The following is a 116,400-nucleotide window of genomic DNA, read 5'->3' on the forward strand; positions in this document are numbered from 1 at the left end:
CTCTGATTACCTTGGCCAGTCCCCAAGGACTGTAAGTTCTTACAGGGTCAGGTGGTGGAATTCACTGGACCACGGAGAATAACTTCAGTGATATCCAGCATTGATCTTCCCCAGCACTGAGCTCAGGGTCAAGAAGAGTACTACAGGAAGGCTTCAAATACGAGAACATTTATTGGGCCAGCAGAAAATGAGGACAAGGATTTCAGGAATTCACAGGTGACCATGGAGAGGGTGGGGAGGGAACCGTTAAGCTGAGTGGATGAGATTGCAGGTCTCCTCTCAGAATGGCCTGGAGACTGGGTCCCAGAGAAGGTGCCTCTGAGCTCAGTTGTGTCCTACTTTTTGTAACCCCTGGACTGTAACCCGCCAGGCTCCTCTAACCACAGGATTTCCTAGGCAAGAGTACTGGAGTGGGTTGCCATTTCCTTCCTGAGGGAATCTTCTCGACCCAGGCATCGAACCCACGTCTCCTGCATCCCCTGCATTGGCAGGCAGGTTCTTTATTGCTGAGCCACCTGGGAAGCCCCATAAGGGATTTGCAGACATGCTAAGTCCCTTTCCCTTTATTGCATTAATTTTATGTGAAATATCTCTCTCAGCTAGTCAACAAATGATGCTTCAAGAAAGAGATTGCTGTTACAGGAGACAAAGAGAAAGTAGGAGTTATCATTCAACTCTAGTCTGCCAAAATAGGATTTGGGGATCTAAGAGAAGAAAACATATAACTTAGAAAGATTTGGATTTTCTAAACTTCACATTGTCCCTCTTTGCATATTGAGAGTCTGGTTTCATAGGATTCAGAACACCCTTGTATTATAAGCCATGACTGAAGAAGATGTAAAATATAATTTAAAGCAACTGCCCCCAGATAGAAGGATAAATAGAAAGTATTCTGCTGCACAGTGGCTGCAGGCAAGGGGCAAAGAAGAGGCGAGTGAAGCAGAAAACAGAAGAGGGTTCATTCATTCTAGTCTAAGAGGAAAGGTGGCAGCAAGAATGGAAGCCCAGGTGGTTGAGGGCACAGAGCCAAGCAGAAGGGGCTGATGTCCAGTGTGGCCACCGCTGCCTTGTTCTGTTTCCGCTGATCAGAGAAGCTCCCAGATGCTCTCCAGATAGTAGCCCAGGGATGAGTATAGAGCCTGAGTAGGGCCATAAGTGATGCAAGACAGAGCTCCCCCATCAAAATTCAAGGTCACTAGCATACTGCCCTCATTCCTCATAATCCCTCAGGCTCAAGATGCCCCTCTGTGGTCCACACAAACCCACCCTGAGGCCCCTTCACCCTGACTCTCATCATTTCAGCACAAATGTGGGGAGGACCCACCTGTGACACACATGCCCCAGAGTCCCTACCAGAGCTCAGAGATGGCTTCAGATCCTTCCCTGCCCACAGCTGAAGGTCCCAGTGAGGCCAACACTGAGGGCAGCTGCAGACCAGTCCACAGCCCTGTCACATCCCCACCGGAGGAACACCTCATCCTGGTCAGCAGACATAGCTTGTCTGTCCTTGAGACTCAGGTAAATAAAAAGGGAGAAAAGTCAACTGAACATATGCTCTTCTCCCTCTAAATATGCTAATATTAACCCATTATTTTGCAACTGTCACTTATTTGCCCTGTGTTCCTCTGACTTCCAAGCCTCCATCTGTACATGAACCCCATCTCCTCTGGATGCTTAAAACAGTAGTGATGATAACTGATTATAAATATCAAAACCAGAATATAAACTCAGGGACTGGAGTAGGAACAGGACCTGCTCAGTCACTAGAGTCGATGCTGTACTCCCCGTGGGTCCCAGAGTCATCATTTCTTACCCAGTTACGGACTCTGCAGCATCACCAGAAACCACCAGACAAACACCTAGAACATGGGACGTGCTTCCTGGAGTCCAGTCATTCCTCCCACAGGATGACACAGGGATGTGTTTAGTGAACCAGGTACACATGGTCTCACCTCGGGATTGAGATCTCACAAGTGAAATACTGTTATGGACTTCATACCCTGTTATAAGGATGGAGTGGACTGGAAGGAGAGGTTAACCCAGGGCTGGCAGGCTGTGCCCAGGCAGCACCCTCTACCCCAGAGCTGGGGATGCAGGGTCAGCATGGACCAACTCGCCCTCTGATGAAGGTTCGTCTTCTCTGACACATAAGAAAATCTCAGTGTCTAACCTCATCCAAGATTTGAAGGAGGAAAGTTTTAGGGAGGACACTAATCCAGCTGCGTCTATGTGAACTTCAGGGGTCAGGAGAACAGGCTCAGGAACCAGTCTGCCCCGGCCTGACTCAGAGCTCAGCCACATACCATGTGTGTGACCTTGAACAGGGTCCTTACACTCTCTGTATAGTGGCTTTGTCTGTAAAAGAAGAGTTATACTTGTGTATAGATGACAGAGTTTTGGTTAGAATTAAATAAGTTGGCATTAGTAAGAGATATAACCACCAGTCAACAGTAGTACCTCATCTTGGCAGAGAAGCAATATTAGGGCCCCTCTCTCCATCCCATCCCAGGAATCCCAGAACTCTAGAACAGGAATTCAATTCTGTTACCTGGAGCCTTGACTGGAGCTGTCAGAACTCTCCCAGGAACCACACGCTGTGACGGTGACTGGGGCCAGAGTTGTGAGTCTTCCACACATCTCCCCTTTTCTCTGTGCCCCAGAGAGAGGTTCTACTGCTCATGAACCTCGACCTTACCAAATGTGAGCCTCATGAATTAAGTTGTTTACTTGCTAAGTTTACTTTATAAATGAACTTGGTAAAGGTTCTGTGTCTAATTCACCTCCTTATCTCCAATGCCTGCTAATTAAAAATCCTAAATGATGTCTATTGTATACCTGAATGAATGAATGTCAGCCAGGTATTTTACACAGATCATTTCAAATAAAAGAAATCTTTTGAGATATAATCTAACTTGGTGTGAGGACTTAACAGCACAATGCAAGTTGTGTCACTTGTTGTAATGCTATTTCAATATGACTAAATGGCATAAGCTGGGTATGGTTCACTTCTACACTTTTCTGCAATGAATGCAGTCAATTGCAATACCAGAAACAAGGCTAGCCCCATTCCAAGAGCAGTGCTGAGAGAGCCAGTTTTAAATACGTATAAACACTGCATCTTTGAATATCTGAAGATAAAGAAGACAAACCTCAGCACACTGACAGGTGAACACCATGAAGCCTCCTTTTCTAGTCTTAATCAGATAGGGCCATGTGGTCTGGATGTTTATATATGTATCATTTGGCATATTTTCAGTTCAAACCACACATAACTGTAACAGGAAGAAATTTTGTTATAAAAAATTTTAGTGTAACAAGTTCTGTATTGAATTAGAAGTGCAGAAGTAAAAAGCAGGAAGAATCCTGTTCTTTAACTTAGACTAACTGTTTATTCAGTCTTATGGATTGTAAAGCAATACAATATGTAGCATTATTATTCCCAAATCACCATGAAAATATGGAGATTTCAGAGGTTCAGTAATCTCTTTGCTAGGAAAGTTAATAATTAAATATCCTTGGTAGAGGGACATTTTCAGGACCAATCAGAGTGACTAATATACAAAATATTTTTTAATTAAAAAAGAACTATATGACTTCAAAGGGAAACAATTAATTGAGTTGTTACACCAAAGTACTGGAGACCCACCTCACCATCTGTGTTCCTTGCATGGCTGGGACCAAGATTTGTAAAGGCTTCTTTACTAAAGACCACTTCATCACAAGTTCATGGAATGAGCTTGGTCATGAGCCGGTCATGAGTTGACTGAGGTCCAACCCATCATCTCTCTTCAACCCTTTACAGTATATTACTGGCAACATCGAACAAAGAGTGTGGCACTGAATTGGCCTCCTTCACTCTTCCATAGTGCAACATCAGATACCCAAAGACCAGAGCAGATCAATGCTACTAAATCAAAGACAAGCAGATTCTAAGTGGAGAGCGAGCAGACAAAGGGCCTTTCCTTGCTGCTGTTGGAAAGGAAGAAGCCCCCTCATCCCAGACACCATCTGTGGGAGGGGAGACAAGAAGATGCCTCCTGAAATAGAGGAAAACCAGTCTCAGCAGGGAGCTTGAACTGGAGTTGACAAGATAATTGTTAACATAAATCCGAGCTAACTTGGACAAATTTTAAATGGGAGAGTCTGTGTTAACTTCATGGAAATTTCAGTCCATGTAAACACCCCTTGCTACTGCACAAGATGAAATCAGTTATAAAAATAGAGAATATCACATTTATGTATATTTGAATCTAGAGGACACATTTTCAAGCCCACTACAGAAAGAAAATATGTATAACCTCCTTTGTTTTTAAATGCACAGAGTTGTCATCTCTGTGAACGCTTTCTAATTCTTCCAGTTCAGAATTACTGCTGTGTCTATTTAATCTGTAAAAACTTTCTTTTTGTCTCTAAAGTGGTGTGTGTTTTGAGAGCAAGTGTTATGTCTTGTTCTTCAATGCCTCCATAAGGTCAAGTAAAGACACATAGAAAGAGCTTAACAAACACCAGATAAGCAATGAACGCATGAACAAATGCTGACCCTGGCCCTGCAGTGAGTGACACTGAGTGGGGAAGGGAGGCGGGAGCCGGGGAGACACAAATCTGATTCATCCCACTCGAACAAGCTGAAGTGGAGGAGGGAGTCAGAGACACACCAGACCAAGGAGCCAGATACAGAATGCCTTCAAATCCCACTCCGGAGGGTCAGAGCACGTTCAATCTCTGCACAAAGCGGTACCTAAGAAGCTTCTCCAAGGTGAGAAAAAGCTGACAGCACTGCTCTCAGGAGCTCTACTGAAGGACGTGATAGACAGTGATGCTCGTCAAACAGCTGCATTTCCACCCCCGGTGGCCAGGGAAGCATGGGCGGTGTCGCCTGTGGCACCTCTGAGTGGAGGCCGGAAACGCCCAAGTGTGACTCTCTAGTCTCTCTCTTTCTCCTGCCCCAGAGGCTGCATGTTCCAGATGGTGCATGTGCAAGAGCCTCCCAGACCACAGATGTCCGTAGGTTGTGATGAGTGTGTGTGTATGTGTGTGTCTGTATATGAGTATGTAAGTGCGTGTTCATTTGTGTATGTGTGTGTATATGTATGTGTATGTATGTGTGTGTTGCCACTGAGATTTGCAGGTCACTTTTTCCAGCAGCAGAGCAGAGTCTTTTTTGATGGATACAAAGGAGAAAGAAAACTTGAAGACAGAATCTGTCAGGTGAAGCAGGTCCTTTCTGGGATCTCCTCTTCCTTCTGTGTCTTCATCCCAAGCTGCTCCCTCTGATCCCACCTTGCTTCCTCTGTTGGGCTTGGTTGTTTCTCAGTCACCATTTCTGATTGACCAACAACTAGGTCTAAGTCCTGTTTAAGAGCACCCGCCCCTGGTGCATCTCCTGTTCCCTTTACATCACTCTGTGCTGACAGTCAGGCTGTTTCCCAAATTTCTCTCTTAGCATCTTGACATGCATCCTTAAACAGCTCTTCTTTCCTCTGAGTTAGCCAATCCATCATCTTTGATCCTGTTTTTACCTTCCACCAATCCTGTACTAATAGAAAGGCAGCATGTATTTCTAAGCCCCCTAAGTTTTTTCTTGATTTCCTGAACAAATCTGATTCCTGGATTTAGTGCTCCAGGCAGATAATTAACTACTTCACCTTTGGTTAAGAAATAATTTTGCGGAATTTTTTCCCCTCAACTCAAGAAAATGCCACATTCAAACCTATATTCTTATGAGCACAGTCCTAGGGCTCCCCTCCTAGGACTTAGAAGGTGAAGGTGAAGCTTTGCTAGCTTCACGATTAATCCACCTCTGTTCAGAGTTGATGTAATTGCCAACTCCAGAGCTATTGAGTTCTTGTGGGCGGTCATTCTTAAGCCACTTAAACCCAAGATTAGTGCCACTGGAGTGGCACTCAGAGTTCAAAGGCTGAGTGGTTGGTCAGACTTGAACTCTGTGACCTGATGCTCTACTGCACATGGAGCTTTGGTGCAGCTGAGTCCAGTCTGAGGACCAGCGTAGCAACACTGGAAATACAGCAAAATGTGTTCCTCCTTTAACATCTGAAAGTCTGTGAACAGATTCTCTCTTCCTTATCATCGAATCCCTCCCCATCTGGGCATGCTATCCGAGGCTCCTACAGGCTACAGGCATCTGCTGAGGCCCTGCCAGGGCCCAGGATTGGAGTGAGGTCTGTACCTGAGTATAAGCTCTGTATTTCTACTCTCTATAAGTTAATAGATGCTCATCTAAGGTTTATTGAATGACTGAATGGTACTATGCTAGATATTCAAGAGAAATTATATTCAAGAGAAATTATCTTAACTATGAAGAACTATTTTTGAGGACATCATTTAGCTAATTGACCTTTTTGGTTTAAAGGTAAGTGTTTTCAGCAATTGACAGGCCAAAATTTGATTTTCAAGCAGAAGGTGCATATCACCACCAGATACATCACAACAAACACTGCAAATCTCTATCTCTAAGGATACACAAGACAAACCACAACACACTCATATGTGGCTTCTTATTAAGTCTTAATCAGACCCAACAGAGGAGACAGGGTATTTGGATGGTTTATCACTTGGCAGTTTTTCAATTAAAACCACACAGGAACATCACAAGAAGAAAATTTGCAATTAAAAAAGTACAGCCACACCATCTATGTGACATATGGAAGGAGATGAGGTGCAGAAAGAGTTCTTTGGCTTAAAATAACAAACAGACTAATTAGTCTTTCACTTTGTGAAGGGAGGGTCCTCTGGGGCTGATACTGAAGGATGCTGTAGAGACCGGGATAACTCGACTTCCGTACAACAGTTAGAACTGTGAATTGATCGTTGTGGATAATAATGTGCTTTGATTTTTCTCTCTCTACTTTTTGTGAATCTACTGTAGGTTTTTACATTTTTGTTACCATGTGGCTCGCATAAAACATCTTAAAGACACAACAGTCTACATTACACTGATAACAAATTAATTTCAATCACATACAAAAGCTCTACCTTTTGATCCTCTCCTGTACTTCCGCCTTTTGATGTCAGAATTTATCTCTCTTTATATTGCAATCACTAACAAAATATTTTTCTCCATGGTTATTTTAATGCTCACCTTAAACTAGAGCTAACTGGTTAGCACACTACCATATTCAGTGCTGGAATATTCGGAATTGCATTACATATTTAAGCTTGCAAGTCTGTTGTACAGTTTCACTTCTTTAATATAATAATTAGTATCCTTCATTTGGGCTTCCCTGGTGGCTCGGAGGTTAAAGCATCTGCCTGCAATGCGGGAGACCTCAGAACTCCCCTCAGCAATCTTGTAAGACAAAACTCTGTTGGTGAACTCCCTAAACTGTTGTTTTTTGGGGAAAGTTTTTCACTCATCTTCATTTCTGAAAGACAACCATCCTGAGAAAAGTATTCTTGGTTTGCAGGTTTTTTTCTTTCATCAGTTTGAATATATCATCCCTTTCTCTCTTGGCTTGTCAGCTTTCTTGTGAGAAGTCTTCTGATATTCTTAAGGTTCTTCAGAGAATTTCTTTTTTGTGAGCATTTGCTTTTATCTTGATGCTTCTAAAATTCTCTCTTTGTGTTGATTACAAACAATGTGTCTTGGAGACAATCATATTGAATGAACTCTGAGGAGTGACCTATTAGCTACATGAACTTGAATGTCTAAATCTTATCAGATGTGGAACTTATCTGGTATTATTTCTTTAAGTACAATCTCTGTCCCTTTCTCCCTCTCTTTTCCTTCTGGGACACCAATAATGTGCAAGTTGTTACTGTGAATGTTCTCCCATAGTTCACACAGGTTCTTTCACACTTTTTTCGTTCTTTTTTCTTCTTTGTGCTCTGGCTGGGTAATTTCAATTATCTTGTCTTCTGCCTCAAAGATTCTTCTGCTATTGCTGATGCTTTCTGTAGCATTTTTCCATTTTGTTGCATTTCATTCATTGTAATCTTAAAATAATTTCTGTTTGATTCCTTCTCTTTTTCTGCCTTATTGCACAGCTTCAGGGATCTCAGTTCTCTGACCAGGATTGAATCCAGGCACAGCAATGAAAGCATCGAATCCTAACCACTAAATCAACAGCAAACTCCCTGTTTGCTTCTTTTTTTTTTTTAATGATTTCAGTCTCTTTAAAAAAAAAAAAAAAAAACTGAATTTATTCTGTGGAGTGACTCAGAGCCCGTGCACAACAAATGCTGAGCCTGTGCTCTAGGACCCGCAAGCCACAAATAGGAACCTGCATTCTGCAACTACTGAAGCCTGAGCTCCTAGAGGCTGTGCTCCAAACAAGAGAAGCCCCGGCATAGAGAAGCCTGCTGTCCACAAAGAGAAGTAGTGAGAGGGTAACAGGCAGGAAGGCCAGGGGTCTCCAAACAGAGGAAATAGCCTGCAAGTGTCAGAGATTTTTATCTCCCTTAAGCAGCAGGAGGAAACAAACTGGCGATATTTTTTCCTTATCTATACAAATTTAAAAGGAAGTTTCTCTTAAAATTCTGTGTTGCCATAGTGACACCTGGTTTCCTCTGAAGTTAACCAATGCCTTTTTCTTATGGAAATGTTTATCTTAAGCTATGCTAATATACTATGCATTTACCCCAAACTCTGTCTTCAAGTCGGTTCCGCCTTTTGGCTCAGGACCTACTTGATAAACCGGTATGTTATACTCAAATATTGTTCCTCTAATCTATGTAATGGAGAAGGCAATGGCACCCCATTCCAGTCCTCTTGCCTGGAAAATCCCATGGACAGGGAAGCCTGGTAGGCTGCAGAACATGGGATTCGCGAACAGTCGGACACGACTCAGCGACTTCACTTTCACTTTTCACTTTCCTGCATTGGAGAAGGAAATGGCAACCCACTCCAGTGTTCTTGCCAGGAGAATCCCCAGGACGGCGGAGCCTGGTGGGCTGCCGTCTATGGGGTCACACAGAGTCGGACACGACTGAAGTGACTTACCAGCAATCTATGTAAATGAAACTATTTGTATGGTGATCTGCCCTTCTTCAAGATTCAAGTTAATCCTTTTATGGCCCAAGATGAACCATTTGGTGCCAAGATTATCCCAAAATACATCTTATGGGTGAGGGGCCTGGTGCCATTCTGAGTTTTGAGACATTCTTTCTTTCATTAAGAGGCTGCTTGTGACTATATAACATCCAGCTGAAGACTAGCAGGAGGGTACTCTTTTCTGACGAAAATGGTGTTTGAGGACCAATCGTTTAAAAGCATTTGACATGGAACTTGGTAATTATTAACAAAGCAAAAGTTACTTTAATCAGAATATTTCATTTTGAGCAATTTCCATATAACACCATCACAGGTCAGCCTCTATTGAAATACAGGCAATTAGAATATATGAAGCATCATCTTGTATTTAATACAACATCACAGGAAAGTCACTGTGGATGTTCCAGGGACACTGAGTTCAACATCATCATACCCAGGGTCCCCTTTCTCCCCCTGGAGTAGGCAGGGGCTCTCTTCTCCTTCCCCAGGATCAGCTTCCTCTCTAGAGATGTTTAGAGAAGAGCCTGAAAAGGCAAAGAGAAGCATAATTAGAACTGAGACAAAGGAACTGGACGGGGTGTTGGAAGCGTGTTAAACAAGTGATGATGACAAAGCATCCCTGGGAGCCAGGTGTGGGCAGGAGGCTCAGACTGTTTCACACCAGTTACAGGAGGATGGATCCAGGCTGTCCTCTCAGGTCAGGTCCATGTGGTCCCTGGGGCCTCAGTTCATATGGAAATTCTGCATCACAGGAGACCTGTGCTCATACAGGAGCTCTGGGAAGATCTGCTTCCAGGCTACAAAATAGCAAGGAGATGCCCAGGAACAGTAAGAGTATAACAACAATTTAAATATTCTCCTCTCACAGCTGAGAGATGTGAAATCACAATGAGAGGCAGAGTGGACACAGGGAAAATCTGAGTTCCTCACTCATAAACCAACTCTACTCTTAGTTATTTTGATACATGTTCCCAAATGTCCACAAAGAGTATCACGGGTGCATCCACAGATGGCCCCTCCCAGGGACCACACAGGCCCTCAGATGGATAAATACTCTCTTCCAGAGAAAGAGTGTTTTCTCTTGACAACTGAAATATCTGGAGGAAATTAGACCTTAGCTGACCATAAGCTCTGAGTCAATGACCCACCAACATGGCTTAATGTTAAGGCCACCACATACCACAGACTTTGTACATGTCATTGCAACCTTAAACACACAGAGCTCATCTTAAATTATCAGATGACTCACAAATTTCAATACTGCAATACATTTTTTAAATCTCTGTCTTTCACATGCAGGGCAGCACAGAGATGTTATCAAAACACTTGTCTACTTTTGGATTTGGTAAATATGCTCAGTTAATCTATAAGCCATCTATTTCTTTTGACTACTATACAATGCTTGTGGGATCTTAGTTCCTTGACCAGGGATTGAATCCAGAGGCCCTAGCAGTGAAAATGCAGAGTCCTTACCATTGGATTACCAGAAAAGTCCCTAATCTATAAACTTTAATGCAAGCATATTACAAATAAAATGAAAATTTATGTTGCATTATGGGGACATAAATGCCAAAAGTAGAGTGATTCCTCACCCCCCAAGGAGTCTGACAGCATTAAAGATGGCAAATGGTTGAGAAGGGAAGTGTTAGTCACTCAGTTGTGTCTGTCTGCAACGCTATGAGCTGTAGCCCACCAGGCTCCTCTGTCCATTGGATTCTCCAGGCAAGAATACCAGAGTGGGCAGACATTCCCTTCTTCAGGGGCTCTTCCTGATCCAGTGATCAAATCCAGGTCTCCTGCATTGCAGTTGGATTCTTTACCTTCTGAGCCACTAGGGTGGCCCACCCAATGCATGAGATTACCCATATTTTGAAACTGCAGGGAGGCTGGGCATTGAAGAGCTCAAATTCACCTTTTCCAGGACAAAGACCAAAGATTACAGGGGATCAGCTAACCCCACTCACCTGTCTGAGACCTCATCCCAACTTCCTTCTCTGGGAGCACTTCCTCCTTGCTCCCCTGAGAGTCATGGAGAGCCCCAGGCACTGGTACCTCTTCACCATCATCATAATCCTCACCAGGGGCATCAGTCCTCTGATCTGGGGCTTCTGAGGGCAGAACAGGGGTCAGATGAAACCACAGTAAGGGGGTTGGTCTGGGAAATACCCAAGATCCTTCTGACCCAGAGTTTCTGAGCTGCTAAATAGAGGCACCAGTCACTCCTTGTTTCAGAAGATTTTTTTCTCAAAGACCATGTTTCATTTTGATGTGTCCATAAACCAAAACATGATTTTACATATCTTAATATTTCCTGTTTGAAAATATATATCCCAAAGTAACTCTCCTACCACTGAGCATGACTAAAGTATTTTGACATATTGTGCTTTACAGAAATTATTTTTAAAACCAGTGTGTGCCTGTTGTGATTCTGGACACAGAGAGCCCGGCTCCAATGTGAGACATCACAGAACAGTCAGAGAAAGGGAAGGACAGACCCCATCTGGACACAAGGGATCCTTCTGGTCCATCAAAGGAAGACTGTCCCCTTTGCATCTTGTCTCTATGAGGGAAACTCTCCTCCCCAGAGCCCAGCTGAGGCGGGTCCACCTCTATTACCTGGAGCGGATCTGGAGTCATGGAGCCCTCCCCATCTGACAGGAAGCCTAAGTGGAGAAAAACATCACACGACACACGGAATGCCCCTCCCACACCCATGGGACCTGCGTTAAGGCTGGGAAGGGACAGGCCTGGCTCCTGCAGTGTAGATGGGGGCTGGGGGCTCACGGGGCTCTGAGAGGCCATCCTGCCACTTTGGAGAGCTGCCTGTGTAAGCCTGGGCACACGTGGGGTCTGTGGACACTGAGAAGATGTTCATAGCCAATGGGAGGTGACAACCAGAGGTCCCAGGAGGGCAGGCAGAGACACCCACCTGGGCTGCCCAGAAGACCCTCCTTCTGAGTCACAAGGTAATCGAGCTCCTCATACACGGCTTCAGCAAGAGCATCTTCATAGCAGGATGAGGCTGAGAGATCCCCCAGCAGATCAGAGATGCCGCCCGAGACACCCCGATCCAGCAGGCCCACCTTCGTCTCCCCCATGCTCACACAGAGGCTGCCTGGGCCTCAGCAGCATCTCTTACCCTGTGCACCATGTCGGCACCTTCTCCCCTCGCCTGACCTGAATTCACAGCTCAGCCCTGACTCTTTCTGGTCTCACAGAAGAGGCCATGACTTATGAGAGTTCACACCCTAGTCCTAAGAACCTCTGTCTGTTCAGCCCTTAGAGCTCAGCATGGAGCATATGGAGCTCTACAGACTCAGAACAGAGACCTGGCCCAGGTTCCCCTCCTCACACCTGCCCCATCTCCTGCCTCCACACACTCTCCCTGGTCCCCAGTTCTCCCTGCAGCCCACCTCTGTGCTCTGCTCTCCATCTGAGCAGCTGAGTCACCAGGATGACGAGGACCAGGAAGAGAAGGGCTCCCAGGATGAGGCAGAGGACCCCAGGCAGGGAGAAGATGCCAAGGAGAGGATTTGAGGCTGGTCTGGTCCCTAAGGAGAGCAAGGCAACAGGGTGTAGAGAAGGTCCTGGGCAGAGAGAAACCCCCTGTGCCAGCATTTCCGGGGGCTCTGGATGATGGTATCCTAGCTTCAGACACAAATATACTAATAGTGACTGGGCTCCTCCAGGTCTCATCCTGAGACGAGTCAACTCCAATCTGGCCAGTGGGGCCCTGAGGCAGAGCCGGGGATTGTCAGGGAGCTGCCCTGCTGAGACAGCCTCTGAGGACCTGGCTCATCCCTTCTTCTTGGGCATCAAACAGCCCTGAGACCCACACCTCACCGATGAGGAGCAACACTCAAGGGCAGGTGGGAGAACCTTAGAATCTGCACCACTGGAACCAGACTCTCTTGGATCCTGGGCCTGAGAAACATGTGGCCCCAGGAACCAAGGCAGGGGCTTTCCCCAACAATGCCCTGGCTCCTTCCCAACAGCCAGGACTCCTCAGGCTCTTTCCTCTCCTGAGATGTCAGAGAGCTCATAGAACAGGTTATCAGAATCTGAGTATTCTCCCCTGACTGTGGATGGATCACAGCACCTGCTGTAGTCGGGGGCAATGTTGTCTTGCACCTAAAGAGAAAAACAGGAGATTAGGTAAAGGGAATTGGCCAGATCACAGGGTAACCTGTTTTTCCTTTCTGAGCCCTAAAATCACCCCCTCAGTCTCCATGACACCAGTGTCCAGCCCTCCCAGCTTCACTGTGCTAGATCAGAGTCCCAGACACTCTCTGAACACAAACTCCACAACATGCCCGGCCCAGCCCACTGCCCCCACGCTGCCCCAGCTCACCCAGGGTGGAGCCCGAGCCCCTCACTCACCAGAGCACCTCACACCAGCGTCCTCCTCGTGCTTGCAGTCGCTCTGCCCCCAGGGCTCCGCAGCACAGTCCCACAGGGAGGACTCCCGGCCCCCGCACCGCACCTCGTCCAGCCAGATGCTCCCATTTCCAGGGCCGAATGTCGCAGCCTGCACGGCTTCCAGGGCCTGGCCACAGCCCAGCTGCTGACACACCACCTCGGCCTCTGCCAGGCTCCAGGAGTCATCGCACACGGTGCCCCAGGAGCCGCTGTGCCAGACCTCCACCCGCCCTGAGCACTCGTTGTCTCCTCCCCTGAGCCGGAGCTTCTCTCTGTCTGAAAAGGCAGCAGCCCCTCCTGTGACTGCCCTGGTGGGAGGAAGGAGCCCCTGGGACCCATGGGGAGGGGGCGGGGCTGACATACCTGTGCAGGGGGCAGCAGCTGGACAGCTCTTGGGTCTTCGTCCTGCACACAACAGGGAAACAGTGGATCAGGAACAGCTGAGAGTGTTCCTGTCCCCACAGAAGATTATCTAAGGTCTGACTCAGTGCAAATGACATGTGAAAACACAGGCGCATTATCTCCTGCTCTGAGACGTTCAGTGCATGTGATCATCAGCTGAAATAACTGTAGCTGTTCATCATTTATTGGTCTCCACGCCCCACAACAAATACAGACACACACAGACACAGGCACATAGACAGTTTGTAGACTCAACTTAAAATCATCACTTAGATTGGAAAGCATAAAATCACTCTAGCAACATCCTTCGGGGTTGAGACAGACATAGAAACAGACAGTAAGTCACCTGCACACGAGATATAGGCTTCCTCCTTTGGAGAGCAGGAACTGTATTTCCAAGGGTCAGAAGGACACTGCCAGAGAGAGGTGTCAGTTTTCCAACACTGGATTCCATCTACCTACCGGGGTCTAGAACCTTCTCTAAGAGCATCAAAAGTGTCAAGGGTTCCATTGTCCCCACAGCCAAGCTGTCTGCAGATCACGGACACGGTGATGTCATCTATGGGGTTACGGCAGACACCGCCCTAGGTCCCGTTGTAGAAAACTTCCAGCCACCCTGCACACTGCTGGTCCTCGCTCACCATTCTGAGGGCCAGGAACTCTAAGGCTGAAAGAGAGGAGACAGGACACAGTGAGCACTCTGCTCAGTGCTCTGGGTCTTCCTCTCTCCCAGAAACTGTGACCATACATCTCTGAGCCAACTGCAGAGATACCCACTAGTTGACAAGACTATCATTGCCTCACTTTTCCCTGACTTTGTCCGTTTGTGTCTTTCTATTATCCACGATGATGTAGTGGATACAAACTGAAAGAAAGACCAACTGGGGCACCTGCAGGATGGAGAACTGACTCCTGCTTCCTGAAAAAAACTCTAAAACGGTTTGTGGATGGAATGTGATGTGGGTATTTGGGGAGGGAAGCAAAATAACGGAGCCACAACTGTCCACATACCAATCCTTAGTACCTGTGAATATGTTACCTGACCTGGCAAAAGGGGCTTTACAGATATAACTAACTTAAGGACCTTGGGATGAGGCTGGGAAAGGGGGCCTCCAGGAAGAACGCAGCCTTGTGGACACTGGGATGTTGGCCCGCGGAGACCCTCAGCAGGCTCCTAGCATACAGAACTGAGCAGAGTAAATCTGTGCTTTCCTTACATCATCCACAGGATCTCCAGACTGTACTACCACAGGGAACTGGGGAGAGAGCCCTGCTTTCACGTGGAAACCGTCAGAAACGGCTCTGCCAGGAAACACTATTGAGAAAAAAGGACCAGAATTTCAGCTGCTGCAGGAGGAAGTGAAAGTACCTCCTCTTCACATATGCTGAAAAGACAGGCTCCATGCGAGGAAGCGCCCTTCTCTAGTCCTTTCTGCCTCTCTCCTTCAGGGATCAGACCCCAGTCCTCCAGAGCCCCACCCCTCCCCCAGCCTGTGGACAGTGTGCAGCGCTGACCTGAGCAGATGACCCCCGCGTCCTGCTTGTGTCTGCAGTCGTGCCGCCCCCAGCCCCGGGAAGGGCACCTCCACACGTGGGACTCCTTTCCTGTGCAGTTCAGGTCGTCCAGCCAGATGGGCCCTGATCCCGCCCCAAAGTGAGCAGACCCCGTGGCATTGAGGGCTTCTCCACAGCCCAGCTGCCTGCACACCACGCAGGCATCATCCAGGTCCCAGCCGTCATCACAGATGGTGCCCCAGGAGCCCTGGTCAAGGATCTCCACTCTCCCGGTGCAGGGACCACCCCCGTCCACCAGGCGGAGCTGTCTGTTGTCTGAGGAGACAGAAATGGGGCGGTGACGGTGGTAAGGGGGGCGAGGGGGCAGGGGGTAAGAAGGTCTTCTGTCCTGTGGGACCCTCACCTGAGCAGTAGGGGGCGCTCTCCTCTGAGGCCTCAGAGCCTGCTGGTTGGGACACAGAGTCATTGCACTGGGGCAGCACCTGGGTCTGGTTTCCTGCAGAAACACCAATGATCAGAGGGCTGGGAGGGTTGAAGTACTGAAAACTAAATTAAGGTTAAAACATGACCTAGCAGTGGAGCCTGAAATGAAAGCTGTGACATATCAGTAAAGTTATCATAACTTTAGGGTCCGCTTTCTCTATGGAGACTGCTTCTGACAGTGCCATAATTTTGGTTTAAGCCAAGTGTTGCACTGAGCTCAATAAGGTGTGTTACTCCTAAATCTATCCCTAAGTAGAAGCAAAACAAAATCCTTTCTGAAGAATTTCTACAATTTTTCATCTTCAATGTCTATCATTTAAACAAATAATTATGCAAAAGAGATTTCATGGAAGCTCAAGAGGCAAAAGGAAACATTGGAAAGAATATCCCAGGGTATCCAGCTATTAGAGTTACCAGATGGAGAATTTGTTTTATTTTGCTATTATTTTTATTACTGTAAGATAATTGCTTTACAATGTTGTGTTAGTTTCTGCTGTACAACAACATAAATCAGCCATTAGTATACATATATACCCTCCCTCTCCAGCCTCCCTCCCGCCCCATCCCCCATCCCACCCTTTCCGTCATCACAGAGCATCTAGCTGAGCTCCCTGTGCTACACAGCCGCTTCCTGCTACCATCCGGTTCCCACGCGACAGTGTATATCAGTCAGCGCTACTCTCTCAATTCATCCTGCCCTCTCCTAACCACCGCGGTGTGTTCCCATCTGTCCTCTAGGTCTTCATCTCTGTTTCTGCCCTGAAAATAGGTTCACCTGTACCCTTTTTCTAGATTCCATTGACAGAGAATTTAAACAGCCATGATTAAAATGCTCATCAGATTCACAAGATATGCATCTTGGCAAGGAATTGATTACAAAAACAAATAAAAATTCTAGATCTAAAAAACTTAATAGCTGGAATTAAGAACTAGAGAATGAGTGTATCTCAGTGTTAGATCAGCATAAGGTAGAAAGAGTTCAATGGAAGATCAGAGGACAAATATTCCTCTATTTAGAAATGTTGGTCACATGGTAAGTGTCCTAGTTATAGTGCTGCAAAACAAATTCCCCCCAAAACTTAGCAACTAAAGCAAAACATATATACTTCAGTTTGCTCATGATTTCCTGGGTGTAATCTGAGAAAGACTCCACTTGGCAGTCCTGTCTTGGGGTTTTTCATGTGGTTGCACTTAGATGTCATCTGGGGCTGAAGTTTGCTGAGACTTGACTGAACTGTGGTTAATAACTGTGGAAATTCCCTGAAGTATTTTAGGGATAAATGGACATCATGTCTGCAACCTAATTCAGAAAGAGTTTACATATTTAGGGACAAATGGAACAGGAGGGGGACAGACAGAAAAAGAGGGGAGACAAACAGAGAGATAAAGATTAAAGCAAAACAGGACTTCCAATTCAAGATGGCAGAGTAGAAAGAATGAATATGAAATAGAAAAAGTGAAACATACTGGATAAAAGTAAAAGATCATGTTTCACTTTTTCTATTATCTCTTCTTTTATTTTTTTTATGTTCTTACTCAAGTCTTTATCAAGTGTAGTAGAAAAGCTTTTTTACACATATATAATTATGTATAATATATATATTTTAGAAAACATAAATTTTTGCCTAACTAAAAAGTTTATGACATTTTGATTCCACTTGTTTGACTTAGTATGAATAGAATCCTAGATTTCTAATTTAAAAATAGATATGCAACAAGTAACAGTGGTTTACTGTATAGTATAGGGAACTATAGTCAATATCTTGTAATAACCTATGATGGAAAATAATTTCAAAAATAATAATGTGTATTTGTATAACTGAATCACTTTGCTGTGCACCTGAAACATTGTAAGTCAACTACACTTCAATAAATAAATATATATATATATATATATATTTAAAATATATGTATTTTTTAAAAAAGATTAAAGCAAAATACTAACATTGGGAAATCCAGGTAAAGGTCATCTGGGAATTTTTATATTATTCTTACAACTTTTCTGCAAGTCTCAAAAAATATTAAAGGGTGAAACAAGTCCAAAAGAATCATTCTTAGGACACTTTTACACACAAAAAAATACGAATAGCATCAAAAAACAAATGCCTAAGAGAAAACCTAGTAGAAGATGGGCAAAACCTCTGAGAGAAATTCAAGACCTAATTGAATGGAGGGATATACGATGTCAGTGAATTGGGAGACTCAAAATTGTTAATCATCCTCAAATTTATACATGGATTCAATCTAGTCACAATCAAAATACATTTAGGCTTTTTTTTTTTTTTCGGGGCGGAGGGGATGGGGTGGGGGTGGTGAAAAGTGACAAGCTGATTCTAAAACTTATACAAAATCCAAAAGGCCTAGAAAGACCAACACAGTTGGAAAGAAAAGAAACAGTGTTAGAGGAGTTAATAAAAAGTAACTCTCATAAATTGAAATCATCCAGACAATATAAAGATACAATAATTAAGACATACAGTATTGGAGCCAGGATAGACAAATAGTACAATAAACAGAGTAGACTGTCGTAAAGGACAGACAGACACATATGCCCTTCTGCTGATGACAAAGGTAACAGCAGTGGGGAGAGAGCCTGTTCATTAAAAGACTCTGAGTCAGCTGGATGTCCACATGAAACCTGACCCTTATCTTACACAGATATCAATCCCAGAAGGAATGTACAGTTATATGCAAGAGAAAATAATTAAATTGCTGTAATACTTCACCATGAAATGTCTACCTTTTGAGACACAGATGCAAGAACAGACATTTGGACTCACTGGCAGGAGTTGCTGTTGTTCAGTCGCTCAGTCGTGTCTGACTCTTTGCAACACCATGGACTGCAGCACACCAGGCTTCCCTGTGCTTCACATCTCCCAGAGCTTGCTCAAACTCATGTCCACTGAGTCAGGGATGCTATCCAACCATCTCAACCTCTGTCATCCCCTTCTCCTCCTGCTTTCAATCTTTCCCAGCATAAAGGTCTTTTCTAATGATCCAGCTCTTCGAATCAGGTGGCCAGAGTATTGGAGCTCTAGCTTTAGCATCTGTCCTTCTAACGAATAATCAGGAGTGATTTCCTTTAGGATTGATGGGTTTGATCTCCTTGCAGTCAAAGGGACTCTCAAGAGATTTCTCCAACACCAGAGCTCAAAAGCATCAATTCTTCAGCATTCAGCCTTGCTTATGGTCCAACTCTCACATTCATACATGACTACTGGAAAAACCATGGCTTTGACTATATGGACCTTCATTGACAAAGTAATGTCTCTGCTTTTTAATATGCTGTCTAGGTTGGTCATAGCTTTTCTTGCAAGGAGCAAGTGTCTTTTAATTTCGTGGCTACAGTCATCATCTGCAGTAATTTTGGAGCCCAAGAAAATAAAGTCTACTGCTGGTTCCATTGTTTTTCCCATCTATTTGCCATAAAGTGATGGGACCAAATGTTGATGTATGGCAAAACCATAATATTCATTTTTTTAAATGTTGAGTTTTAAGCCAGCTTTTTCACTCTCCTCTGTCACCTTCATCAAGAGGCTCTTTAGTTCCTCTTCACATACTACTATAAATGTGGTATCATCTGCACATCTGAGGTTTTTGATATTTCTCCTGGAAATCTTGATTCCAGCTTGTGCTTCACCCAGCCTGTCATTTCTCATGATGTACTCTGCATATAAGTTAAATAAGCAGGGTGACAATATATGGCCTTGGTGCACTCCTTTCCCAGTTTGGAACCAGTCCATTGTTCCATATCCTGTGGTCACTGCTGAGTTTTCCATATTTGCTGGCATATTGAGTGCAGCATTTTCACAGCATCATGTTTTAGGATTTGAAATAGCTCAGCTAGAATACCATCTAGCTTTGTTGGTAGTGATGCTTCCTAAAGCCCATTTGACTTTGTACTCCAAGATGTCTGGCTCAAGGTGAGTGATTATCTGAGTTATTAAGATTATCTGGATCATTAAGATTTTTTGTGTAGTTCTTCTGTGTATTCTTGCCACCTCTTCTTAATATCTTCTTCCCTGTTAGGTCCATACTGTTTCTGTCCTATATTGTGCCCATCTTTGCAGGAAATGTTCCCTTGGTAGCTCTAATTTTCTTGAAAAGATCTCTAGTCTTTCCCATTCCATTGTTTTCCTCTATTTCTTTGCATTCTTCACTTAGCATGGCTTTCTTATCTCTCCTTGATATACCTTGGACCTCTGCATTCAGATGGGTATACCTTTCCTTTTCTCCTTTGCTTTTCACTTCTATTCTTTTCTCAGCTATTTGTAAGGCCTCCTCAGACAGTCATTTTGCCTTTTTGCATTTCTTTTACTTGGGGATGGTTTTGGTCACCACCTCCTGTACAACGTCAGGCACTCTATCAGATCTAATCTCTTGAATCTTTTTGTCGACAGGGGGATGATTTGAGAGAATACCATTGAAACATATACATTACCTTATGCAAAACAGATAGAAATTGAGAGTTTGGTGTATAAGGCAGGGCTCCCAAAGCTGGTGATCTGTGACAATCTGGAGGGATGGGGTGGGGAGGAAGGTGGGAGGAGGGTACAGGATGGAGGGGACAAATGGATGCCTATGGCTGACCCATACTGATGTATGGCAAAAACCGTCACAATACTATAAAGTAATTATCCTCCAATTATAATAAATAAATTTTAAAAAGAGAAATTACACTTTAAAGCCAGTTTTCCCTCGACCTCTGCTCTTGGGGACGTTTCACTCCAGGAGCATCCTAAATACCAGTAGCCCTTCCTTCTCTTACCTGAGCAGATCACAGAGGCCGTGTTGCCATGGGAACAGTCAGAACCACCCAGAGCAGTCACAGGGCAACTCCAAAGGAAGGACTCAGCCCCTGAGCAGTGAAATCGGGCCGTTGAGATCTGATCACCTCCTTCCACCAAGTGTGGTCCTCCGGGGGTGGAAATGGCGACTTCACAGCCAAGCTGACGACAGACAACATTGGCATTGGCCAGACTCCAGTGGGAGGCACAGAGTGCTCTCCATTGTCCAGAAAAGTTCACCTCCACCTGCCCCTCACACTGAGAGGAGCCATTTGTCATGAGCCGGACTTCTGAATATGCTGGATATGAGATAACAGAATTTCAGAAACATCTCATGATTTCTCACCTGAACGGAGTATGCAGGGAGGTTAGTCCTGACCTACATCTCACCTGAACAGACGAGCTGAACAACTCCACTGTGGTGACAAGATCCCCCTGGACAGGGCACTCTGGGACAGGACCAGAGCTTAGGCTCCTCTCCCTCACACCTGAACTCTTCAGCCCAGACCCGGCCATCAGACTCTCTGAAGGGCACGTGTCCCAGGACAGACACAGCTTTGCCGCACCCCAGCTCTGCACAGATGACTTGGGCAGTGGGGAGTGTGAAGTTCCCATCAGACACTGGGATCCAGGCTTCTCCAGAATACACTTTTACTCGCCCTGAGCAGGGTCCATCCTTTCCAACCAGATGCACAAATCCTGAGAGAAACAAATAAATAAACCCACTGCATGTTCATGATCCTGGCTTGGCAACTGGAAACATGTCACAGGCAATGGTGTGAAAGCTTTTATTTTCCAGGACTGAGGCATGGAGAGACAATTTGACAATGTCAGAATTGCATTTTCATGAGCGAGTTTCGGAAGAGAAATCCAGAAGGATTTGCAGAGTCAGTTTGGAATGGCTGAATTCCAAAAACTTATATTTTGATGTTGGTTAGGATGTGAATTCCTCATTTAAGGGCCTGGAAACTATAGGGCCCAAGGAAACTGCACTGCAATGGGCGTCAGACTTGGGTGCAGAACTGAACTAACCCAGAGAAATAGGTCCTTGGGATTCAAGAGGTTAGAGAACCAAGATCCAGACAAGGTTAGAAGGCATCCTGAAATTTCTGGGGCTAGAAGTCCAGCCAGATTTTTCTCAGAAGTCAATATTCAAGTCACTGATACAAGGGAAATCAATTGAGAGATCTGAGTGCAGGTCAGTCTATAAACAGACTTATGGCTCATGGAAGGAAAGCTAGATATTATAACAAGACTACATTTTATGATTCCCATATATTTCTCATAATCTCTGATGTTGAAAAATTCCAAGAATTTCTTAGCCAACTTGAATTGTGAAAAGAAATTGTCCACAGATGAGTTTGAATATGAAGAAAGGTCAGAGTCATAGGAGAAAGGGTTGGTCCTAGCCATCTTTCAAGAAAGCCTAGGGTTTACCAATGAACCTGGGAGAGAATGAGTTCTCAGTGGGACTATACAAGATGACTAATTGTGTTGATTACTTCATATTACTGGTTTTCTTCCAACACATGAGAATCTTAGCAGATGGTATGGAGTGAAGGCAATTTAATGTTTTTAAATTCTATCTGTATGCTAAATGGAGCTTCCCAGGTGGCACTAGTGGTAAAGAACCGGCCTGCCAATGCACAAGTTCAATCGCTGGGAGGAGGGCATAGCAACCCACTCCAGTATTCTGTCCTGGAGAATCCCACGGATGAGGGAGCCTGATGGGCTACAATTCACAGAGTCGCAAAGAGTCAGACATGACTGAAGAGACCTAGCATGCACTCATATGCTAACTGCAAACTACTTCCTATTTCTTGAGTAATAGTTATCATGCTGTTTAAAAAAAGAGAGAGAGGAGGAGAAGAAGAGAAGACAGAGCAAACAGTCATATATAATTTACAGATTTCTACCTTACAAAAGCCTCAATATGGATGAAAGAAAGATTTGGGCAAAATATCTGTCCAGCAAGTTTTTAACACATTTTACCCCTGTGCTCCTTCCATCTGCGACCTAACCCTGTTTCCCTTTCCCATTTCTCCCATTGCAGACAAGAGAAAACAATCCTAAGAGCTACAAACAGATGGAAAAGAGACTCTGAAAGGGAAGAGCTTCTGTAGGAGTGGAGTGTGGCTGGGATGAGGGGTAGGTTAACCTGGGAGTGGATGGGGTCTGAAACTGAAAGAGGGAGACTAAGGAGAGACTCACAACATGATTTGACCTTCAGGGACCATATTTTGGATAGAGGAAAGGAACCTAATGAAAAAAATAAAACCTCATCATAAAGAACTATTTTTAAATACATTTGCCTGATTTCTGACTGTGCTTATAATTATTTATGTACACGGTGGAATTCTTTCTGGTAAAGGAGTCTGATTTCATAAGTATGAGAACATTGAAGGTTCAGAAAGAATATTTCAAAAGAATAAAAATCTGCTGTAGAGAACAGGAGAGAACAGAAAATACACTATAGAAATTAATGAATCGAAGGACCAGCTTGACCACTTATCCAAGAGGGAATGGTGAGAGCCAGGATGATCTGTGAGCCTTTTGTTACCTACCCACTTTCAACTCCCCAGTCCAGGTTAGGACATCTGGTGTGGTCTGGCTGGGAGTTTGGTCATAGGATACACATTCTAATTAAAACATTTTTACTTAACAGGTTGTAAGTTTCTATATCAATCCCATGAGGTTACAAATTTAAAAAGAACAAGAAAGAAATATTTCTTGTACGCTGTTTCATATACCAAGATACATGCTAAACACTCAAATATATGCTGAATAATCAATAAAGTCTTATACACATCAGGATAGATACTTCTGAGACATATTATTATTTCTTTTTTATTTTCTACTTGATTTTAAATTTTATATGAAAGGATATGTGTGTGAAAATTGTAAGAAAATTTGTGCAATAGGAGGCTGGTGTGAGTGGATAAAGGTATTAAATATAATAAAAGAGACATCTTTGTCTGATCTCTTGCTGTGCAGACCTCCTGTATCCTTGGACACACGTAGCATCCTCCACACCACACCTGGACCCGCAGTGATGCTCAGAGAACCCCATAAGGCCTTTGACATCTCCCATTGCCCTTCTTTTTCCTCTTAGCTACTATAAGTCTCCTCCTCCTTCTTCAAAAATTACAGGTGCCCTCTTACTCCTATTCCTATCAAACAAGCCCCCAAACACAATTCTCTTATATCACTGAAGACATCAGGTATAAAATATAATTTCTTACCATAAAACATAGAAATTCATATTTTATTGCCTATATCTTTGACTTGTCAGTGTGTGGCTAAGTGTTCCTCCAAAATTTTGGTTTATACAGAGGTTTTAAAGGAAAAAAAAGAACAGACAATCCTTTCTAGTAACAATGAAAGGAGAACCCAGACTCAGAACATTTCATCAACAACTCTATTGTCCTACCAGTCAAAGAGCTATGAATGTAAAGCTAAATTTTCAAAGGGGACTTGCAATTTGGCACAAATCCATAAGTTCCTCTCTGATTTGTTTGATGATGTCTCCTGTGCCTCCACTCCTACTAACCTAGCACAAAAAAGTGTCTCACACCATATATTCAGAAAGGACTCCGTCCTGGAAGGTACATCCTCATTCCAGCCCTTTCCTCCCATGGGCTCACTGTGCAAAGCAGGTGCGCGTGGTGATTTGCAAATGTTTCACTCTTCCAAAAGTAAATTATATAAAAAATGAGTATCAATTTTTATTGGCATATAGATTAAGCTATATCAGGCAAGATCACTGGAGAAGAAATAGCAGAGACTTGTAAGAGGAAAGTAGCAATAAATGAAGCCCATCAGGAAATCAGTCCTGAATATTCATTGGAAGGACTGATGCTGAAGCTGAAACTCCAATACTTTGGCCACCTGCTGTGAAGAACTGGCTCCTTTGAAAATACCCTGATTTTAGGAAAGATTAAATGCAGGAGAAGAAGGGGAAGACAGAGGATGAGATGGTTGGATGGCATCACTGACTCAGTAGATCTGACTTTGAGTAAGCTTCGGCAGTTGGTGATGGAGGGGGAAGCCTGGCATGCTGTGGTCCATGGGGTAGCAAAGAGTCGGACACCACTGAGCGACTGAACTGAACTGATCACTCAGAGATACTTCATGCATTCAAGGAGAATATCTCAGACATCTCTAGCTTACACATCTATTGCTCTGGTGATCAGACACCAGCTTCCTTGGAGCTTTCTGTCCTTTCAGTCCGTGGGCAATTCACTGATCATACCTGAGCAGATAACTCCTGCATCCTCGTCATGACTGCAGTTGTGTCGCCCCCAGCCCCGGGAAGGGCACTGCCACACGTGGGACTCCATTCTTCCACAATACACGTGGTCCAGCCAGATGGGTCCTGATCCTGCCCCAAAGGGAGCAGACTCCACGGCACTGAGGGCTTCTCCACAGCCCAGCTGCCTGCACACCACGCGGGCATCGTCCAGGTCCCAGCCATCATCACAGATGGTGCCCCAGGAACCCTGGTGAAGGATCTCCGCTCTCCCGGCGCAGGGCCTAGCCCCGTCCATCAGGCGGAGCTGTCTGCCATCTGAGGAGAGAGAAATGGGACAATGGGGTGCTGACCAGCAGATGAGAAAGATCTTCTGTTCTGTGGAACCCTCACCCGAGCAGTTGAGGGCGTTCTCCTCAGAAGCTGATGCTGCAGAGTCATTGCCCTGTGGAACATTTGGATCTGGTTTCTTATAGAAGTGATAAGAGCATAACAAGGATGAAAATGGACAAAAACAGGAAATATTACTTTACTAAGTAGTCTGAGACAGATGGTGTTACAAGGTCCTATCAGAGTTAACATTCTGATTTGTAGAGCTCTGCACAGAATCTGAGAAAGATTTACAGGAAATGTTGGTCTCTCTACCCTGAGCGGTTAAATGAGTTCAGAGTCTCAGGATTAGGCTGGTAGCTGGATGTATTCTTTATAAGCTACACAGTCTTGGTCATTGACTTTAGAGTCAGGCAGTGGCCTCATCAGAAGCCTCGGGGAGCAGCCATGAATCTTCTATCATTAAAATCGTTCTCCTTGGTATAGTCATGAGAACTGAAAAACAAATGGTCTGTGAGACACCATGGTTTACCCCAGAATAGTCCACTTATGATTCTAAGCTTCAAACTCCAGATCTGGATACTTAGTTTCAAAAAATATAATCTCTTTGAGTAGATTAAACAACCCTGCCTGAGAGATGATGTCAGAAGACATTGAATGACATTGGCCAGACTCTACTGGGAATCACAGAATGTAGCTTCTTCTCCCAAATGAACATAATCTCTCCTTGGACTTTGTGTCAGAAATTGCTATTATCTAAAATTTGGAGTTGTTTGTTCTCTAGGGGAAAATATGTGTTTCTAACTCACAGAGGAAAAATTGTTATATTCCTGCTTTGAAAGCCTTTGAACAAACAATATTGACAGACACATTGCATTATTCTCTCCTTTGATACATAACCAGTCATGGAAAGAAAGGTTAAATGATGTCTATCACTGTTGTAGTTTAAGTAAGTGATAAAGTAGAGAATAAAATCTCAAATTCTGTACTTCCATGAAGAATGGAAGAGAAAGCAGGCCAATGGTGTTGTTAGACACAACTTCAAATGCCGGAAATTTTCTTTAAGTAAAGGTATCATTGGAAAAGACTCTGATGCTGGGAGGGATTGGGGGCAGGAGGAGAAGCGGACGAGAGAGGATGAGATGTCTGGATGGCATCACCGACTTGATGGATGTGAGTTTGAGTGAACTCTGGAAGTTGGTGATGGACAGGGAGGCCTGGCATGCTGCAATTTATGGGGTCACAAAGAGTCGGATACGACTGAGCGACTGAACTGAACTGAAGGGTATCAGACATTTGTGGACACAACATGAACTAAATAGGCTAAAATTCTAAAGAGTGGAGATCATGTAGTATGTTTCAATGTTAGCCAAGGATCTACAGCTTCTTTTTCTCTGGAGGAATTTCCCAATTTGGTGCCCGGGTTAATGGCTCAGAATCCGGGCTCAGAGCAACAGAGGACTTCTATTTGGACAGAGAAGCCAGCATAATTTGGGGTTACCTGGTGGTGAGACAGATCTGGAGACCTGAAAGCCTCTCTCACACAGCAGACTCTTCCCTCGAATGTGTGCTCATTACACAGCCATGAAGCTGGCAGGGAGCCAGAGATCCATGCCAACAGTCTGGGAGAGCAGAGCGGCGACTCCTGCCCTCTCTTGGGTGCTGAGCTACCAGAGTATCCCGGTTCTCAACCGAAATCTCTGAAGGCCCAACATGGACAGAGAGGTAAGAGGAGGATTGAGTGCTACCAAAATCTCGACCTAGACTTGTTACAGCTCAGTTCTCAGTTTATTTATATATTTGAGTGATCTTCGACCCTTCTACTTGCTTAACAAAACAGAATATGAATCCTCTCAAGGGTTATAAAATGTATCTGGAGGATCATCTTTTCAATGCCGAAGGCATGGGATGACATGACATATTAACAAAGTGGAAAAAAGAAAATAAGAGAAGGCAGAGACTCACGTGATAGAGGTGCTGGAGTTAGCAGATACAGATTTTAACCATGATCAATATATTGAGGAAAAAAAGAGGAAATGAGAGAATAAATGGGTGAAAAGATGAAAAACATTAGCAACTAATTATAACTATAAAAAGTCAAGGAACGGTTACCAACCGAAAATAAAGTGTCTAGAGAGTTGAATTAATAAGTTCAGAAGAATTTTAGAGAGAACTCTGCACAGAATTACCGACTTAGAGGAGTCCTAGAGATGAGAGATGAGAAGAAGGAGGAGTTACAGGAGGAGAAGAGAAGCTCAGACAGAGAGACAGAGCAGCAGAAGTAACACTTGAAGATACAATAACTGAGAATTTTTTAAAAATGGATGGATGGGCATGAAAACTCTCACACCTAGTAAAGCTGCTGAAAATCAAAGGAAAAAGGAAAATTTGGAATAATAACAGATCTGTTTAATACAAAAGAAGGGGGAGAAAGAGAGGAAAAAAGAACATAAAGCACATGGGTCAATTAAAAGGAAATGATAGATATGAGCCCCAAAATACCAGTAATTGCAGTTACAGTAAATTGATTAGATACTTCAAATTAAAGCCCATCTTGATGAAACCACAAAATCCATGTAAATGCCACCATGAAGATATTCAGCTTATATATGAGGGTAAAGAAAGGTTGAAAGTAAAATGATGAAAAAAATGTACATACTTTGTGAATCCTAATTGTAAGAAAACTGGAATAGCTATATAAATGTCACAGAAAGTAGACTTCAAAGCAAGATGTGCTAATTGAGTTAAAGAGGGTATTTTCATGATTATAACAGGATACACCCTTAATGAAAATATTATAGATATTAAAATCCAAGAAAATGTCAAAACATTGCTTTGAAATATAGAATAATACTTGACAGAACAAAGAACAGAAGTAGACAAAATCGTAATCAAAATGGGGGGACTTTAACATCCATTTTTCAATAGCATGCAGACCAAGTATGCAAAAAAGAATGAAGAATATAGCAGATGTAAACAACACAGTTAGCCAAATAACATATATAGAGCAATACGCCAACAATGAAAGAATTTGTTATTTACATTATTGTTAATTCGCTGGAAACTTCCATTTTTAAATGATCATCAGTTCGGCTCAGTTCCGTCGCTCAGTCGTGTCTGACTCTACAGCTCCATGGACTGCGGCATGCCAGGCCTCCCTGTCCACCACCAACTCCCAGAATTTACTCAAACTCATGTCCATCGAGTCAGTGATGCCATCCAACCATTTCATCCTCTGTTGTTCCCTTCTCCTCCCAAATTCAACCTTTCCCAGCATCAGAGTCTTTTCAAATGAGTTAGTTCTTCACATCAGGTGGCCAAAGTATTGGAATTTCAGCTTCAGCATCAGTCCTTCCAATGAATATTCAGGACTGATTTCCTTTAGAATGGACTGGTTGGATCTCCTTGCTGTCCAAGGGACTCTCAAGAGTCTTCTCCAACACCACAGTTCAAAAGCATCAATTCTTTGGTGCTCAGCTTTCTTTATAATCCAACTCACATCCATACATAACTACTGGAAAAACCATAACCTTGACTAGATGGACCTTTGTAGGCAAAGTAATGTCTCTGCTTTTTAATATGCTGTCTAGGTTGTTCATAGCTTTTCTTCCAAGGAGTAAGCATCTTTTAATTTCATGGCTACAGTCACTATCTGCAGTGATTTTGGAGCCCCCCAAACTAAAGTCTGTCACTGTTTCCACTGTTTCCCCATCTATTTGCCATGAAGTGATGGGACCGGATGTCATGATCTTAGTTTTCTGAATGTTGGGCTTTTTCACTCTCCTCCTTCACTTTCATCAAGAGGCTCTTTAGTTCTTCACTTTCTGCCATAAGGGTAGTGTCATCTGCATATCTGAGGTTATTGATATTTCTCCCAGCAATCTTGATTCCAGCTTGTGCTTCATTCAACCCAGAATTTCTCATGATGTACTCTGCATATAAGTTAAATAAGCAGGGTGACAATATACAGCCTTGACATACTCCTTTCCCTATTTGGAACCAGTCTGTTGTTTCATGTCAGTTCTAACTACTGTTTCCTGACCTGCATACAGATTTCTCAAGAGGTAGGTCAGGTGGTCTGGTGTTCCCATCTCTTGAAGAATTTTCCACAGTTTGTTGTAATCCACATAGTCAAAGGTTTGGCATAGTCAATAAAGCAGAAGTAGATGTTTTGATGATCCCATGATAGAACAAAAACCTTCAGAGAATTGAATTTATACAGAGTATTTACTTTGACCAGAGTGAAATTAAGTTAAGTATTAATAAGAAAATATACTTAGCCATCCCTACTGAGAAAATTAAGAAATATTCTTCCAAAGAATTCCTGGGTCTGGAAATAACTTTCAAACTTGAAAATATTGTGAAATAATGGTAACAAAGGTATTCTGTAACTAAATTCTTCCAATGCAACTAAAGTAGTGTCTAAGGGAAATTTATACCCTAGATTTAGAAAAGAGGAAAGACGGAAAATGAAAAAATGTAAGCTTTCATTTAAGAAGCTAGGAGAAGTAAAGCCTAAAGGATGTACAAGATTGGAGTTAATAAAGAAAAAATAAAATTATTCTAATAAAGAAAGTAAGCATAAGACAAAGATAATAGAGGAAAGCTGTTCAAACATGGCTCACTGAAAATTGATCAGCACCGAGCAATACTAATCAAGAGCAGAGAGAAAAACTCAACAACACCAAAATGAAAAGGCAAATCACTGTAAATTATACAGATATTTTGGTCATAGTTTTGAGATGCAATATACACATTTAATGTGGATAAATATCCAGAAGAGTTCCAGTTTCTCCACAACCTTGCCAACACTTGTCTTTTTTAAAATTATAGCCATTTTGACAGGTGTCAGATGACATCTCATTGCGGTTTTCATTTACATTTCTCTGATGATTAGAGATGTCAGTACATTTTCATATACCTCTTAGCTATCCATATGTCTTCTTTGGAGAAATGGCTAGTCCCTGACCAATTTTTTAAGTCAGTTTATTAGAGCTTTTGTTGCTGTTGCTTTTGTTTTCCTCTTGAGCTGTAGGATTCTTGTTTATTTTGGAAATTAATCCCTTATATGACTTGCTGTAAGGTGCCTTTTCACTCTACTGTTGTTTCTTTTACTGTCATGCTGGTGTTCGGTCATTCAGTTGTGTCTAACTCACTGTGACCTCATGGAGTATAGCCTGCCAGGCTCCTCTGTCCATGACATTTCCCAGGCAAGAATACTGGAGTGAGTTGCCATTTCCTTCTCCAGGGGATCTTCCTGACCCAGGGGTTGAATCTATGTCTTCTGTGTCTCCTCCACTGCCAGGTGAACTCTTTACAACTGAGCCATCTGGGATATTCTCACTTTTCTATTTTTATCTATTTTTTTGGTGTCATATCCATGAGATCATGAAATAATATATTTTTATTTGAAATTATAAGTAAAAATACCACATATCTAAAATGTAATTCCTAACTGATGACAATATTACACCATCAGACACAGTAAAATAAATTTATATGCAGTAAGGTTTTAAATATTATTTAGTGGAATTATAAAATCATTTGTAGAAAATAAACTTGATTAAAAGTTAGTTTGAGATGAAGAATGGCATTTGAACATTGCATTAAAGGCATAGTCAAAAAACTAAGACGCTATAAATTTCATCACATAGCCTCCCATACACATATACAAACCTACATACACAAAATCATACACAAGAGATGGGGAAATATTTCCAAATAATGTAAGAAAAGGGGCAAATGATGTTAGTTTATAGAGTTCCTAAAAATAAATAAGAAAAGTTGTAAAATATTCTAGAGAAAAAATTAAAGATAGAGAAAGATATCTGAAACACCTATAAATATTTACTTATCAATCACTCTGCACATTCAATAACGAATACAAACACAGCTGTCTATAAGGGTACACACACACACTAACGCACCCCTGAATGAAGGAAAGACCTTGCATACTTTTATTACCCTGTGTTTCTTCTATCAGGACAGTGCTTGCACATTGTATGCACTCATTCAACAAGTATGGATGGAGAACATTTTCTAAATACCGTGATAAGAGCTTGTTAAATATTTATTAAATAAATGAGCAGATGAATACAGTGCAGTGAAATATATTTTCTTTAAATCAATGCTAATCAACAAAATAGTGAAGCAAAATTAAATTAATGATAATTGTTTATGAAAATAAGGTATATTAAAGAAAAACAGTCCATAAACACAGAATAAATTTATATTTACAATTTCACTTGCATAATTTTTAATATAAATTTATTTATTTTAATTGGAGGCTAATTACTTTACAATATTGTATTGGTTTTGCCATACATCAACATGGGTTTTAATGGAAAATTGTTAAATAGACTCTAAACTACTCTCATCTATTATTCAATATAACATATGCACAAGAGAATCTTTCTGTGGTAAGAAGAAACTCTTTAAGGGAATATACAGATTTACCAAGTAGACTTCAGAAAAAGACAAATAGCTACTGAGCAAAGCAAAACCCTCCTTGCTATTCTTTGGAACTCTGAATTCAAATGGGTATACCTTTCCTTTTCTCGTTTGCTTTTCGCTTCTCTTCTTTTCACAACTATTTGTAAGGTCTCCTCAACAGCCTTTTGCTTTTTTGCTTTTGTTTTTCTTGGGGATGGTCTTGCTCCCTGTCTCCTGTACAATGTCATGAACCTCCGTCCATAGTTCATCAGGGACTCTGTCTATCAGATCTAGTCCCTTAAATCTATTTGTCACTTCCACTGTATAATTGTAAGGAATTTGATTTAGGTCATACCTGAATGGTCTAGTGGTTTTCCCTACTTTCTTCAATTTAAGTCTGAATTTGGCAATAAGTTCATAATCTGAGCCACAGTCAGCTCCTGGTCTTGTTTTTGCTGACCGTATAGAGCTCCTCCATCTTTGGCTGCAAATAATATATAATCAATCTGATTTCGGTGTTGACCATCTGGTGATGTCCATGTGTAGAGTCCTCTCTTTGCTGGAAGAGGGTGTTTGGTATGACCAGTGCATTCTCTTGGCAAAATTCTGTTAGCCTTTGCCCTGCCTTCATTTCTTACTCCAAGGCCAAATTTGCCCGTTACTCCAGGTGTTTCTTGACTTCCTACTTTTGCACTCCAGTCCCCTATAATGAAAGGGACATCTGGGGGTGTTAGTTCTAGAAGGTCTTGTACATCTTCATAGAAGCTTTCATAGAAGCTTCATAGCTTCAACTTCAGCTTCTTCAGCATTACTGGGCATGCTGCTACTTCTGTTAAGTTGCTTCAGTCATGTCCGACTCTGTGTGAAGCCATAGACGGCAGCCCACCAGGCTCCCCTGTCCCTGGGATTCTCCAGGCAAGAATACTGGAGTGGGTTGCCATTTCCTCCTCCAATGCATGAAAGTGAAAAGTGAAAGTGAAGTCGCTCAGTCGTCTCCAACTCCCAGCTACCCCATGGACTGCAGCCTACCAGGCTCCTCCATCCATGGGATTTTCCAGACAAGAGCACTGGAGTGGGTTGTCATTGCATAGACTTGGAATACTGTGATATTGAATGGTTTGCCTTGGAAATGAACAGAGATCATTCTGTGATTTTTGAGATTGCATCCAAGTACTGCATTTGGGACTCTTTTGTTTGCTATGATGGCTACTTCATTTCTTCTAAGGGATTCTTGCCCACAGTAGTAGATATAATGGTCATTTGAGTTAAATTCATCCATTCCTGTCCATTTTAGTTCGCTGATTCCTAAAATGTCTACGTTCACTTTTGTCATCTCCTGTTTGACCACTTGCAATTTGCTTTGATTTATGGACCTAACATTCCAGGTTCCTACGCAATATTGCTCTTTACAGCATTGGTCTTTGCTTCTATCCCCAGTCACATCCACAGCTGAGTGTTGTCTTTGCTTTGACTCCATCTCTTCATTCTTTCTGGAGTTATTGCTCCACTGATCTCCAGTAGCAATTTGGGCACCTACCAAATTGGGGAGTTCATCTTTCAGTGTCCGATCTTTTTGCCTTTTCATACTGTTCATGGGGTTCTCAAGGCAGGAATACTGAAGTGGTTTACCATTCCCTTCTCCAGTGAACCCCATTTTGTCAGGATTCTCCGCCATGACCTGTCCATCTTGGGTGGCCATATTGGCATGGCTCATAGTTTCACTGAGTTAGGCAAGGCGTGGTCCACAGGATCAGATTGGTCAGTTTTCTATATTTGTGGTTTTCAGTTTGTCTGCCCTGTGATGGAGGAGGAAAAGAGCCTTATGGAAGCTCCCTGAAGGGAGAGAATAGCAAGGAAAGATAAGAAAGCCTTCCTCAGTGATCAGTGCAAAAAAAAATAGAGAAAACCAATAGAATGGAAAAGACTAGAGATCTCTTCAAGAAAATTAGAGATAAAGGGAATATTTCATGCAAAGATGGGCTCAGTAAAGGACAGAAATGGTATGGACCTAACAGAAGTAGAAGGTATTAAGAAGAGATGGCAAGAATACACAGAAGAACTTTACAAAAAAGATCTTCATGACCCAGATAATCACGATGGTATGATCACTCACCTAGAGTCAGACATCCTGGAATGCGAAGTCAAGTGGGCCTTAGAAAGCATACTACGAACAAAGCTAGAGGAAGTGATGGAATTTCAGTTGAGCTATTTCAAATCCTAAAAGATAATACTGTGAAAGTGCTACACTCAATATGCCAGCAAATTTGGAAAACTCAGCAGTGGTGACAGGACTGGAAAGAGTCAGTTTTCATTCCAATCCCAAAGAAAGGCAATGTCTAAAAATGTTTAAACTACCACACAGTTGCACTCATCTCACACACTAGCAAAGTAATGCTGAAAGTTCTCCAAGCTAAGCTTCGACAATGAACATGAACTTCAACATGAACTGTGAACTTCCAGATGTTCAAGCTGGTTTTAGAAAAGGCAGAGGAACCAGAGATCAAATTGCCAACATCTGCTGGATCATTGAAAAAGCAAGAGACTTCCAGAAACACATCTGTTTCTGTTTTATTGACTATACCAAAGCCTTTGACTGTGTGGATCACAATAAACTGTGGAAAATTCTTCAAGAGATCGGAATACCAGACCACCTGACCTGCCTCTTGAGAAACCTATATGCAGGTCAGGAAGCCACAGTTAGAACTGGACATGGAACAACAGACTAGTTCCTAATAGGGAAAGAAATACATCAAGGCTTTATATTGTCACCCTGATTATTTCACTTATCTGCAGAGTACATCATGAGAAATGCTGGGCTGGATGAAGCACAAGCTGGTACCAAGATTGCCAGGAGAAACAGCAATAACCTCAGATATGCAGATGACCCCACACTTATGGCAGAAAGTGAAGAAGAACAAAAGAGCCTCTTGATGAAAGTGAAAGAGGCGAGTGAAAAAGTTGGCTTAAAGCTCAACATTCAGAAAACGAAGATCATGGCATCTGGTCCCATCACTTTATGGCAAATAAATGGGGAAACAATGGAAACAGTGACAGACTTTATTTTTTTGGGCTCCAAAATCACTGCAGATGGTGACTGCAGCCGTGAAATTAAAAGATGCTTACTCCTTGGAAGGAAAGTTATGACCAACCTAGATAGCATATTAAAAAGCAGAGACATTACTTTGCCGACTCAGGTCCATCTAGTCAAGGCTATGGTTTTTCCAGTAGTCATGTATGGATGTGAGAGTTGGACTATAAAGATACCTGAGCACCAAAGAATTGATGCTTTTGAACTATAGTGTTGGAGAAGGTTCTTGAGAGTCCCTTGGACTGCAAGCAGTTCAAACCAGTTCATCCTAAAGGAAATCAGTCCTGAATATTCATTGGAAGGACTGATGCTGAAGCTAAAACTCCAATACTTTGGTCACCTGATGTGAAGAACTGACTCATTGGTAAAGACCCTGATGTTGGGAAAGATTGAAAGGGGGAGGATAAGGGGACGACAGAGGATGAGCTGACTGAATGGCATCACTGACTCAATGGACATGAGTTTGAGCAAACCCTGGGAGCTGGTGATGGACAGGGAGGCCTGGTGTGCTGCAGTCCATGGGGTCACAAGGAGTCAGACACGACTGAGCGACTAAACTGAACTGAGAGTAAAACTGCAATAGACTCAAATAGATATACTGAGAAGGCGAAGTAATCAGAGGAAACAGAAATTACAAACAAAACACCAAGAAAAAGGCATAAAAGCCTGAAAGAAATATACATAAGTGTAAAATGTACCTGTTAAAAAATATCAGAATTAATGTATTCTTTCCACATCATCCTATCAAACCTCCTACCCAATCTATACAGAGATCCTCTGAGAAAGTGATGGCCAGATCTCTGTGAGGTGCTTACTCACTTTCAGGGTCAGAGACTTAACCACCTCCCACTTCCTGGTGCTTTACTGTAAAAAAACTATCATCAATAAAAGATTTAATAGTTTAATGATTCTTTAGCCTTCAAGTGGAAAAGACAAAGAGATGAGGCAAGAGAGGCAAAGAGTGGTGAAAATGTTTTTGAAATATCTGTCACCACATTCTCTCTGCCATGTGAAATATCTATCACCACGTTCTCTCAGGCAACACCCAGCATATCATTCACGATGTATCTGAATGGGGTGTGTGTGTTTGTGTATGTAGGACAGAGAGAGAGAGAGAGATGTTGCAGGGAATAAGCACTTTGGTTTGAACATCTGTCACCCCCCAACATTTATTTACTGCATTCAGCACTTGCTGTCGAAATCCCAGCTCCCAGTGCAATGGTATTAAGTGGTGGAACCTTCTCGGCCTCTTCCAAAAGCAGAAGAAAGGAACACTGCCAGACTCATTTTATGAGGCCAACATTGTTCTGATATCAAAACCAGACAGGAAATATCTCTGATAAACAGAGGGACAAAAATCCTCAACAAAATATTAAAAAACATAATTCAATAATGCATCCAAAGGATCATGCATGATGATCAAGTGAGATTTGTTCCAAAGGATGCAAGGATGGTTCAATATTCACAGATTAATCAATGTGATACACCAAGTAAACAAAATCAAAATAAAAAAAAAAAACATTTGAAAACATTAACATCCATTTCTGATTAAAAACCTCTATAAAGTAGATAGAGGGATTATACCTCAGCATAGTAAAGACCATACGACAAACTCACAGCTAGCCTCATACTCAGCAGTAAAAAGCTGAATATTTTTTTCTCTGAGATCAGATGCAAGACAAAGATGATTAATCACCACTTTTATTCAACATAGTTTTGGTATTCCTAGCCAAAACAATCAGGCAAGAAAAAAAAAAATAAGGACACACAAATCTGAAAGGAAAAGACAAAACTGATGCTATTTGGAGATTTCATAATATTATATATAGAAAACCCTAAAGCCCCCACCAAAATCTGTTAGAACTAATACCCTCAGTGAAGTTGCAAGATACAAACTTCATATACAAAAATCAGTTGCATTTCTATACACTAATAACAAATTGCCATAAGGAAAAATTAAGAAAACAATTCTATTTACAGTTGAACAAAGAAATGATGAATTATTAGGAACAAATTTAACCAAAGAGGTGATAGTCCTGTACCCTGAAACTCTAAGACACTGATGAAAGATAGTGGATTTTGTTATCAAAATTCCAAAGGAAATTTTCACAGACATGGAACAAATAATCCTAAAATTTGTATGGAACCACAAAGGACCTTGAATAGCCAAAGCAATATTGAGAAAGAAAAACAATATTGGAGGTGCCATGTTTCCTGATTTAAAACTATATTTCAAAGCTCTATTAAGCAAAACAGTATAGTGTTGGCATAAAAATGTGTGCAGAGATCAACAGAATAGAATAGAGAGCCCAGAAATAAACCCAAATACCTACAGTTAATTCATTTTTGACAGCGGAACTAGGAACATGCAATGCGGAAAGGACAGTCTCCTCAATAAATGGTGCTGGGAAAAGTGGACAGCTACATGCAAAACATAAAACTGGACCACTCTCTTATACCATTCACAGAAATTAATTCAAAATGGATCAAAGACTTAACCATAAGTCCTGCAGCCATATAAATCCTGGAAGAAAAAGTCATAGACAGCAGTTTTGGTGGGGGCTTTTTGGATTTGACGCCAAAAGCAAAGGCAACAAGAGCAAAACTAACTGAATGGGACTACATAAAACTAAAAAACTTCTGTGCAACAAAGGACACCATCAGCAAAATGAAGAACTTACGGGGCAGTCCAGGGGTCGGGACTCAGTGCTTTCACTGCCGTGGCCAGATTAAATCTGTTTGAGGAACTAAGATCCAGTAGGGCATGCAGGTTGGTAAATATATAAATAAAGGGCAAAGATATTGTGGTGGAAAAATTTTTTTAATGGAAAGACAATCTATAGTAGAGAAAATATTTGTTAAATATATTTCTGATATGGGTTAATATGTGGAATACATAAAGGACTCATACACCTCAATAGCAAAAGAATACAGTCTCATTTAAAAATGGGCAGAGGACCAGAATAGACATTTTTTCAAAGAAACCATACAGTTTTTCATTAAAAAGTACATGAAAAGATATGCAATCATCAGGAAAATACAAATCAAAACCACAATGAGATATCACCTCATAGATTTGTTTTTATCAAAAAGACAAGAAATAATGAGAATTTTTGAGAATGTGGTGAGAAGAGAAAGCTTGTGCACAGTTGGGGGAAAGATAAGTTGGTGCAGCCACCATGGAAAACAGTATTAAGGTTCCTCAATAGAAACTCAAACCTAAAAATAAAACTGCCATGTGAGTTAGTAATTTCACTTTGGGGTATTTATCTGATGAAAATAAAAACACTAACTTAAAAAGATATGTGCAACCCGATGTTCATTGCAGAATTATTTAAAGTAGCCAAACATTGTTAAGCCTTTTTTGATGGATGAATGGATAAACAAAATTTGCTATGTACATATATCCAGCCATAAAAAAGAAGAAAATCTTGCCATTTGCAACATGGATGGAACTTGAGGGCATTATGCTAAATGAACTAAATCAAATGGAGAAAGAAAAATACCATTTAATCTTATTTACATGTGGATTATTTAAAAAAAAAATAACTCCAAAACAGAAGAATGAGTTCAGGAATGCAAAGAGCAGTTTGGTGGTTTCCAGAGGGTCAATGTGGTCAAAATGGGATGGGTGAAGGTAGCCAAAAGATACAAACTTCCAAGTCTAAAATTACTGTCATGAGAATGTAATGTACAGCGTGGTGACTACAGTTAACCCTGTATTTTATACTTGAGAGTAGGCAGGAAAATACATCTTAAAGGTTTCATCATAAGAAAAAAAATTGTAACGACATGTTGTGATGGATATTACCATACCTGTGGTGATTATTTACCAGTATGTACAAATACATAAATACTATGTTTTACACTTAGGACTAGTACAATGTTACAAGAATTGCATCTCAAAAATTTTAACAATCAAGGTTAGAATACATGAATTAAATTAGTTCCATCCTTACCTCATTTAGGTTTCTCTGGTGGCTCAAATGGTAAAGAATCTGACTGCAATGTGGAAGACTGATTTTGATACCTGGGGTCAGGATGATCCCTTGGAGAAGGGAATGGCAACCCATTCCAGTATTCTTGCCTGGAGAATTCCATGGACAGAGGAACTTGGCAGGCTATACAGTCCACGGAGCTGCAAATGGTCAGACACGACTGAGTGACTAACATTTTTACTTAATGTCATTTTTGTGGACCCAAATTAAACTTAGATTACTAAAATATCACTTAGATTTTAAAATACCAAATCTCACTGCATCCTGCAGGGTTGGGACAGACACACAGAAACAGACAGTAAGTCACCTGCACACGAGATATAGGCTTCCTCCTTGGGAGAGCATGAAGTGTAATTCCAAGGGTCAGAAGGACACTGCCAGAGAGAGGTGTCAGTTTTCTGACAGCGGATTTCATCCACCCACCAAGGTCTAGAACCTTCCCTGAGGCCAACAGAAGGGTTGAGGGTTCCACTGTCCCCACAGCCAAGCTGTCTGCAGATCACGGACACAGTGATGTCTTCCATGGGGCTGCGGCAGACACTGCCCCAAGTCCCGTTGTAGAAAACTTCCAGCCACCCAGCACACTGCTGGTCCTCGCTCACCATCCTGAGGGCCAGGAACTCTAAGGTTGAAAGGGGAGGAGACAGGACACAGTAAAAACTTTGCTGGATATTCTAGGTTTTCCTTTCTTCTAGAAATGGTGAACAGTCATCTCTGAATGTTCAAGAGATACCCACTAGATGACAAGACTGACATCGCCTCCCTTTTAACTGACTTTGTCCATTTGTGTCTGTCTTTCTATTTCTACCACGATGGTGTAGTGGATATGAACTGAGAGGAAGACCAAACTCCGTGGGTGCTAGTGAGGGAGGGAAGCTGAATCCTGCTTCCTGACAAAATCTTCAAAGAGTATGTCAAAGGGATGTGATGTGGATACTGGGGAGACAGGCAGAATAATTAACCCCAGAATGTCCACATCCCAATCTCTGCAACCTGTGAATCTGTTAGCATATCTGACAAGAGGGATTTGCAAATGTGACTAAGGTAAGGACCGTGGGACGGTGAGTTTAAGCTAGAATACTGTATTAACAATGTGAGCCTCATCCTTAGACCCACTGTCTTTACAAGTAGAATACTTTTCTTAGCTCTGGTTAGAGAGAGAGATGTGACTCTGGATAATGGTTGAAGACAGGCAGCATTGCTGATCTGAAAATGGATGAAGGGGGCTATGAACCAAAAAATGTAGGCAGTTTCTAGAAGCTTGAAAAGACAAGAAACAGATTCGCCCCTAAAGCCGCAAAAGTGATGCAGCACTGCTAAAGCTGTGACCCCAGCCCAGTGAGATCCGTGCTGCACATCTAAGCTACAGAAGTAAGGCAGTAAACACACATTGTTTTAAACCACTAGTCGGTATGTTGTTACCTAAGCAAATGGAAACTAGTACTGTGGGTTTAAATTTTTTGTATGTAGCTGGAGAGAGAGCCCTGCTTTCAAGAAAACCTGTGAGAAAAGGCTCTGCCAGGAAACACTGCTGAAAAGAAAGGACCAGAACCTCAGCTGCTGCAGGAGGAAGTGAAAGCACCTCGTCTTCACGTCTGCTGGAAAGACAGGCTCCATGGGAGGAAGCCTCCTTCTCTGGTCCTTTCAGCATCTCTGTGAATGTGTGAGTTGGCCTGGATCTTGATCTCCTTGAACTCCCCTCCTGCTACCCTTGTATTTTCATCCCCTCACCATTTTGCACTTCAGTACTGTAGTCCCTGGTGGTTAGGACAATAATCAAGACTCTGTCTGCAATGTATGAGTCCCAGGTTTGACCCTTGGGTGAGGAAGATCCCTGCAGAAAGAAATGGCAACCCAGTATTCTTGGCTGGAAAATTCAATGGACAGAGGACCCTGCTGGGTTACAGTCGATGGGGCTGCAAAAAGTAGGACAGGACTGAAGCAACTCAGCACACTTGCACCACAGTCCTTCTCAATTTGTATAGCCCCTCATTGAAATCTCCTCCTTATTTCAAACAAGCTTCTCTACATTCTTCTTGGGTCATTGGGTTTCTACTCTAGATTTCTCCTAAACATGGTACCTCACTTCCAACAATCCACTACTGAGGCTGAAATTTCTCTTCCATACCTGACTCCTAAGTGTTCAATTTTGATCAAGATAATGAAAAGACATGCTATTCTAATATTATCTTGCTACATCACCACCACTTTGACTTATCTTCGCATCATTAAAACATGTCAGAAAAGACAGAACAGAGGGAGGAAACTAGTGACAGAAAGAGAAATAGAAGGAACATGGAACCATTCATAAAAATGTGAGAGCCTAAGTTAGAGCAATGGTAGTCAGGGATACAAACCACAATCAGTGTTTAAATATCAGAGCACTCTCCAATTCTCTACTGTTAAGTGTATCTTAACTGGAATTAATATCAAGACATCAGTATTCTTAGGATGGTAACATTGGGAGTTCTAATTTCACACGAAGTTACAACATCACACACTCCATTTTAATTCAGATGCTGATTTATCAAAATAAGGTAGAGACACCTGTAGTGTTTCCACAAATTTATCTGCAGTTGGAACCATGATTAGGACATTTTGACAATTGGGAAGTTTACTTGAGATGCCAGAAAACAGGTTTGTTTAAAACAAAAGCTTCTAACTAAAATTCAAATCCACCTTGAAAATAATTATTTTTAATGAGAATGATAAAGAGAATGGAAGGAAACATTTTGAAGAGATGAATAGATTTATGACATAAGTGCTGTAACAGTTTTACAAATGCATACTTATCAAGCAGTCTTGTATGTCAGTCATACCTCAATAAAGTACTTTTTTAAAAGGAAAAGAATTGTTTCCTTAAGGGCATCAACTAGAATCATCAAATATGCTGAAGGTGAGATTAGAAAAGATCACTTTTCCAAAGATCTTCCTGGACATAACACCCAATAGCTGATTGGCTGTGGTGTTAATGGCCTAAAGCAGATGACCTCAGGGCTCCACTGTCCCACCATCTCTTCAGATGGGATGATACTCGCCTAAGCCCAGCCTCTTACCTTAGGGAATTCAGTGTGATAACTGACAATATCTTCCTCCAGCCCAGCTGCTCTGATGGGATTAATATCCTGGATATCCAATCTGCAATTGTGATAACAACTAGAAGCCCCTGACAAATACTGTGATTACCCACTCACACCACTTCACTGCTGTCTTTACTGCATCCACCTTGGCACTGGTGGTTAAACGCACTTCAGTTCTGTTCAATCTCTCTGTCATGTCTGACTCTTTGCGAGCCCATGAATCGCAGCACGCCAGCCCTCCCTGTCCATCACCAACTCCCAGAGTTCACTCAAACTCACGTCCATCGAGTCAGTAATGCCATCTAGCCATCTCATCCTCTGTCGTCCCCTTCTCCTCCTGCCCCCAATCCCTCCCAGCATCAGAGTCTTTTCCAATGAGTCAACTCCTCGCATCAAGGGGCCAAAATACTGGAGTTTCAGCTTTAGCATCATCCCTTCCAAAGAAATCCCAGGGCTGATCTCCTTTAGAATGGACTGGTTGGATCTCCTTGCAGTCCGAGGGACTCTCAAGAGTCTTCTCCAACACCACAGTTCAAAAGCATCAATTCTTCAGCGCTCAGCTTTCTTCACAGTCCAACTCTCACATCCATACATGACTACTGGGAAAAACGTAGACTTGACTAGACGGACCTTTGTTGGCAAAGTAATGTCTCTGCTTTTGAATCTGCTGTCTAGTTTGGTCCTAACTTTCCTTCCAAGGAGTAAGCGTCTTTTAATTTCATGGCTGCAATCACCATCTGCAGTGATTTTGGAGCCCAAAAAAATAAAGTCTGACACTGTTTCCACTGTTTCCCCATCTATTTCCCATGAAGTGATGGGACCGGATGCCATGATCTTCGTTTTCTGAATGTTGAGCTTAAAGCCAACTTTTTCACTCTCCTCTTTCACTTTCATCAAGAGGCTTTTTAGTTCCTCTTCACTTTCTGCCATAAGGGTGGTGTCATCTGCATATCTGAGGTTATTGATATTTCTACCAGCAATCTTGATTCCAGCTTGTGCTTCTTTCAGCCCAGTGTTTCTCATGATGTACTCTGCATAGAAGTTAAATAAGCTCGGTGACAATACACAGCCTTGACGTACTCCTTTTCCTATTTGGAACCAGTCTGTTGTTCCATGTCCAGTTCTAACTGTTTCTTCCTGATCTGCATACAAGTTTCTCGAGAGGCAGGTCAGGTGGTCTGGTATTCCCATCTCTTGCAAAATTTTCCACAGTTTATTGTGATCCACACAGTCAAAGGCTTTGGCATAGTCAATAAAGCAGAAATAGATGTTTTTCTGGAACTCTCTTGCTTTTTCGATGATCCAGTGGGTGCTGGCAATTTGATCTCTGGTTCCTCTGCCTTTTGTAAAACCAGCTTGAACATCTGGAAGTTCACGGTTCACGTATTGCTGAAGCCTGGCTTGGAGAATTTTGAGCATTACTTTACTAGCATGTGAGATGAGTGCAATTGTGCGGTAGTTTGAGCATTCCTTGGCATTGCCTTTCTTTGAGATTGGAATGAAAACTGACCTTTTCCAGTCCTGTGGCCACTGCTGAGTTTTCCAAATTTGCTGGCATATTGAGTGCAGCACTTTCACAGCATTATCTTTCAGGATTTGAATTGGAATCCCATCACCTCCACTAGCTTTGTTTGTAGTGATGTTTTCTAAGGCCAACTTCACTTCACATTCCAGAATGTGTGGCTCTAGGTTAGTGATCACACCATCATGATTATCTTGGTCATGAAGATCTTTTTTGTATAGTTCTTCTGTGTATTCTTGCCACCTCTTCTTAATATCTTCTGCTTCTGTTAGGTCCATATCATTTCTGTCCTTTATCGAGCCCATCTTTGCATGAAATGTTCCCTTGGTATCTCTAATTTTTTTGAAGAGATCTCTAGTCTTTCCCATTCTGTTGCTTTCCTCTTTTTCTTTGCATTGATCCCTGAGGAAGGCTTTCTTATCTCTCCCTGCTATTCTTTGGAATTGTGATTCAGATGCTTATATCTTTCTTTTTCTCCTTTGCTTTTCGCTTCTCTTCTTTTCACAGCCATTTTAAGGCCTCCCCAGACAGACATTTTGCATTTTTTTTCCATGGGGATGGTCTTGATCCCTGTCTCCTATACAATGTCAGAAACCTCCATCCATAGTTCATCAGGCACTCTATCTATCAGATCTAGACCCTTAAATCTATTTCTCACTTCCACTGTATAACCATAAGGGATTTGATTTAGGGCATACCTGACACACTTAGACAGCACTGGGCACGTCTTAGGAGTCACTTCAGGTCCTCTTAGTCTCACTACCTCATATGCGTGTTGTGTTTCAGCTGCTGTGTTGTAAACTTCAAGACTGCATTTTCTGCTCCCTCAACATCCCTGCAAATGTGATGTGAGCTCCCCACTCTCCTGATCAGGTGCACCAGTGTGATGAGACTGTTCCCTGCCATGAGTCCCACTTCTGGCTTCCTCTGACTGTGACGTAGAGACATTTAAATGCACCAGTGAAATCCCTTCACACCTTTTCCTTGTGTAACTGCATCCTGACCCCCGGTATGGTCACTTGTCCATGGGTCTTCACATGCCATTTGGGGTCACCATTGCCTGGCTGAGCCTGTTCTATTGGCACATCCTCCACATACCAACATGATGGAGTGTGTGACTCTGACTTTTAGACCCTATGAGTATGATAAATCTTGTTGCCCACAACTCTTCTATGACCCCTGCCCCCACCGTATAGCCACACCCTAGTGACAATTACATCAAAGAAAACAGAACAATTACCATGATGAGACTACGTCACAGAGGTCGAACCCAGAAGCTGAATCTGTATGAAACTTTTGACCTCACCTCTGCCTCCTGTGACACATCACAAAGACCCTTCACCCAAGCATGTTCTAAAGGCTGTATCCGTAATCTCGAGTCATTCTGGTGATAAGACAGAGGCTTTTCCTGCTAGAGAGCCCCACACAGACCAGACAGGACTTACCTGAGCAGACTACTCCAGCATCCCAATCATGGGTATAGCTATCATTACGATGGTCTTTAATATTAGAATGCCTACAGTCACTGACAGTTGACTCCACCCCTTTACATGAAGTATACAAAAGCCAAAATTAAGCCCCTCCAGGAAAACCAATGGCAGCTCCACACCCCAGCTGTCTGCACACTACAGATGCATCCTCCAAGCTCCAGTTGTGATCATCCTCTGAGCCCCATTCTCCTTGGTGCTTCACCTCCACTCTCCCCTCACAGCGGTGGGCTCCATCCTTCAGCCTCAGCTCCAGAGCTGCAAGAGAGACACAGACACAGGACACAGGAAAGACTTTAGGAGACTTGCAGTGATATAAGTATTTAAAATATTAGCTCTCTGAGGAGCCAAAAAAGTGCATGGTATATAGTATTTGTAGACTTCTGTTGTATAAATATTCCCCCTGTGGCCAACTCTAGGCTCCCAATGTGCCATCACTGAACATGGAGCAGGAAGGGAGGCACCAGGTGTTTCTCACGAGCCTGTAGAACCAGCTCCAGGGACACCACCAAGGACATGCCTTCAGATACTCTGGATGTTGCCCTCCCTGTAGATGTGCCCAAGGCTACTAGGGCCCAGCTTCACCATCTCAGTTACAGCTCATGGCCTGGCATCCAGGGAAGAATCCTCTGTCTACTTCCCTGTCCAAAGGGAGCATCTCATCCAGCTTAGAAACGGAGGGCTGTGGAAACAGGCTCTAAAATGTCCTGGCTATTCCTGCCATCTGGTGTTCATGTCCTTGTGTAATCCACACTCAAATGTACCTAGTAACCTGCATCTAACAAATGGAATTTGACAAAAGTTGTCAGGTGTCACTTTAGCCATTAAGTTAGATGACTCTGGTTTCTGCATTAAAAAGGAGTTCATATGTAGGAACATCATAGATGGAGACATTACTAGTGTTCAGCAACACTTTATGAACATGTGGAAATAGTAATACTTCCTTGCCTGTTTGAAGTTAAGCATAACCCTGTGATCTGGATCATTCAGTGAAGTCAAGAACAAATGATGTCAGTTCCCCACAGAAACATTTAAGAGCAAATATATTTTTCTACCACAGCAAATACTGAAGCCTTGTGTTGCAGTGGTACCATAATGAAATTGTGGCGCATTCAACAACCTGAATGCTTGAAGAATTGTGATAGCAGAAGTCCTGCCAAAGTGAACAGAACTTGTCATACAAGGATAAATTTTGTTTGTTTGTTTGTTTGTTTTTTTACTACAACATACCCAGCTTACTTTTACTAAAATGGAAAATAACAGCAGAAAATTGACAAGAAGAAAAACACTGAGATAAAGATTAGGCATATAAAATTGAGAAACACCTATACTAACGTCTAAATCCCCAAGAACAAAAAGAGATGCCAGGGTGGAGTAGATTGAAACTTTAGATTTACCAAAAAAAAAAAAAAAAAAAAAAAAAAACAAAAAAACCCTGCCAATCTAAAATTTAGATTTACCAAAAAAAAAAAAAAAAAAAAAAAACCCTGCCAATCTAAAATTCTACACTCAAAACCATTCTCTCAAGGAATAAAGACCTCAAACATGCCATTACCTAAATGCTGATGTAGGAGACAGCAGCCTCCATCCTCTTAAAGAAAGACCAAAAGGTAGACAATGATCAGTAATAAAAACAGCTCCAGAAAGATCTGGAGTACTCTTAGAAGTCTGACCATGCCAAGACACTGTCATTTGGTGGCATCATTCCGTCCTTCAAACCAGCATCACTCAGAGTTTCTCTCACCAGGAGGGTAAGAGCAGGCTGAGTAACCAGTGTCCCTAGCCTTTGGGGGCACCATATGAAAGTCCTGCTTCAAGTTCTCTTCATGCAGACCTGCAAAGCTGAGCCAGTCTTATAGAGCTGGTTAGGCATAAGAAAGAAGAGCAAAGGACCAATAGCAACCACATGGCAGGAGAAATCACACTTCACAGTGACCTGCTCTGCAGACAGAGACAGCAGATTTTGCCCTGAAAGAATTAATAACCAGCACAGATGATTGTTTCCAGTAGTCATGTATGGATGTGAGAGTTGGACCGTAAAGAAGGCTGAGCACTGAAGAATGGATGCTTTTGAACTGTGGTGCTAGAGAAGACTCTTGGGAGTTCTTTGGACAGCAAGGAGATCAAACCAGTCAATCCTAAAGGGAATCAACCCTGAATATTGATTGAAAGGACGGATGCTGAGGCTGAAGCTTACAATACTTTGGCCACCTGGTGCAAAGAGCTGACTCGTGGAAAAGACCCTGATGCTGGGAAAGACTGAAGGACAAGGAGAAGAGCAGCATAGGATGAGATGTTAGATAGCATCACCAACTCAATGGACATGAGTCTGAGCAATGAGCCAGTGTTGGTCTCAGTCTTTGCTGCCTTCCTAGGCCTTCCCACAACCTGACCACCTGCAACCATCAACTCCTCCAACAGGCACCTGCAAGAGGCCCCCAAAGCCAAATGTGTGCACACCATTGGCTCTGGCCACCGCCACTGCTGGCCATGATCCCTAGGCTCTGGAACCAGAGGCACTGCTGAGAACACTACCTACCATTTCAGTGACAGTAGACCCCCTGCAACACTTGCCAAACACCACACAGTTGTCAATGCTGTGAATGTCAGCAGCCTGAGCCAAATGGATCTCATGCCCTCCCAGACCCAGTGTCACCTTATGCCTCTGTGCTCGGCACCCTTCAGGACATTCCAGTGTTCCCCTACCAAGAGGTTCCCTACTGAAATCAAAATATAGATTCTGGTACAGGTGACTGCTTTTTTAAATGTGCAGATATCTACAAGAGAATAAGACATCAAGAAGAATTGGGGAAGCAAAATCCCACCAAAGGAATACAGTAAACCTCCTGTAACCGACTCAAAGTAATGGAGATCCAGGAATTCAAAATAATACTTCAAAAGATGATCAGAGAGTTATAAGATAACTCAAATATTTAATGATACCAATAAAACAATGCAAATAAAATAAGAAGAACGATAAAGATACATAAATATTCTTTTAAAAAAGAACCAACCAGATATTTTGAAACTGAATAATAAACGAATGGGCTTCCCAGGTGGCTCTAGCGGTAAAGAAGCCACCTGCCAATGCAGGAGATGTAAGAGACTCGGGTTCAATCCCTGGGTCCAGAAGATCCCCTGGAGAAGGACATGGCAACCCACTCCAGTGTTCTTGCCTGCAGAATCCCATGGACAGAAGAGCCTGGTGGGCTACAGTCCATAGGGTCACAAAGAACCAGACATGACTGAGGCGACTTAGAATCCACACAATATAATGAGTAAACTGAAAAATTCAATACAGAGATTCAACAGACTTGACCAAGGGAAAGAAAAAGAAAAAAGAATCAACGAGTTAGAAGAAAGGTCAGTTGAAAGTATCCAAAGAGAAGCAAAAAGAGAATGAAAGGAATATAGAAAGCCAGTGGGAACTATGGACGCCATAAGGAGGAACAATGTATGCAATGGAGCCAGGGCAGGAGAAGTGAGGGAGAAAAGAATTAAGGGCTGAGGACTTCTGGTGGTGCAGTGGATAAGAGTCCACCTGCCAGTGCAGGGGACATCAGTTCAATCCCTGGTCCAGGAAGATTCCACATGCCGCAGAGCAACTAAGCCAGTGTGCCACAGCTGCTGAAACCTCTGCACCCAGAGCCTGTGGTCCACAGCAAGAGAAGCCCCTGCAGTGAGAAGCCTGTGCACTGCAGTGAGGAGCAGCCCCTGCTCACCGCAGCGAGAGAAAGCCCGCGGGCAGCAAGGAGACCCAGCACAGCCAGAAGCAAATAACTGAAACAGAAAGGGGAAAACACAGGCTGAGAATTTCCCAAACCTGGGGAAAGATCTGGACATCTAGGCTCAAGAAGCTAATAAGTCACCCCAAAATTTCAATCCAAAACAACCTTTTCTATGACTCACGGAGTTAACTGTTCAAATGCAAAGACGAAGAATTCTAAAGATGTAAAGAGAAGAAAAAGTTCTGTCACCCAAGAGGACTCCCATAAGGAGATCAGTGGATTTGTCCAAAGAAACCCTGCAGACCATGAGGAAGGATTGGTAACACACTCCACCCTCACTCAGGGGAAAGCAGCTCCAGGGAGGGACAGGAGAGGGCACGGAGAAAGGGCTCCCTACAGAGTCACAGCAGCTCCTGGGAGGGGAAAGGATAATTCCAGGCCCCCAGCACATCCGGAAATGAGTCACAGGGACCGGGGCAGGGACTCAGGAACTTATACACCTGAGGCTGTGCTTCAAGTGATCTCTACAGACAAGAGGTCCCCTCTCCTGGCTGCAGGCTCATCTGACCCACAGTGAACACCTGGTGGGAACAGGTGAGGCCAGCAAGCAGAGCCTCTCACAGAGCCCAGTGCTGCGCAGACACGGCAACAAGCAGAGGAGAGCCCAGGGAGTCGGGGAGAGGAGCCACAGAGAGGCAGGCAGGTGCGCCATTCTCTCTGATCTGGTTACATGCAGCGGCATGACACCCAGCCCTGTGGGACCCTGTGTGCTTCACAGACCAGCAGACTCAGTCCCTGCTCAGCAGCCCCATTCCTGTCACACAGACAGGCTGTATCGCCCCTTACACACACGTGCACACCCACACACAACATCACACACACACAACATCACACACCCTCACACACTCCTCACACACTCCACAAACACACACACTCTTCACACCCTCACATACACATTCTCTTCACACACACACCCTCACATACTCACACCCTCACACACTCCTCACACACTCATACACATACTCCTCATACCCTCACAAACACACACCCTCACACACTCCTTACCTTCACACACACACACATGCACAGAGCCTACAGGACCACAGACACAGGAAACACGGGGACCCAGGGGCAGTGCTCACACACCAGGCACGTGGAGCATGTGGGAACAGCCCAGAGTCCCAGCTGGGGTCAGTCACTGGACCTTCCACACACGGGGAGCCGCTGGGACCCTAGAAGCTCCCTGAGAACAAGGGAGACAGCGGAGGGGACTCAGAGTGACCCAGCTAGGTCCAGACCAAGCCTCACTGCTCTGTAAAATCTGCCGCTACAACCAGTGTAGCCCGCAGAGGAGAGGGACCAGTGTTCACAGTCAGCGTGGGTCCTTTTTGGTCAAAAACACCGAGACCATAGCTCCAGAGCTCCAGACACCTTTCCTTTAACCACAGTGTCCACTACCTGCTGTGAACCCAGGACAGAGGGCAGCTCTTACCTTGACCACCCATTATCGTGCCAAGGAGGAGGACACAGAATCCCTGGAGGGAAAGCTGTCTGCTCAGAGCCATCCTGACCCGACGTCCTCAAGGTCACAGTCCCAGCTGCAGGATCAGCCTGTGAGGGGGCATCAGGGTGCCGACCGGGGTCTATATAGACCACCCCTTATACCCTCCCTCCTGCGAGCCAATAGCGACACCTTTCACCATTTCAGGCACTATCGGAGGCTGCATCTGCCCCTTTCTGAACACCAATGAGCTTCTGAATCTTCCACATCTCCTTATATGAGCAACACAGTACTTTGACCTCCTGCTTCCAAGGTCCTGAGAGCCCGGTCCCATGACTGGGACTGGGATAAAAAGGTGCATCAGACACCTTGCGTGCCTTTCTCTCTCCTAATCACCCTGGTCGACATTTACAGACTGTGAGATCTCACAGGGTCTGGGTGTGGGATCTGTTGGCCTGTGGAGAATATCTTTTGTACAGTCAAGTAATGATATTCCTCGGCACTGAGCTCAGGGTGGAAGCAGAGACCTCATGAAGTCTTGAAATACAACAATATTTATCAGGTCAGCAGAAAATGAGGGCCTGGAATACAGGAATTCACAGGTGACTGTGGAGGCATGAAGTGAGACCTATCAAGTTGGGAGGATGAGATTGCAGGGTTTTCCCCCTTCTTAGAATGATCTGGAGACTGGGTCCTGGAGCACATGCCTGCGTGCTCAGTCATGTCTGACTCTTTGCAACCCCTGCACTGTAGCTCGCCAGCCTCCTCTGTCCAGCGGATTTCTTAGGCAAGAGTACTGGAGTGGGATTCCTTCTAAAGGGATCTTTCTGACTCAAAGATCAAAACCGTGTCAGCTGTGTCTCCTGCATTGGCAGGCGGGTTCCCTATAGGGACGTTCAGACATGTTAAATCCCTTTCCCTTTATTGCATTTCATTTTATGTGAAGTATCTCTTTCAGTTAGTCACCAAAAAAATGTTTATGGAGAGAAAGAGATTGCTATTAAAGGAAACAAAGAGAGGAGGAATCATCATTCAACTCTAGTCTTCCAAAATTGTAGCAGGGATCTCTAGAAGAAAGCGTGGAGCTTCCCTGATGGCTCAGCAGTAAAGAATCCGCCCGCAAAGCAAGAGATGTGGATTTGATCCCTGGGTCAGAAAGATCCCCTGGATAAGGAAATGGCAACCCACTCCAGTGTTCTTGTCTAGAGAATTCTGTGGACAGAAGGGCCTGGTGATCCTTTCGTGTCCAATGCAGTCCATTGCATTGAAGAGTCAGACACAGCTAAGGAACTAAACAACAAGAAAATTAAAGTTTAGAAAGACTAAAGTTTTCTAAACTTCACATTTATCCCCCTCATAAGCTGAGAGTATGGTTTGATAAGATTCAGAATACATTTGTATTATAAACCATAACTAAAGATGATACAAAATGTAATTTAAGGGAACAGCTCCAGACAGAAGGGGAAATAGAAAGTCTTCTTCTACATGACAGCTGCATGTGATGGGGAAAGAAGGGGCAAGTGAAGCAGAGAATAGAAGGGGTTCATGCTTCCTGGAAACATCAGTGACCCCACCTCCTCTGTTCTGCATTTAAGAAGAAAAGTGGCAGCAAGAATGGAATCCCATGTGGGTTGAGGGGACAGATACAAGCAGAAGGGACTGATGTCCAGTGCAGCCATTGATGCTTTGTTCTGTTTCCACTGATCAGAGAAGCTCTCAGATGCCTTCCAGAAAGTAATCCTGATGAGTATTCAACTGATAAGGACCATAAGGGATGCAAAAGAGAGATCCCCCATCAAAATTCAAGGTCACTAATGTGTTGCCCCCATTTCTCATGCCCCCTCAGGCTCAAGATTCCCATGATGCAGCCCTGTGGTCCAAACAAGCCCAGCCTGAGACCCCCCCATCCTGACTCTGTCTTTTCAGCACAGATGTGGAAGGAAGCATCTGTGACACACAGGCCCCAGAGTCCCCACTGGAGCTCAGAGACAGCTTCATGAGCCACACACACATGCCCACCTTAATGTCTCAGCCTGGCCAACACCCAGGGCAGCTGCTTGCCATTTAACAGCCCTGTCACATCCCCCACCAGAAGGACCCTCATCCTAGTCCACAGACACAGCTTCTCTGTCCTGTAATACCCATCCTTCCTTCTTGAGACTCGGGAGAAAAGACAATTGAACACAAGCTTTCCTCCCTCTAAATATGCTAATATTTACCCATTATTTATACAAGATTCACTTCCTTGTCATCTGGTCCTCTCACCCTCAAACTCCGTGACTGAATCTGAGCCCCATCTCCTTCTATATCTGGACCTTTAACTCGTTAATGATAAAACCTGGTTATAAATATCAAAACCAAAATTTAAAGTCAGGGGCTGGAGAAGGACCAAGATCTGCTCAGTCACTTGGAATCGATGCTCTACTCCCTCTGGGCCCAAAGTCATCACTCCTTACCCAGTTATGGACTCCACACCATCACCAGAAACCACCAGACAGACACCTAGAACACGGGACATGCTTTCTGGGGTCCAGTCATCCCTCCCAAGGGATGACACATGGATGCATTTAGTGAACCAGGTACACACGGTCTCACTCACCTTGGGATTGAGATCTCACAGGTAAGACACTGTTGAGGTTCCAGACTCTGTTATAGGGAAGGATGGCCTGGAAAGGAGGGGCTAACTCAGGGCTGGCAGGCTGTCCCCAGGCAGCATCCTCTACCCCAGAGATGGGGTGGCAGGGTCAACATGGACCAACTCACCCTTGGAAGAATTTACTTCTTCTCTGACACATAAGAAAATCTCAGTGTCCAATCTCATCAAAGATTTGAGAAGGAAAGTTTTAGAGAGAACACTAACCCAGCTGTGTCCACAGTGAACTTGAGAGAGTGGAAGGCAGGGGTCAGGAGAACAGACTCGGGAGCCAGACTGCCTGGTCTTGACTCACAGTTGAGCTGCATGCCATGTGTGGACCTTGAACAGGGTTCTTACACTCTCTGATAAGTAAAAGGACGGTTGTGATCATGCCTAGATGACTGAGTTTTGGTGAGGATTAAGTGAGTTTACATTAGCATGTGATATTACAACACTAGTTAACAGTAATACATGTGTTGGTGCTGATTTGCTCAGTCATGGCTAACTCTTTGTGACCCCATGGACTGTAGCTCACCAGGTTCCTCTGTCCATGGAATTTTCCAGACAATAACAGTAGTACATAGTGGTGGTATTATGTACTACTGTTAACTTGCCTTCCTGATGACTCACATGGTAAAGAATCTTCCTGCAGTGCAGAAGATCTGAGTTCGATCCCTGGGTCAGGAAGATCCTCTGGAGAAGGAAATGGCAACCCACTTCAGTATTCTTGCCTGGGAAATCCCATGGACAGAGGAGCCTGGAAGGGCTACAGTCCATGAAGTCGCAAAGAGTTAGTCATTAGTGAGTGACTAACACACACACATACACACACAGTAGTAGTAAAGAAGCAGAGTTAGGGCATCTCCCACTATCTTGTCACAGGAATCCCAGGACTCTAGAACAGGAATTCAGTTCTGTTACCTGGAGCCTTGACTGTGGCTCTTGGAACTCTCCCAGGACCTATAGGCTGTGATGGTGATTGGTGCCAATCAGAGTTATGAATCTTCTACCCATCACCCCTTCTCTCTGTGCCCCATGCAACTGCTCAAGAACCACAATCTTACCATTGGTGAGCTTTCGTGAATTAAATTGTTTACTTAATCATTTTACTTTATAAACTTGAATGTACTTGGCAAAACATTTTGCATCTAATTCAACATGAATCCACCACGGGTGTACATAAGTTGTAAAGTAAAAAAAATAAAAATAAAATAAATTAATTAATTAAAAAGAAAACATTTTGCATCTAATTCACCTTCATATCCCCAATGCCTGGCTAATTAAAATTCCTAAATGATGTCTTTTGTGTACCTGAATGAATGAATGTCAGCCTGATATTTTACAGAAATCATTTCAATCAAAAAGAAATCTTTTGAGAAATAATTTAACTTGCTGTGAAGATGTAACAGCATAGTGCAAGCTGCATCATTGGTTTGAATGATATTTCAATACTGTTAAATGGTATGAGCTATATATGGTTCACTCCAACACCTTTATGCAATGAATGCAGTAAATTGCAATAACTAGAAACAACCTAGCCCCAGTACAAGAGCAGTGCTGAGAGAGCCAGCTCTAAACATGTATAAACGCTGCAAATTTCTCTCTCTATCTGAAGATAAAGAAGACAAACCACCGAACACTGACAGGTGAGGACCATGAAGCCTCCTGTTCTGTCTTAATCAGATATGGCCAAGTGGTCAGGATGTTTATGAATTTATCATTTGGCACATTTTCAATTCAAACCACACACAACTGTAACAGGAAGAAATTTTGTTATAAAAAATGTGAACAGCTTCCGTTTGAATTAGAAGTACAGAAGTAAAAAGCAGAAAAAATCTTGTTCTTTTACTGAGGCTAACTATTTGTCCTTATGGATTGTAAAGCAATACAACATGTAGCATTATTATTCCCAAATCACCATGAGAATATGGTGGTTTCAGAGGTTCAGTAATCTCTTTGCTAGGAAAGTTAATAATTAAACCTGCTTGCTTGAGGAAAATTTCCTCAGGACCAATCAGAGTGACTAAAATACTAAATATTTTTTAATTAAAAAAGAGGCATACAACTCTAACGGAAAATTATTAACGGAGTTGTTATACCAAAGCATTGGAGACCTGCCTCACCATCTGTGTTCCTTGCATGGATGGGACTAAGGTTCGTAAAGACTCCTTTACCAAAGACCACTTCATCACCAGGGCATGAAGGAAAGCAAGGTTATAAGCTGGTGATGTCCAGCCCATCACCTCTGTTCAGCCCTTTACAGTCTATAACCAGAAACATCAAAGAGTGTGGCACTGAACTGGCCTCATTCATTCCTCCATAGTGCAACATCAGATACCCAGAGACAAGAGCAGATCAAAGCTAATAAATCAAAGACAAGCAGTGGAGAGCATGCAGACAAAGGGTCCTTCCCTGCTGCTATTGGAAAGGAAGAAGCCCTTCCACCCCAGACACCATCTGTGGGAGGAGAGACAAGAAGGTGCCTCCGTAAATAGAGAAAAATCAGTCTGAGCAGGGAGCTTGAACTAGAAATGACAAAACAGTTATTACAATGAACCCGAGCTAAGTTGAGGGACAAATTTTAAATAGGAGAGTCTGTGTTAACCTTATGGAACTTTCAGTCCACGCAAACATCCCTTGCTAGTGCACAAGATGAAATCAGTGATAAAAAGAGTATATTACATTTATGTATATTTGAATTCTAGAGGGCACATTTTTAAGCCCACTACAGAAAGAAAACTCATAAATCTTCTCATTTTTAAATGCACTCTAATTTCCCCAGCTCAAAATTACCACTGTGCCTATTTAATCTATAAAATCTTGCTCACTGTCTTTAAAGTGGGGGCTTCTTGAGAGCAAGTATTGTGTCTTACTCTTCAATATCTCATTAAAGTCAAGTAAAGACACATAGATCTTAACAGGATTATTGCTACCAGATTCATGTTGATGTATGGCAAAACCAATACAATATTGTAAAGTAATTAACCTCCAATTAAAATAAATAAATTTATATTTTAAAAAATAGAAAAAGAAAGAGCTTAACAAATAGTGGATAAATAAAGAAATGAATGCATGAACAAATGCTGAAAACCACCCTGAGTTAATGATACTGAGCGGGAAAGGGATAGGGGAGAAACGAATCTGACTAATCCCACTCGGCACAGACTGAAGTGGAGTAAGGAGTCAGAGACACACCAGCCAAAGGAACCAGATAGAAAACGCCTTCTTCAAATCTCACTCTGGGGAGGGTCCAATCACATTTAATTTCTGCACAAAGCTGTAGCTCAGAAACTTCACCAAGGCAAGAAAAAAACTGACAGCATTGCTACCAAGGATGTGGCATTGACAATAACACTCATCAAATAGCTGTTTTTCTAGCTCCCAGTGACTCATTCTGGCCAATGAAACGTGGGTGGTGCCACATGTGTCTCTTCTGAGTGGAGACCTGAAAACCCCGTGTGACTCCCTAGTGTCTCTCTTTTCTGCCCCAGAAGTTGTGTGTTCCCAGTGGTGCACATGCCAGCTGATGCTTCCTCGCTGACAATGGTGCGTGTGTAGGTTGGTGATGTGTGTGTGTATGCATTTGTGTGTTGCCTCTGCGATTTGGGGGTCAGTTGTTCCAGTAGCAGAACGGAGTCTATTCTGACAGATCCAAAGGGGAAGGAAGACTTGAAAAAAAGACAGAGGCTGTCACATGAATCAGGTACTTTCCTGGATCTCCTCTTCCTCTGTGTCTTCATCCCAAGTTACTCCCTCAGGTGGTCAGCTTGCATCTTCTCTTGGCCTGGTTGGTTCTCAGTCACCATTTCTGGTTGACCAACAACTAGATCTAAGTCCTGTTTAAAAGCGCCTGCCCCTGGTGCATCTGCTGTTCCCTTTTCATCACTCTGTGCTGACAGTCAGGCTCACTTTCCCAAATGTGTCTCTTAGCATCTCGACCTTCATCCTTAAATAGCTCTCCTTTGCTCGAGTTAGTCAGCTCATCATATTTTTGCTTTCCACCAATCCTGTACTAACAAAAAGGCAGCATGTACTTTCTAAACCTCTTCAGTTTCTTCTTGATTTCCTGAACAAATCTAATTCCTGGATGTAGTGCTCTATGTAGTTAATTAATTTCTTCACCTTTGGGTAAGAAATAATTTTGCTGAATTTTCTTCCCCTCAACTGAAGAAAATGGCACAGTCAAAGCCTATCTCTTTGTGACCATGTTACCGAAAAGTATGTGTGTGGGGTCTGGCTGCTCACTGCTTAAAAGCCAGAAAACAGGTCAGGTTGGTGGAAAAGAAAGTTTGCTTTATTTCATATGCTGGGAACTGGCAGGAGCAGTGGTAGACATCTGTTCAAAGGCCAGCGTTCACCCCCGATGACAAGCAGGTGGTGAGAGGTTTATAGACAAAGTGGGAGGGGGTTACATGCAGAAATAGTACAGTCATCTTCACATTGGTCGTGAGTGGTCTGACGAGTGTCACCTTGGTTACTTTCAGTTCAGTTCAGTCGCTCAGTCATATCTGACTCTTTGCTGCCCCATGGACTACAGCACGCCAGGCTTCCCTGTCCATCACCAACTCCTGGAACTTGTTCAAACTCATGTCCATTGAGTCAGTGATGCCATCCAAAACACCCACTGGTTGTTTCAGGTAGAGTTCATCTTTAGTGCTGGGGTGTACTTGTTCCCATGTCTTTGCGGTCAGTTCTCAGAACTGTGGGTGCTCAAGTCCTGGGTACAGTGTGGTCATCATGCAGTCACTGCTCCACCTGGTGTTCTGTATCTATAAGAAGCTCCCAGGACTTGGCTCAGAATATCATCCATAACCCTTGAGAAAGAACTAAAGGTCCTTACTGTGCTTAATGACCACATTATTATTATTTAGACTCCTCTGAATGTTTTGTTTCCACGTTTCTCGCTTCTCCAATTAAACATATTCTTTCACTAAAGTTTTCCACAGGCAAAAGGCAGGCAGAAGACACGGTGAGGGGCAAGGATCATAGAGTCCTCTCTGTTTCAACCACAGCCCTAGGGCCCCCTTGGGACTTGGAAGGGGCTGGAGCAAGGAGAGGCTCTGAAGAACACCCTTCATTAACTTCATGATTAACCCACCTCTGCTCAGAGCTGATGTAATTACCAACTGCAGAGCTATTGAGCTCTTCTGGGTGGTGATTCTTAAACCACTGAGACATAAGGTTAGTGCCTCTGGGGTGGCACTCAGAGTTCAAAGCCTGAGTGATTGCTCAGACTCAAAGTCTATGAACTGAGGCTCTATCGCATGTGTAGCTTTGGTGCAGCTGAGTCCTGCCCGCAGACCAGCCTAAGAACACTGGAAATACAGCAAAATGTCTTCCTCCTTTAACATCAAAGACTCTGTGAACAGATCTCTTTTCCTTGTCATCGAATGCTTCCCAATCTGCGCATGCTAACCAAGGTGCCTGCAGTCTGCAGGCATTGTCTGAGGCCTTGCCAGGGCCCAGGATTGGAGAGAGGCCTGTGCCTGTGTTTAAGCTCTGTATTTCCCCTCTCTTTAACTTAATAGATGCTCAGCTAATATTTATTGAATGGCTGAGTGGCACTGTACTAAATGTTGAAGAGAAATTGTCTTAAATATAAAGAAATGTTTCTGAGAACATCATTTAGCTAATATTTTTGTTTTGAAGGCATATGTTTCTTGCAATTAGCAAGGCAAGATTTGATTTTCAAAAACAAGCAGCTTATCACCAACAAATATGTCACAACGAACACTGCAAATCTCTATCTCTGAGGATACGCAAGAGAAACCACAAAGTATCTACATGTGGCTTCTTAATAAGTCTTAGTCAAACCCAACTGAGGAGACAGGATATTCATATGGCTTATCATTGGCAGTTTTTTCATTAAAATCACACAGTAATATCAGAGGAAGAAAATTTGCGATTAAAAAAGTACAGCTGCACCATCGATATGACATAAGGAAGGAGATGAGGGGCCAAAAGATTTCTTTGCCTTAAAATAACAGACAGCTTAATTAGTCTTTCACTTTTTGAAGGAGAGTCCTCTTGGGCTGATCTTGAAAGATGATGTGGAGACCAGGACAACTCAACTGTCTGCACAACAGTTAGAACTGTGAACTGATAATTTTGGATAATGTTGCTCTTTGAGTCCCTTCTTGTTACTTTTTGTGAATCTACTGTAGGTTTTTACATTTTTGTTGCCACATGGCTCACATAAAACATCTTAGAGGGACAACAGTATATACTACACTGATAACAAGTTAATTCCAATGACATGCAAAAGCTCTACCTTTTTATCCCCTTCTACGCATTTTGTTTTTGATGTCAGTTTACCTCTCTCTATATTGTGTATCCATTAACAAAATATTTTTCTCTATAGCTATTTTAATACTTTCTTTAGACTAAAGCTAACCGGTTAGCGCACTACCATATTTCAGCGTTAGAGTGTGCGCAATTGGGTTCAGCACTTACGTTTACAAGTCTGTTGCATATTTCTACTTCTTTCATATAAAAATCAGCATCATTCATTTAGTTTGAAGAATTGCCCTCAGCAATCTTGTAAGACAAGCCTAATGTTGATGAATTCCATCAAATGTTATTTTCCTCAACAGGATATTCATGATTTGACTTTATATCGGGAAAGTTTATATCGTCTTCATTTATGAAAAACAACCTTTCTGAGAAAATTATTCTTGGTTGGTAGGTTTTTTTTTGTTTGTTTTCATAAGATTGAATATATCATCCTTTCTCTCCTGGACTGTCAGGTTTCTACTCAGAAGTCCACTGATATTTTTAAGGGAATTTCTCTTTTGTGAGCATTTACTTTTCTCTTGCTGCTGATAGAATTCTCTTTTTCTTGATTATAAGTAATGTGTCTTGGGGATGATCATTTTGAATGACCTCTGAGGAGTGACCTATTAGCTACATGAACTTGGATGTCTAAATCTCATCAGATTTGGGACTTTTCTGGTATTATTTCTTGAAGTACAATCTCTGTCCCTTTCTCCCTCTCTTCTCCTTCAGGGACTCCAATAATGTGCAGGTTGTTTTTGTGAATGTTGCCCCACAGTTCACACAGGTTCTTCCACACTTGGTCATTCCTCTTTTCCTTTGTCCCCTGGCTGGGTAATCTCAATGGTCCTGCCTTCTGAGTTACAGGGTCTTCTGCTGTTGATGCTCTAGGCAGCATTTTTCATTTTGTTGCATGTCATTCATTGTAGCCTTAAGCAGCTGATCCAACCAGTCCATCCTAAAGGAAGTCAGTCCTGAATATTCATTGGAAGGACTGATGCTGAAGCTGAAACTCCAATATTTTGACAACCTGATGCGAAAAACTGACTCATTAGGAAAGACCCTGATGCTGGGAAAAATTGAGGGCAGGAGGAGAAGGCGATGACAGGGAATGAAACAGTTGGATGATGGCATCACTGACTCAATGGACATGAGTTTGGACAAGCTCTAGGTGCTGGTGATGGACAGGGAAGCCTGGCGTGCTGCAGTCCATGGGGTCGCAGAGTCGGACACGACTGACCCACTGAACTGAACTGAATCTTAAGCATCTGAATTACTGTTTGGTTCATTTTTCTGTTCTGTTCCTTCTGTTATTCTCTTTGCCTTACTGCAAAGCTTGAGGGATCTCACTTCCCTGACTGGCATTGAATCCAGACCACAGCAGCAAGTGCATCGACTCCTAACCACAAAACCATCAGCAAACTCCCTGTTTACTTCCTTTTTCATGATTTGTATCTCTGTTAAAAAGAAATCTGAATTTATTCTGTGAAGTAACACCCTAGCTCAACAATTACTGAGCTCTAGCTCAACAATTACTGAGCCTGAGCTCTAGGACCCGCAAATCACAAGTAGGAGGCTGTGCTGCAACCCCTGAAACCTGGGTGCCTAGAAACTGTTCACAATAAGAGAAGCCCTCGCATAGAGAAACCTGCTGCCCACAAAGAAGAGTAGTGCCTGCTTGCTGCATTTAGAGAAAGCCCATGTGCAGCAACAAAGACTCAGTGCAACCAAACATTAAAAACAATAATAATGATGATGATAGTTTTTTAATCTTATTTTCTTCACATATTGTCTTCCTGAATTTAATAGTTTATCTGTGTTTTCTTGGAGTTCACTGAGCTCCTTGCATGTCTGCCTTATTTCATCATATATCATCTATTTCATCACTTCCCAAGTGAATAGCCATGTGAGCTGCCCTGGAAGAAGCCCTGGGCATCTTCCCATCCCCAAGCACAGCCTAGAACTATGAAGAGTGCAAGCATGAGTGGAGGGTGGAGCTCTAGAAACCATCCAGAGTCATCAACCAAGAAACTGGATGGGTCCAGCTCACAACCAGGCCAGCACTCTCAGGTTTTATATTAGTTCAGCAGCTTCTCCACATGTCCACAATGGAATTGGCCGGGGGGTGGGGGGTGCAGGGGGTTTGCGGGGGTAGTGCTGTGTAAACGTAATCTTTACTTTGCCACTTCTTCATGACAGCTCTCTCTACCCTGAGGAGTCACAGCAGGATCACAATTACATTTTCAGTAGTAACCAGATTAAAGGAACCTTGAAACAATCTTGAAACATCTGAAGAACAGATGTTTTCGAAGAAGCCCCTTGGTCTGAAATTCTTCCTCTAAGAGATCAGTCATGTCAGATGCCTCCATCCATATCTCTGAAACATAAATAGCCAAATGTTCCTGATCTTTCTATCTACATACATTCTTCCGGATCCCCTCTGCCTAGGCCTCCACTTTCTTGCCCTCTTGTCCCACCTGAATACAGGGTGTGGGTGAGCACCAAGTTGCCTTCCATCAACTTGAAGATGTATATGAACTGATATAATTCACTTAGAAGGAGAGATCCTTGGAGAGACAAGAAATAGCAGCATCCTGAAGAAACAGTAGGAAGAGATGGAGAAGAAGGAATGGATTTATAAGGATTGGATAATCAAATAGACATGGGAGGTAGAAAAGAGGTATCTGTAAAGGAATAAATGAGAGATGAAAAAAGAAGAGGCAGTTATGTACAGTTAGAGTTTTAATTGGCTGTGAATATTGAGGCAGGATAAGGAAATCTGTATCCATTCTTTCCCACCAGCCAACCTTTCACTTTGAAGCTCACACCCAGTCTGGTGTTCAGGAACAAGTTACAAACTCAGAGATGTTTAGAATTGTTATTTTTTCCCCCCATGAGTTCATCTTTTATGAAAGGGTGTGTGAATGTAGACCAAGTTTACATCCTTTTCTAAATAAGAGTGACCTGGAGCACTTGTGAGCATGCCCTCATTAGCCTCTAAGACAGGTGAGAAAGCAGGTCAGCTCACTCATCTTGCATTTCCTTTCAGGAAGATGGCATTTGAGGGCCAATCCTCTAAAAGCATTTGACATGGAGCTTGCTAAATTAACAGCACAGCAAAAAGTTAATTTATTCAGAATATTTCATTTTGAGCAATTTTCATATGACACAATTACAGGTCAGCACTACTCTATTGAAATACAGGCAATTAGAATATCTGAGGCTTTATCTCATATTTGACACAGCATCACGAGAAAGTCTCTGGGGTTGTTCCCAGGGCACTGAGTTCAACATCATCGTACCCAGCGTCCCCTTTCTTCCCCTGGAGCAGCCAGAGGCTCTCTTCTCCTTCCCCAGGATCAGCAGCCTCTCTGGAGAAGTTCAGAGAAGAGCCTGAAATAGGAAAGAGAAGTTTGATTAGAACTGAGACACGAGGATGGGACAGAACCCTCTGGCGGAAGGGAGTCAAGCAAGTGCTTATGACAAAGCATCCCTTGGACCCAGGTGTGGGGAGGGAGGCTCAGGCTATTTCACATGAGTTCCAGTGAGGATGGATCCCAGCTGTCCTCTCAGATCCAGTTCATGTGGTCTCCCGGGCCTCAGTGCATGTGGAAATCCTGCATCACAGGAGACCTGTGCTCACGAGCTCTGGGAGACCTGCTTTCAGGCAACACAATACCAACGAGATACCCAGCAATGGTAAGAATCATAAAAAGGAATCCAAAATGTTCTTCTTTCACAGGTGATAGATGCAAATTCACAATAAGAGGGAGACTGGAAGCAGGAAAAATCTGAATTCCTCACTCACAACCCAGGTCTGCTCTTGGCTGACTTGACTCCTGTTCCCAAATGTCCACAAATGGTATCAAAGGCGCAGCCACAGATATCTTCTCCACAGGAACTACACAGGTCCTCAGATGGAGAAATACTCTTTTCTAGAGAATGAGTATCTTCTTGCAGCTACTGAAATATCAGTTTATTGGGATACACACAGTCAAAGGCTTTGGCATAGTCAATAAAGCAGAAATAGATGTTTCTCTGGAACTCTCTTGCTTTTTCCATGACCAGCAGATGTTGGCAATTTGATCTCTAGTTCCTCTGCCTTTTCTAAAACCAGCTTGAACATCTGGAAGTTCATGGTTCACGTATTGCTGAAGCCTGGCTTGGAGAATTTTGAACATTACTTTACTAGCATGTGAGATGAGTGCAATTGTGTGGTAGTTTGAGCATACTTTGGCACTGCCTTTCTTTGGGATTGGAATGAAAACTGACCTTTTCAGGTACTGTGTCCACTGCTAAGTTTTCCAAATGTGCTGGCATATTGAGTGCAGCACTTTCACAGCATCATCTTTTAGGATTTGAAAGAACTCAACTGGTATTCATCACCTCCACTAGCTTTATCGTAGTGATACTTCCTAACGCCCACTTGACTTCTCATTCCAGGATATCTGGCTCTAGGTTAGTGATCACACCTTTGTGATTATCTGGGTAATGAAGATTTTTTTGTATAGGTCTTCTGGGTATTCTTGCCACCTCTTCTTAATATCTTCTGCTTTTGTTAGGTCCATAACATTTCTGTCCTTTATTGTACCATTCTTTGCATGAAATATCCCTGGTATCTGTAATTTTCTTGATGAGATCTCTAGTTTTCACTATTCCATTGTTTTCCTCTGTTTCTTTGCATTGATCAGTGAGGAAGGCTTTCTTATCTCTCCTTGCTATTCTTTGGAAGTCTGTATTCAAATGGATATGCCTTTCCTTTTCTCCTTTGGTTTCACTTCTCATCTTTTCTCAGCTGTTTGTAAGGTCTCCTCATGTCTGAGGAGGCCTCTGAGGAGACCATTTTGCCATTTTGTATTTCTTTTTCTTGGGAATGGTCTTGATCCCTGCCTCCTGTACAATGTCACGAACCTCTGTCCATAATTCATCAGGCACTCTGACTATCAGACTTAATCCCCTGAATCTATTTGTCACTTCTACTGTATAACCACAATTTGATTTAGGTCCTACCTGAATGGTCTAGTAGGTTTATCTATTTTCTTCAGTTTAAGTCTGAATTTGGCAATAAGGAGTTCATGATCTGAGCCACAGTCAGCTCCTGGTCTTGTTTTGCTGACTGTATAGAGCGTCTCCATCTTTGGCTGCAAAGAATATAATCAATCTGATTTCGGTACTGACCATCTGATGATGTCCACATGTAGAGTCCTCTCTTGTGTTCTTGGAAGAGGGCGTTTGTTATGATCAGTGCGTTCTCTTGGCAAAACTCTATTAGCCTTTGCCTTGTCTCATTTTGTACTCCATGGCCAAATTTGGCTGTTACTCCAGGTATCTCTTGACTTCCTACTTTTGCATTCCAGTCCCTTATAATGAAAAGGACATCTTTTTTAGGTGATAGTTCTAAAAGGTCATGTAGGTCTTCATAGAATGGCAACTTCAGCTTCTTCAGCATTACTGATTTGGCGTAGATCTGGATTACTATGATACTGAAAGGTTTGTCTTCAAGTATGCGACAGTGCAAAGATATTATTAAAACACTTGTTCCACCTTTGAATTTGGTTCAGTTCAGTTCAGTCAGTCATGCCTGACTCTCTGTGACACCATGGACTGCAGCACACAAGGCTTCCCTGTCTATCAACAACTCCCAGAGCTTGCTCAAACTCATATCCATCGAGTCGGTGATGCCATCCAACCATCTCATCCTATGTCATCTCCTTCTCTTCCTGCCTTCACTCTTTCCCAGAATGAGGGTCTGTTCTAAGAGTCAGTTCTTCACATCAGTTGGCCAAGGTATTGGAACTTCTACTTCAGCTCACTCCTACCAATGAATATTAAAGATTGATTTCCTTTAATTGACTGGGTTTGTCTCCTTGCCATCCAAGGGTTTCTGAAGAATCTCTCCAACACTAAAGTTCAAAAGTATCAACTCTTTAGCACATAGCTTTCTTTTCAGTTCAGTTCAGTCACTCAGTCGTGTCCGACTCTTTGCAACCCCATGAATTGCAGCACTCCAGGCCTCCCTGTCCATCGCCAACTCCCGGAGTTCACTCAGACTCATATCCATCGAGTGCATGATGCCATCCAGCCATCTCATCCTCTGTCGTCCCCTTCTCCTCCTGCCTCCAATCCCTCCTAGCATTAGACTCTTTTCCAATGAGTCAGCTCTTTGCATGAGGTGGCCAAAGTACTGGAGTTTCAGTTTTAGCATCATTCCTTCGAAATAAATCCTAGGGCTGATCTCCTTCAGAATGGACTGGTTGGATCTCCTTGCAGTCCAAGGGACTCTCAAGAGTCTTCTCCAACACCACAGTTCAAAAGCATCAATTCTTCAGTGCTAAGCTTTCTTCACAGTCCAACTCTCACATCTACACATGACCACTGGAAAAACATGCTCAATTAATTGATAAGTTTCTCTTTTGGCCATGACACAATGCTTACGGGATCTTAGTTCCTTGACCAGGGTTGAACCTAGGCCCTAGCAGTGAAAGTGCAGAATCCTGACCTCTGGACCACCAGGAAATTCCCTAAGCTATAAATCTTCATGCAAGTATATCACATATAAAGTGATAAGTTTATGTCACATTATGGAGACATAAATGCCAAAAGCAGAGTGATTCCTCACTCCTTGCAAGGAGTCTGACAGCATTAAATATGGCATATGGTCAAGATGATGCTACCAAATGTATGAGATTACCTATATTTTGAATCTCTAGGGAGGCTGGGCATTGAGGAGCACAAATTCACTCTTTCCAGATAGAAAGATTGCAGGAGATCAACTGACCCCACTCACCGGTCTGAGAGGACCTCACCCCATTGTCCTTCTCTGGGGGCACTTCCTCCTCGCTCCCCTGAGAGGCAGGAGGAGTTCCAGGCACTGGTACTTCTTTAGCATCATCATAATTTTCAGCAGGGACATCAGTCCTCTGATCTGGGGGTTCCAAGAGCAGACAAGGGAGTGTATGAACTGCAGTTAGTGGGTTGTTCTGGGGAATACCTAAGGTACCTTCTGACCCAGAGTTTCTGAGTTTCTAAATAGAGGCACCAGTCGCTCCGTGTTTCAAAGACTTTTTTCTCTAAGACCATGTTTCATTTTTATGTGTCCTTAAGCCAAAACATGATTTTACATATCTTAATATTTTCTGGTGGAAACTACATATCTCAAAGTAACTCTTCCACCCTTGAGCATTGCTAAAGGACTTTGACAAATTGTGCTTTACAGGTGTTATATTTAAAAAACATTGTGTGCCTGTGGTGATTCTGGACACAGTGACCAGCCCCGACATGAGACATCACAGAACAGCCAGAGAAAGAGGAGGAGCCCCATCATGACACAAGGGATGCCACTGGTCCATCAGAGGAAAACCACTCCCCTTACATCTCCTCTGAGGGAAACTCTCCTCCCCAAAGCCCAGCTGAGCCAGGTCCACCTCTCTTTCCTGGAGCGGATCTGGAGTCACTGTTGTCCTCACCATCTCTGGTGTAATATGGCAGTTTAGTCAGTGAGAAATCTGACGGGAAGCCTCATGTGGAGACTAACATCACACAACACACAGAATGACCCACCCCACACCCCCGGGACCTGTGTTAAGGCTGAGAAGGGACAGGCCTGGCTTCTGCAGTGCAGACAGGGGCTGGGAGATCACAGGGCTCTGAGAGGCCATCCTGCCTCTCTGGAGGAGCCGTGTCTGTGAGCCTGGGGCACACATGGGGTCTGCAGGTGCTGAGAAGATGTGCACAGCCAGGGGGTGGTGACAACCAGAGATCCCAGCAGGGCAGATGAGACACTCACCTGGGCTGCCCAGACCTTCCTTCTGTGTCAGAAGGTAATCGAGCTCCTCATACACAGCTTCAGCAAGAGCATCTTCATAGCTAGATAAGGCTGAGAGATCACCCAGCAGGTCAAAGGAGCTTCCCCAGATACCCCAATCCAGCCAGCCCACCTTCATTCCCTGGTGCTCACATGGGGGCTGCCAGGACCTCAGCATCATCTACCCATGTACCACGTCAGCACTTTCTCCCCTCATGTGACCCTGATTACAGCTCAGCACCAACTCTGTCTGGTGTCACAGACGAGGCCATGACTCATGAGAGTTCCTTCCCCAGTCCTAAAAACCTCTGTCTACTCAGCCCTTAGAGCTCAGCAAGGAGCATATGGAGTCTGCAACTAAGAACAGTACCTGGCCCAGGTTCCCCTCCTCACACCTGCCCCATCTCCTGCCTTCACACACTCTCCCTGGTCCCCAGGTACCCCTGCAGCCCACCTCTGCGCTCTGCTCTCCATCTGAGCAGCTGAGTCACCAGGATGATGAGGACTAGGAAGAGAAGGGACCCCAGGATGAGGCAGAGGACCCCAGGCAGGGAGAAGATGCCAGGGAGAGAATTTGAGGTTGTTCTGGTCCCTAGGAGAAAGGAAAAACAGCTGGAGATAGTCTTGGGCACAGAGAAATCTCCTGTGTCAGCATTTTCAGGAGCTCCGGACAATGGCGTCTCAGCTTCAGACAGTGTCAGGGCTCCCCCAGGTCTCGTCCTGAGACAAGTCAACTCCACTCTGGCCAGTGGGGCCCCAAGGCAGAGCTGGGGATTGTCAGGGAGCAGCCCTGCCGAGACAGCCTCTGAGGACCCAGCTCATCCCCTCTCCTTGGGCTTCAGGAGACAGAGCATCAAACATCCAGGGACCTGCACCTCACTGATGACAAGCAAGACACAGGGGCAGGTGGGAGTTCCTCAGATTCTACAACATGGGAACCAGACGTCCTCGGCCCTGGGCATGAGAACATTTGACCCAGGACATCAAGGCAGGGGATTGCCCCAGTGTAATGCCCTGGCTGCTCCCCAACAGCCACAGCTCCTCAGACTCTTTCCTCTTCTGAGCTGTCAGAGAGCCCACAGAACAGGTCCCCAGTATTTGAGTATTCTCCCTTGCCCATGGATGGATCACAGTACCTGCTGTTGTCGTGGGCAATGTTGTCCTTACACCTAAAGAGAAAAACAGTAGTGTGGGGAGGAAGAATTGGCAAGAACGCAGGCAAACCTTTTCCTTCCTGAACCTGAAATCACCCCTCAGTCTCCACAACATCAGTGTCTAGTCCTCCCAGCTCCCTCATCCTAGATCAGAGCCCCAGCACCCATGATGTCTGAACAAAATTCCCCCCGATGCCCGGCCCAGCCCATTGCCCCCCACGCTGCCCCAGCTCACCCAGGGTGGACCCCGAGCCCCTCGCTCACCAGAGCACCTCACACCAGCGTCCTCCTCGTGCTTGCAGTCGCTCTGCCCCCAGGGCTCCGCAGCACAGTCCCACAGGGAGGACTCCCGGCCCCCGCACCGCACCTCATCCAGCCAGATGCTCCCATTTCCAGGGCCGAATGTCGCGGCCCGCACGGCTTCCAGGGCCTGGCCACAGCCCAGCTGCTGACACACCACCTCGGCCTCTGCCAGGCTCCAGGAGTCATCGCACACGGTGCCCCAGGAGCCGCTGTGCCAGACCTCCACCCGCCCTGAGCACTCGCTGTCTCCTCCCCTGAGCCGGAGCTTCTCTCTGTCTGAAAAGGCAGCAGCCCCTCCTGTGACTGCCCTGGTGGGAGGAAGGAGACCCTGGGAGACACAGGGGAGGGGGCAGGCTGACGTACCTGTGCAGGGGGCAGCAGTTGGACAGCTCTTGGGTCTTCTTCCTGCAAACAGCAGGGAAACAGTGGATCAGGACAACAGCTGAGAGTGTTCCTGTCCCCACATAAGATTGTCTAAGGTCCATGGCTCAGTGCAAATGACATGTGAAAACACAGGCTCATTATCCCCTGGGCTGAAACATTCACTGCATCTGACACCAGCTGAAATTGCTTTAAATATGTACTTGTTTATCAGTTTTACACCCCACAGCAAATATAAACACAGACATCTTCAAATTTACACACTCTCCTCTGAGAGAAAGGTCCATTAGAAGAAGGACCTTGTGTATCTTATATGCGCCTTGTTTCTGCTGTTAGGACAGTGCCTGCACATTGTATGCACTCATCCAACAAATATCTATGGAAAACCTTTTCTAAATACCTAGATAGGGGCTTGATAAATATTTATTAAATGAATGAATAGACAAATAAAATTCAGTGAAATAAAATATCTTTTTTTTAATTCATACTAATCAGTGAAATAGTAATCCAAATATAAATTAAAGGTAACAGTCTATGATAATAGTTCACATTAAAAAATAACCAGTCCAGAAGCACAGAGTCAATTTATATTCAAAATCCCACGTACATAATTTTAATAGAAAATTATTGGATAGATTATAAACTACTCTTACCTATTATTCGGTGTGACAGTGGGCAAGTGAAGACTACTGTTGTAAAAGGAAAGTCTCTTTTCTAAATTTATTTTTAATTGGAAGATAATTGCTCCACAATGTAGTGTTGGTTATGTGTGTGTGTGTGTGTTAGTCACTCAGCCATGTCCAGCTCTTTGTGACTCTATGGACTGCAGCCCACCAGGCTCCTCTGTCCATAGGATTGTCCAGACAAACATACTGGAGTGGATTGCTATTCACTTCTCCACTGGATCTTCCCTACCCAGGGATCAAGCCCAGGTCTCCCGCACTGCAGGCAGTTTCTTTGCTGTCTGAGCCACCAGAAAAGTCCACAGTGTTGGTTAGGAATCTCTTAAAACGGAAATATACAGGAAAGACTTAGTAGAATTCTGAGAAGATATATGGACACATATATGTACACACTGAGTAAGCCAGAAATTTTTGCAATAGTTAAAAAACACCTAGTGAGAAAAATATGTGTTGAGAAGATGCAGAAATAATAAACAAAAGACTGAAAATATATATAAAAGAATGGAAGCTGACAGAAATAAATATAAATTAAAAAAACAGAAGGGTAAATAGTACCTGTCATAAAGTATCAATATTTCTATATTCTTTCCATATCATCCTATCATCAAAACTCCTACCCACTCTATGCAGAGAACCTCTGAGAAAATGATGGCAGGACCTCTGTGAGCAGGTTGCTCATTTTCATGGTCAAAGACTTTACCACCTCTCAATTCACAGGGTTTAATTTTAAGAAAAACATCATCAATAAAAGGTCTCATAGTTTAATGCCTCTTTGGCCTTCAAATGAAAAAGACAAAGAGATGAGCAAAGAGAGACAAGGAAGGGAGTGAGCCTCTGCTTTTGAAGTATCTGATCCCACATTCTCTTAGCTATGGGTTTCAGGCAACATCCAGCATACCATTCAAGGTGTACCTGAATGGGGTGTGTTTGTGTGTGTATGTGGAGGGGGAGGGAAAGAGGAAGAGAAACAGAGAGAGAAATGTTGAAGGAATAAGGTGCTATGATTTGACTATTTGTTGCCTTGCCAACATTTATTTCTTTCATTCAAAATTTATTGCTGAAATCTCAAATCCCAATGTAACAGTATCTAGTGGTGGAGCCTTCTCAAACTCTTCCAAAAACAGAAGAAAAGAGCATTTCCAAATTCATTTTCTGAAGCCAACATTAGTCTGATACCAAAGCCAGATAAGGACACCATGAGAAAAGAAAATTACGGGCTAATACTCTGATAAATACAGGTGCAAAAATTGTCAACAAATATTAGAAAACTGAATGTGACAATACACTAAAAGAATCACACACCAAGATCAAGTGATATTTGCTCCAAGGATACAAGGATATTTCAACATTCACAAATTAATCAATGTGATACACCAAAGGTAAAAATCACATCCTCAAAGGATGCAGAAAAAGTGTTTGACAAATTCAACATGCACTTACAGTAAAAACTCTTTTACAAAGTAGGTATAGAAGGATTGCATCTCAACATAATAAGGCCATATGAAAAGTACACAGCTAACATCATACTTGACTATAAGAAACCAAAAGCTTTTCCTCTGAAATCAGACACACACAAAAAACGTCTACCCTCACCACTTTTATTCAACTTAGTTTTGGTAGTCCTATCCAGATCCATCAGTATTTTATAGCAATATATATGAGTCAAACAATATAAGTCTTCACTGATGAATGGATAAAGAAAATGTAATATAGACTTATATCCACCCATTTAAAAAAAAGGAAAATCTCGCCAGTTTCAACAACATGGATGGACCTCAAGGGCATTATGTTAAGTGAGACAAATCAGGCAGAGAAAGAAAAATACCATATAATCTCATTTATATGTGTAATATTAAAACAAAAAGCAAGTTCAGAGATGCTGAGTAGTTGGTGGCTGCCAGAAGTGGGGGATTTGCTGCAGGCATAGGTAATCAAAAGGTATAAATTTGAATTATAAAATTAATAGGTGAAGAGATATAACATACAGCATGGTGACTATAGTGAATACTGTACTGTCTATTTGAAAGATGGCAAGAAAATATATCTTAAAAATTATCATCATGTAAGAAAAATATTTAACTAGACTTACTGTAGTGATCATTTAGCAGTACACACAAACATATAAGCATTATATTGTACACAGCAAAAAATATAATGTATCAGTTATATCAATTAAAAATTTAATAAAGCAAGTTTGGAACATGTAGATTAAATTAGCTCCATCCAAACTTCATTTTATGAACTCAACTTAAACCCATCACTTAGACTTTAAAATATCAAATCTCACTAATAGCATCCCACAGAGTTGGGAAAGACACAGAAACAGACATAAGTCACCTGCGCAGGAGATGTAGGCTTCCTCCTTTGGAGAGCATGAACTGAATTTCCACAGGCCAGAAGGACACTGCCAGAGAGAGGTATCAGTTTTCTGACACTGAATTAAATCTACCCACCGGGGTCTAGAACCTTCCCTGAGACCAACAGAGGTGTTGACACTTCCACTGTCCCCACAGCCAAGCTGACTGCAGATGATGGACACGGTGACATCATCCATGGGGCTGCGGCAGACACTGCCCCAGGTCCCGTTGTAGAAAACTTCCAGCCACCCAGCGCACTCCTGGTCCTCGCTCACCATCCTGAGGGCCAGGAACTCTGAGATTGAAAAGGAGGAGACAGGACAGAGTGAGCACCCCACTCAGTGCTCTGGGTTTTCCTCTCTCCCCAAAATTGTGAACATTCGTCTGTGACCAGGCTGAGGAAGCAAGTCCATTAGATGACCAGAGTGAAACTTGTCTCCTCTTCACCTGACTTTGTCCATTTCTGTCTGTCTTTCTAAATATTTCTACCATCATGATGTAGTTGATATGAACTGAGAGGAAGACCAACCTGGACACCTGCAGGGAGAGGCAGCTGACTCCTGCCTCCTGACAAAACATCTAAGAGAGTGTATGAAAGGGATGTGATGTGGACAGTGTGGAGGCAGATAGAATAATGGACCCACAGGTGTCTACATGGAAGCTGTGTCTGTGTTTCCTTATCTGGCAAAAGGGACTTTACACATGTGATTAAGGTATGGTCCCTGGGATGATAAGAGTCACCTGAAATATGGCGGATTAACCACCTGAGCACAGTCTAATCACATTCTTAGACTCACTATCCTTTAAAGTGGAATCTTTTTCCTCATTCTAGTGAGAGGGAGATGTGAATATGGATAATGGTCAGAGAGGGGGAGCGTTGCTGGTCTGGTGATGAACAGAAGGGGGTTATGCGTGAAGGAAGGCAGGCAGCTTCTAGAAGCTTGAAAAGACAGGAAACAGATTCTTTCCTAGAGGCTCAGAAGTGACGTGGCCCTGCTGAAACCTTGATCCCAGTGAGATCCCTGCTGGACATCTAAGCTAGAGAAGTGTAAGGAAATAAATATGTTGTTTTAAACCACTAACAATGTAGCAACTTGTTATAGAACAAACAAAAACTAGCACAGTGGCTTTAAGACTTCTCTACTCTATGTACCAGAAGGGTGAGCCCTGATTTCAAGAAAAACTGTGAGAAAAGGCTCTGCCAGGAAACACTGCTGAGAAGAAAGGACCAGAATCTCAGCTACTGCAGGAGGCAGTGAAAGCACCTCGTCTTCACGTCTGCTGGGAAGACAGGCTCCACGGGAGGAAGCCTCCTTGTCTGGTCCTTTCAGCATCTCTCCCTCAGGGCTCAGACCCCCGTCCTCCAGGGCCCCACCCCTCCCCCAGCCTGTGGACAGTGTGGAGTGCTGACCTGAGCAGATGACCCCCGCGTCCTCCTTGTGTCTGCAGTCGTGCCGCCCCCAGCCCCGGGAAGGGCACCTCCACACGTGGGACTCATTTCCTGTGCAGTTCAGGTCGTCCAGCCAGATGGGCCCTGATCCCGCCCCGAAGTGAGCAGACCCCGTGGCGTTGAGGGCTTCTCCACAGCCCAGCTGCCTGCACACCACGCGGGCATCGTCCAGGTCCCAGCCGTCATCACAGATGGTGCCCCAGGAGCCCTGGTCAAGGATCTCCACTCTCCCGGCGCAGGGACCGCCCCCGTCCACCAGGCGGAGCTGCCTGCTGTCTGAGGAGAGAGAAATGGGACAATGGAGCGGTGACCTGGGGAATGAGAAGGGTCTTCTGTCCCGTGGGACTCTCACCTGAGCAGTAGGGGGCGCTCTCCTCTGAGGCCGCAGATCCTGCTGGTTCAGACACAAAGTGGTCACACTGGGGCAGCACCTGGGTCTGGTTTCCTGAAGAAAAAGCGATGATTAGAGGGTTGGGAGGGTTAAAGAACAGGAAAGTCAGTGAAATTAAAAAAATTTTAGGAGCAGAGGGAAGTTTGGGGGGAAATGGATACATGTATATGTATAGCCGTGTCCCTGGCTGTTCACCTGAAATGATAACAACATTGTTAATCGGCTATACCCCAGTACAAAGCAGAAAGTTCAAAAGAAAAAAAAAAATAGTGACCTAGTGATGGAGCTGAGATGAAAGCTGGAACACACTGGTAAAGTTACCAGAATCTTAGTGTTCCCTTTCTCCAGGAAGAGCCCTTGTCCTGACATGGCACGATTCCTGTTTTAAGCCAAGCTTTGCCCTAAGAATGAGTTAAACAAGATGTTCTATCCTTAATCTACCCCTAAATAGAAGAAGCAAAACAAAGGATTTTCTGAAGGAGTTGTACACTTATTTATCTACAATGTTTGTGGTTTTAAAAATACTTATATAAAAGAGATCTCATGGAACACCAGAGCAAAAAGAAACATTAAAAAATTTCCCAGGGTATTTGGCTCTTAATGTTACCTGACAAAATTTATTTTATTTTATTAATTTTTATTTGACTATAATTGCTTTACAATGTTATGGTAGCTCTCGCTGTACAGCAAATTTAGTAAGTTATACACATACATAAGGGCTTCCCAGGTGACTCAGTGGTAAAGAATCTGCCTGCCAAACAGGAGACTGGGGTTCCATCCCTGGGTTGAGAACAGCCTTTGGAGAAAAAAATGGCAATCCACTCCAGTATTCTTGCCTAAGAAATCCTATGGACCATGGAGCATGGCCGTCCATGAGGTCACAAAAGAGTCAGACACAACTCAGTAACTAAACAACAACAACTATATCTATCTATCTATTTATATTTATAAATATATACACACACACTCACACACACACACACACACACACATCTGCCCTCTTTCTTGGATTTACTTCCTATTTAGTCACCACAGAACACTGAGTAGAGTTCCCTGTGCTAGAAAAAGTTATTATTTATCTATTTCTGTGTGCATGCATGCTAAGACACTTCAGTCGTGTCTGACTCTGTGACACTATGGATTGTAGCCCATCAGGCTCCATGTCTATGGGATTCTTCAAGCACTATCTGTTTTATACTAAGTATCAATAGTGTAGGGCTTCTGAGTCTGGTGGCTCAGACAGTAAAGAATCCGCCTGCAGTGTGGGAGACCTGGCTTTGATCCTTGGATTGGAATGTCCCCTGGAGGAGGGCATGGCAACCCACAGTAGTTGTACCAATTTACATACTCATATGTAGGAGGATTCCCTTTTCTAGACATCCTCTCCAGGATTTATTTGCAGATTTTTTACTGAAAGACATTCTAACTGGTGTGAACTATTACCAGCCTGAAGTTTTGACTTGCATCTCTCTAATTATTAGTGATGTATTTGTTAGCCATCTGTATGTCCGAAAAAAAATGTCTATTTAGGTCTTTTTCCCATTTTTTCATTGGATTGTTTGGTTTGTTGATTGAGTTGTCTGTGTATTTTGAAGATTAACCCCTGTTAATTACTTCATTTGCAAATATTTTCTCCCTTTCTGAGAGATGTCTTTTTGTTCTGTTTATGGTTTCCTTTGATATGTGGAAGCTTTTAAGTTTAATTAGATCCTGTTTTTTTGTTTTTATTTTCTTTAGGAATTTGATCAAAAAATATCTTGTTGCAACTTATGTCAAAGAATGTTCTGCCTATGTTTTCCTCTAAGAGTTTTATAGTCTGACACAGAATTTAAATAGCCATGATTAAAGTGCACAAAGAATTGATTAACATGACATGCATCCTGGCAGGGAAAAGATAACAAAAACAAATGAAAATCGTGTTTATTATTTTTATCTAATAAGAGCGGGGTATGCATAGTATTAAATTTTGAAAAATAAAGACAAACATACAGAATAGAACTGCCTGTTAAAAAAAAATTCTACAGCTGAAATTAAGAACTAGAGAATGAGTGTATCAGCACATTCAGTTCAGTTCAGTTCAGTCGCTCAGTCGTGTGCAACTCTTTGCGACCCCATGAACTGCAGCATGCCAGGCCTCCCTGGTCATCATCAACTCCTGGAGTTCAGTCAGACTCATGTCCATCGAGTCAGTGATGCCATCCAGGTATCTCATCCTCTGTCGTCCCCTTCTCCTCCTGCCCCCAATCCCTCCCAGCATCAGAGTTTTCCAATGAATCAACTCTTCGCATGAGGTGGCCAAATACTGGAGTTTCAGTTTTAGCATCATTCCTTCCAAAGAAATCCCAGGGCTGATCTCCTTCAGAATGGACTGGTTGGATCTCCTTGCAGTCCAAGGGACTCTCAAGAGTCTTCTCCAACACCACAGTTCAAAAGCATCAATTCTTCGGTGCTCAGCCTTCTTCACAGTCCAACTCTCACATCCATACATAACCACTGGAAAAACCATAGCCTTGACTAGATGGACCTTAGTCGGCAAAGTAATGTCTCTGCTTTTGAATATACTGTCTAGGTTGGTCATAACTTTTCTTCCAAGGAGTAAGCGTCTTTTAATTTCATTGCTGCAGTCACCATCTGCAGAGATTTTGGAGCCCAAAAAAATAAAGTCTGACACTGCTTTCACTGTTTCCCCATCTATTTCCCATGAAGTGATGGGACCAGATGCCATGATCTTCGTTTTCTGAATGTTGAGCTTTAAGCCAACTTTTTCACTCTCCTCCTTCACTGTCATCAAGAGGCTTTTTAGTTCCTCTTCACTTTCTGCCATAAGGGTGGTGTCATCTGCATATCTGAGGTTATTGATATTTCTCCTGGCAATCTTGATTCCAGCTTGTGTTTCTTCCAGTCCAGTGTTTCTCATGATGTACTCTGCATATAAGTTAAATAAGCAGGGTGACAATATACAGCCTTGACACAATCCTCTTCCTATTTGGAACCAGTCTGTTGTTCCATGTCAAGTTCTAACTGTTGCTTCCTGGCCTGCATACAGATTTCTCAAGAGGCAGGTCAGGTGGTCTGGTATTCCCATCTCTTTCAGAATTTTCTACAGTTTATTGTGATCCACACAGTCAAAGGCTTTGGCATAGTCAATAAAGCTGAAATAGATGTTTTTCTGGAACTCTCTTGCTTTTTCCATGATCCAGCGGATGTTGGCAATTTGATTTCTGGTTCCTCTGCCTTTTGTAAAACCAGCTTGAACATCTGGAAGTTCATGGTTCACGTATTGCTGAAGCCTGGCTTGGAGAATTTTGAACATTACTTTACTAGCATGTGAGATGAGTGCAATTGTGCGGTAGTTTGAGCATTCTTTGGCATTGCTTTTCTTTGGAACTGGAATGAAAACTGACCTTTTCCAGTCCTGTGGCCACTGCTGGGTTTTCCAAATTTGCTGGCATATTGAGTGCAGCACTTTCACAGCATCATCTTTCAGGATTTGAAACAGCTCACCTGGAATTCCATCACCTCCACTAGCTTTGTTCGCAGTGATGCTTTCTAAGGCCCACTTGAGTTCACATTCGAAGATGTCTGGCTCTAGATTAGTGATCACATCATCATGATTATCTGGGTCGTGAAGATCTTCTTTGTACAGTTCTTCTGAGTATTCCTGCCACCTCTTCTTACTATCTTCTGCTTCTGTTAGGTCCAGACCATTACTGTCCTTTATCGAGCCCATCTTTGCATGAAATGTTCCCTTGGTATCTCTAATTTTCTTGAAGAGATCTCTAGACTTTCCCATTCTGTTGTTTTCGTCTATTTCTTTTCACTGATCGCTGAAGAAGGCTTTCTTATCTCTTCTTGCTAATCTTTGGGACTCTGCATTCAGATGCTTATATCTTTCCTTTTCTCCTTTGCTTTTTGCCTCTCTTCTTTTCACAGCCATTTGTAAGGCCTCCCCAGACAAAGCTTTCCTCAACAAAACTGTCTTTAATTTTACCCCACACTTGTCTCTCAGTGTTGGGTTCTTGAGTAATGAGCAGCTGAAAACCGAGTTCAGTAACAAGATTAAACATTTCACTATAGAATATCTTTCTTTTTAAGCCTGTTTTCCCTTACTCTCTGCTCTGGGGACATTTCACTCCAGGAGCATCCTAAGTATAGTAGCCCTTCCCTCCCTTACCTGAGCAAATCACAGACACCGTGTTGCCATGGGAACAGTCAGGAACACCCAGGACAGTCACAGGGCATTTCCACAGGAAGGACTCAGTCCCTGAGCAGTGAAATTGGGCTTTCCAGAGTTGATCACTTCCTTCTGCTCCATTTGGAGTGGAGATGGCGACTCCACAGCCGAGCTGATGACAGACAACATTGGCATTGGCCAGACTCCAGTGGGAGGCACAGAGCGCTCTCCATTGTCCAGAAATGTTCATCTCCACCTGCCCCTCACACTGAGAGGAGCCGTTTGTCACAAGCCGGACATCTGTGTACACTGATAGAAACAGACAGGATTTCAGAAAAATCTTATTTCTTTTTTAGCTTGAAGTGAGTGTACACAGAGGCTAAATCCTGACAGGCATCTCACCTGAACAGACAACCTGAACAGCCCGACTGTGGTGACAAGTGCCCCCTGGACAGGGCACTCTGGGGCAGACCCGGAGCTCAGGCTCCTCCCCCTCACACCTGAACTCTTCAGCCCAGACCTGGCCATCGGACTCTCTGAAGGATACTTGTCCCAGGACAGACACAGCCTTGCCACACCCCAGCTCTGCACAGATGACTTGGGCAGTGGGGAGTGTGAAGTTCCCATCAGATACTGGGGTCCAGGCTTCTCCAGAATGCACTTCTACTCGCCCTGAGCAGGGTCCAGCCCCTCCAGACAGACGCACAAATCCTAAGAGAAACAAAGAACAAACCCAGTGAGTGTTCATGAACCTGGCTTGATAATTGGAAACAACACCTCACAGGCAATGGTGGGAAAGTTTTTCTTTCCAGCAGTGGAATAAGAGGGGATAAGAAGAGAGAATTTGACTGTCATTGTCAAATTGCATTTTCATGAGCAAGTTTCTGAAGAGATATCCAGAAGGATGGCAGGGTCAGTTTGGAAGGGCTGAATCCCAAGAATATATATTGGTTAGGAATGTTAATTCTTATCTGTGGGCCAGGTAACTTCAAGGCCCAAAGAAACTGCCCCGTGGTACACATTCAAACTTGAGTGCATAGCTGAATTAAATGAGAGTGAAAAAAGATCATGGGATTCGAGAGGTTAGAGGCCTAAGAGCCAGAGAAGTTTAGAAGGCCATCCTGAAATTTCTGGGGCTAGAATTTTGGGAAATTTTCTCTGAGCCAATATTCAAGTCACTGGGGATGGGAACATCATGCGGGCTGGATCTGAGTGCAGGCATTAGGTCACAATTAGGTAACCTAATTGTGAAAGAAGTTGTTCACAGTTAAGTTTGGAAATGATGAAAACTCAGAGAGTCATAGGAGAGGGAGGGAATGATCCTAGCCATCTTTCTTAAAAACCTAGGATTTATGAACACACCTGAGAGAAAGTGAAGTCTCAATGGGATTATGCAAGACAACTGAGTTAGTTGATTACTTCATCCTAGACATGAGATTCTGAGGAAATGTGAAGGAGTGATGATAATTTAATGTATTCAAAGGAAAACAACAGAATGGGAAAGACTAGAGATCTCTTCAAGAAAATTAGAGATACCAAGGGAACATTTCATGCAAAGATGGGCTCCATAAAGGACAGAAATGGTATGGACCTAACAGAAGCAGAAGAGGTGGCAAGAATACACAGAAGAACTGATGCTTTTGAGCTGTGGTGTTGGAGAAGACTCTTGAGAGTCCCTTGGACTGCAAGGAGGTCCAACCAGTCCATTCTAAAGGACATCAGCCCTGGGTGTTCTTTGGAAGGAATGATGCTAAAGCTGAAACTCCAGTATTTTGGCCACCTCATGTGAAGAGTTGACTCATTGGAAAAGACTCTGATGCTGGGAGGGATTGGGGACAGGAGGAGAAGGGGATGACAGAGGACGAGATAGCTGGATGGCATCACCGACTCGATGAACGTGAGTATGGGTGAATTCCGGGTGTTGGTGATGGACATGGAGGCCTGGTGTGCTACGATTCATGGGGTCGCAAAGTGTCGCACACAACTGAGCGACTGAACTGAACTGAACTGAACCGAACTGAACCCTATCTATATGCCAATTGTATATTCCTTTCCTATTTGGATTTCTGAGATAAGAATCCAGTAAGCTATGAAAAAGGAGAGTGAGGGGACGATAGCAGAGAGCAAACAAGTCGTATATATTTTAGAGATTTCTAAATTGCAAAAACTCCAATAGTGATGCAACATAGATTTGGAAACCAAATACTTGTTCAACAAGATTTTAACACCTTTTATCCCCTGTGCTTCTCCCGTTTGCCACCTAACACTGCTACCCTTTCCCAATTCCCCCCATGCAGAAAAGAAGAAATGATCTTAAGAGCTACAAATAGATGGAAAGGACACTCTAAAAGGGAAGAGCTTCTGTGGGGAGTGAGGTGGGGTGAGTGGTAGGTTAAACGGGGAGTGGATGGAGTATGAGAGAGTGACCAAGGAAAAGACTCATGATCATGATTTCATCCTTCAGGGACCCTATTTGGACAGAGAAAAGGTAATCCAATGGGAAAAAAAAAAAACCTGCACATCATAAAGAATAATTTTTAAAATAATTTGCCTGGTTTCTGAGTGTGCTCATGGTTATGTATGTAATGGTGGAATTTGTCCTGGTAAAGGACTCTGATTGCATAAGTATGTGAACTTTGAAGTCTCAAAAAGAATGATGTAACAGAATAAAAATCTACTATAGAGAGCAGGAGAGAACAGAAAAGACACCACAGAAATCAAAGAATTGAAGGATTAGCTTGACCACTGATATAAGAATGAATGATGAGGGAAGGATGATCTGCTTGCCTCTTATTATTAATCCACTTTCATCTCCCCAGAGAGGCCCGGGTCAGGACCCCTAGCCTCCTCTGGCTGGGAGTTTGGTCACAGGCTACACATTCTGATTAAAACATTTTTGTTTAACTGGTTGTTTTTGTTGCTCAGTCACTCAGTCGTGTTCGACTCTTTGTGACCCCATGGACTGCAGCGCTCCAGGCTTCCCTGTCCTTCACTATCTCCCTGAGTTTACTCAAACTCATGTCCATTGTTTCAGTGATGCCATCCAACCATCTCATCCTCTGTCGTCCCCTTCTTCTCTGGTCTTCAATCTTTCCCAGCCTCAGGGTCTTTTCCAATGAGTCATTTCTTCTCATCATGTGGCCAAAGTATTGGAGCTTCAGCTTCGGCATACATCCTTCCAATGAGTTATTCAGGGTTGATTTCCTTTAGGATTGACTGATTTGATCTCCTTGCTGTCCAAGGGACTCTCCAGAGTCTTCTCCAGCACCACAGTTCAAAAGCATCAATTCTTCAGTGCTCAGCCTTCATTATGATCCAACTCTCACGTCCATACATAACTACTGGGGAAAAAAAAAAAAAAAGCATAGCTTGACTTATACGGACATTTGTCACAAAGTAATGTCTCTGCTTTTTAATATGCTGTCTAGGTTTGTCATAGCTTTTCTTCCAAGGAGCAAGTGTCTTTTAATTTCATGGCTGCAGTCACAGTCTGCAGTGATTTTGGAGCCCAAGAAAATAAAGTCTGTTGATGTTTCCATTTTTTCCTCATCTCTTTGCCATGAAGTGATGGGACTGGATGCCATGATATTAGTTTTTTGAATGTGGAGTTTCAAGCCAGCTTTTTCACTCTTCTCTTCCACTTTCATCAAGAGTCTCTCCTCTGTTCCTCTTTACTTTCTGCCATTAGGGTGGTGTCATCTGCATATCTGAGGTTATTGATATTGTTATATTAATTCTGCGATTAAAAATTTAGACAGAACAAGAAAAAGGTATTTCTTGTATTCTGTTTTATATACCCTGATACATGTGAAATATTCAAATATATGCTGAATAATCAATAAAGTCTTATGCATAACAGGATAGAGACTTCTGAGATAAAGTATATCTTTTTTATTTTCTACTTGATTTTAAAATTTACATGGAAGAATAAGTGTGTGATAATTCCAAGATAATTATTAAATAGAAGGCAGATGTGAGTGAAGATATTAAATATAGTAAAGACATATCCTTGTCTGGTCTCTTGCTGTGTACACATCCTGTGTCCTTAGCCACACGTAGCATCCTTCACACCACATTTGGCCCCTCAGTGCTGCTCAGAGAACCTCACACTTGCCTTCATCAGCTCCCATTGCCATTCTCCTTCCTCCCAGCTACTATGAAATCTTTTCCACCTTCTTCAAAAATTATATTTGTCCACTTACTCCAAATAAGCCCCCAAATGCAATTCTCTTATATCATTGAAGTCATCAAATATAAACTATATAATCTCTTAACATAAAACACAGAAATTCAAGTTTTATTACCTCCACCTTGGACTTGTCAGTACATGGCTAAGTGTTCCTCCAAAGTTTGCATTTATACAGATATTTTAAAGGAAAAATTTGAGAGGGAGACTTTTCTAGTAACAATGGAAGAATTAAGACTCAGACCATTCCATAAGCAATTCTCTACCATCAAAGAACAATGAACATTTATGCCTAAATTTACAAAGGAAACTTGAAATCTGGCACAAATCCATTAGAATCTCTGATCTGTTAAATGATAACCCCTGTAGGGATACCCTCTATACATGTAAATGATATCCTCCTATAGTAGGAGTAGCCTCCACTCATACTAGCCTAGTGCAAAATAATGTCTCACACTGTCTGTATAGAAACAACTCCACCCAGGAAAGTACATCCTCATTTTTTGTCCCTCCCACTCATAGCCTTCCTGTGCAAAGGGAGTGTGTATGTGGCTGTTAGCAAATGTTTCACTCTTACAAAAAGTGAATTACGAAAAAAAAATGATGAGGATTTATTTTAACTGGAAGAATAAACAAAGTTATTTTAGTGTCAGGTAAGAGCACTGGAGAAGAACAGAATAGCAGAGACTTGTAAGAGGAAAGTATACGAAGCTCATTGCTCACAGCTACAGGGCACTCGGGGAGGATGGGTAGTTGTCTCAGTCCTCTCTAGCCCACCAGTCCCCTATTGTCCCTCTGATCAGACACCAGCTTTCTTGGAACATTCCATTCTCCCCGCTGGTGGGCATGAACTGACCATACCTGAGCAGATGACTCCTGCATCCTCGCTGTGATCGCAGTAGTGCTTCCCCCAGCCCCAGGAAGGGCACCTCCACACGTGGGACTCCTTTCCTGTGCACTTCACGTTGCCCAGCCAAACGGGCCCTGATCCCGCCCCAAAGGAAGAAGAGACAGTGGCTTGGAGGGCTTTTCCACAGCCCAGTTGTCTGCACACCACATGGGCATCATCCAGGTCCCAGCGGTCATCACAGATGGTGCCCCAGGAGCCTTGGTCAAGGATCTCCACTCTCCCGGCGCAGGGACCACCTCCGTCCACCAGGCGGAGCTGTCTGCTACCTGAGGAGAGAGAATTTGGACACGGGGCGTTGACCTGGAGAATGAGAAGGGTCGTCTGTCCTGTGGGACCCTCACCTGAGCAGTACTGAGGCTGCAGACTCTGCTGGTTCTGATATGGAATCTTTGCACTCGTGCAGAAGGCAATGGCAACCCACTCCAGTACTCTTGCCTGGACAATCCCATGGACAGAGGAGCCTGGTAGGCTGCAGTCCATGGGGTCGCTAAGAGTCGGACACGATTGAAGCGACTTGGCAGCAGCAGCAGCAGCACTGCACTGGGCAGCAGCTGGGTCTGGTTTCTTATAGCAGTGGCAAGAGAATTAATAAGGTTGAAAAGTAGGAGGAAAGGTTTTAAAAAAAAGGTAAAGAAAAGTTAAATAATGTCTATCAGTGCTGCACTTTAAGTAAATGATGAAGTAGAGAATCAAACCTAAAAGTTTCTACTTCCAGGGAGAATGGAGTTCACAGCAGGCCAATGTGTCTTGCTGGCTCTTTCTAGATACAACTTTAACAGCTGGAAAATGTTTTTTAAGAAACAGTAAATGTATTTGACATTGGTTAACACAACATGGACTAAATATGCCAAAATTCTAAAGAGTGGAGATTATTTCAATGTTAGTCCAAGATCTGTAGCTTCTTTTTCTCTGTGGGAATTTACCAATTCATTGCATAATTTAATGATTCAGAATCTGGGCTCTGACAAGCAGAGGACTACTGTTGTGACCGGAAGCCAGGATAATCTGGGGGTTACCTGGTACTGGAGAGACAAAATTAGACTTTTGAGAGCCTCTCTCACACAGCACGTTTTCTCCTCAAATCTTTGCCCAGTATATAAGCTGTGAAGGGCAGGAAGCTAGAGAACTATATAAAAAGACTTGGAAAGCAGAGTCTTTTTCATTATTTTCGGTACTTAACTACCAAAGAATATAGGCTCTGAACTGAAATCTCTGAAAGCCTATGTCATAGGGACAGAGAAATCAGAGGTGGACTGAGCGCTACCAAAACTGCAACCCATACTTGTTACAGCTCAGTTTTAGGTTATATTTAGATGTTTGGGTGGTACACACCCTTTCCCCCTACCTGCCTAGGAAAACAAAGGGTAAATCCTTTCAGGTGTTAGAAAATGTATCAGGAGTATCTTACTTTTTCATATATAATTTATAGCACTGAATAAAAAATGACATGACATTTGAGAAACTAGGATAACATGGCAAATGACCAAAGTGAAAAAAGATAAGAGAATACAGAGACACCTATGATAGAAATGCTGTACTTAGCAGATAAGGATTTTGACTACAATCAATGTATTTAGGGGAAAAGAGAGAAGAATAGAATAAGCAGGTAAAAAGACGAAAAAAATAACAAATAATCATGAATAAATAAAAATGTCTAGGAACTATTGCCAACCTAAAATAAAATATCTAGGTTTAAAAAGTGAATGAATAAGTTAAGAGAATTTTATATAGAACTTAGAATACAGTGATTAGAGGAGTCTGGTGACTGCAGCCATGAAATTAAAAGACACTTGGTCCTTGGAAGAAAAGTTATGACCAACATAGAGAGCATATTCAAAAGCAGAGACATTACTTTGCCAATTAAGGTCTGTCTAGTCAAGGCTATGGTTTTTCCAGTGGTCATGTATGGATGTGAGAGTTGGACTGTGAAGAAGACTGAGCACCGAAGAATTGATGCTTTTGAACGGTGGTACTGGATAAGACTCTTGAGAGTCCCTTGGACTGCAAGGAGATCCAACCAGTCCATTCTGAAGGAGATCAGCCCTGGGATTTCTTTGGAAGGAATGATGCTAAAGCTGAAACTCCAGTACATTAGCCACCTCATGTGAAGAGTTGACTCATTGGAAAAAACTTTGATGTTGGGAGGGATTGAGGGCAGGAGGAGAAGAGGACGACAGTGGATGAGATGGCTGGATGGCATCACTGACTCGATGGACATGAATCTGAGTGAACTCCGGGAGTTGCTGATGGACAGGGAGGCCTGATGTGCTGCGATTCATGGGGTCGCAAAGAGTCAGATTTGACTGAGCAACTGAACTGAACTGAACTGAAAGATGAGAGATAAAAAAGAGAAGAAAGAGGAGGAGGAGGGGAGAAGAGATACAGAGACAGACAGACAGAACTGCAGAAGTAACATCTGAAGATATAACAATAGAGAATTTTTTTTAAAAAATTAATGGAGGAGTATGAAAACCCCCACTCCTAGTAAAGGTGCTGAAAATCAAAAGGAAAAAGGAAAATCTGGAATAATAACAGATTTATTTAATGCAAAAGGAGGGGGGGAAAGGAGATAAAAAGGGTCATAAAGCGTGTGTATCAATTAAAAGCAAATGGCAGATACCAACACATCAATATCAGTAACTGCATTTACAGTGAATGGATTAAGATAAAACAAAATTGACACAAATGTTACTTGCAAAATGCCCACCTTATATTATGAACGCAAAGAATGGTTGAAAGTAAAATGATGGAAAAAATGTACTAACTGTAACAAAACTGGAGTAGCTATATCGATGTCCCAGAAAGTAAACTTTAAGCCAAGATACACTGAATTACAGAGGGAATTTTCATGATTTAATGAGATGCACCCTTAATAAAGATATTTTAGACAACAAAATTCAAGATAACAGGACATAGCTTAGAAACATACTTGACAGAGTGAAAAGAAGAAATAGACAAAATCACAATCAAAATGGGGGATTATTAGCAGATCTTTTTCAGTAGCATGCAGACCAAACATACTAAAAACAGAGAAGAATTCAGTAGATGTACAACAACATAGTCAGCACGTTTAACTAAGTAACACATAGAGCAACACACCCAACAACGCAAGAGTTCACATTACTGCAGATGCACTCGGAACTTTTACCAAAATGACCACATAATAGGACAAAATCTTTCACTCTTTGAATTCATACAAAATATTTGCTCTGACCAGGTGGAATAAAATTAAAAACTAATAAGGAAATATTTATAGCCACCTCTATTTGGGGAAATTCAGCAAGATCCTTCCAAACACCACCTGAGTCTGGGAATAAATTTAAACCTTACAAAATATTCTGAAATAATGATAATAAACACAAAATAATGGTATGATAAATTCTTCTAATGAAATTCAAGTAGTGCCTAAGGGAAGTTTACACCCTAGATTTAAAGAGGAAAGACTGAAAGTGAAAAAAAGTAAGCTTCCAATTAAGAAACTAGATGAGAAAGTCTAAAGAATGTAGAATGTTGGGGTTAATTTAAAAAGGAACAAAAATTAATGGAAAAGAAGGTAAGCATAAGATAGAAAATATGGAAGAAAACCCTTTAAACATGGCTCTTTTAAAACTGATGAACACTGAGCAATACTAATGCAGAGCAGAGAGAAAATGAAGCTAACAATACCAAGAATGAAAAGGGACATCAGTATAAATCATACAGATATTTCTGTCATACTTTTTGTGCTGTTGTTTTTTTTTTGTTTTTTGGCTGTGCTATTGCTCATGGGATCACAGTTCCCAGGTCAGGGATTGAACCTGGACCCATGACAGTGAAAGCCCAGAGATTTAACCCCTGGATTACATAGTTTTAATAGTACATTTTATACATTTAATGTGGATAAGTACAGATAAAGTGTCCATTTCTCCACAGCCTTGCCAACACTAAGTGTCTTTAAGAAAAAAAAAAAAAAAAAAACAGTCATTGTGACATGTGTGAGATGATATCTCTTTGTGGTTTTAATTTACATTTCCCTGATGACTGACAATGTCAAGCATATTTTCATATACCTATTGCCATTTGTATGACTTCTTTAAAGAAGTGTCTATTCAAGCCCTTGGCCAACTTTTTAATTGAATTATTAGGTTTTAAGTTTGTTGTTTTTTTTTTTTTTAAGTTATAGGAGTTCCTTACTATTTTTGGAAATTAAAACCTTATATAATTTGTGCTAGCTTGCTTTTTCACTCTGTTGATCTTTCATTTGGTTTCTGGAAGCTTTTTAGTTTGGTATATTCCCACTTGTCTATTTTGCTTTGTTGCCTGTACTTTTGATGTCATATCCATGAACTCATGAAACCGTGTGCTTTTATTTTGTGATGGACCCAAGATATCACATATCTAAAATGCAATTCTTACCTGGTGATGATGTTACCCCATCACACATAATAAAATAAATTCAGAAAAATAAATAATTTGAAATTAGTTTTTGAATATTCTTTAGTGGAACTATAAAATTGTTTGCAGAAAATAAAACAATTCAATGTTATTTTGAGATAAAAAATGGCATTTGAAACATTGCAATAAAGGCAGACGTCAAGACCACATAACCCACCAATACACATATACAACCTTAAAAATATATGTAAAATATGGGGGAAACCTTACAAAAATATTTAAGAAAAACAGTAAGTGATGTTTGTTTATAAAGAGTTCCTATGAATAAATAAGAAATTTTAAGACATTCTAGAGAAAAAATATTGTCATGAAAGATATAAGACAGTATATAGGGAAGAAGATAATATTTTTTATATAGTGTTTGTGAGAGTCACTCAGTCATGTAGCTCTTTGCAACCCCATGGAGTATAGAGTCCATGGAATTCTCCAAGTGAGAATACTGGAGTGGGTACCCATTCCCTTCACCAGGGAGTCTTCCCAACCCAGGGATCAAACCCAGGTTTCCCACATTGCAGGCAGATTCTTTACCAGCTGAGTCACAAGGGAAGCCCAAGAATACTGTAGTGAGTAGCTTATCCTTCTCCAGCATATTTTCCAGACTCAGGAATCAAACCAGGGCCTCCTGCACAGCAGGTGGATTCCTTACCAGTTGACCTATGGAGGCCCTTATGTGGATAAAAAATCATCATGTTATGAAGAAAACTATACTTTCTTTTAAAATTAAGTATTTATTTCGTTGTGCTGTGTTTTAGTTGCAGCATGCAAATTCTTACTTGTGGGATCATAAGAGAAAAAACTTGTAACTGCATGTGGTGATGGATATTACTGTATGTGTGGTGATTTACCAATATGTACAAATACATAAACACTATGTTTTACACTTAGAACTAATACAATGTTACGAGAATTACGTCTCAATTAAAAATTTTAACAAACAAGCTTGGGATATGTGGATTAAATTGGTTTCATTCTTACCTCATTTAAGCTTCTCTGGTGGCTCAGACAGTAAAGAATCTGACTGCAGTATAGGAGATCCGATTTCATATCTGGGTCAGGATGACCCCCTGGAGAAGTGAATGGTAACCCATTCCAGCATTCTTGCCTAGAGAATCCCACGGACAGAGGAGCCTGGCAGGCTACAGTCCATGTGGTCGCAAAGAGCACAACTGAGCAACTAACATTTTCACTTTTTATCATTTTGTGAACCCAAATTAAACTCATCACTTAGATTTTAAAATATCAAATCTCACTGCATCCTACAGGGTTGGGACAGACACACAGAAACAGACAGTAAGTCACCTTCACACGAGATATAGGCTTCCTCCTTGGGAGAGCATGAAGTGTAATTCCAAGGGTCAGAAGGACACTGCCAGAGAGAGGTGTCTGTTTTCCGACAGCGGATTCCATCCACCCACCGGGGTCTAGAACCTTCCCTGAGACCAAGAGAAGAGTTGAGGGTTCCACTGTCCCCACAGCCAAGTTGTCTGCAGATCACGGACACAGTGATGTCTTCCATGGGGCTGCGGCAGACACTGCCCCAAGTCCCGTTGTAGAAAACTTCCAGCCACCCAGCACACTGCTGGTCCTCACTCACCATCCTGAGGGCCAGGAACTCTAAGGTTGAAAGGGGAGGAGACAGGACATAGTGAAAACTTTGCTGGATGTTCTAGGTTTTCCTTTCTTCTAGAAATAATGAACATTCATCTCTGACCTTGCTCAAGAGATACCCACTAGATGACAAGACTGACATCACCTCCCTTTTAACTGACTTTGTCCATTTGTGTCTGTCTTTCTGTTTCTACCACAATGGTGTAGTGGATATGAACTGAGAGGAAGACCAAACCACATGGGTGCTATTCAGGGAGGGGCAGCTGAGTCCTGCTTCCTGATGAAATCTTTAAAGAGTATGTCAAAGGGATGTGATGTGGATATTAGGGAGATAGGGATAATAATTAATCCAAAAATGTCCACATCCCAATCTCTGTAACCTGTGAATATGTTACCATACCTGACAAGAGGGATTTACAGATGTGATTAAGGTAAGGACCTCGGGATGGTGAGATGATATATTAACAATGTGAGCCCAGTCTAAACACATCCTTAGACCCACTGTCCTTAAACGTGGAATGCTTTTCTTAGCTCTGGCTAGAAAGAGAGATGTGATTCTGGATAATGGTTGGAGGCCTGCAGCATTGCTGGTCTGATAATGGATGAAGGGTGCTGTGAAGGAAGGAATGTAGGTGATTTCAAGAAGTTTGAAAAGACAAGAAACAGATTCTCCCCTAGAGTCGCAAAAGTGATGCGGCCCTACTGAGGCCTTGATCCCAGCCCAGTGAGACCCCTGCTGGACATCTAAGCTAGAGAAGAGTAAGGAAATAAATATATGCTGTTGTAAACCACTAGTTGGTAAATTGTTAGGGAAGCAAACAGAAACTAGTACCGCGGGTTTAAATTTTTTGTATGTAACTGGAGAAAGAGCCCTGCTTTCAAGAAAAACTGTAAGAAACGGCCCTGCCAGGAAACACTGCTGAGAAGAAAGGACCAGAACCTCAGCTGCTGCAGAAGGAAGTGAAAGCACCTCGTCTTCACATCTGCTGAAAAGACAGGCTCCATGGGAGGAAGCTTCCTTCTCTGGTCCTTTCAGCATCTCTCCCTCAGGGCTCAGACCCCTTCCTCCAGGGCCCCACCCCTCCCCCAGCCTGTGGACAGTGTGCAGCGCGGACCTGAGCAGATGACCCCGGCGTCCTGCTTGTGTCTGCAGTCGTGCTGCCCCCAGCCTCGGGAAGGGCACCTCCACACGTGGGACTCGTTTCCAGTGCAGTTCAGGTCGTCCAGCCAGATGGGTCCTAATCCTGTCCCGAAGTGAGCAGACCCCGTGGCATTGAGGGCTTCTCCACAGCCCAGCTGCCTGCACACCACACGGGCATCTTCCAGGTCCCAGCCGTCATCACAGATGGTGCCCCAGGAGCCCTGGTCAAGGATCTCCACTCTCCCGGCGCAGGGATCTCCCCCGTCCACCAGGCGGAGCTGTCTGTTTTCTGAGGAGAGAGAAATGCGACAATGGGGCAGTGACCCCGAAGTTGATAAGGGTCTTCTGTCCTGTGGGACCCTCACCTGAACAGTAAGGGGTGCTCTCCACTGAGGCCGCAGAGTCTGCTGGTTCTGCCATAGAGTCGTTGCACTGGGGCAGCACCTGGGTCTGGTTTCCTGAAGAAACAACAATGATCAGAAGTCTGGAAGGGTTGAAGAACAGGAAACTGATTTAAGGAAAATAATGACCTACTGATGGAGCCTAAGATGAAAGCTGTGACCCAGCAGTAAGGTACCATACTCTTAGTGTTCACCTTCTCCCTGGAGAGTTCTGCTTCTGACAGTACCACAGTTTCTGTTTTAACCCAAGTGTTGCTGTAAGAATGAGTTAAGTAAGTTGTATCCCTAAATGTATCCCTGTGCTGTGCTTAGTCGCTCAGTCATGTCTGACTCTTTGTAACCCCTTGGACTATAGCCCACCAATATCTTCTGCCCATAGGATTTTTCAAGCAAAAATAGTGGAGTGGGTTGCCAAGCCGTTCTCCAGGGGATCTTCCCAAACCAGGGATCAAACTCAGGTCTTCCACACTGCAGGCAGATTTTTTACCCTCTGAGCCACCAAGGAAGCCCAAAGCTATCCCTACATAAGTAAGTAAAGTTGCTCAGTCATTTCCGACTCTTTGTGACCCCGTGGACTGCAGCCCGCCAGGCTCCTCGGTCCATGGGATTCTCCAGGCAAGAATACTGGAGTGGGTTGCCATCTCCTCTCCAAGGGATCTTCCCGACACAGGGATCAAACCCGGGTCTCCCGCGTTGGAGGCAGATGCTTTAACCTCTGAGCCACCAGGGAAGCCCTAAAAAAATCTATCCCTAAGTAAAAGCAAAACAAAATTCTTTCTGAAGGATCTCTACAATTTCTTCAATGTGTATCTTTAGAACAAACACTTTTATAAAATAGATCTCATGAAAAACAGAAAGGAAAAAGGAGACATTAGAAAGAATTTCCCAGGGTGTTCAGCTGCTAGTTACCTGACCAGAATATATGTAGCCACGGTTAAAGTGCTTATGGAATTAATTGACAAAATGTGCATCTTTGCAGACAAATGATACCAAAAACCAAATACTTCTAGAGCTGAAAAACTTGTTAGCTGCAATTAAGAACTAAAGAATAAGTGTAGCCGCACATTAGCTCAGCATAAAGTTGAAACATCAAAATGCAAAATCACAGGATATTCTTCAATTCATTCAGGTCACACAGCAAGAGTTCTGGTTATATGGTTGTATGGCAGTTTTTCCAAAAAACTTGGTTCGCTTCAGTTCAGTCCCTCAGTCATGCCCAACTCTTTGTGACCCAATTAACTGCAGCTTGCCAGGCTTCCCTGTTCTTTACCAACTTCTGGAGCTTGCTCAAACTCATGTCCATCAAGTCGGTGATGCCATCCAACCATCTCATCCTCTGTCATCCTCTTTTCCTCCTGCCCTCAAGCCTTCCCACCATCAGGGTCTTTTCCAATGAGTCAGCTCTTCTCACCAGGTGGCCAAAGTAGTGAAGATTTAGCTTCAGCATCAGTTCTTCCAATGAATATTCAGGACTAATTCCCATTAGGATCCACTGGTTTGATCTCCTTGCAGTCCAGGGGGCTCTCAAGAGTCTCCTCCAACACCACAGTTCAGAAGCATCAGTTCTTCGGTGCTCAACTTTCTTTATGGTCCAACTCTTACATCCATACATAACTACTGGAAAAATCACAGCTTTGACAGATGGACCTTTGTCATCAAAGTGATATCACTGCTTTTTAATATGCTGTCTGGGTTAGTCATAGGTTTTCTTCCAAGGAGGAAGCATCATTTAATTTCATGGCTGCAGTCACCATCTGCAGTGATTTTGGAACCCAAGAAAATAGTCTGAGGAACCCATTGTTTCCTCATCTATTTGCCATGAAATGATGGGACCAGATACCATGATCTTTGTTTTTTGAATGTTGACTTTTAAGCCAGCATTTTCACTCTACTCTTTCACTTTCATCAAGAGGCTCTTCAGTTCCTGTTTGCTTTCTGCCATAAGGGTGGTGTCATCAGCATATCTGAGATTATTGATATTTCTCCTGACAATCTTGATTCCAACTTGTGCTTCATCCAGCCCAGCATTTCACATGATGTACTCAGCATATATGTTAAATAAGCAGGGTGACTATATACAGTCTTGATGTACTCCTTTCCCAATTTGGAAACAGTCTGTTGTTCCATGTCCAATTCTAATTGTTGCTTCTTGACCTGCACACAGATTTATCAGGAAGCAGGTAGGTGGTCTAGTAGTTCCATTTCTTTAAGAATTTTCCACAGATTGTTGTGATCCACAAAGTCAAAGCCTTTGGCAGAGTCAATGAAGCAGAAGTAGAGGTTTTTCTGGAACGCTTTTTTGCTTTTTCTGTGATCCAACAGATGCTGGCAATTTGATAACTATGAAAAAGTAAAACTTAGTATCTGAAGAAAAAAATATGTACTTAATTTTGCTTATGACTTGGGGTCATTAATCAGGAAAAAACTCCATTTGGCAGTCTTTCAGTGGGGTCTTTCAGTGCTGCAATAAGATGTCACCTGGAGCTGAAGTCATTAAAGACTTGACTGAACTCTGGTTCTGTAAAGAAATTCCCAGAACTAGTCTAAGGATAAAGGAACATCATGTCCTCAACTGAATTCAGAAAGAATTTACATATTCAGGAAGAAATGGGGCAGAAGGGGAACAGAGAATGAAGGACACACACACACACAGATTTTAAAGCAAAGTATTGATACTAACAATTAAAAACCCAGGTAAAGGTCATAAATGAATTTTTATATTGTTTTCCCAACATCTTTATGTCTCAACATACATCAAAACTGAAAGAATTAAAAGGTGAAAACAAGTCAAACAAAATTCATTGCCAGACCACTTTCACAAAAATACTCATAACATCAAAAATAAAATACCTAGGAGAAGTCCTAGTAGAAGATGGGCAAAATCTCTGAAATTCAGGATCTAACCGAATGAAGGGATGTATTATATTGATGATTTGGAAAACTCAACATTGTCAATGTCAATCATCCTCAAATCTCTATGTCTACTCTCAAATTTTTAAATCTAATCTCAACAATACACTTAAAGCTTTTCTTTTGGTGAAAATGACAAGCTGACTTCTACATTCATGCGAAATACAAGCAACCAAGAATGAGCAGCACAGTTGGTAACAAAAGCAATGATATTAGAGGAGTTAATATAAAGTAATTCTGTAAACTAAATTATTCAAACTAACTACAAAGTCTGAAATTCAGGGAGATAGTGAAGGGCAGGGAAGCCTGGTGTGCTGTAGTCCATGGGGTCACAAAGAGTCAGACATGACATAGCGATCCAACAACAACAACTATGAAGTTATGATAGTTAAGAAAAATGCAGTATTTGTGCAAGGATAGACAAATGATAACGTGGAACAGAATAGAGAGTCTCAAATAAGGCAGACATACTTGCCCTTCTGCTTATGACAAAGGCAGCACTGCAGTGGGGAAGAGTCTTTTCAGAAAAAGATTCTGAGTCAATTGGATATCCATGTGAAACCTGACCCTTATCTTACACAGATATCAATCCCAGAAGGAATGCACAGTAATATGCAAGAGAAAAATGATAAAATTTCCATAAGATACTCTTAGAGAATGTTTTTACAATCTTCAAGTAGACGGCAGCCCATCAGGCTGCACTGTCCATGGGATTCTCCAGGCAAGAATGTTGGAGCGGGTTGCCATTTCCAGTCCAATGCATGAAAGAGAAAAGTGAAAGTGAAGTTGCTCAGTCGTCTCCGACTCTTAACCATCCCATGGACTGCAGCCTACCAGGCTCCTCCATCCATGGGATCTTCCAGGCAAAAATACTGGAGTGGGTTGCCATTTCCTTCTCCTTTAAAGAATATAAGAAGCATTAAATGTACAGAAAAATGTCGGTAAGTTATATTTACATAAGAAATGAGATCATCAAAAGACACCATTTGATTAAGCAAATGAAAATAAAAGACCAAGGGTTAAACATGGAAAATAAGTAACACATATTTGCTGCCAAAGACATTGTCATTGTAAGTTGTCATATCATATTTGTAACAGTCAAGAACTGGAGAAAAAAGAGGACTCTACACATGGACATCACCAGATGGTCAACACCAAAATCAGATTGAATATTTTCTTTGCAGCCAAAGATGGAGAAGCTCTACAGTTAACAAAAACAAGACCAGGAGCTGACAGTGGCTCAGATCATTAACTCCTTATTACCAAATTCAGACCAACCTAGACAGCATATTCAAAAGCAGAGACATTACTTTGCCAACTAAGGTCCATCTAGTCAAGGGTATGGTTTTTCCTGTGGTCATGTATGGATATGAGAGTTGGACTGTGAAAAAGGCTGAGCGCCGAAGAACTGATGCTTTTGAACTGTGGTGTTGGAGAAGACTCTTGAGAGTCCCTTGGACTGCAAGGAGATCCAACCAGTCCATTCTGAAGGAGATCAGCCCTGGGATTTCTTTGGAAGGAAGGATGATAAAGCTGAAGCTTCAGTACTTTGGCCACCTCATGCAAAGAGTTGACTCACTGGAAAAGACTCTGATGCTGGGAGGGATTGGGGGTGGGAGGAGAAGGGGACAACAGAGGATGAGATGGCTGGATGGCATCACGGACTTGATGGACATGAGTCTGAGTGAACTCCGGGAGTTGGTGATGGACAGGGAGGCCTGGCGTGCTGCGATTCATGGTGTCACAAAGAGTTGGACATGACTGAGCGACTGAACTGAACTGAATACTGTCAGTAGAATGGATCAGTACATGGCCATGTGATCATTCAAAGCATATTCTACTCTAATAAAAGAAACCAAGTGCTACAATATACAACATCATGTGTGAATCCCAAACATAATTTTGAGTCTATGAAATTAGATACAAAAGATGAAACATATGGCATCATTTTACATAAAGTTCAAACATTGATGAAACTCTCTATGTTAGTAGAAGTTAGGTAAGCGCTTTTTTCCCTGTCGAGGAGGGAAGACACAGATACTGGGGACGACAGTGACTGTGGTGCTGGGACATTCTCTTTGCTGCTCTGGGGTGGGTTTCATTATGAGGTCTATACTTACTGCTCCTACATTGTTTTCTATGATTACATGTAAGCAACAATGTTGCTTAAAAAATATATTATTCCCCTTCCCACTTCTTGCCATGACCTGAAAAATGAATGAACAATGAGAAGATCCATATTTCACCACAAAATCTCTGACTTTGAAGCCCGTTTAACCTCACTCTCTACTCTTGGAGTCATTTCACTCCGGGAGCATCCTGAGTACCAGTAGCCCTTCCCTCTCTTACCTGAACAGATCACAGAGGCTGTGTTGCCATGGGAACAGTCAGGACCACCCAGGGCAGTCACAGGACAACTCCACAGGAAGGACTCTTCCCCCGAGCAGTGAAATCGGGCAGTTAAAATCTGACCACTTCCTTCTGCCAAGTGTGGTCCTCCGGGGGTGGAGATGGCAACTCCACATCCAAGCTGACGACAGACAACATTGGCATTGGCCAGACTCCAGTGGGAGGCACAGAGCCCTCTCCATCGTCCAGAAATGTTCATCTCCACCTGCCCCTCACACTGAGAGGAGCCGTTTGTCATGAGCCGGACTTCTGAGTATGCTGGTAGAAGAAGACAGAGTTTCAGCAAAATCACATGACTTTCTCACCTCAACAGGGTGTTCACAGAGGTGAAAGGCCTGACCTGCATCTCACCTGAACAGACAACCTGAGCAGCTCCACTGTGGTGACAAGTGCCCCCTGGACAGGATACTCTGGGGCAGACCCAGAGCTCAGGCTCCTCCCCCTCACAACTGAACTCTTCAGCCCAGACCCGGGCACTGGACGCTCTGAAGAGCTCATGTACCTCGACAGACACAGCCTTGCCGCACCCCAGCTCTGCACAGATGACCTGGGCAGTGGGGAGTGTGAAGTTCCCATCAGACACTGGGATCCAGGCTTCTCCAGAATACACTTCTACTCGCCCTGAGCAGGGTCCATCCCCTCCAGCCAGATGCACAAATCCTAAGAGGAAACAACAACAAAACCAGTGAGTGTTCATGGTACTGACTTGGCAACTGGAAACCGCACGTCACAGGCAGTGGGGTAAAAGTTTTTCTTTTTAGAAGTGGAGCATGAAGAGAGTCTTTGACAGTTAGTGTCATAATTGAATTTTCATGAGCAGGTTTCTAAAGAGAAATCCAGGAGGATTACAAGGTCAGTTTGGAGTGGTTGAATCCCAAGAACATACACTTTGAGACTGGTTAGAAATGTCAATTCCTTGGTCTAGGAGCCTGGAAACTACAGAGCCCAATCCAGATCATTGGAATGGCTGAATACTGGAAACATGTGTTTTAGCATTGGTTGGAGAAGTGAATTTCTCACTTAGCAGCCTAGGACCTACATACAGATCCAAGGACACTGTATAATATTTAGGCACTTAAACTTGAACATAGAGATATGCAGACCAGAGGCCACCCAGAGGGACGTGGGCTATGAGATTAGAGACCTAGCATCCAGACAAGCTTAGAAAGCTTTCATGGGACTTGTGGGGCTAATATTCTGACCAGTTTTCTCTCCCAGAAGCTAGTCCTCAAGTGACTTAGGTTAAGGAAAGTCCTGAGGCTGGATCCATGAGGGGATGCAAACCTGTAGATGGGTGACAGCTCCAGAGAAGAAATATAGACACTATCATTAATTCACATTTATGTCATCACATCTTGTCTTTCTGATACTTTTTCATGCTAAAAACTTTCATGAATTCCTTCAGTGATCTCAGTGGGAAGGAAAATGAGTTACGAAAACTCAGAGAGTCATAGAGAGAGAGTCCCAGCCATCTCTCTTGAAATCCTAGGATTTGTCAAAGAATCTGGGGGAAAGTGTGCTCTCAGTGGGAGTTTAACAGATAGCTGAGTTTCCACATCGTCTCCTATTAAAGGTTTTTTTTTTTTTTTTCCTCAAACAGGACTCACAGAAAATGCTAAGGGCTGAAAATAATTGATTTTACTACTATCATTGTACTAATTCTAACCACAGAAAAATATGCATTCTTCTCAAGCACACATGGAATAGTCTCCAGGCTAGGTTACAAATAAGCCTTAACTAATTCAAAAATATTAAAATTATTCCAAGTATCTTACATGACCATAATGGAATGGAACTAAAATTCAGTAATGATCAGAAAACAGGAATTCATGAATGTATAAAAATTAAACCACACACTCATATTTTAAGATTGTTTTCCTATTTCTATAAAGAATGATATTTCAATAGGAATTGCATTATATCTATAGAGGACTTTGAGAAGTACAGGCATTTTAACAATACTAATTCTTGCAGGCCAGAAACACAGAATGACTTTCCATTGATCATATTGTCTTTAATTTCCTTCATGAATGTTCTACAATTCTAAAAGAAGATGGCATGTTGTCAAAAAGAAGGAAGAAGAAAAAGGAGAAGGAGGAGGAAATGAGCAAACAAGCCATAATTTGGAGAGTTCCAAGTTGAAAAAGCCTCAATATGGATAAATATGCAAATATTTGTGGGAAACACTCGTTGAATAGGTTGTTAGCATACTACATCACCTTCTGCTCCTCCCACCCACCACCTAAACTGCTATCCTTTCTCATTTCTCCCACTTCAGACAAACAAACGCCATTTTAAATGATACAGATGGATGGAAAAGAAAATCAGAAAGGATAGCTACTGCTGAAGTAGGGTGTAGGTGGGGTATATGGCATGCAAGGTGGGATCAAGGAAGTTTTGAAACTAAAGGAGGAAAACCAAAATAAGAGTTCATCATTTGGTCATCAAAAGAACACATTTTGAACTGAATGAAGATAACCCAATGAAACAACTTTATTTAATTCACCAAGGACAATTCCCTGATTTCTGGGTGTGTTCTGATTATTTACTTCTGAAGTTCTTCCTGGTAAAGGACTGCTTAGTGATGCCCAACATCCAACCAAACAATTATTAGAATTTCCAAAAGAGAGAAATGTAACCCATAACACATTTTTTAAAAACAATCAGACAGAAAAAGAGACACCAATGCATAGAACAGTCTTTTGGACTCTGTGGGACAGGGCGAGGGTGGGATGATTTGGGAGAATGGCATTGAAACATGTATAATATCATATAAGAAACGAATCACCAGTTCAGGTTCGATGCATGATACTGGATCCTCGGGGCTGGTGCACTGGAAGCACCCAGAGGGATGGTATGGGGAGGGATAAGTGTTCAGGATGGGGAACATGTGTATACCCGTGGCGGATTCATGTTGATGTATGGCAAAACCAATAAAATATTGTGAAGTAATTAACCTCCAATTAAAATAAATAAATTTATATTAAAAAAAACAATCATTTAAAGTAGCTTCAGAAATTACAGAAATGATTGAATTGGCTGAAGAGCTCCTTAAAACCCTAATACCAATATGCTTAATGAAGCATAAAAATAAACAGGGAGAAAAACTAGGAAAAATAAACAAATGAGACTTCTGAAACGGAAAAATATAGTATTGGAATGAACAATTATTTGGATTAATTACACAAGAGACTAGACATTGCAGAATAAAAGAACTGGAAAGTAAAACACAGCAGTAGAGACGATCTCAGTTGAACCAAAGAGAGTAAAAAGGCAGAAAAATATGAATGGAAACACAGTGGCATGTAGGATAATATAAAAATATATAAAATATGTGTATTTGGAGATTCAGATTAAGGGATGTGCAGAACAATATTAAGAGAAGATAAATGACATTTTCCCAAAGTTATTGAAAACTGTAAACCCACTGATCCAAAAAGCTAAACAAACCCCAAACAAGATAATGAAATCATCCTCAGAAAACTTGACAATGTAAATACTGAAATACATTGGTAAAGAAACAAACAAAAATATGTTAAGAGCAGCCAGGAAAGTTTGACACATTATATGCAGGGAACAAAAGGATAAGTATTATTTACTGACTTTTTGTTGGGGGCAATGAAAGTCAGATGACAATGTAAGAACATATTTAAAGTATTGGGATTGGGCATTTGTTATGCTAAAACTGAATCAGCTATGAAAATACTTTTCAAAACTGAATGAAAATTAAAATGATATACCCGTGGCAGACTCATGTTGATGTATGGCAAAACCAATACAATATTGCAAAGTAATTAACCTCCAATTAAAATAAATAAATTTATATTTTTTAAAAAATGAAATGATTTCAGATAAATGAGAGGTGATAGAATTGGAGGCCACCGGACACACACCACACAAAACTGCCTCAGAAAGTTCTTTAAGCTAAAGGGAGATGACAGCAGATGAAAACATGGATCCTCTCAAAGCTATAGAGACTGCGCTAAATGTTGATTCTCTATTAGAGGATTTAAGGCAAAAAATATTAGCAACAAACTATAAGATTCATAATAAATTTATAAATAGAATTATGACAATGATAGCACCAATGACAAGAATAAGAAAGTGGAAGAAATGTATAGTGACTGACATTGCACATTGTGACATAATATCGTTTCAAGGTAAAATGTAATTTAAGATTAATAATTCAATGTTGGGCTTTCCCAGTGGTTCAGTGGTGAAGACTCCACCTGACAATACAAGGGACGTGGGTTCAATCCGTGGTCAAGGAAAATCCCACATACCACAGAGCCACTAAGCCAGTGCACCACAACTAGTGAGCCTGTGCTCCAGAGCCCAGGGCCCACGCCTACTGAAGCTTGTGCCCCATAGAGCCTGTGAACTACAGCAAGAGAGGCCACCGCAATGAGAGCCTTATGCCTGCAACTAGAGAGGAGCCTCTGATCACCGCAACTAGAGAAGAGCCCATGCAGCAATGAAGACCCAGCCAGCAAAATATAAAAATTACTATAAACTAAAAAAATTAAACATTATAATCACCTAAAAATCTGATACGATTAATAAACCAATACAGTATTTATTTGGGGGGGTGTTTTCTTTTTCTTTTTTTTTTAATTTTTATTTTTACTTTATTTTACTTTACAATACTGTATTGGTTTTGCCATACATTGACATGAATTCACCACGGGTGTACATGAGTTCCCAATCCTGAACCCCCTCCCACCTCCCTCCCCATATCATCTCTCTGGATCATCCCCGTGAACCAGCCCCAAGCATCCTGTATCCTGTATCAAACATAGACTGGCAATTCGTTTCTTACATGATAGTATACATGTTTCAATGCCATTCTCCCAAATTATTCCACCCTCTCCCTCTCCCTCAGAGTCCAAAAGTCTGTTCTATGCATCTGTGTCTCTTTTGCTGTCTCGCATACAGGGTCATCATTACTATCTTTCTAAATTCCATATATATGTGTCAGTATACTGTATTGGTGTTTTTCTTTCTGACTTACTTCACTCTGTATAATCGGCTCCAGTTTCATCCATCTCATTAGAACTGATTCAAATGTGTTCTTTTCAATGGCTGAGTAACAGTCCATTGTGTATATGTACCACAGCTGCTGATGGACATCTAGGTTGTTTCCATGTCCTGGCTATTATAAACAGTGCTGCGATGAACATTGGGGTACACGTGTCTCTTTCAATTCAAGCATGGAAATTGAAACTGTAATCAGAAATCTTCCAGCAAACAAAAACCCAGGTCCAGATGGCTTCACAGCTGAATTCTACCAAAAATTTTGAGAAGAGCTAACACCTATCCTACTCAAACTCTTCCAGAAAATTGCAGAGGAAGATAAACTTCCAAACTCATTCTATGAGGCCACCATCACCCTAATACCAAAACCTGACAAAAAAAATGCCACAAAAAAAGAAAACTACAGGCCAATATCACTGATGAACATAGATGCAAAAATCCTCAACAAAATTCTAGCAATCAGAATCCAACAACACATTAAAAAGATCATACACCATGACCAAGTGGGCTTTATCCCAGGGATGAAATGATTCTTCAATATCCGCAAATCAATCAATGTAATACACCACATTAAAAATTGAAAAATAAAAGCCATATGATTATCTCAAGAGATGCAGAGAAGGCCTTTGACAAAATTCAACATCCATTTATGATAAAACCTCTCCAGAAAGCAGGAATAGAAGGAACATACCTCAACACAATAAAAGCTATATATGACAAACCCACAGCAAACATTATCCTCAGTGGTGAAAAATTGAAAGCATTTCCCCTAAAGTCAGGAACAATACAAGGATGCCCACTTTCACTGCTACTATTCAACATAGTTCTGGAAGTTTGGGCCACAGCAATCAGGGCAGAAAAAGAAATAAAAGAAATCCAAATTTGAAAAGAAGAAGTAAAACTCTCACTGTTTGCAGATGACATGATCCTCTACATAGAAAACCCTAAAGACTCCACCAGAAAATTACTGGAGCTAATCAATGAATATAGTAAAGTTGCAGGATATAAAATCAACACACAGAAATCCCTTGCATTCCTATACACTAATAATGAGAAAGTAGAAAAAGAAATTAAGGAAACAATTCCATTCACCATTGCAACGAAAAGAATAAAATACTTAGGAATATATCTATCTAAAGAAACTAAAGACCTATATATATAAAACTATAAAACACTGATGAAAGAAATCAAAGAAGACACTAATAGATGGAGAAATATAGTATGTTCATGGATCAGAAGAATCAATATAGTGAAAATGAGTATACTACCCAAAGCAATTTACAAATTCAATGCAAAACCTATCAAGCTACCAGCGATATTTTTCACAGAGCTAGAACAAATAATTTCAAGATTTGTATGGAAATACAAAAAACCTCGAATAGCCAAAGCAATCTTGAGAAAGAAGAATGGAACTGGAGGAATCAACTTGCCTAACTTCAGGCTCTACTGCAAAGCCACAGTCATCAAGACAGTATGGTACTGGCATAAAGACAGAAATATAGATCAATGGAACAAAACAGAAAGCCCAGAGATAAATCCACACACCTATGGACACCTTATCTTCAACAAAGGAGGCAAGAATATACAATGGAGTAAAGACAAAGTGGTGCTGGGAAAACTGGTCAACCACTTGTAAAAGAATGAAACTAGATCACTTTCTAACACCACACACAAAAATAAACTCAAAATGGATTAAAGATCTAAACATAAGACGAGAAACTATAAAACTCCTAGATGAGAACATAGTCAATACAGTATTTAAATTAAAATGGTAAAATATACTCAAAAATTAAAATAAGAACAAAGAGATAACATACAGAAGCTGCTGCTGCTACTGCTGCTAAGTCACTTCAGTCATGTCCGACTCTGTGCGACCCCATAGATGGCAAGGCACCAGGCTCCCCCGTCCCTGGAATTCTAAAGGCAAGAACATTGGAGTGGGTTGCCAGTTCCTTCTCCAATGCATAAAAGCAAAAAGTGAAAGTGAATTTGCTCAGTCATGTCTGACTCTTAGCTACCCATGGACTGCAGCCTACCAGGCTCCTCTGTCCATGGGATTTTCCAGGCAAGAGTACTGGAGTGGGTTGCCATTGCCTTCTCCAACAAATAGCAGGCAAGTACACTTAAACCCAATTATGTCAATAATTACATTAAATGTGAATAATTTAAGTACTCCAAATAAAAAACAAGATAATCAGACCAGACAAAATAAGACAAAACAATATACTATCTACAAACTTTTATGTGTTTAAATATAAACACAGAAACATATTAAAGAAGTAAAAATTACATACCATGCAAACACAAATCAGAGAAAACTGTATATAATATCTAAATAATATCATACAAAATCAGACGATAAGACAAAGAATTCATTCAGAGAAAAAGAAACATTTTATGATAATAAAATACAAAAGAAATTATATAGTATTGCAACAGGTGGGTTAAAAATAAAGTGATGCTTAGAGGAAAATTTAATTTTAAGTTTTTTTATTTTTTAAATTTTAAAATCTTTAATTCTTACATGCATTCCCAAACATGAACCCCCCTCCCACCTCCCTCCCCAGAACATCTTTCTGGGTCATCCCCATGCACCAGCCCCAAGCATGCTGCATCCTGCGTCAGACATAGACTGGCGATTCAATTCACATGATAGTATACATGTTAGAATGGCATTCTCCCAAATCATCCCACCCTCTCCCTCTCCCTCTGAGTCCAAAAGTCCGTTATACACATCTGTGTCTCTTTCCCTGTCTTGCATACAGGGTCGTCATTGCCATCTTCCTAAATTCCATATATATGTGTTAGTATACTGTATTGGTGTTTTTCTTTCTGGCTTACTTCACTCTGTATAATCGGCTCCAGTTTCATCCATCTCAACAGAACTGATTCAAATGAATTCTTTTTAACGGCTGAGTAATACTCCATTGTGTATATGTACCACAGCTTTCTTATCCATTCATCTGCTGATGGACATCTAGGTTGTTTCCATGTCCTGGCTATTATAAACAGTGCTGCGATGAACATTGGGGTACATGTGTCTCTTTCAATTCTGGTTTCCTCGGTGTGTATGCCCAGAAGTGGGATTGCTGGGTCATAAGGTAGTTCTATTTGCAATTTTTTAAGGAATCTCCACACTGTTCTCTATAGTGGCTGTACTAGTTTGCATTCCCACCAACAGTGTAGGAGAGTTCCCTTTTCTCCACACCCTCTCCAGCATTTATTGCTTGCAGATTTTTGGATCGCAGCCATTCTGACTGGTGTGAAGTGGTACCTCATTGTGGTTTTGATTTGCATTTCTCTAATCATGAGTGATGTTGAGCAATTGATGCTTCCTTTATGATTATGAATAAAAATAGAAACAGAAGGAAATGATCCAAGACTCCACCTCAAGAATCTACAAAGACAACCACAATCATAACTGAAAAAGAGGAATGAAAACTCAGCATAGAAATCAATTAAGAAGAAAGGAAATACACCATCAAGAAAACCAATACAGACCATTAGTGATTCTCTTAAAAAGAACATTAAGATGGATAATCTTCTAGCAAACCAATTAAGAAAAAAGAGGGAGCGCATTAGCAGCACCAGTAACAAAAGGAGGAATATCATTGTAGATCTTCCCAACATATAAAGATATGAGATATCTTTATATCTCTCTCAGTGTTACTAATTTGAAAATTTTTTGTAAAATGGGCCAAGTCCTTAAAAACACATTACTTGTGAAACACTACTCACCAAAATCTGATACAAAAATATAAGAGAAATATATGGTAAACTTATTTGTTAAATAAAGAGAATCCATATTATAAAAATTTTCCACTAAGAAAACTGCCAGCTACAAATGCTAGCACTTCCACAGAGCTCAGAAATGACTCCCACAGCCAGATAAAGGAAGAGAGGGAGAGAAGGAATGGGGGCAGGAAGGAAGTGTAACACAGAGGCTGTGGTGAATGTAGGAGTTGACTGCATCTTTCCAACCCTCCCCTCCTGCAGCCCTTGCATCTTCATCCCCTCACCATTTTGCACTTCAGTACTGTAGTCCCTGGTGGCTCAGAAGATAATCAAGACTCTGCCTGCAATGCGGGAGACCCAGGTTTGATCCCAGGGTGAGGAAGATCCCCTAGAGAAAGAAATGACAACCCACTCCAGTAATCGTGCCTGGAGAATCCATGGGGTCCATGGGGTCACAAAGAGTAGGACAGGACTGAAGCAACTTGGAATGCTTGCACCACAGTCCTTCAAAATTTGTGTGTTCCCTCCCAGATCTTCCACGTGAATTCCATGAAATCTCCTCGTTATTTAAAACAAGCTTCGCTACATTCTCCTCTGGTCATTGTTTCCACTCTAGATTTCTCCTAAACATGGTACTTCACTTCCAGCAATCCACTACTGAGGCTGAAATTTCTCTAACGTACCTGACTCCTAAGGTTGAGCAGAAGTACTCCAAGAGTTTTGATTAAGATAATGAAAACACATGCTATTCTAATCTTATTTCTGCTACACCACCACCACTTTGACTTATCTTCACATCATTAAAATATGTCTGAAAATACAGAAAAAAACAGACCTGGAGGAGGTAACTAGTGACTAAAACAGAAATAGAAGGAACCTGGAACCGTTCATAAAAATGTGAGAGTCTAAGTTAGAGCAATGGTAGTGAGGGAGTACAAACCACAATCAGGGTTTAAATATTAGTTCAGTTCAGTTCAATTCAGTTCAGCCACTCAGTCATGTCTGAGTCTTTGTGACCCCATGAGTCACAGCACGCCAGGCCTCCCTGTCCATCACCAACTCCCGGAGTTCACCCAAACTCACGTCCATTGAGTCAGTGATGCCATCCAGCCATCTCATCCTCTGTCGTCCCCTTCTCCTCCTGCCCCCAATCCCTCCCAGCATCAGAGTCTTTTCCAATGAGTCAACTCTTCACATGAGCTGGCCAAAGTATTGGAGTTTCAGGTTTAGCATCAGTCCTTCCAATGAACACCCAGGACTGATCTCTAGAATGGACTGGTTAGATCGCCTTGCAGTCCAAGGGACTCTCAAGAGTCTTCTCCAACACCACAGTTCAAAAGCACCAATTCTTCGGCAATCTGCTTTCTTCACAGTTCAACTTTTATCCATACATGACCACTGGAAAACCATAGCCTTGACTAGACAGAACTTTGTTAAATAGCAGAGCACTTCCAATTCTCTAAGTATGTCTTAACTGGAATTAATAACAAGACATCAGTTTTCTTAGGGTAACATTGGGAGTTCTAATTTCACACAAAGTTTCAACATGACACACTCCATTTTCACTCAGATGCTCATTTATCAAAATATGGTAGAGACACCTGCAGTATTTCCACAAATTTATCTTCAGGTGGAACAATTATGACATTGCGACTATGAAGAAGGTTACTTGAGATGCCGGAAAACAGGTTTGTTTAAAACAAAAGTTTTAAAGGATCATAAGAGACTACTATCAGCAGTTGTATGCCAATAAAATAGACAACGTGGAAGAAATGGACAAATTCTTAGAAAAGTACAATTTTCCAAAACTGAACCAGGAAGAAATAGAAAATCTTAACAGACCCATCACAAGCACGGAAATTGATACTGTAATCAGAAATCTTCCAGCAAACAAAAGCCCAGGTCCAGATGGCTTCACAGCTGAATTCTACCAAAAATTTCGAGAAGAGCTAACACCTATCCTACTCAAACTCTTCCAGAAAATTGCAGAGGAAGGTAAACTTCCAAACTCATTCTATGAGGCCACCATCACCCTAATACCAAAACCTGACAAAGATGTCACAAAAAGAGAAAACTACAGGCCAATATCTCTGATGAACATAGATGCAAAAATCCTCAACAAAATTCTAGCAATCAGAATCCAACAACACATTAAAAAGATCATACACCATGACCAAGTGGGCTTTATCCCAGGGATGCAAGGATTCTTCAATATCCGCAAATCAATCAATGTAATTCACCACATTAACAAATTGAAAAATAAAAACCATATGATTATCTCAATAGATGCAGAGAAGGCCTTTGACAAAATTCAACATCCATTTATGATAAAAACTCTCCAGAAAGCAGGAATAGAAGGAACATACCTCAACATGATAAAAGCTATCTATGACAAACCCACAGCAAACATTATCCTCAATGGTGAAAAATTGAAAGCATTTCCCCTAAAGTCAGGAACAAGACTAGGGTGTCCACTTTCACCGCTACTATTCAACATAGTTCTGGAAGTTTTGGCCACAGCAATCAGAGCAGAAAAAGAAATAAAAGGAATCCAAATTGGAAAAGAAGAAGTAAAACTCTCACTGTTTGCAGATGACATGATCCTCTACATGGAAAACCCTAAAGACTCTACCAGAAAATTACTAGAGCTCATCAATGAATATAGTAAAGTTGCAGGATATAAAATCAACACACAGAAATCCCTTGCATTCCTATACACTAATAATGAGAAAGTAGAAAAAGAAATTAAGGAAACAATTCCATTCACCATTGCAACGAAAAGAATAAAATACTTAGGAATATATCTTCCTAAAGAAACTAAAGACCTATATATAGAAAACTATAAAACACTGATGAAAGAAATCAAAGAGGACACTAATAGATGGAGAAATATACCATGTTCATGGATTGGAAGAATCAATATAGTGAAAATGAGTATACTACCCAAAGCAATTTACAAATTCAATGCAATCCCTATCAAGCTACCAGCCACATTTTTCACAGAACTAGAACAAATAATTTCAAGATTTGTACGGAAATACAAAAAACCTCGAATAGCCAAAGCAATCTTGAGAAAGAAGAATGGAACTGGAGGAATCAACTTGCCTGACTTCAGGCTCTACTACAAAGCCACAGTCATCAAGACAGTATGGTACTGGCACAAAGACAGACATATAGATCAATGGAACAAAATAGAAAGCCCAGAGATAAATCCACACACATATGGACACCTTATCTTTGACAAAGGAGGCAAGAATATACAATGGAGTAAAGACAATCTCTTTAACAAGTGGTGCTGGGAAAACTGGTCAACCACTTGTAAAAGAATGAAACTAGATCACTTCCTAACACCGCACACAAAAATAAACTCAAAATGGATTAAAGATCTAAATGTAAGATCAGAAACTATAAAACTCCTAGAGGAGAACATAGGCAAAACACTCTCAGACATAAATCACAGCAGGATCCTCTATGATCCACCTCCCAGAATTCTGGAAATAAAAGCAAAAATAAACAAATGGGATCTAATTAAAATTAAAAGCTTCTGCACAACAAAGGAAAATATAAGCAAGGTGAAAAGACAGCCTTCTGAATGGGAGAAAATAATAGCAAATGAAGCAACTGACAAACAACTAATCTCAAAAATATACAAGCAACTTATGCAGCTCAACTCCAGAAAAATAAACGACCCAATCAAAAAATGGGCCAAAGAACTAAATAGACATTTCTCCAAAGAAGACATACGGATGGCTAACAAACACATGAAAAGATGCTCAACATCACTCATTATTAGAGAAATGCAAATCAAAACCACAATGAGGTACCACTTCACACCAGTCAGAATGGCTGTGATCCAAAAATCTGCAAGCAATAAATGCTGGAGAGGGTGTGGAGAAAAGGGAACCCTCCTACACTGTTGGTGGGAATGCAAACTAGTACAGCCACTATGGAGAACAGTGTGGAGATTCCTTAAAAAATTGCAAATAGAACTACCTTATGACCCAGCAATCCCACTTCTGGGCATACACACCGAGGAAACCAGAATTGAAAGAGACACATGTACCCCAATGTTCATCGCAGCACTGTTTATAATAGCCAGGACATGGAAACAACCTAGATGTCCATCAGCAGATGAATGGATAAGAAAGCTGTGGTACATATACACAATGGAGTATTACTCAGCCGTTAAAAAAGAATTCATTTGAATCAGTTCTGTTGAGATGGATGAAACTGGAGCCGATTATACAGAGTGAAGTAAGCCAGAAAGAAAAACACCAATACAGTATACTAACACATATATATGGAATTTAGGAAGATGGCAATGACGACCCTGTATGCAAGACAGGGAAAGAGACACAGATGTGTATAACGGACTTTTGGACTCAGAGGGAGAGGGAGAGGGTGGGATGATTTGGGAGAATGCCATTCTAACATGTATACTATCATGTGAATTGAATCGCCAGTCTATGTCTGACGCAGGATGCAGCATGCTTGGGGCTGGTGCATGGGGATGACCCAGAAAGATGTTCTGGGGAGGGAGGTGGGAGGGGGGTTCATGTTTGGGAATGCATGTAAGAATTAAAGATTTTAAAATTTAAAAAATAAAAAACTAAAAATTAAAAAAATTAAAAAAAAGAAGGAAAAAAAATAAAAAAATAAAATTTAAAAAATAAAAAACTAAAAATTAAAAAAAAATAAAAAATAAAATTTAAAAAAAAAATAAATAAAATAAAATGTTAAAAAAAAATAAAAAATAAAAAAAATAATTAAAAAAACAAAAGTTTTAACTAAAATTCAAATTCACCTTGGAAATAATTATTTTTAATAAGAGTGATAAAGAGAATAGAAGAAAACATTTTGAAGAGATGAATAGATTTACAACATAAGTGCTGTAGTGGTTTCACAAATGCATGCTTATCCAGCAGTCTTGTATGTCAGACACACCTCAATAAAGTACTTTTTAAAAAGGAAAAGAATTGTTTCCTTAAGGGCATCAACTAGAATCATCAAAGATCTGCTGAAGGTGAGATTAGAAGAGATCACTTTTCCAATGATCTTCCTGTACATAAACACCCAAGAGCTGATTGGCTGTGGCTGTTAAGGCCCTACTGCAGAGGTCTTCAGGGCTCTCCTGTCCCACCATCCGATTAGATGGGGTGATACTATCCTAAGTCCAGTCTTCTACCTTAGGGAATTCACTGTGATAACTGACAATATCTTCCTCCAGTCCAGTTGTTCTGATGTGATTAATAACCTGGACATCCAATCTGCAATTGTGATAACAACTAGAAGCATCTCTGTCAAATACTGTGAGTACCCACTCACAGCCTAGTTTCACTGCTGTCTTTCCTGCATCCACCTTGGCATAGGTCAAATACACTTAGGTAGCACCGAGTAATTCTTAGAAGTCACATCAGGTCCTCTTAGCTTCAGTTCAGTTCAGCTCAGTTCCTCAGTCATGTCTGACTCTTTGTAACACCATGGACTGCAGCATGCCAGGCCTCCCTGTCTATCACCAACTCCTGGGGTTTTCTCTAACTCATGTCTATTCAGTTGGTGATGCTATCCAACCACCTCATCCTCTGTTATCCCTTTCTCCTCCCACCTTCAATCTTTCCCAGCATCATGGTCTTTTCAGATGAGTCCGTTCTTCACATCAGGTGGCCAAAACACTGGAGTTTCAGCTTCAGCATCAGTCCTTCCAATGAATGTTCCAGACAGATTTCCTTTAGGAGGGACTGGTTGGATCTACTTGCAGTCCAAAGGACTCTCAAGAGTCTTCTCCAATACCACAATTCAAAAGCATCAATTCTTCGGTGCTCAGCTTTGTTTATAGTCCAACGCTCACATCCATACAGGACTACTGGAAAAACAATAGCTTTGACTAGACCAGTCTTTGTTGGCAAAGAAATGTCTCTGCTTTTTAATATGCTGTCTAGGTTGGTCATAGCTTTTCTTCCAATAGCAAGCGTCTTTTAATTTCATGGCTGCAGTCACCATCTGCAGTAATTTTGGAGCCAAAAAAAAAAAAAGTCCATTAACTATTTCCACCGTTTCCCCATCTATTTGCCAGGAAGTAATGGGCCCAGACGCTATGATCTTAGTTTCTGAATGTTGAGTTTTTAAGCCAACTTTTTCACTCTCCTCTTTCACTATCATCAAGAGGCTCTTTAGTTCTTTGCCTTCGGCCATAAGTGTGATATAATTTGCATCTAAGGTTATTGATATTTCTCCTGACAATCTTGATTCCAACTTGTGCTTCATCCAGCCCAAGATTTCTCATGATGCACTCTGCATATAAGTTAAATAAGCAGGGTGACAATATACAGCCTTGATGTACTCCTTCCCCGATTTGGAACCAATCTTTTGTTCCATGTCCAGTTCTAACTGTTGCTTTTTGTCCTACATACAGATTTCTCAGGATGCAGGTCAGATGGTCTGGTATTCATATATCCTGAAGAATTTTCCAGTTTGCTCTGATCCACACAGTTAAAGGCGTTGGCATAGTCAATAAAGTAGAAGTAGATGTTTTTCTGGAACTCTCTTGAATTTTCAGTGATCAAACGGATGTTGGTAATTTGACCTCTGGTTCCTCTGTCTTTTCTAAATCGAGCTTGAACATCTGGAAGTTCACAGTTCATGGACCACAGCCTTGTCTAACTCGAGGAAACTATGAGCCATGCCATGTAGGGCCACCCAAGACAGGCGGGTCTTAGTAGAGAGTTCTGACAAGACATGGTCCATGGAGAAGGAAAGGCAAACCACTTCAGTATTCTTGCCTTGAGAACCCCAGGAACTCTTAGCTTCACTGCCTCTTATACATAATGCACTTCAGCTGCTGTGTTGTAAACTTCAAGACATTTAGCTGCTCCCTCGACATCCCTGCAAATGTGATGTGAGCTCCCCACTTGATTCATCAGGTACACCAGTGTGATGAGATTTTCCCTGCCATGAGTCCCGCTTCTGGCCTCCTCTGACTGTGACCTATGGACATTTAAATGCACCGCTGAATTTCTCTCACACATTTTCCCTGTGTAACTGCACCATGACTTCGGGTATGGTCACTTGTCCATGGGTCTTCACATGCCCTTTTGAGGTCACCATTGCTTGGTTGAGGCTGTTCTATTGGCACATCACCCACATACCGACCTGATGGTGTGTGGTGACTCTGACTTTTAGGACCAATGAGGATAATAAACCTTGTTGCCTACAACTCTCCTATGACACACCCTCCATCAATGTAGACATACCCTACTGACCATTATGTCAAAGAATACAGAATAATTATCATGCTGAGACTGTGTCACAGAGGTCGAATCCAGAAGCTGAATCTGTGTGAAACTTTTGACCTCACCTCTGCCTCCTATGACACATCACAAAGACCCTTCACCCAAGCATGTTCTAAAGGCTGTATCCATAATCTCGAGTCATTCTGGTGATAAGACCTCTGATAGAGATCCCCACACAGACCAGACAGGACTTACCTGAGCAGACTACTCCAGCATCCCAGTTGTGGATATACCTATCATTACGATAGTCTTTAATATTAGAATGCCTACAGTCACTGACAGTTGACTCCACCCCTTCACATGAAGTATACGAAAGCCAAATGGGGCCAAGCCCTGGTCCAAAATAAGCCTGTTTAGGAATACCAACAGCAGCTCCACACCCCAGCTGTCTGCACGCTACAGATGCATCCTTCAAACTCCAGCTGCCATCAGCCACTGTGCCCCATTCTCCCTGGTGCTTCACTTCCACTCTCCCCTCACAGCGGTGGGCTCCATCCTTCAGCCTCAGCTCCAGTACTGCAAAAGAGACACACGACACAAAAAAGATTTTAGGAGACTTAGAGTGGTACAATATTTAAAACATTAGCTCTCTGAGGAGCAAAACAGTGCATGGGATATAGTATTTCCTGACCTCTGTAGTATAAGCATTCCCACCATGGCCAACTCTAAGCCCCCAATGTGCTATCACTGAACACAGAGCAGGAAGGGAGGCACCATGTATTTCTTAGGAGCCTGTAGAACCAGCTCTAGGGACACCACCGAGGACAGGCCTTCAGAGAATCTGGATGCTGCCCTCCCTGTAGATGCACCCAAGGCTCCTAGGGCCCAGCTTCCCCATCTCAGTTAAGCTCATGGCCCAGGATCCAGGGAGGAATTCTCCCTCTCCTTCCTTGTCCATAGGGAGGATCTCATTCAGCCTAGGAACAGAGGGCTGGGTAACAGGCTCTAAAATGTCCTGGTTATTCCTGCCATCTGATGTTCATGTCTTTGTGTAATTCCACACTCCAGTGTACCTGTAACACGCATGTAACAAATGAAATTTGACAAAAGTGATCAGATGTCACTTTAGCGATTAAGTCATAAGATGACTCTGGTTTCTGCATATAAAAAGGAGTTCATTAGTAGGAACATCATAGATGGAGACATTACCAGTGTTCAGTTCATTTCAGTCGCTAGGTCGTGTCTGATTCTTTGAGACCCCATGGACTACAGTACGCCCAGGCTCCCTAACCATCACCAACTCTCGGAGTTTACTCAGACTCATATCCATTCAGTCAGTGATGCCATGCAAGCATCTCATCCTCTGTCATCCCCTTCTCTTCCCACCTTCAATCTTTCCCAGCATCAGAAGACTATTTAAAAAAAAAAAAAAAAGAACTAATCAAATATTTTGCAATTCTCTCATCGCTCAGTTGGTAAAGAATCCACCTGCAATGCAGGAGACCCCGGTTCAATTCCTGGGTCAGGAATATCTGCTGGAGAAGGGATAGGCTACCCACTCCAGTATTCTCTTGGCCTTCTCTTGTGGCTCAGCTGGTAGAGAATCAGTCTGCAATGCTGAGGACCTGGGTTTAATCCTTGGGTTGGGAACACCCCCTGGAGAAAGGAAAGACTACCCACTCCAGTAAGGCCTGGAGAATTCCATGGACCGTGTACCCATGGGGTCACAAAGAGTCAAACATGACTGAGTGACTTTCACTTCTTCAATTCTTCAACCAGATATTTTGAAGTTGAATAATAAATTAGTGCTATATAATAAATATAGTGCTTCCCAGTTGGCACTAGTGGTAAAGAACCTATCTGCAAGTTCAGGAAATGTAAGAGACTCGAGCTCAATCCCTGGGTCCGGAAGATCCCCTGGAGGAGTGCATGGCAACCCACTTCAGTATGCTTGCTGGGAGAATGCCATGGACAGAGGAGCCTGGTGGGCTACAGTCCACAGGGTCACAAAGAGTCAGACATGACTGAGGCGACTTAACATGCACAATACAATGAGCAAACTGAAGAATTCAACAGAGACTCAACAACAGACTTGACCAAGGGAAAGAAAAAGACAAAAGAATCAATGTGTTAGAAGGAAGATTAGTTGAAAGCATCCAAATCGAGGAGCCAAAAGAGAATGAAAGGAATATAGAAAGCCAGTGGACACCATAAAGAGAAACAATGTATGGACTGGAGTCACAGCAGAAGAAGTGAAGGAGAAAAGAATTAAGGGCTGAGGACTTTCCTGGTGGCGCAGTGGTTAAGAATCCACCTGCCAATGTAGGGGACATGGGTTCAATCCCAGTCCAGGAAGATGCCACATGCCACAGAGCAACTACGCCAGTGTGCCCCAGCTGCTGACACGTGCACACCCAGAGCCTGTGCTCTGCACCAAGAGAAGCCCCTGCAGTGAGAAGCCTGTGCACTGCAGCGAGGAGCAGCCCCTGCTCACCGCAGCGAGAGAAAGCCCGCGGGCAGCAAGGAGACCCAGCACAGCCAGAAGCAAATAACTAAAACAGGAAGACAGGCTGCGAATTTCCAAACCTGGGGAAAGATCTGGACATCTAAGTTCAAGAAGCTAATAAGTCACCCCAAAATTTCAATCCAAGACCACCTTCTCCAAGACTCGCAAAGTAGACTGTTCAAATGCAAAGAGAAAGAGAGAATTCTATATGTCTAAAGAGTAGAAAAGAATTCTGTCACCCAAGAGGACTCCCATAAGGAGATCAGCAGATTTGTCCAAAGAGACCTTGCAGACCATGAAGAAGGACTGGTGACATTCTCCACCCTCACTCAGGAGAAAGCAGCTCCCAGGGAGGGACAGGAGAGGGCATGAGAGAAAGGGCTCCCTACAGAGTCACAGCAGATCCTGGGAGGGGAAAGGACCGCCCCAGGACCCCAGCACGTCAGGAAATGAGTCACAGGGACCAGGGCAGGGACTTGGGAACTTATACACATGGGGCTGCACATCAACTGATCTTTACAAACAGAGGGATAAGTCATTCATTGCAAGGACTGATGTTGAAGCTGAAACTCCAATACTTTGGCCACCTTATGCGAAGAGCTGGCATGTCTGAAAAGACCCTGAAGCTGGTAAAGAGAGAAGGTGGGAGGAGAAGGGGACCACAGAGGATGAGATGGTTGGATGGCGTCACCGACTCAAAGGACATGAGTTTGGGTAGACTCCGGGAGTTGGTGATGGACAGGGAGGCCTGGCAGGCTGCAGTCCATGGGATCACAGACTCAGACACCAGTGAGCAACTGAACTGAACTGAAACGAACTGAACTGAACTGAACTAAACTGAACAGACAAGAGGCCCCTCTCCTAGATGCGGGCTTCTCTGCTCCCTAATGGAAACCTGGTGAGAACTGGTGAGGCCAGCAGGCAGAGCCTCTCACAGAGCCCAGTGCTAGGCAGACATGGCAACAAGCAGAGGGGAGCCCGAGAGATGGGGGACAGGAGCCAGAGAGAGGCAGGCAGGTGCACGATTATCTCTGATCCAGTTACATGCAGCGGCCGTGACACCCAGCCCTGTGGACACCCTGTGTGCTTCACAGACCAACGGACTCAGTCCCTGCTCAGCAGCTCAGTTCCTCTCACACAGACAGGCTCCACCTCCCCTCACACACACACACACACACACACACACAGGCTCACACACTCCCCACACACACACAGCCTCACACACCCTCACACACTCCTCACTCACCCTCACTCACCCACACATACTCCTCACACACCTTAATTTATCACTTGCACACTCCTCACACACTCCACAAACACATACACTCTTCACACCCACCTACACCCTCACCCACACACACCCTCACACACACACACTCTTCATACCCTCACACACACACACACACTCCTCACCTGCACACATACACACACACACACACACACACACAACCACAGAGCCTACAGGAGCGAAGACACAGGAAACACAGGGGCAGTGCTCACACACCAGGCACGTGGAGCGTGTGGGAACAGCTCAGAGTCCCCGGTGAGCTCAGTTGCTGGACCTTCCACACACTGGGAGCCACTGGGACCCTAGAAGCTCCTTGAAAACAAGGGAGACAGTGGAGGGGACTTAGGCTGACCCAGCTCAGTCCAGACAAAACCTCACTGCTCTGTAAAATCTGCCGCTATGACCAATGGACTCCCCCATAGGAGAGGGACCAATATTCACATCAGCATGGTTCTTTTTTGGTCAGAAACACTGAGGCTCAGCTCCAGAACTCCAGACACTTGCCTGCTGTGGACCCAGGATAGAGGGGCAGCTCTTACCTTGACCACCCACCACAGTGCGGAGGAGGAGGACACACAGTCCCCGCAGCGAGAGGCGTCTGCACAGAGCCATCCTGACCCCACGTCTTCAAGGTCACAGTCCCAGCTGCAGGATCAGCCTGCGAGGAGGCGTCAGGGTGCCGACCGGGGTCTATATAGACCATCCCTTACACCCTCCCTCCTGAGAGCCAATAGCGATGCCTTTCACCATATCAGGCACTATCGGAGGCTGCATCTGCCACTTTCTGAAGCTCAAACACCAATGAGCTTCTGAATCTTCAACATCTCCTTATATGAGCAACACGGTCCTTTGACCTCCTGCTTCTGTAGTCCTAAGAGCTGGGTCCCACCACTGGGACTGGGTAGAAACGGTTCATCAAAAATCATGAGTGCCTTTCTCTCCTCTGATCACCCTGGTCAATATCTGAAGACTG

At 42.6% G+C, this 116,400-nt stretch overlaps 1 protein-coding gene and 1 pseudogene across 1 annotated transcript; both read right to left on the bottom strand.

Moving 5' to 3' along the window:
- Positions 1–9,248: 9,248 nt before the first annotated feature.
- LOC138437860 (antigen WC1.1-like) lies at positions 9,249–25,194 on the bottom strand (annotated as a pseudogene).
- Positions 25,195–61,805: 36,611 nt separating this feature from the next.
- LOC138437856 (antigen WC1.1-like) lies at positions 61,806–116,100 on the bottom strand. Its single transcript, XM_069585827.1, has 20 exons — positions 115,967–116,100; positions 111,889–112,209; positions 95,987–96,295; positions 95,576–95,893; positions 90,281–90,373; positions 89,890–90,204; positions 88,466–88,780; positions 82,684–82,998; positions 78,039–78,347; positions 77,637–77,945; positions 73,424–73,516; positions 73,033–73,347; positions 71,602–71,916; positions 68,564–68,605; positions 68,162–68,476; positions 67,880–67,912; positions 67,198–67,335; positions 66,726–66,815; positions 65,727–65,864; positions 61,806–62,332 (listed from the first exon to the last, which is right to left on the bottom strand). The coding sequence occupies exons 1-20, from the start codon at positions 116,037–116,039 to the stop codon at positions 62,187–62,189; spliced, it is 4,302 nt and encodes a 1,433-aa protein (XP_069441928.1). The 5' UTR covers positions 116,040–116,100; the 3' UTR covers positions 61,806–62,186.
- Positions 116,101–116,400: the final 300 nt, after the last annotated feature.

This window comes from Ovis canadensis, chromosome 3, assembly GCF_042477335.2.
Source record: "Ovis canadensis isolate MfBH-ARS-UI-01 breed Bighorn chromosome 3, ARS-UI_OviCan_v2, whole genome shotgun sequence".
In the NCBI taxonomy this organism is placed as follows: Eukaryota; Metazoa; Chordata; class Mammalia; order Artiodactyla; family Bovidae; genus Ovis; species Ovis canadensis.

Bases quoted from the DNA above. Each gene is read 5' to 3' on its own strand.
- LOC138437856 (XM_069585827.1), bottom strand. From the start codon at position 116,039: ATGGCTCTGTGCAGACGCCTCTCGCTGCGGGGACTGTGTGTCCTCCTC. The intron at 68,606-71,601 runs GTGACTTATGTC...TGCTGTTTGCAG, and splicing joins AGCCTACATCTCCTGCGCAG to GAAGAAGACCCAAGAGCTGT. The intron at 68,477-68,563 runs GTACGTCAGCCT...CTGCCTTTTCAG, and splicing joins AACTGCTGCCCCCTGCACAG to ACAGAGAGAAGCTCCGGCTC.